The following is a 144,179-nucleotide window of genomic DNA, read 5'->3' as shown; positions in this document are numbered from 1 at the left end:
ACCAGTGTGACCTGTATGCTCTCGTCGGCTGGCCCTCGGTACATATTCGTCGCCAAACCCACTGGCTCCAGGTCATCTATAAGTCTTTGCTAGGTAAAGTTCCGCCTTATCTCAGCTCACTGCTGAAACAGGAAAGGTCCTTCCCTAAACTGTTGCCACAAGGTTGGAAGCTCAGAATTGTCTAAAATGTAATTGTATGCTGTATCATTAATATTTCCCTTCACTGGAACTAAGGGGCGCGTACCATGAAAAACAGCCCCAGACCATTATTCCTCCTCCACCAAACTTTACAGTTGGCACTATGCATTCGGGCAGGTCGTGTTCTCCTAGCATCCGCTAAACCCAGATTCGTCTGTCGGACCGCCAGATGGTCAAGTGTGATTCGTCACTCCAGAGAACGCGTTTCCACTGCTCCAGAGTCCAATGGCGGCGAGCTTTACATGTAATGTCATATTTGACATTATGGTCAAAGACCACAACAAAAACAGGTCAAGGTCTTTAGCCGACAATGCAATGAATAGCATCAGGTTCCGTCAGGCAGCGAAAAAACATGCTTTGAATATTTTTTTTTAAACTGATGGGTATCATGACTGCATTAGAAAAGTCTGACTTAAATAATATGAAATAATATGAAATGTCCCATGTGTGTAACCTGCTGCCCTCTGTCAGTCTCCTGCTTGGCCCCCAGACTGAGACTTTCCTTCTTCCCCTATCTAGGCATTCTGGGAGGTGAGGAGACTCTCCAGCTCACGCACTGCAAGGGAACATGGGATAGCGGAGTCACCGAACGCAGCCATGATGCATACTGTACATTCATTCCCCAAATATATCTCACATCCTTGACAGGTACGGGAAAGTTATGGTGAATTACAATGTATGTTTCTTTATGCCTAAATTCATGCATAAAGTGTAGTATGTTTGTGCAGATTCACCATGCATTGAAGTTGTTAAAAAAAGGACTGTATTGTAAAGAGAGTTGTTTGAAACTCTTTTCCGTTTGCTAGGTTTTTAACCTTGTTGCTATGTGCTCATAAATTGACGTGTGACTCTTTTGGAAAAATCCAAAGCTCAGCTTTTGATCAAATCAAATACATTTTTATTTGACACATACACATGGTTAGCAGATGTTAATGCGAGTGTAGCGAAATGCTGGTGCGTCTAGTTCCGACAATGCAGTAATAACCAACAAGTAATCTAACTAACAATTCCAAAACTAGTGTAGGGGGATAAAGAATATGTCCATACAGATATATGAATGAGTGATGGTACAGAGCGGCATAGGCAAGATACAGTAGATGGTATCGAGTACAGTATATACATATGTGATGAGTATGTAAACAAAGTGGCATAGTTAAAGTCGCTAGTGATACATGTATTACATAAAGATGCAGTAGATGATATAGAGTACAGTATATACGTATATATATGACATGAATAATGTAGGGTATGTAAACATTATATTAGGTAGCATTGTTTAATTAAAGTGGCAAGTTATATATTTTACATAATTTCCCATCAATTCCCATTATTAAAGTGGCTGGAGTTGAGTCAGTGTGTTGGCAGCAGCCACTCAATGTTAGTGGTGGCTGTTTAACAGTCTGATGGCCTTGAGATAGAAGCTGTTTTTCAGTCTCTCGGCCCCAGCTTTGATGCACCTGTACTGACCTCGCCTTCTGGATGATAGCGGGGTGAACAGGCAGTGGCTCGGGTGGTTGTTGTCCTTGATGATCTTTATGGCCTTCCTGTAACATCGGGTGGTGTAGGTGTCCTGGAGGGCAGGTAGTTTGCCCCCAGTGATGCGTTGTGCAGACCTCACTACCCTCTGGAGAGCCTTACGGTTGTGGGCGGAGCAGTTGCCATACCAGGCGGTGATACAGCCCGCCAGGATGCTCTCGATTGTGCATCTGTAGAAGTTTGTGAGTGCTTTTAGTGACAAGCCGAATTTCTTCAGCTTCAGTGTTTGAAATGTTGTGTGCTGGTATCACCATCCACAATGCTGACTATTCAACCTGCTCTAACATTCTGTCACAATATAACTTATGAAGGACTCCAGTCTTTTGAAGAAGAGCCTTTCAACTGTTTCTGTTACTTTTTGTGAAATAGCAGCCGAGTGGATATGCAGATGACTCTTCCAGGCTTAGATCTCGAGTGCTTCATGCAAGAGCTTATAACGTGTTTTACCTCACTTGGCATTGACAGCAAAATCTTCAGAACAGACACGTTTATCTGGTACAGTCTGGCTGATTAACTGTTGTTTTTCTAGCTGCTGAGACATGCTAGTCAGATTCCTTTAATTCAGAGGAGGTGAAAGAAGCTGCTATTCAGACAAGAGGTTGGATTCCACTGATCAAGTTTATCATCACTAAACTGGGAGGGCGTCTTAAGAGATGATGCTCAACACTGAGGGGGAAATGAACTGTGACTGTACATAAAGTAGGGATCGATTACTCACTCCACACAGCTAAACTGGCCAAGAAAAAAGGATTTTGTCATGGTAGCTTATGTATGTAGTCTGCCAGTGTACAGAGGAAAAGACTCCAGAAAGCTCTGTCTTAGTCATTTACACCTAAATAGACAGAGCACACAGCATGGACACATACAGATATATGGGAAGTTGTGTGATTTTTTTTTACTGGTGGGACATGGTGCGAAATGAAACAAAAGTTTGGTTGCAGGCTGAGAGATGAAAAAGACATGCCCACTAAAATCTTAATTAGCGAGCAGGCTTTGAAAGCGGCTGGGAATGCATAGGCCATAGAGACAAAAAAGATACAATGCCAAACAAATTGGGAGTAAAAATAAACTGGGGAGAGAAAGGGAGAAAAAACTACACAATCTAGAGGCTATTCTGGCTACAACTACTAAAACCTGTTTAGAAAGGTAAGGAGGGAGGGAGGGGGAAGTATGGATGGGGTGGTTGGGGGAGAGAGAAAAATAATTAGCTAGTGAGAGTGGCCATTATACATTTAGAGAAGGAAGTGGTCTGTGGTATTAAAAGACTAATTCCATAGGCCCAAAGAGCTTCCTGCTGAGCTTCTGATGCCATCTATCTTTAGACAACATGTGTGCCGCCGAGTCCTTTGGTTTCCCGAGGCTTTGTTCTGGCAATCAGCATGCTTTATGTTTCTCAAAACACAGGTAAATAAACTCGCTGGATCCAGATGGTGCAACAGATGTGAGAGCCGCACTCTGAAATCTACAGACAGTGTGCCCAGAACGCAGCCCATTTTTACCTTTCTAAACGCTAACTAATATGTAATGGTCAATCTCTGATGCGCTAAGCATCTGGTCCCTTTGGCCAGCCAAAGGTTACAGGTGTTCCTGATGCTATACCACACAGTGTGGCGAAAGGGGGGGGGGGTTTGGCAGGCTGCGCCACCGGTCACCCGCCGCTCCTCTCGTGCTGGTCGCCTCTGTGGCAGCTTTTGATCACACTTGCTTTGCCACCAAGGTCAGAGCATCCATGTTCTCACCCCGGCAGCACTCCGCACTCTCCTTCTCCTGCCTGAGACAGAGACAGAGAGAGGATAGAAAGAGAGAGAACAGAGATACAGACAGAGAGAGCAAATGACAGGGAAATAAACATTGAAAAGTAAGAGTAAAAGTGTCCCCTCCCAGACAATTGGACTCTGGGTAAAAGTGTCCCCTCCCAGACAATTGGACTCTGGGTAAAAGTGTCCCCTCCCAGACAATTGGACTCTGGGTAAAAGTGTCCCCTCCCAGACAATTGGACTCTGGGTAAAAGTGTCCCCTCCCAGACAATTGGACTCTGGGTAAAAGTGTCCCCTCCCAGACAATTGGACTCTGGGTAAAAGTGTCCCCTCCCAGACAATTTGGCCCTGGGTAAAAGTGTTACCTCCCAGACAATTTGGCCCTGGGTAAAGGTGTTACCTCGCAGACAGTGGCTCCTGGGTGTTGAGGCAGCTGTCCACAATACAATGCAATCACACAGTGTATAGTGTTGGGGTGAGATGTACGTTACACATGACGGACTGAGCTGTATCTAGATGTAAGTTACACATGATGGACTGAGCTGTATCTAGATGTACTTTACACATGATGGACTGAGCTGTATCTAGATGTACTTTACACATGATGGACTGAGCTGTATATAGATGTAAGTTACACATGATGGACTGAGCTGTATCTAGATGTACTTTACACATGATGGACTGAGCTGTATCTAGATGTACTTTACACATGATGGACTGAGCTGTATGTAGATGTACTTTACACATGATGGACTGAGCTGTATCTAGATGTACATTACACATGATGGACTGAGCTGTATCTAGATGTACATTACACATGGTGGACTGAGCTGTATCTAGATGTACATTACACATGATGGACTGAGCTGTATCTAGATGTACATTACACATGATGGACTGAGCTGTATCTAGATGTACTTTACACATGATGGACTGAGCTGTATCTAGATGTACTTTACACATGATGGACTGAGCTGTATCTAGATGTACATTACACATGATGGACTGAGCTGTATCTAGATGTACTTTACACATGATGGACTGAGCTGTATCTAGATGTACTTTACACATGATGGACTGAGCTGTATCTAGATGTACATTACACATGATGGACTGAGCTGTATCTAGATGTACTTTACACATGATGGACTGAGCTGTATCTAGATGTACTTTACACATGATGGACTGAGCTGTATCTAGATGTACTTTACACATGATGGACTGAGCTGATTCTAGATGTACTTTACACATGATGGACTGAGCTGTATCTAGATGTACATTACACATGATGGACTGAGCTGTATCTAGATGTACTTTACACATGATGGACTGAGCTGTATCTAGATGTACTTTACACGTGACGGACTGTGCTGTTTCTATCGCCGTAATTAAAAAATATAGGTTAGAACAAGTTCTCATTTACAACTGCGAACTGGCCAAGATAAAGCAAAGCAATGCGATACAAACAACGACACAGAGTTACACATGGGGTAAACAAACGTACAGTCAATAACACAATAGAAACATCTGAATACAGTTTGTACAAATTAAGTAACGAGGTAAGGCAATAAATTGGCCAATAGTGGCAAAGTATTTACAATTAAGCAATTTACACCGGAGTGATATATGTGCAGATGAGAATGTGCAAATATAAATAATAGTGTGCAAAAGAGCAGAAAAACTAAAACAAATATTGGCATGAGGTAGGTAGTTGGTTGGATTGACTATTTACAGTTCGGTTGTGTACAGCTGCAGAGATAGGTAAGCTGCTCTGACAGCTGACACTTAAAGTTAGTGAGGGAGATATGTCTCCAAATTCAGTGATTGTTGCAATTCGTTCCAGTCATTGGTAGCAGAGAACTGAAAGGAAAGGAGGCAAAAGGAGTGGTTGGTTTTGGGGATGACCAGTGAAATATACCTTCTGGAGCGCATGTTACGGGTGAGTATTGCTATGGTGACCAGTGAGCTGAGATAAGACGGAGCTTTACCCAGCAAATACTTATAGATGACCTGGGGTTTGGCGACGAATATGTAGCGAGGACCAGCCAACGAGAGCATAGAGGTCGCAGTGGTGGGTAGTATATGGGGCTTTGGTGACAGAACCGAAGGCATTGTGATAGACTGCATCCAATTTACTGAGTAGAGTGTTGGAGGCTAATTTTGTAAATTATATCGCCGAAGTCAAGGATCGGTAGGATAGTCAGTTTTACAAGGGTAAGTTGGGCAGCATGAGTGAAGGAGGCCGATTTTAGATTTTTACTTTGGATTGGAGATGCTTAAAGTGAGTCTGGAAGAAGAGTTTACAGTCTAGCCAGACACCTAGGTTTTTATAGTTGTCCACATATTCTAAGTCAGAACCGTCCAGAGTAGTGATGCTAGTCGGGCCGGCGGGTGTGGTTAGCGATCGGTTGAAGAGCCTGCATTTAGTTTTACTAGCATTTAAGAGCAGTTGGAGGCCACGGAAGGAGTGTTGTATGGTTTTGAAGCTCGTTTGGAGGTTTGTTAACACAGTTTCCATAGAAGGGCCCGATGTACAGTATACAGAATGGTGTCGTCTGCGTAGAGGTGGATCAAAGAATCACCCGCAGCAAGAGGGACAATTGTACCCTGTCAGAAGTCCGGACAAGAGGTCCTCCGATTTGACACACTGAACGCTATCTGAGAAGTAGTTAGTGAACCAGGCGAGGCAGTCATTAGAGAAACCAAGGTTGTTGAGTCTGCCGATAAGAATACGGTGATTGACAGAGTCGAAAGCCTTGGCCAAGACGATTAAGACGGCTGCACAGTACTGTCTTTTATCGATGGCAGTTATGATATCTCGGAAACCAGATCGCATAGCGGATTAGGTACGGTGGGATTCAAAATGGTCGGTGATCTGTTTGTTCACTTGGCTTTCGAAAACTTTAGAAAGGCAGGGCAGGATGGATATAGGTATAACAGTTAGGACTAGAGTGTCTCCCCCTTTGAAGAGGGGGTGACCGCGTTCGTTTTCCAATCTTTAGGAATCCCAGACAATATGAAAAAGAGGTTGAAAAGACTAGTAATAGGGGTTGCAACAACCAAGCTGATTCGTAGGGATCAGACTTTGCAGCTCTTTCAGAACATCAGCTGTCTGAATTTGGATGAAGGAGAAGCGCAGGGGGGGGGGGGCAAGCAATGCATGTGTAGAAGCACAGTGGCTAGGAAAAACTCCCTAGAAAGGCCAAAACCTAGGAAGAAACCTAGAGAGGAATCAGGCTATGTGGGGTGGCCAGTCCTCTTCTGGCTGTGCCGGGTGGAGATTATAACAGAACATGGCCAAGATGTTCAAATGTTCATAAATGACCAGCATGGTCGAATAATAATAAGGCAGAACAGTTGAAACTGGAGCAGCAGCACGGCCAGGTGGACTGGGGACAGCAAGGAGTCATCATGTCATGTAGTCCTGGGGCATGGTCCTAGGGCTCAGGTCCTCCGAGAGAGAGAAAGAAAGAGGGAAAAAGAGAATTAGAGAGAGCACATGTGGGGTGGCCAGTCATCTTCTGGTTGTGTCGGGTGGAGATTATAACAGAACATGGCCAAGATGTTCAAATGTTCATAAATGACCAGCATGGTCGAATAATAATAAGGCAGAACAGTTGAACAAGTCTGGAGTGAACCAAGGGCTATATCTGTTCTTAGTTCTACATTTTTTGAATGGGGCATGCTTATTTAAGATGGTGAGGGAAGCACTTTTAAAGAACAACCAGGCTTCCTCTACTGACGGGACGAGGTCAATATTCTTCCAGGATACCCAGGCCAGGTCGATTAGAAAGGCCTGCTCGCAGAAGTGTTTTAGGGAGCGTTTGACAGTGATGATGGGTGGTCGTTTGACCGCGGATCCATAACGGACGCAGGCAATGAGGCAGTGATCGCTGAGATCCTGGTTGAAAACAGCAGAGGTGTATTTAAAGCTTGTCTTACAAGGTCCTTGATGCTGTTGATCAAATTAGAAGACTCAAAGAACACAAAGAGAAATGCAACAATGCAGTAATGAAAATCAAGATCAAACTATTGCACCACTAATGTTGCATACAGAATGCAATGTCATGTTGCTCTTTACCCACATCAAAAATCGGATTTTCTATCAAGTCTTTTATCTTCAAATTTCGAACCAAATAAACGAAAACAAATACCAATCTATAGCAGATCCAACTTGAACAAAACAAAATTAATATGAAAACGAATGACAATGGCAAAAAAAACATTAATAATCACAAAAGTAAAAAAATATATTAAAAAAATAAGTAATTAAGGGAGAGAATGAAAGAAAGCTACCAAACTGATCTCCAACAGTGGGTTTTGGAACAGGGCTCCAAAGTTGCCGTCTCTCCAGGCCTGCTGTCGTCTGGAGTGTGAAGGCGGTGGGGGGGCTTGGTGTTGGGTTGGGGTGTTTCTGCCTGGGAGACCAGGAGAGACAGAGCGGCCACCCGCCCGGCCCCCTGCAGTGCTTGAACATCGGCCTAAAACACCATCTATCCCCACACCAGTGCCCAGCATGGGCTTGCAGAGCCGTCACAGTCAGCCATTTGTTACTGTTGGTTTCCAGGGGGCCCCAGCCCGCCTACCAATTAGCATGCGACAGCCGTCCAGAAACGTTCTGAGAGGACTGGAGAAGGATGATGACTAAAGAGAGTTTTTTTGGGGGGGTGAGTTGGACATTTTGTGTCAGAAGGCCAAAATGAGCCGTGGATGAGAAGTTAAATTTGTTCTTTCTGAAGCTCTAATGAAGATTGCCTTGAACCATATTTCCATTTGTATCGTAAATGATGATGCACCTTAAGTTTTAATATTAGAGATGTTCCTATTGCCAAGTTCCATTTTACCATAGTGACATGTAATGCTTAAAAAAAGTAATTAAGTAACTTACAATATTTGAGTGGATGATATAATTTAAATGCATTTTAGCACTTAAAGGAAAAGTCCACCCAAAAACTATATTTTGGTATTTGTTTCATTAGTCCATTGTTGGCATATTCCCAAAATGTTTTGCATGTCAGCAATCAAGTTTTCAAGATAACATAACTTTCAAAATATGTAAATTCAGCCGGTATGGTGCAAAATGCATCACATGATGTGAAATGCGGCTGAATTTCTTAATTATTAAAGTTATATACAGTAAGTGGCGACCCGGCATTTAGGGCACCTGTTTTGAGATGCACATTTGTAGCTAAAAATTTTTTTGGGGTGGTCCGTACCTGTTTTGCATGTTATTTTGGCATTAATAAGTGTCACATATCAGTTTGCAAACAATGTAAAAAAATAAAATAAGTCATTGTGTTAATAAAGACGCAAATAAACATGCTCTCTTTTTTGCTTTCTTGCATAAGCAGCTCCAAAATGCAGTTGTTTCCGCCTAGCTCAGTGCTTTCTGTGGCAGCCAGCGGAAAATATGGAGTGTAGGTGTTGGTTATGTTTTCTAGTTGCACCATGATTAGCTCAGTGTTCTGTTACTCGTGGGGACAGTACGTCACTGCCAAGTCTAAGGGTAGACCTCCAATTCTAGCCCCTTGGGTCCTACCATAGAGTTACATTAGAAGTGCCTATCCAAGAAGGCTCAACGTCATTGGCCACAGATAAAATTACATCAAATCACGTTATAGCTACAGCAGCTTTGATTGGACTGTCAACATCATACTTTCAAAATCTTAGCTAGCAGTCATCATCATGAATCAAGTCGACAATCTACTAGCAAATTATTTGTAATCCTTGTCATATGAAGAGAAATAACGAAGAGAAATTATAGATAAAACGTGTTCATCGGCCATTGTGCATAAACAATACAAAACAAGTTGGAAATCGCAAATTCAACAATGGGTGGTTTGGATGGAATCAGTGACAGTGGCTAATTGCAAAGCTGCTATTCAATGGAGTGGCAGTGAGGTCTCTTTGATGAGGTATTTTTTTAAACATTCAATTTTGACCATGCTGTCAATGAAGCACAACTTGTGCCGCGCTCTAAACAACTGTTAACTCGGAACTGCGGAAACTTGGCTTCAGTTAGTTCAAGACAAATGGGAATTCTGTAAAAAACTAGCTCTGACTGGGAAATACAGTGGCTTGCAAAAGTATTCACACCCCTTGGCATTTTTCCTATTTTGTTCCCTTACAACCTGGAATTAAAATAGATTTTTGGGGGGTTAGTATCATTTGATTTACACAACATGCCTACCACTTTGAAGATGAAATATATGTTTTTATTGTGAAACAAACAAACTTGCGTGTGCATAACTATTCACCCCCCCAAAGTCAATACTTTGTAGAGCCACCTTTTGCAGCAATTACAGCTGCAAGTCTCTTGGGGTATGTCTCTATACGCTTGGCACATTGAGCCACTGGGATTCTTGCCCATTCTTCAAGGCAAAACTGCTCCAGCTCCTTCAAGTTGGATGGGTTACGCTGGTGTACAGCAATCTTTAAGTCATACCACAGATTCTCAATTGGATTGAGGTCTGGGCTTTGACTAGGCCATTCCAAGACATTTAAATGTTTCCCATTAAATCACTCGAGTGTTGCTTTAGTAGTATGCTTCAGGTCATTGTTCTGCTGTAAGGTGAATCTCCGTCCCAGTCTCAAATCTCTGAAAGACTGAAACAGGTTTCCCTCAAGAATTTACGTCTTTAGCGCCATCCATCGTTACTTCAATTCTGTCCAGTTTCCCAGTCCCTGCCAATGAAAAACATGCCCACAGAATAATGCTGCCACCAACACACTTCACTGTGGGGATGGTGTTCTCGTGGTGATGAGAGGTGTTGGGTTTGCACCAGACATAGTGTTTTCCTTGATGACCAAAAAGCTACATTTTAGTCTCCAGAGTACCTTCTTCGATATGTTTGGGGAGTCTCCCACATGCCTTTTGGAGAACACCAAACTTCTTTGCTTATTTTTTTAAGCAAAGGCTTTTTCTTGGCCACTCTTCCGTAAAGCCCAGCTCTGTGGAGTGTACGGCTTAAAGTGGTCCTATGGACAGATACTCCAATCTCTGCTGTGGAGCTTTGCAGCTCCTTCAGGGTTATTTTTGGTCTCTTTGTTGCCTCTCTGATGAATGCCCTCCCTGACTGGTCCATGTGTTTTGGTGGGCCACCCTCTCTTGGCAGATTTGTTGTGGTGCCATATTCTTTCAATTCTTTTAAATGGATGGAACAATGCTTCATGTGACGTTTAATTATTATTTTGTTTTTATAACCCAACCCACAACTTTGTCCCTGACCTGTTTGGAGAGCTCCTTGATCTTCATGGTGCCGCTGCTTGGTGGTGACCATTGCTTAGTGGTGTTGCAGACTCTGGGTCATTTCAGAACAGGTGTATATATATACTGAGATCATGTAACAGATCATGTGACACTTAGATTGCACACAGGTGGACTTTATTTAACTAATCATGTGACTTCTGAAGGTAATTGATTGCACTTATTTATCATAGCAAAGGGGGTGAATACATATATACCACTTTTCAGCTTTAAAAAAAATATATATATTTTTTTTTAAACAAGTATTTTTTTTTTTTCACTTCACCAAATTGGACTATTTTATGTATGTCCATTACATAAAATCGAAATAAAAATCAATTTAAATTACAGGATATAATATAGGAAAATAGGAAAAACGCCAATGGGGATGAATACTTTCGCAAGGCACTGTATGTTTCGAACGGGCATCCAACTCGGAATTGTAAGTCAGGAACTCTGCCCTCTTTCTAGAGCTACAGTACGACCTTAAACTCAATGACGTCATCATGATTCAACCTTCATTTTTTCAGAGTTCCCAGTTGTCTTGAAAGCACCAGAAATCCAGATACTGCAAGATTTTGATGAAAAAAAATTCACTCGAAGTCCCGCTGTGCCACCTTCCTGTTCAAGTGAGCACAGCAAAACAAGTTGAGTCCAAATATGTCGTGTATGCTGCTACATAACTGATGTAATATGCCAGGAAGATATACTGTAGCTAAGAAAGTAATACTAAGTGTATGGTTTGTAGTAAGCTGTTAGTAGCTGTGCCTCACCCTAATAATTTGGTCTATTTACCCTTCTTAATTTTGCCTACTTTTCTGACTTGGTAGTGAAGATGTGGCATATAACCTGTTTTTAGAGAAATGTAATCATCAAATTTTGTATTAGCTGTCATTGTCTGCTTATATGCCCCCTTTATTTATCCTACGGTTCTGACTTGATGTACAGGGAGAACACTGTAAGAACGGTCCATGTTCTGAATTCCATTGCTGTACATTTCAAAAGTGCAGAACAAATAGTTATATTGACTACGTCCGTCGTCGCTCGCTCATTAATGTCTTCATCGAAATTACGGATGGCATCTTATCCTCTTGTCGTCCCCTTATGCCATAGTTTGTACACCTCAATTGTCATGAGAAACCACATTTGTTTTACATATCAGCTATGTTTTTTTAAAGGCAGTAAATGACGCATAATTAACTGTTTCGCTGGCAGACAAGGTTCCGCTGATAGCCAGGTGTGGCAGTGGTAAGATGTTGGGACTGCTGTTGGGACAGCTTTATGTAGGCCCTAACAGTGGGCACCGTTTGTCACCGTTACAGTAAAATGAATGTATTGTTTAGAGTTGTGTTGTGTCGTGGCTTTGCTGGCATCCATCCCACCAATTCTTTTTTTTGCCCCACCAAGATTTATTTGTATACAGTTACAGTGGGGCAAAAAAGTATTTAGTCAGCCAGCAATTGTGCAAGTTCTCCCACTTAAAAAGACGAGAGAGGCCTGATTTCTTCAAACCAAGCTGCTGACCTATTGCAGATTCTATCTTCCCAGCCTGGTGCAGGTCTACAATTTTGTTTCTGGTGTCCTTTGACAGCTCTTTAGTCTTGGCCATAGTGGAGTTTGGAGTGTGACTGTTTGAGGTTGTGGACAGGTGTCTTTTATACTGATAACAAGTTCAAACAGGTGAAATTAATACAGGTAACGAGTGGAGGACAGAGGAGCCTCTTAAAGAAGAAGTTACAGGTCTGTGAGAGCCAGAAATCTTGCTTGTTTGTAGGTGACCAAATACTTATTTTCCACCATAATTTGCAAATTAATTAATTAAAAACCCTACAATGTGATTTTCAAATTTTTTCTTCTCATTTTTTCTGTCATAGTTGAAGTGTACCTATGATGAAAGTTACAGGCCTCTCTCATCTTTGTAAGTGGGAGAACTTGCACAATTGGTGGCTGACTAAATACTTTTTTGCCCCACTGTATATATTATTATATTTTGAAAGTTATATACAGTGCCTTCATACCCCTAGGCTTTTTCCACATTTTGTTGTGTTAGAGCCTTAATATAAACTTCTAAACTAAATGTACATTTTGTGTGACTGACCTACACACAACACCCCAAAATGCACAAGTGTAATTATGTTTTGGATTTTTTTTACAAATAAATTAAAAGCTGAAATATCTTGAGTCAATAAGTATTCAAAAATGTTGTTATGGCAAGCCTAAATATGTTAAGGAGTAGAAATGTGCTTAACAAGTCACATAGTAAGTTGCATGGACTTACTCTGTGTGCATGAATAGTTTTTAACATGATTTTTGAATGACTACCTCGTCTCTGTACCCCACACATACAATTATATGTAAGATCCCTCAGTTGAGCAGTGAATTTCAAACACATATTCAACCACAAAGACCAGGGAGGTTGTCCAAAGCCTCGTAAAGAAGGGCACCTATTAGTAGATGGATATAGATAAAAAAACAGACAATGAATATCCCTTTGAGCATGTTGAAGTTATTAATTACACTTTGGACGGTGTATCCATACACCTAGTCACTACCAAGAAGAATAGATCTAAGCACAGGCAAAATCCTAGAGGAAAACCTGGTTCAGTCTGCTTTACAACAGACACTGGGAGACAAATTCATCTTTCAGCAGGACAATAACCTACAACACGAGTCTAAATATACAGTACATTGGAGTTGCTTACCAAGACAATATTGAATTTATCTGAGTGTCCTAGTTGCTATTTTGACTTAAAATCGACTTGAAAATCTTGGACAAGCCTTGAAAATAGCTGTCTAGCAATGATCACCAACCAACTTGACAGAGCTTGAAGAATTTTAAAAAGAATAATGTGCAAATATTGTACAATCCAGGTGTGTAAAGCTCTTGGAGACTTACCAAGAAAGACTCACTGCTGTCATCTCTGCAAAAGGTGATTGTAACATGTATTGACTAAGGGTTGGGTATACTTATGTAAATTATATATTTATGTATTTCATTTTCAATAAATGTGCAAACAATTTGAAAACATGTTGTTTTTTTTACCTTTATTTAACCAGGCAAGTCAGTTAAGAACAAATTCTTATTTTCAATGATGGCCTGGGAACAGTGGGTTAACTGCCTTCCGGTTACTAGTCCAACGCTCTAACCACTAGGCTACACTGCCGCCCCGTTATTGGTTATTGTGTGTAGATGGGTGAAATTCAGGCTGTAACACAACCAACTGTGGAATAAGTTGATGGGTATGAATACATTCTGTGAATGCACGGTATATTGAAAACATGATTGCTGACATACAAAACATTATGTTAATAATGGACTAATGAAACAAATACCCAAATATAGTTTTTGGGTGGATTTTTCCTTTAACGTGTAGATGTAACTCCAGGCCAGGGTTACCTTCTGTTTGCTCACTGTCTGTAATGATGTGACTGAGCGAGGCCTAATGGTCAGTGAGTCAGTCAGGAGGCAGGGCCGGGTTGGCCAGCCTGATAGGGGGAGCTATAACACCCCGTTCCAGCACCAGGCTCTGTGGCTAGGTCCTGGGTGCTAGGGCACTAAGTGAGGGCCCAGGCCTGCCTAAGTGGGTACTAGTCAAGCTGTTGCCCATTTGATTTGGAATACAACAGCCCATTCGAGCGCAGAGTTTGCAGCACCCTGTGGTGCTCCGTGATCCACAGCCAGGAATGACCAAATGCTCCGGTTCCTAAACTGATTGGAGTCAGCCGCTTGCCATCAGAAGAGCTCAGCAACACCAGCTACTGTTTAGTGTCATAATGCATCAACGTCTCTCTCACAAGACCCAACTTTGCAAACATGTTGGTCAACTATATAAGATAACTTCTTACAGCAAAAAATGTCAACTGAAAAAACAGGACATGTCCAGTATGTGGAACTAGGATTTGATGACATCAGAACTGTCCTCTGACTTAGGATCAGATATACGCTATATGTATAAAACATTAAAAGAACACCTGCTCTTTCCATGACATAGACTGACCAGGTGAAAGCTATGATCCCTTATTGATGTCACTTGTTATATCCACTTCAGTCAGTGTAGATGAAGGGGAGGAGACAGGTTAGAGAAGGATTTTTAAGCCTGAGACAATTGAAACATGGTGTATGTGTCATTCAGAGGGTGAATGGGCAAGACAAAATATTTAAGTGCCTTTAAACAGGGTATGGTAGTAGTTGCCAGGCACACTGGTTTGTGTCAAGAACTGCAATGCTGCTGTTGTTGTTTTTTTTACACTCAATAGTTTCCTGTGTGTATTAAGAATGGTCCACCATCCAAAGGACATCCAGACAATTTGACACAACAGTGGGAAGCAGTGGAGTCAACATGGGCCAGCATCCCTGTGGAACGCTTTCGACACCTTGTAGAGTCCACGCCCCGACAACTTGAGGCTGTTCTGATTGTAAAAGGAGGGCTGCAATTCAATATTAGAAAGCTGTTCCTAATGTTTTGTATACTCAGTGTATATATTATATCGACCTACATGTTTGAATGAGGAATCGAATCAGTGTTGAAAATGCACATTAGGCCTGGTGTTCCTATCCATCCCAAAATAGAGTAAATTAACAATGTGTATTCATAGTAGCTATTTAGCAGTGCTCAGTGCACAACAGACTGCATGTTCCCAAACAAATTCAATCACAAACTCACTCACACATTCAATGACTTACCTAACTCTAAAAACTGGAAATACTTATCACAACAACATTCTCTATTGTAATTACATTGTATCCAACAAATGTATATGTTAATTTATTAAATTGTATGAGTTGCAATTCACTACTCTCATTCATGCATGTATATTTATGTCAAATGAGCTCTACAAAGAAATGCAGATGCTAAGAATAACAGTAGAAAGATGAATGCTGATTTGGTGTGGCACTGCCAACTGGGGAATATACAGTATGTGGCATGCAAGGAATGTGGTCTAATGTCACTGTTTACTCAGCTCAGGGAAGACTAAAGTATCAAAACACAGGCTATACAGTAAACCTTGTATGTTTTAACACATTTATTCAGGTGCTGGTGTGTCAATTGCATTCCATTCACCCATATCCTTCAGTCTAACACATCTCCCCTCACTCTCTCAGAGAGAAATTTCAAAAGCAACCGTCTGAAGCCTGGCGTTTGCTCTGTGCATTATCTCGCTCTCATCTCCGCTCCTCTCTGTCCTGGGGGCTGTCTTCTCCACTCCTCTCTGTCCTGAGGGCTGTCTTCTCCACTCCTCTCTGTCCTGGGGGCTGTCTTCTCCACTCCTCTCTGTCCTGGGGGCTGTCTTCTCCACTCCTCTCTGTCCTGGGGGCTGTCATCTCCACTCCTCTCTGCTGGGGGCTGTCTTCTCCACTCCTCTCTGTCCTGGGGGCTGTCTTCTCCACTCCTCTCTGTCCTGGGGGCTGTCTTCTCCACTCCTCTCTGTCCTGGGGGCTGTCTTCTCCACTCCTCTCTGTCCTGGGGGCTGTCTTCTCCACTCCTCTCTGTCCTGGGGGCTGTCTTCTCCACTCCCTCTCTGTCCTGGGGGCTGTCTTCTCCACTCCTCTCTGTCCTGGGGGCTGTCTTCTCCGCTCCTCTCTGTCCTGGGGGCTGTCTTCTCCACTCCTCTCTGTCCTGGGGGCTGTCTTCTCCACTCCTCTCTGTCCTGGGGGCTGTCTTCTCCACTCCTCTCTGTCCTGGGGGCTGTCTTCTCTCCTCTCTGTCCTCTCCACTCCTCTCTGTCTTGGGGGCTGTCTTCTCCACTCCTCTCTGTCCTGGGGGCTGTCTTCTCCACTCCTCTCTGTCCTGGGGGCTGTCTTCTCCACTCCTCTCTGTCCTGGGGGCTGTCTTCTCCACTCCTCTCTGTCCTGGGGGCTGTCTTCTCCGCTCCTCTCTGTCCTGGGGGCTGTCTTCTCCACTCCTCTCTGTCCTGGGGGCTGTCTTCTCCGCTCCTCTCTGTCCTGGGGGCTGTCTTCTCCACTCCTCTCTGTCCTGGGGGCTGTCTTCTCCACTCCTCTCTGTCCTGGGGGCTGTCTTCTCCACTCCTCTCTGTCCTGGGGGCTGTCTTCTCCACTCCTCTCTGTCCTGGGGGCTGTCTTCTCTAATTTTTTTTTACCCTCCCTCCCTTTTTTCTTTAGCTAAACTGTCTCTGGCTCCCTCCATCTGGTCCCTCTTCCTTCAGCAGCCCTGCACCTGTTCACACCTCCTCTCCTGTTGGACCGCATTGAACATGTCCTCCGCTGCCAGGGCTATTCTGGCACCCGCAACCTCTCTATCATTCAATCCATCTGTCAGAAGTGAACTTTGTTTACCGTCAGTTTCTGCTTTTCTTCATCAAGGAGCGGCAAAGCCCCCTCAAGGTCACGGGCAGAGTGAAATGTAGTCGCCACCAATTTAACAAACACTCCCCTGATTCAGGACAGCTACACACACCCCCATACCCACAACCCACGGATGGAGAGTGCACTCTTTTACAGAAAAATATTTCACTCCTCTGCAACTTAAAAAAAAAACGTTTTTTTCCGCTGACAAATCTGAACAGCTTAAAGGGAGAATGACTATCACTGTCTTCTAAGCAGAGAGATCATTTCGGTATGGACATCTGTGGTCGCATAAAAACACATATGTCATAGTGTTGATGACCTCATGCATAAGTCTGTTTTTTTTCTTCTATTTTGATATCTGTAATTTACATTAATTCATTAACTCATATGATGAAAATGCATGTAACCATATATCCTTCATCATATGTTATGTATTTTCGTTAGGGTTAGGTTAGAAAATATACTGAACAACAATATATAGATAGATACCTTAAAAAAGGTAGAGGCGTGGATCAGAAAACCAGTCCGTATCTGGTGTGACCCCCATTTGCCTCTTGCAGCGTGACACATCACCTTCACATCTGGTTGATTTAGCTGTTGATTGTGGCCTGTGGAATGTTGTCCCACTCACCTTCAATGGCTGTGCAAAGTTCCTGGATATTGGCGGGAACTGGAATACCCTGTCGTACACGTTGATCCAGAGCATCCCAAACATGGGGGACATGTCTGGTGAGAATGCAGGCCATGGAAGAACTGGGACATTGTTAGCTTCCAAGAATTGTGTACAGTACCTTGCAACATGGGGCCGTGCATTATCATGCTGAAACATGAGTGATGGAGGCAGATGAATGGCACGACAATGGACCTCAGGATCTCTTCACGGTATCTATGTGCATTAAAATTGCCATTGATAAAATGTAATTGTGTTCGTTGTCCGTAGCTATGCTTGTCCGTACCATAACCCCACTGCTTCCATGGGGCACACTGTTCACAACGTTGACATCAGCAAACTTCTCGACGACAAACACGGGTTGTGAGGCCTGTTGGACGTACTGACAAATTCTCTAAAGTATAGTTGGAGGTGGCTTATGGAGGAGAAATGAACATTCAATTCTCTGGCAAAAGTTCTGGTGGACATTCTTGCATTCAGCATGCCAGCATGCTCCCTCAAAACTTCAGACATCTGTAGCATTGTGTTCTGTGACAAAACTGCACATTTTAGTGGCCTTTTATTGTCCCCGGCCCAAGGTGCACCTGTGTAATAATATGCCACACCTGTCAGGTGGATGAATTATCTTGGAAAAGGCAAAATGCTCACTAAAAGGGCTGTAAACACATTTGTTCACAAATTATGAGAGAAATAAGCTTTTTGTGGATATGGAAAATGTCTAGGATCTTTTATTTCAGCTCATGAAACATGGGACTAACAATTCAGATGTTGTATTTATATATTTTGTCAGTGTATTAGGATTGCCATGTGGGCTATGTAAAACCACAATTAGAGAGAGAGAGAGAGAGAGAGAGAGAGAGAGAGAGAGAGAGAGAGAGAGAGAGAGAGAGACAGCAGGGCTATGTGTAGTCACAAAGACACACAGATGATACCTCTCGGTCTTTCAAATACACACACTCTCCACTTTTCCTCTTTCAACACATTCTCTGTCTCTCACACACACACACGCACACACGCGAGCGCACACACACACACAGACAGACAAACACACACCAAAAACAGCAGGTGCACTTACACATTCCAGCATACTTTGAGGCCATTGTGTGACATACTGACACTCTCACAGGATCTGAAATGGCAGAATATATTTTATGAGGCATTTCAATTGTGGGGTTAGAGTCTAACCTTTAGACGCACACTAACAACAAAATCATTGAAGTCATTTAAATCATTTTACAAAATAAGTGTATACTAGCTGTATGCATACTAAATGTAGAAGGCTACTGTATATAAAAACAGAGAATAGCTGTACCTGCAACAACCCAGCCTCTGCCTACCCCCACCACAGGATAGAAGAAAGACCATGACCATGGAGTAAATGAATTCAAATGTGTGCCTGTATCTTGGGGAGAGAAGGAGGTAAGCAGGGATGGCAATCCAACTTCCAGGAACCGTAAGTAGGGCAGTTGGTCCGAGCGGGAACAGTTACACCCAACAGATTTGCCTCTATTTTGCCTGAGGACACAGCGTTCTATTCTGTACCACCTGACAACATGGAGAGATAGAGAGATGGGACAGGGACTGTTGCCCTATCTACTGAGAAAGAGTGGTACTGTTCATTGATACTTCATCCCTATAAAACTACAGAGGTTTGGTCAAAAGAAAGTGGGCCTGAATGGAGTTGATTTGCCACGAAATGGGTCCTACAAATGTTTTTTAAATGTTGAATGAATTAAAGTATGGATAAGTCAGCACCAATTTCATGACATTCTGTGTTTATTACAATATATGTTTTCTAGATACATCCCACTCTGAAATGTAAGATAAGGCTGTGGTTTGTAATCAGCACCTTCAGTCCTTTAGATTGGCATTACAATTCTGAATGAACAGCTAATTATTCTGTGATAGAAAGCAAACCCCATAAAACACCGAAATCAATATGCTAATATACTCCACCTGCATTACTTGATTTGTGCATAGAAAGTAAATAACAGAAGGAACATTCACATTTGAATCTATTTCTATGTGGTTATAGCACCTATATGCAGACCTGACTCAATATCTGATGTCCTCTGTACCTTCCTCGACAAGGTAAAATGAAACAAAGAAACAAAGAAAGAGAAAGAGAGACAGAGAGAGGGAGAGGGAGGACATTCTCTGGAGAAGGTTGGTATTTGTAGCTTGCCGCGTGAGAGGGCCAGGCTGGCCAAGGCGCTGAGGCACAGTGGCAGGGAGAGGGGCACCCAACAGAAAGGCGAGAAGACATGGCAAGGTCTCATCCCAGGCCAATGGGCACACCACTGTCAACATCATGACACTCTGCAGTTCCCCTGCACACTCCCGCCTGGATGCCAGGCTTCCCAGCTGCCCTATCCGTTACTGTCTGATTAGTTCTGCTAAGCAGCCCCTCCCCTGCCAGCCTTGCCACCATCTGCTCCTGAACAAGATGGCTGCTGCCCAGCTCCCACTCAGTGCCCGTCCTCCTACCTGAGAGCGCCAGCGCCTGCGCTTACCCCAAAGTGTTAACACAGGTTCTCTCGGCTGGCAGCGGTCACAGTGGACAGGATTTCATTACTACTACTTTGACAAGAGCGAGGCCTGTGTGCCACTGGCTCTTTTATCCTGCCTCTGATTGTACAACCACCTCCCACTGACTTGGTTTGCAGCAGTTTGATTCTCCACAGAAATCTCCCTTTGGCATCTAGCTGCACCTGTTCACTGTTTAATCCATTTTCATATTCCCACCCTTTCAGGGCCTGTTTTCCCCTCTCCATACTAACAGAAGAGAGAAAGAGAGAGAAAGAGAGAGGATGAGAGAAAGAAAAAAACAATGTGAGAGAGAGAAAGAGAGAGAGAGCGAGAGGGCAGAGCAACATCGCAGGTTTTGACCACAGGCACAGTGGTGGGTCTCGGCTTTGTTTCTGTCGCCAAAATGGTTCCTGTTGCTGTAGGGATGGAAGGTCACACCAAGGAGAGATGGGGCTTCTCAGACAGTTCATAGTGTAGCCAAGGTGTCTGTGTCACATCAACTAGAAAATAAGATAACTGAATATCCTTCTATGTCCGTGTGGGTTCATATCTCTGTGTGGTATTATTCAAATCAAAATCCAGTGTTATTTGTCACATGCACCGAATACAACAGGTGTAGACTTTACCGTGAAATACTTATAAACTCTTGACCAACAATGCCGTTTTAAGAGAATAGAGTTAAGTAAACATTTACTACATATTTTTTTTAAACTAACATATTAAAATAACAATATCTAGGCTATATACAGGGTTACCAGTACCGAGTCAATGTGCGGGTGTACAGGTTAGTCGAGGTCAATTGTAAAGTGACTATGCATAGATAATGAACAGCGAGTAGCAGCAGTGTAAAAAAGGGGGGGGGTCAATGTAAATAGTCTGGTTGGCCATTTGATTAATTGTTCAGCAGTCTCATGGCTTTGGGGTAGAAGCTGTTAAGGAGCGTTTTGGTCCTAGACTTGGCGCTCCGGTACTAATTGGACTGTATTCTACATATGTTAAAGGTCTTGGCAAATGACCCTATCATGGCATTGTCTAATATCTAGGGCGTTCCGAAATTGCTTAGGGCACTATCCTAAGTTGATAACTACATGATAAGTCTACAGCTGCAAGGCACCAGCTTCGGGCAGTCTAAAGGGATGACCTATGGACCTCTGTGGAGAAACTGGTGAGTACTGTAGCTGTAGAGTGAAAGGCCTCAAAGCACATTTTCAACTTTACTGAGGTTGGTATTTTGCTCGGACCTTTAAGTGATCCGAGCATAAATCCTCATTAAATGTTCTGTTGTACATGTGTGTTTGTGCTTACGCTTGTGTGAGACATGTGTTAAGGGGACCTGTAGTAGTTTTACATTGTAGTGGTATGAAGGAGTCTTCTTTATAGTTTTGTTATCCACGGAGGAGCAAACCTCACAACGGAAGTACTCTCTAAGCACTGAACCAGTCATATGCGGTGTGATCATGGTTCATGACTTCTAATAGCTTTCCTCCTGAATGGAGGGTTCTCTTTATTAGTGTCATGTGTGTTGACCATCTGACGAGTGTTCTGGAGATCCCCTTACACTTGTTGCAATCTGAGTGACTACTAACTCCTCTGTCGCTATTGTCAATAGCAATTTGACTTGTGAGGTCTCTAATCCTCTTACTGATTGTTGCTGGACTGACTGTCGCTGGTATTGGTACTGGTGCTCAAAGGGACCAGTTATCCTACCGATTTATTCTGAAATATTATACTACCGGAACACATGATTAGAGCGTTTTACTAGTTGTATTGTGGTTGAACCTACACATGGCAAGGTATTACTATTTTTTCCATTTGTTTTGGAGGTGGAAAAGTCCACTGGACTTCTTTTATGACCAGTGTGGTACACCTCAGTACCATCTTAGATGTGGTACACCTCAGTACCATCTTAGATGTGGTACACCTCAGTACCATCTTAGATGTGGTACACCTCAGTACCATCTTAGATGTGGTACACCTCAGTACCATCTTAGATGTGGTACACCTCAGTACCATCTTAGATGTGGTACACCTCAGTACCATCTTAGATGTGGTACACCTCAGTACCATCTTAGATGTGGTACACCTCAGTACCATCTTAGATGTGGTACACCTCAGTACCATCTTAGATGTGGTACACCTCAGTACCATCTTAGATGTGGTACACCTCAGTACCATCTTAGATGTGTTCTAAGATAATCCCCGTCTAGGGGCCTGTCTGCTCCTCACTGTTCTCATAGGGAAGTTTACAACTAGGTTTGTTTTCTGCTCTGGCGGCCTAGTACAGTGTTGCACGCAGTCTCGACCCCCCAACGGCCTCGATGAGGCTCAACATGGGTCTGGGCTTGTGTTCTCCCCTTTGTATCTGGGGACCTCCCCACCAGCGGTTGGTGTTGGTATCCGAGGCACAAAGGAAAAAAATCAGACCCTATGTACGAGTTGTCAGTGGCCGCGTTGTTATGAGAATGGCGGTAACCTTTCAATCAAATCTGCTGGTGTTTATGCTTCAAAACGCTCAGTGGCTGTCGAGGCCTGTCAGTCACCACAGCTTCCGTGTGTGGCAACCTCTTCAGTACCTGGGAACTGAGACAAGGATATCTGTCTGTGATATCGCAAAGTGTTTCACCAGTGGGAGTCATCAGGTCAGTTGCGGGACTGACACCATTAGTGTCATTGTAAGGGGTGACAGTCCCCCACAAACTGGAAGATGTATCATCGGAAGCAGAGTACACTCTACGCGTCAATGTTTTACTTGTTCTCTGCCTACCCTGACCCTGAGCCTGCCTGCCGACCTGTACCCTTGCCCCCAGACTCTGGATTACCGACCGCTGCCTACCCTGACCCTGAGTCTGCCTGCCGACCCTTGCCCCCAGACTCTGGATTATCAACCCCTGCCTGCCTTGACCTGTTTTTGCCTGCCCCCGTTGCTACAATAAACATTGTTACTTCGACAGTCTGTATCTAGGTCTTATCTTGGTTCTGATAGTACGAACTGACCCAGCAGACCCGGACCAGCTGTGCAACACCATCTCCACCCATGAAGCCACCATCGGTATGTACGAGTAATTGCTTCGTGGCTTTGTGGAGGCGCGTCCAAACGTTGGCTAAACGCCATGACTGGGCGTTGGACAGTTTGTTGGAGCAATTCCACAGGTTACTGAGAGGCCTCCTACCACGGTGGTAACCCCACAGCCCCTCAGCGACTCAGCGGCTAGCAGCGCTGTCTCATCGGTCACTCCACCTTCTCGGGAGCCCCGTTTACCACCTCTGGAACGCTTCAGTGGAGAGTCAAGCACCTGCACCTGTTGGGCGTTCCTAGTTCAGTGTGCCCTCGTCTTTCAGCTTCAGCCCTCCTCCTTCCCCTCGGATCACTCCAACATAGCCTATCTCATCAGTCTGCATCTGGGTCTTACCTTGGTTCTGATAGAGACAATGATATCCAATCAATTGACATTGTTTATGATAATCCAACCACTGTGTTGGGCTAAAGGTGCTATTTAAACTACGACTAAACCAGTAGTTTAAATGTTAGAACACATTCACCACCAGGTTCACATATCCCTAAGGCCGAAGCCACATGGGATTCCTGCGAAGGCGGGACTTCCGTCAGTACCTGGTAGTACGGGACAGAGAATTATTGCTTGGTCAAGCTAATATATCCACAAATTTGAATCGGCTGGCCCTATGTCCTCGCTCGAGAAATGAATAACGACTTGAGTCTACCCGCTTCTGAAACACAAGAGACAGAAATAGCACCTTTGGCCCAAAGCAACTAATTGTCAAATTTCTATAATTAGCTGGATCGTGTCCTTGCACTAAAAATGTTATCTAACCCAACACTGACTATGTCAGAGAAACAAGATGGAGGGAACCTCCTTGTATTGTTCAAATGCAGCACACGTCAACAAATCCTGTCTACAACTCCCATGTTGTATAACATAATCTGGGTGCATAATGCAATTTGCTTTCCAATTTTATATAGGCTGAATCAAAATAAATTTCTCATTATCTCTTAGATTCCTAGCACAGGGCACCATGTGTTGATCGAATGGGCCCTACTTAAATTATTAATTTAGTAAATAAATAATTGAAGCAATTTTTAAACCTAACTTAATCAATTAGATAATTACATAATGAAACACAATTAGTTCATACATGGGTTACTGCATGATAAAGAAAAAGTCCCTGGGGGACAAAACCGATATGACGGCTTGGTAGACAAAGGAAAGGGGGTGGGGACCGCTCAAGAGCGGGAGACTCATAGCTGATAACTACACTCAAAAGAAATAGCAATTTACATATTGACGAGTGTATGTCTTGTTGTCTCTCTCTGTGGTTGCCTATCCATCTGCTCTTTAAATACCCACGGACCACTCCGACATTCTCAAATATATAAATATTGTTTAATAATCAAAACGTTTGATTGTCCAAGTGTCTCTCTGTGTCCCACAGTTTACATTGCAAACTCGAACACTACAGAGCATAGATGCAACATATTTTACGACTGCCATAAAACAGCCGACTTCCTGTTCTCCCCCCTCTACGGGAGAGAGCACACTGTAGAGCGGATCCACTGTAACCTGATCCTTCAGATCGTCACAGGAGAGTTGTGACACTACACTGTTTAGATTCGGCCATATTCCCAGTCACCTTGTCATGGTTGAATGTGGTGGTTCGCGCTTTCAGTTGTGCAAATGCTGCCATCTATCCACAGTTTCTGATTTGGGTTTAATAGTCATAGTGGGAACAACATCTCCTATATACTTCCTGATGAACTCAGTCACCGTATCCATGTATTCGTTAATGTTATTCTCAGAAGCTACCCGGAACATATTGCAGTCCACGTGATCAAAACGGATCATGATCAGATTTTCCAAAGGGAGGGTGCAGGAGGGCCTTGTAGGTATTTTGAAAAGTTGCGTAGCAGTGGTCAACTGTTTTACCAGCTCGAGTACTACAGTCAATGGGTTGGTAGAACTTCGTTAGTGTTTCCCTCCTAATAAATGCAGCTTCAGGATATCTGATTTCCAGGTTGCATAAAGTCCAGTGTAGTTCTTTGAGGGCTGTCATGGTATCGGCTTGAGGGTCAATATGCACGGCTGTGACTGTAACCAAAGATAATTATCTTGGGAGGTAATATTGTTAGCATTTGATTGTGAGGTATCTAGGTCGGGTGAACAAAATGCCTTGAGTTTCTGTATGTTAACCATGAAACATACACCCTCGCCTTTCTTTTTCCCGGGGGAGGTCTTTATTTCTGTCTGCGAGATGTACTGAGAACCCAGATGGCTGAATGGATGGGGACAGTATATCCCGAGAAAGTCATGTTTCCGTGAAACAGAGTATGTTACAATCCCTGAAGTCTCTCTGGAAGGAGATACTCGCCCTGAGCTCATCTACTTTATTTTCCAGAGACAGGACATCAGCGAATAATATACTCGGAAGTGGTGGATGGTGTGCATGCCTCCTGAGTTGGACTAGTAGTCCACTCCGAATACCTCTTCTCTTTGTATGCATCTCTGTGTGTGGAGTAAAGGTGGTCTAGAGTTTTTTCCCTCTGTTTGCACATGTGACATGCTGGTAGAAATTAGATGAAACAGATTTAAGTTTGCCTGCATTAAAGTCCCCGGCCACTAGGAGCGCCACTTCTGGATGAGCATTTTCTTGTTTGCTTATGGCCTTGTTGAGTGCGGTCTTAGTGCCAGCATCGGTTTGTGGTGGTAAATAGACGGCTACGGATAATACAGATGAGAACTCTTGGTAGATATGTGGTCTACAGCTTATCATGAGGTATTCTACTTCTATTCTGTACTGCCGATGCATGGAGAAGCCAGCCAGCTCTATATTATCCGCCTTGTCATTCAGCCACGTCTCGGTGAAACATAGGATATTACAGTTTTTAATGTTCTGTTGGTAGGATAGTCTTAATCGTAGATCGTCCAGTTTGTTTTCCAATGATTGCACGTTGGCCAATAATATGCAGTGAAGTGGTGGTTTACCTACTCAACGGCAAATTATTACAAGGCACCATGCCCTCCTCCCCCTATTCCTCCATCTTTTCTTCATGCTAATGACATGGATTTGGGCCTTGCCTTGACAAAGCAATGTATTCATTGTGTAGGAGTCATTAAATAAAACATCTTTGTCTAATTTGAGGTGAGTAATCGCTGTTCTGATGTCCAAAAGTTATTTTTGGTCATAAGAGATGGTATAAGAGATGGTATCAGCAACATGTACAAAATGAGTTACAAACAATGCGAAAAAAACAAAAACAAAATAGCATAGTTGATTAGGAGCCCGTAAAATGGCAGCCTCCCCTCCGGCGCCATTATTTGTCAATTTTAAAAGGAGCCAGACTCAGCCATCTGCAATGGGTGAATAGTATCAATATAGCTGTCTCAGACTCAGACTGGCAGCAAAGGGCCGCATGGTCATAGAACCACACTGAGTCAAGTAGTTTCCTTATCAATTTCACCACACAAACAACACTGATCCACCAAGTGAACTAGCCAGATGACCGTACCTTCTCTGAGAGTGCTGTATCTAGAATGGTCTGTCCATCTGTTCACCACAAACAGGTAGGCGGCTTGTCTGGGTTTGCTATGACAGAGGCATCATGAATATGTGGGAGTTTGATGTGCATGTCTACGCCTGTAGGTCCCTCCTTCGAGTAGGGACATGATTATCAATCTATTCAAACGCTGGGCCCCACATTGCCAATGATAGTTGGCAAACACCAACATTAAAATGGATGCAATATTTAATGTAGATGAAATGGGGGGGAATTCATGGGTGTACAGTATGTTTCCCTTCCAAGCCTCAGTATAGATCATTACCACCAAACGGAAAGAGGTTTTGAATAGTGATGGGAGTTCAAGTGTGTTGGTCGGTTTTTAGGCATGTTTTTTGTCCCGCGCTATGGGGTCCCCCGAGTAGAGCAGAGGAGGGAAGGGGAATGACAAAAAAACAGGAGTAAACAAACCAACAAACAAAGGAACTAGGAGCTGAACAGAGTGGGGTAATTAGGACAGAACCTCAGCTGCCAGAAGGAGCTGAACAGAGTAGGAGGATTAGGACAGATCCTCAGCAGTCAGCAGGAGCTGAACAGAGTAGGAGGATTAGGACAGATCCTCTTCTGTCAGAAGAAGCTGAACAGAGTAGGAGGATTAGGACAGATACTCAGCTGTCAGAAGGAGCTGAACAGAGTGGGGAAATTAGGACAGATCCTTGGAATAAAGTCCAACTGTATGCAATCTTAGTGTCATATGATCTCAGAATATATACACCTGTTCCGAAAGGCCCCAGAGTCTGCAACACCACTAAGCAAGGGGCACCACCAAGCAAGCGGCACCATGAAGACCAAGTAGTTCTCCAAACAGGTCAGGGACAAAGTTGTGGAGAAGTACAGATCAGGGTTGGGTTAAAAAAAAATCAGAAACTTTGAACATCCCACAGAGCACCATTAAAACCATTATAAAAAAATGGAAAGAATATGGCACCACAACAAACCTACCAAGAGAGGGCCGCCCACCAAAACTTATGGACCAGGCAAGGAGGGCATGTTGCTTTTTGGCCATCAAGGAAAACGCTATGTCTGGCTCAAACCCAACACCTCCCATCACCCCAAGAACACCATCACCACAGTGAAGCATGGTGGTGGCACCATCATGCAGTGGGGATGTTTTTCATCGGCAGGGACTGGCAAACTGGTCAGAATTGAAGGAATGATGGATGGCGCTAAATACAGGGAAATTCTTGAGGGAAACCTGTTTCAGTCTTCCAGAGATTTGAGACTGGGACGGAGATTCACCTTCCCCAACAGGACAATGACCCTAATTATACGGCTGAAGCAACTCATTAGTGGTTTAAGGGGAAACATTTAAATGCCTTGGAATAGCCTAGTCAAAGCCCAGACCTCAATGCAATTGAGAATCTATGGTATGACTTAAAGATTGCTGTACACCAGCGGAACCCATCCAACTTGAAGGAGCTGGAGCAGTTTTGCCTTGAAGAATGGGCAAGAATCCCAGTGGCTCGATGTGCCAAGCTTATAGAGACATACCCCAAGAGACTTGCAGCTGTAATTGCTGCAAAATGTGTCTCTACAAAGTATTGACTTTGGGGGGTGAATAGTTATACATACTGTTTTCTGTTTTTTTGTCTGTTATTTCTTGTTTGTTTCACAATGAAAAATAGTTTGCATCTTCAAAGTGGTAGGCATGTTGTGTAAATCAAATTATATAACCCCTCTCAAAATATATTTAAATTCCAGGTTGTAAGGCAACAAAATAGGAAAAATGCCAAGGGGGGTGAATACTTTCGCTGCAATGGAAACAACAGCTTCAAGGTCTCAGAGCAAGTGACGTCACTGATTGAAACGCTATTAGTGCGCACCCCGCTAACGAGCTAGCCATTTCACACCGGTTATACTGCAACACCATACAACCTCAGATATGCCAAGTTCTCCAATTTGAAAAAGAGAAAGGCATCCTCATGTTTTCAACATGACCAATAAGGATGAATCATAACTCAATCCCAAATGAGGATGAATCATAAATCAACCCAAGATTAGGATGAATCATAAATCAATCCCAAATATGAACAGAAATACTGAGGCAGAGATTGAGAGAGGCTGTCAATATTTTACACTAACCCTAACACCTGAGAACAGTCAACTTTCTAAAAGATTCCTTCATATAATCTGACACCAGCACACAATCAATACAAATATTGTGCCATTTTTTTGTGTGACAGAGAGGACGATGGTAACTTTATATTACTGTAAATTGAGCAGTAATAAGAGACAGAATTGACCTAATTGGAGATCAATGCACAGTCTTCATTCAGTAAATAATGATTGCGTTGGTTGTAATCAGTGCTTAATTTGTCAATTATTAGGCGGCCCAATGAATCAATTCTTAGAATGTCAGGCACATTTTCACTTTACGTTGTTTAGTGGGCAGCTGAAGTAACTGATTGATTTTATTCTAATTGTTAATTTGAAAACAGTGAAAATGATTTTGTATGCCATGGGGTACCGAATCCTGGCAAATGGCTTCCAAAAGTGAGAGGCGCCACAGGATCCTGTTCAAATGAAGCACTGGTTGTAATGATCTACCCTCAATAAACTCAACCGCCTCCGAGACCTACATAGAGCTTGACACTTCAAAATAACATTTTAAAATAGACAAGGCTTTGGTGCCACCGTGTGGCATTAAAATGCATTACAACAATGTTACTGAAATCACTCTCAAGTTTTGAATACTCTGTGATGGTAGTGTGTACTGTGTCTGCAACTGCCAGTTCAAAAGCTTAACCATTCCATCAACAGGCTACAACCTGGAACCTCTTTAGGTGTTGACAGCAGTAAGGTGTCTCCAGTACCTTGCTGCTGGTGTCCTGCGTCTGTGAGTTTGCATAGGGTCTCGTCCAGCTGGGAGCTCAGGGAGCCCCTCTCTCTGTCCCCCCTGGCCAGTTTACTGACCAGCTCTGCTACCCTCTGGGACAAGCTGGCCACCTGTGAGTGGAGACACAAACAAATTTATCCAACTGAAATCCTACTGTCTTGAAGAACACTCCATCAATTTTAAATGGGTGTAATTGCATAGTTATTCTACTAGGTATGTGGAGACATATATGGTGGAAAATATGATAACTCTGGCCTCTGGGATCTGAGGTCTATAATAATGTATTCAGAGGAATAAAAGTAACTTTGTTTTGCATATACATTTTACATACAGTACATGGTAGTTGTTTGACAAAGTAGTTACATATCAGAGATAGTTTTTAAATCATCTAATATTGCATCTTCAATATGTTCTATTATTGGTGCTATTGGAATATGGCCATGAGTTTGTCTGTAGGCTTTAATGTTACCCACACCCAGTGGCAATGCATCATTCAGGGCAAGTGTCACATATCCGTTTGCAAACAATGTAAAAAATGTAATATTGAGTTAATAAAGCACATACAAACATGGTCTCTTTTTTGCTTTCTTGAGTAAAGGCAGCACAAAAATGCAGGTGTTTCAGCCTAGATCAGTGCTTTCTGTGGTGGTGGGGCAGCCAGCTGAAATACAGAGCGTAGGGGTTGGTAATGTTCTCTAGTTGCGCCGTGATTGGCTCAGTGTTCTGTCACTCATGGGGACTCTACGTCACCGCAAAATCTACCCACAGAGCTCGAAAACTCAAACTCATGGATGCTGCCATAGAGTAAATGAAATGTTTAGACATATATACAGTATATTTAACCCCTCCACCACCCCTCTTCGGAGGACAAATATCTTAGTTATTTTACAGTTTTTTTGCTACATATACATACATTTTACATATCCATTTTGCATACATGGTACTTTTATATAAAGCAGTCACATAACAATAATACATTACCAAACATAAGATTTTTAATACCACCCCTCAGCCCATCCCACCTATCACGAAGACCAACCTTATATTGTTCAATTGTGCTGTGATGTTTTACAACCTTTCTGAAACTTTCTAATCGTATATATTTTAAACAGATTGTGAGCTAAAGATGAAAACCTTTCCTATGAGTATTATTATATTATTTATTGACTGACTAGGGCTTTCCAAATTGCCCAACACTGCTATTTGTAAGGTTAATTTGAAGTGCATGTTGTGATTTTTTAACCATCCATGAACCTGTGACTAGAAACAAGCTACATAGGGCCAATACCAGAATACATTATCTGTTGATTCTGTCTCTTCGCTGCAAAATCTACAGAGCTGAGATTGCTGTATGCCCCATATATATAGCATTCTGTTGGTAGCAATCATTTTATATAATAATTTAAATTGAAAACACTAAGTGTTGAATCAAGTGTCGTTTTTTTGTACCAGTGTCACGACTCGGCTCCGCTTCCTGTTCGGGTGGCGCTCGGCGGTCGTCGTCACCGGCCTACTAGCTGCCACTGATCCCTATCCCCCTTTCTGTTTTGTGTTTAGGCTGATTAGTCGGGCTATGTTAACCAGGAGGCCCGCCTGCTCTTTGTGCGTGACTGTTTGTGTGAGTAGTGTGCACGTCTGTGTGACGTCTGAGTGCACGTCTGAGTGTGTTTCCCATTTTGTGGGTTTTTGCTGGACTGTTTAAGTCCCTGTGTTTGGGGCATTTGTTTTGTGTGCGCCCTGTGTTTCGTGGGGTGGCTTATGTTCGCCGTTTGTGCTTTAAATAGCTCTACCCTGAACTCTCTGCTTCCTGTGCTTGACTTCGCACCCAGATTGTCACAACCAGATCATAAACCATATGCTATGGAATTGGTACATTGAAAATCTCCTACCGTTCATTTTGCAACCTGTATGGCAGTTTTTGTCATCAGATGAAACTGGTATGTTTTTCTATTTGAGCCAGTTCCTTTCAGCCAAGTTGTATCTTTAATATATGGCAGGCAAACAAATTCCCTACCTTCTCCCTTTTCCACTTGCCTCCTCCATTTTTGTGGAAGTGCTGCAATCAGTTGGTTGTAAATTTGGATTGTGCAGATAGTCCCATATATTTTCGATAACTGCATATGTGACATAACTCCACCATTTCCATTCATAATATCCTTAATTATATAATACAATAAAACAAATCTATAAAGAATGTTTTTCAGTATCTTTCAGTTTAACCATAACATTTGTTGTAATATTTGTTCTATCTTCTCTGGAGGATAAAACTGAAATTGTAACCAACTTTGAATAGCTTGTTTAAGAAAGGGCGATAAATTAAATTTTGTTTGAAGTTCAATTAGTCGGAAATGAGAAGTTGGAATCTGTATAAAGGCAAAAAGGCCATTTTTGAACAAAGGATGAGCCTTACTTAATAATCTACTGGAAAACCATTTGGGGTTTAAGTATATCTTATGTATCAGTGAAGCTTTTAGTGAGAGGCTTAAAGCTTTAATATTTAATAATTTTAGCCCCTCAAACCCATATTCATTATATAAATTGGTTTAATATTGTCTGGCTTAGCATTCCAAATAAAATTAAATCTATTTTGCTCATATGATTTAAAAAACGAGTCATCTGGAGTAGGCTGTGCCATTAAGTAAGTAAACTGTGATAGGACCAAAGAGTTAATCAATGGGATCAAGTATTTACCTCTCCATGGTTGCAGAATCTTATCTATTTTTGCTAACTTTCTATTGAAATTAATTTTGTGGTGAGTTAATTTACATTTTTTTAGATGTGGATATGTAAATATGTCTATTTCACCATCCACCCATTTTATTAAGGTAGCATAAACACTATTTTTTTAACGACCCAATATGTAACATGGTACACTTGTCATAATTAGATTTTAATCCAGAGAGGCTAGACACGTGATCAAGATGTTCAATGAGGCTGTGCAGGGATCCAGATCGCAGACTTAAGAAAAAACTAGACTCATCAGCATACATTTACACTTTTGTTTATATCCCCTGGATTTCTAACCCCTTAATGTTCTTGTTTGATCTAATTTTAACAGCTAGCATTTCAATGGCCATGATACATAGATATGGAGTCAACGGACAGCTTTGTTTTACTCCTCTTAAAAGCACAAAACTTTCTGAGAAGTAACCATTACTTACTATTTTACATCTGGGGTTGCATCTGGGTAACACAACTTTAACCCATTGTATAAGAGATTCACCAAAATTAAAAGAATCCAGGCATTTATATATATATATATATATATATTCTAGTCGTACTTTATTAAAACACCTTATCAAAATCTGCTATGAAAATCAGGCCTGGTATCTCCAATGTTTCATAATGTTCAATTGTTTCAAGTAACTGTCATATATTATCTCAAATATATCGTCCATGTCAAAAACCTGTCTGAGCAGGATGAACAATATCTGGTAAAACCCTTTTTATTCTATGTGCTATGCAGTTCGCCAGACTTTTCACATCGTTGAAGTGTTAGAGGCCTCCAGTTTTTTAAATGGACTGGAACTTTGTTTTAGTAGTAATGAAATCAGACCTTCTTGTTGAGTACCTGAAAGTCTACCATTTGTATAAGAGTAATTAAAACATGCTAATAATAGATCTTTGTGTACATCAAAAAAGGTCTGATATGCCTCTACTGGTATTCCGTCAAGCCCCTGTTGTTTTTCCTATTGCCTCAAAAAGTTCATCTTCTATAAGTTGGCCTTCACACACAGGTATTTCTGTAAATTTGATCATTTTACATAATTATTATTATTAGGACAGAAATCCTTACAGTTAACATCATTCAGTGGAGGAGACTGAAAATAAAACATGCTTAAAATAGTTTGCGTCCTCTTTCAAAATATAATTGGTTGAATCATGGATAACTCCATCATTTGTAACGAGTTTCTGTCAAATCTTTTTGGTAGAATTTCTATTGCATCTCCAATTATTTTTGTTTTCCCTCTAACCTATTACCATCTACCTGCTGTTACTTCCTCTATTTCCTTTATAAGTCTAATCTCTTTTGACCTAAACTGCTTTTGTTTTAACGATGAGTATTGTATTGAATGGCCTCTACATTTAAAAGTGTCCCATACAATAAGGGGATCTTCTGTACCTGTGTTGTACAAGAAAAGTCCATTATGAGTTATTTTGTAGAGAACAAAATTGTCATCCAATAGGCTTGTTGGAAATGTGGTCCCTTTCTCCCCTTAGAACGTAGCCTACTGTCCTGATACGGTTGTGCACATGTAGCCTATAGCCTGTTTTAGAGAAGTCTCATCTTCAAATACCTGCCCCCATTGTAAGATCTTTCGTGGTCTGCTTATGTGCCCCTGTTAATTTAGCCTACTGTTCGGACTTTGTGCACATATAGCCTATTGCCAGTTTTAGATAAATGTAATCATTGAATATTGTAACAGTTTGCATTGCCTGGCCCTATTGTAACTTTCATTGCCTGCTTACCTGCCCCTATTGTAACTTTCATTGCCTGCTTACCTGCGCCTATTGTAACCTTCATTGCCTGCTTACCTGCGCCGATTGTAACCTTCATTGCCTGCTTACCTGCGCCGATTGTAACCTTCGTTGCCTGCTTACCTGCCCCTATTGTAACTTTCATTACCTGCTTACCTGCGCCGATTGTAACCTTCATTGCCTGCTTACCTGCCCCTATTGTAACTTTCATTGCCTGCTTACCTGCCCCTATTGTAACTTTCATTGCCTTCCTACCTACCCCTATTTGGAGCATTCTTCATCCTCTTCTGAGGAGGAGTAGCGAGAAGGATCGGAGGACCAATGCGCAGCGTGGTAAGTGTCCATAATGTTTATTTAAAGACATAAACTGAACACTACGAAACAATAAATGTGAAACGACCGAAACAGTACCGTGTGGCAACACACACCCACAACTCAAAAGTGAAACCCAGGCTACCTAAGTATGATTCTCAATCAGAGACAACTAACTACACCTGGCTCTGATTGAGAACCATACAAGGCTGAACTCAAAACCCCAACATAGAAAAACACACATAGACTGCCCACCCCAACTCTCGCCCTGACCATACTAAATAAAGACCAAACAAAGGTCAGAACGTGACACTATTGTAACTTTCATTGACTGCTTACCTACCCCTATTGTAACTTTCATTGCCTGCTTACCTACCCCTATTGTAACTTTCATTGCCTGCTTACCTGCCCCTATTGTAACTGTCATTGCCTGCTTACCTACCCCTATTGTAACTTTCATTGCCTGCTTATGCTTATCTGCCCCCTTGGTGTACAGGGAGAATACTGTAAGAATGGCCCATGTACTGAATTATGTCACAGTCTATTTCATAAGTGTTGAACAAATAGGCAGCATTTAGGCTACATCGGTCTCAGAGAGCTCATGTCTTAATCTACATTTCCGATTTGCCTCTTAACCGCTTATCGTCATAGTTTGTACATTTGCATTGTTATAATGCTTATGTAGGTACATCTCATTAGTATCTTATTAATAATTATAGACAATGTTAGAACAAATCTTCACTGTGTGTTAGAATTAGCTCTGGTGCTTTTCTCCATGAAGAGGGTGGTAAATTAAAGTTACAGACCCAACAACATTATATTATAGTATCCCCTCCTCGTAACCATGTTTGCCAGTGACAGTCTCTTCCAATATTTTTGTTCATCAAAAGGTTCAGTAATAGACCCATGCAATTACAGTTCATATTGCGAGGGTTGTTTTGTTTGCGCAATGTGAATACAGTGCGTCTGTATATTGTCTAAAAAAGTTGATCCTCGTGTTTGTATAGTCTTTCCTTTTTAGACCACATAGGCCTAATAAAACACTTCTAATGGTAGGCTAACCGCTGAGTTTGGATCTCGCTCTCTCTTTCTCTCTCTGTGGTGACTTAAAGAAGAGTAAAGTTAAGGCCTCAACATCTTGCTGAATTTATCTGAACTAATATCTATCTGAATTTTAGTCAGTGTCCATTTCGAAATTGCTGAACGAATAGGCCTACCTCATCGCAGCTCGTTTGCTTGCACATGCTTATACTTATAAATATAAGAACAAACATTGTGAATTTACTGAACATAAATGCAATAATGTTTGCGTGTGGTTGAAAAGTCAAAACTCATGTCGATATTCATTATTTAAGGAGAATGTGGTTCTTATCAGGTTATATGAAACCACAAGGACTCAGAAACCAGTAGAAACCAAGTCTGCCATAAACTCCACTCTCGGACAGCTTTATGTAGACCCTAAAAGTATGTGGGCATTGTTTGTCACCGTTATAGTGCATTTAATGTATTGTTTAGAGTTGTGAGGTGTCTTCGCTGGCATGCATCTAAAAAAACGTTGTTTTCCCCACCAAGATTGACATGCTAAAATAGCATCGGCACAAACCATCAACCTGGGGCGGCCCAAAATGAATACGTTCTTAGAATATCAGGCACGTTTTTACATTACGTTGTTTAGGGGGCAGGTGAATGAACTGATTTGATTAGAATTGTTTTATTCTGTATATCTGTATTACTCTTTCACTTTGTCATTTAAGTCATTATTGTAATCCATCCTCAGTTTTCTCCCATCACAGGCCTTGAACTCTGCAACTGTTTTAAAACTCACCAATGGCCTCATGGTAACATCCCTGATCAGTTTCATTCCTGTCCTGCAACTCAGTTCAGATGGATATTTGATGTGTCTGGATGGTTTAATACATCATCCATAGTATCATTTTAAACTTGACCATGCTTAAAGAGATATTCAATGTCTGCTTAGTTATTGTCACCCATCTATCAATCACTGCCCTTCTTTATGAGGCTTTCCAAAAGCTTCCTGGTCTTTGTAGTTGAATCTGTTTGAAATTCAATACTTGACTGAGGGACCTTACATGTTTTACCTATGGGGGACAGAGGAAGGGTTAGTCATGAAAAAATCAATGTCAACCCCTATTATTCACACAGAGTAAGTCCATGTAACTTATTATGTGATTTGTCCTGAACTAGGCTTTCCTAAACAAAGGGGCAGAATAATTACGCCATGTATATTACCCACTATATTTGAGTTATTTCATTTCTACTTATGTTTAAAAAATATATATATAAAAAACTCACTTTAACATTACAGAGTATTTTGTGCAGATAGTTGACAAAAAATAACAATGAAACTAATTTTAATCCCACTTTGTAGAAGAAATCCAAGGGTATGAATACTTTTGCAAGGCACTGTATTCTATCAGGTACAGGGGGTCCATTAAAGTGTGTGGTTGAGGAGCCGGACCAGTAGATGTTGCTGTTGCTCAGTAATGCTCCATTAGTGAGTGGTTGTTTGACACCCTGGTCTTTTCCAGGTTGGCCTCCTCAGCCAGTTTGACTTGCTGGTAGGCACCCTCTGCTGGGCCTCCCTCCGAGCAAAGCACACTCATCAGCTCATCATGCTTTATGTGGGACACACACACACTTTTCAATGTGGGCAAATGTTTTCTAACAATGTCACTTGTAGACATGCCATGCCCTGTCAAAGCCAGATGTATCATTTGTGATTGAGATGGAGACTAAATTCTTGACAACCTTGCTAAGGGGGAGATGAGAATTGATTGCATTATGTCAGATGCAAACTGGATTGATTGAGATGACATCTCAATTTGAACATCCCTCCCTTGACATAGCTCAGAGACTCTTACCAGTCAACATGGGAATCAATAAAGTGTGATCAATGGCAAAACCTTAGGCGTCAATGGGCAGGAAAAATGTCCCTTGCTTGGTAGTTTGCTGTTATGAGATGGAAGAAACATTGAAGGAACCCAACTACTCTGATCAATAAAGAACAAAAGATCAGGAAACAAATGTATGATCACACTGACTTGGTGACTCTCTGGATGGCCTGGACTTTGGAGCGTGTCCCTGCACTACCTCGTTCTGGGCACACTTCAGACAGAGGCAGCCTATGCACTTGCCATCACCCCCTAAAGTCACAGATGACCTTTCACCTCCTCACACTCATTCTGACTGCTGGCCAGGTCTTTCCTAAATGGAATGATCAAAACAACATAAACAGGATGTACGAAAAGAGGATGATGAAAAATGAAATCCTGATTAATCAGATATGCAAAGATCTCTGTGCATTAATGCTGATCTCTAAAGTCATACAGTTCACTTGCTTCAGTGACCTTATTTGAGCCTCCAGTGTCCCTGTCTGGGCTAGATAGAGGGATTTGAGCTGCTCCTGAGGCCAAGTTGAAAATGTGAAGTTAGATGTTGGGTGACAATGTGGAAGGAGAGAGCTGACAGTATGGAGAGAGGTGGCAGTATGGAAGGAGATAGGTGACAGTATGGAAGGAGAGAGGTGGCAGCATGGAAGAAGAGAGGTGACAGTATGGAAGGAGAGAGTTGACAGTATGGAAGGAGAGAGGTGACAATATGGAAGGAGAGAGGTGACAGTATGGAAGGAGATTGGTGACAGTATGGAAGGAGATAGGTGACCGTATGGAAGGAGAGAGTTGACAGTATGGAAGGAGAGAGGTGACAGTATGGAAGGAGAGAGTTGACAGTATGGAAGGAGAGAGGTGACAATATGGAAGGAGAGAGGTGACAGTATGGAAGGAGATAGGTGACAGTATGGAAGGAGAGAGGTGACAATTTGGAAGGAGAAAGGTGGCAGTATGGAAGGAGAGAGGTGGCAGTATGGAAGGAGAGAGGTGGCAGTATGGAAGGAGATAGGTGACAGTATGGAAGGAGAGAGGTGGCAGCATGGAAGGAGAGAGGTGACAGTATGGAAGAAGAGAGGTGGCAGCATGGAAGGAGAGAGGTGACAGTATGGAAGGAGAGAGGTGGCAGTATGGAAGGAGAGAGGTGACAGTATGGAAGGAGAGAGGTGGCAGTATGGAAGGAGATAGGTGACAGTATGGAAGGAGAGAGGTGGCAGTATGGAAGGAGATAGGTGACAGTATGGAAGGAGGGAGTTGACAGTATGGAAGGAGAGAGGTGACAGTATGGAAGGAGAGAGTTGACAGTATGGAAGGAGAGAGGTGACAATATGGAAGGAGAGAGCTGACAGTATGGAAGGAGAGAGGTGACAATATGGAAGGAGAGAGGTGACAGTATGGAAGGAGAGAGGTGACAGTATGGAAGGAGATAGGTGACAGTATGGAAGGAGAGAGGTGACAGTATGGAAGGAGAGAGGTGACAATTTGGAAGGAGAGAGGTGGCAGTATGGAAGGAGAGGTGACAATTTGGAAGGAGAAAGGTGGCAGTATGGAAGGAGAGGTGACAGTATGGAAGGAGAGAGGTGGCAGTATGGAAGGAGAGGTGACAATTTGGAAGGAGAAAGGTGGCAGTATGGAAGGAGAGGTGACAATTTGGAAGGAGAAAGGTGGCAGTATGGAAGGAGAGGTGACAGTATGGAAGGAGAGAGGTGGCAGTATGGAAGGAGAGGTGACAATTTGGAAGGAGAGAGGTGGCAGTATGGAAGGAGAAATTACAATTTGGAAGGAGAGAGGTGGCAGTATGGAAGGAGAGGTGACAGTATAGGTGGAAGGTGACAGTATGGAAGTGTAACGGATGTGAAACGCTAGCTTAGTTAGTGGTGGTGCGTGCTAAATAGCGTTTCAATCGGTGACGTCACTTGCTCTGAGACCTTGAAGTAGTGGTTCACCTTGCTCTGCAAGGGCCGCGGCTTTTGTGGAGTGATGGGTAGCGATGCTTCGTGGGTGACTGTTGTTGTGTGCAGAGGGTCCCTGGTTCGCGCCCGGGTAGGGGCGAGACGACGGACTAAAGTTATACTGTGACATTGATGCTGTTGACCCGGATCACTGGTTGCTGCGGAAAAGGAGGTCAAAAGGGCGGTGAGTGTAACGGATGTGAAACGCTAGCTTAGTTAGCGGTGGTGCGTGCTAAATAGCGTTTCAATCGGTGACGTCACTTGCTCTGAGACCTTGAAGTAGTAGTTTCCCTTGCTCTGCAAGGGCCGCAGCTTTTGTGGAGTGATGGGTAACGATGCTTCGTGGGTGACTGTTGTCGTGTGCAGAGGGTCCCTGGTTCGCGCCCGGGTAGGGGCGAGGGGATGGTCTAAAGTTATACTGTTACGGAAGGAGAGAGGTGACTAGTGATACAGGCCCACCAGTTCTTTCTTCCACTTCTGTTCCTCTGCTTGCTGAAAGACACTGTTGGTATGGGTGTTGGTGTTTGAGTATTGTCTGCTCTAGGCTGTTTACCTGGGAGGGAATACAATCATTCATTGCCATGACAATTTGAACAACAAATAATTGGGGTGTAGCTGTATTGAATAGACATTTCAAAAAGAAGCCAACTCCTGTTCCTCTTTGGCAGCTTTAGTCACCTCCATTCTTCCTCTCTCAGCTTCGCGCTACACATCTAATCCAATTGGTTTCAGTACTGTTGAAATGTGGACTCAATTCCTATTCAAGGTCCTATATGTCATAATCCCCTCTTCCTTCCAGCTAAACTGGATTCAGCTTTTAGGCTATGGCAGAGGAATGGCCTTACTACGTTTTGTTTTACCTCTTATCTTTGCCAATTTTGATGACTTTGCCAACAAATGTTATCTAACCATTTAAGTTTATTTAGGTATTCCCAAATTCGCCAGTTTATTCGCACTCAAAACCCCACCTTTCCAATTCTACCACCCGGATGGCATTTGGAAGCCCTTTTGAGAACACTCTTTCAACTAAAGGGACTCATATTTTTTAGACAATCATGTCTCTTGATAACCCATCACTTAGTAAAATCTGATCAGCCCAGAGCAGAAACAGCTATTATAGAGTTGCAGGCCAGAGCTCCAAGAACACAGTAGCATCCATCATTCTTAAATGGAAGAAGTTTGGAACCACCTAGAGCTAGCAGCCAGGCCAAACTGAGCAATCGGGGGAGAAGGGCCTTGGTCAGGGAGGTGACCAAGAACCCAATGGTTACTCTGACAGAACTCCAGCTTTTCTCTGTTGAAGATTTCCTCTGGCGAAGGTTCACCTTCCAACAGGACCACGACCCTAAGTACACAGCCAAGACAACGCAGGAGTGGCTTTGGGACAAGTCTCTGAATGTCATTGAGTGGCTCAGCCAGAGCTCGGACATGAACCTGATCAAATATCTCTGGAGAGATCTGAAAATAGCTGTGCAGCGACGCTCCCTATTCAACCTGACAGAGCTTGAAAGGATATGCAGAGAAGAATGGGAGAAACTCCCCAAATACAGGTGTTCCAAGCTTGTAGCGTCATACCAAAGAAGACTTGAGGCTGTAAACGCTGCCAAAGGTGCTTCAACAAAGTACTGAGTAAAGGGTCTGAATACTTATGTAATATTTCTGTTTTTTATTATTATAATTTTTTTTTTTGCAAAAATGTCTAAAAACCTCTTTTTGCTTTGTCATTATGGGGTATTGTGTGTATATCCGTGAGGGGAAAAAACAATTAAATCAATGTTATAATAAGGCTGTAACATAACAAAATGAATACACTGTACACAGTCACAAACAGATACAGTCACAAACAACAGATACAGTCACAAACAACAAGAAATACACAGACCTACAAACAACTGTGCTTTCTTAGGACAATAGACAACGGTAGAAACTTCATGGATTATAAACATCCAACAAGATGAAAATCTACCACTGTAATTCATTACATGACATGAATATCCATTGGTGAACAAATTGCGTAGGAAGAACTTTCATGAGACTCAGTGGTAACGAGACTCTGAGGTCATCAGACAGACCTTACTGAACTTGACCTCAGCCTCCAGGTGCTTGATGTACTGACTGGTTGTGCAGAATGTGGACCAGGTCTTGAACGGCAGGCATGCTAGAGCTCACATTATCTTGACAACTCTGGTCAAATGGATTAAGATTGTCTGTGTCAGTCATGAACAAATTCACAATGGGACAATAACAGTGCTGCACCCACCGAAAGTGGGGGAAAACCTAGTTAGTCTGCCACACCACCAGTGTCTAAACTCAATAATGCAATCATGATGTGATAACATTTCCAATAGGGTTTTTGATGATCAATAAATATATAGCCCGAGGCTGATAAAGGGAAATGACATCGGCTCAATAACAAACAAATTACATTGTATCTATATTTTAAAGAGACAGGCTAGAGAGTACATTTGGGGATGTTTTCTTATTTAGCCAGCTCTTGCAACACCTTAAGTCACTCGGCGTATGGCTAATGTCAACCACAAATACAACAAAAAGACCAGCTAGCTAAACGTTAGTTATAGCCCAAAACGTTATGGCTAAACTCAACCCTCATCTTTAGCTAGCGAGCCTAACGTTACCTCTTCAGTTTAATTTGATACGCTCCCAACTCTTCTTCCTCCTAGGCTCAACAGAATCGAACTGTGGCTCCATGGATAACGTGTGAACGTATCTATATGTGTGTCCTTGATGTATTTAGCTAGCTAAATTACACATACAAAATACGTCAGACCAAAAACGTTGCTACCATGTAGATATCAGCCGAGCTGATGCATGTCCAGCTTAAATTCAGCTGTCAACCGTTGAATCAAGCAGCTTTCCAAATACTTCCCCGAACCAAGCAAGGGGCCTTGGAACTTGTAGTTTTAGGTGATGCTCAACTTTTGTTGAACCGTTTAAAATAAAAACTACAGCCACAATATCGCGTTGGTAGGCCTATCAGATTGGTATGGTCGCGAGATCAGTCTTCACAATCTCATAAAATAGCTTTTATTCGGCCAAAACAATTTACACTAATACATATGTATCGAATTTATTAGCATATTGTAACAACATTTTTGAACATTGTTTTTGATAGTTGCATTTATTGTATTTGCCAATCAATCTGGAAAGCACGCCCACCGGGTCGAGCTGGAACTGCAGACGCTGGCGACTCGTGGAGGATGTAGGAAACTGCTATTTGTAAGGAAAAGCGTTATTGCTGAGCAACTGAGAGAAGACCAACGTATATAGGCTACTAGGTCTGGGAACCGAGATCAGTGTACAGTTCCATTGGATATTGCAAGCCTCCACCATAAAAGACAAGAGAAATAGAGCAGTAAATAAAAGGTAAGTGAGAAATGCAAGATAATGAAACGTTTTCCATAGCTGTATGCTCGTCTTGGAGAGAATGTTGTATTGCTTCCAAGTAAACCAACTGTACAAATGAATAAATAAATGCAGTTCTTGGAATTCACACTCCATATTTTCTGTTTTTAGGCCTACTTTCTGACAATGTAACTGGAACAATGATACAATTGGCTACAAGGTTTTCATTCCAGGGCATATTTGTGAATTATGAAAGAGCAGATGAACGTTTTAAATTATACAACTCAAAATTCACAATGGGGCGATGCAGAATGATTAGCCTATAAAGGCTGATGTTTTATTCGCTAACGTTATATAGAGAGAGTAGTGAGACTGGTTAGGCTGGTTGCAGTGTATTGTCATGCTGCATGCATGGCCACTTCTCCAGCTTTTGTGGGTTTGCTGCATTGTTGCAAATCTCCCCTGCCATGTTATCGGCTACTGTGTATCTGAGAAGATAACGCTGACCTGTAGCTACTGTAGTGTTTGATTATTTGCTACATTTCCTTTAGTTGATACAATTTGATAGTCTAATGCTTGCCTTTAGCTTTAGCCAACCAGGCTATGCTCAGGCTAGGCAGTACTGGACCGGTCGGGAATCGGAATGTCCTGTTGTTCCCAGTTAATCAGTGGAGTTTACGAGCCAGGGCTTTTATCCGATTGGTTCGTCTATTTGTAATGTCAGAGGATTTTTCTGAGTATATCCCTTTCTTTTCGGTCAGTTGTTTCTTTCCCGAGATGAAGCCCTTGTGTGTTCTGTAGTGTAGGGACTTTATTTTGAAGCCAGAGAGCTTGCCTCCGTGACCTGGTTTACTTCATATCGGCTCTCTTTGTGTAATGTATAGGTTTTTTCACCACACAAGACTTCAACTTAAAAAGTGCTTCCAATGCATCTGAATAATTGTATATTTTTGGTTTAGTTTGGAATGCATAGTCCTCTCCATGAGACAATCTCGAACCTCTTTCAAGACGTCACCTAATGTCAAATTCCCATGAATTAGAGGGGTGTTTCGAAAAGTGCTCTCTCTTTTTTTTATCAGTAAAGCTCGAGATTCTGCTTTGTCCATTATGCTCATGAAAAGTGATAAACTGATGTGAATCAGGCAGGCGGTGGTCTGTGAAATAATACTATACAAACATTTTAGAAACACAATAGTCAGACAAATTGATTGGCTTACAATAGCTAGAACCTTAATACACCAATTTATTGAAGCTACACAGAACTTCTGGTACAGCTCCTGCATTAAACAGTCATTTGTCTGTGTGAAACAGACTAGAATTCTTTGAGAGTGGGACAGTGTGAAACTGACTGGTATTCTTTGAGAGCGGGACAGTGACCATCTGCTTTTGAATCGTTGTCTCCTCCTGCAGGAATTCAAGTGTTGGCCCAGTGCCACTGATAATCATAGCCAGCACTCCAACTGTAACCACTGGCTGTAGGCAGCTGTGTCCGACTCATTGGATGACTGGAGAGGCAGCACACTGAAGTAGCCTACGCCTAAGTACTGACCCATTTTACCATACTTTAGTTAGAGTACTTTAAATATAGTTCTGCATCAATTTGAGAGTATACTGTAAATTATTATCAAGGTCCTTATGCCACTCATGAAGCTCTTTTTAGAGTCTAGTCTCAATGACCTCCTGGTAACAACAAGGTATACAGTATAATGTAAATTATAATCAAGGTCATCATGCCACTCATGAAGCTCTTTTTAGAGTCTAGTCTCAATGACCTCCTGGTAACAACAAGGTATACAGTATAATGTAAATTATTATCAAGGTCATCATGCCACTCATGAAGCTCTTTTTGGAGTCGAGTCTCAATGACCTCCTGGTAACAACAAGGTATACAGTATAATGTAAATTATTATCAAGGTCATCATGCCACTCATGAAGCTCTTTTTGGAGTCGAGTCTCAATGACCTCCTGGTAACAACAAGGTATACAGTATAATGTAAATTATAATCAAGGTCATCATGCCACTCATGAAGCTCTTTTTGGAGTCGAGTCTCAATGACCTCCAAGGTTGTTTTCTTCAAGAATATCTTCATTTTTTATGTTTGAGGACTTTGTTGTCCAGCCCTGCCATTGTTTCTTAACAGCCAAGAGGAAGCTTAGGAAATGAGTTCACTTTACTACAGCATTTTGTATGTTGTTCATGAGACCCTCCTACTTCACTCTGCCATAGACACTGCCACGGGGCCAGTTCCCTTTTCAGTGTTGTTATAATAGTGTGTTGTTATAATAGTGTTGTTAAACACACTAAGAATATATTACATTTAACTGAAGCTTCCACCAGGTCTATTTTACTAGAGGTTTATGGGTTAATTGTCAACTGTCTGAAAGAATAATGGGCTCTTGTTTTCAAGGAGAGGGATAATTAAGCAATAAGGCCCAAGGAGGTGTGGTATATGGCCAATATCACGCCTAAGGGCTGTTCTTATGCACAACGCAACTCGGAGTGCCTGGATACAGCCCTTAGTCGTGGTATATTAGCCATATACCACAAACCCAGAGGTGCCTTGCTATTATAGACTGGCTACTAACGGAAATAGAGCAGTAAAAATGCATTCTTTGTCATACCGGTGGTATACAATGTGATATACCACGGCTGTCAGCCAATCAGAATTCAGGGCTCGAACCACCAGTTTATAATTGTAGTTATACCATGGGTAGGCTAGTTGCATCTATTTCATCAGCCGTGTTATAGAACAATAACATCCACTTTTTCCACATGTAGAATAAGTGTCTCAAACTACATGCAATCAACTTCACATCCGTTTTGGGGTGTGACATTGGCCTATTATCTTTGCCAGTATGGATAATTTCTTTCCGTGTGCCAGTCTCTGTTTCTGTGTGAGTGACATGGCTATTTTTATTGTCCTGTGAAAATAGTAAGGCCATCTCTGGACAACATTAGAGGTGGTGTCATAGTTAACTTGGAATGGCTAGTTAAGTGCTAATGTCACTAGTAAGGCCAGAGCCGAGCAAGGTGGAGCTAATGTTTCAGCTTCACAGGCTGTGGTCAGTGTATTTACTGAATCAAACATTTTCTTGACTTGCTCTATAATAACCTGTATGAGCTTAACATACACTTTTCCGCTTATGCATCATGTTTTTCTAAAATAAAACCTACATGTATTTTTGTGTCTGGAGTAATGTAGGCTCCTTTCACTGCTACCGCCCTGTATAGACCAGATCCTAGATGGTGCATTCCTGTGACCAATGAATTCAGTGTCCCATGTCATCTACTGATGTCCCCATCCTTATGTCTGGCACCAGCCAGTAGGGTCACTATTAGTGCAGGTTCCCCATATCCCTAGAGAATGTTATGATTATATCCATCATGACATTGTTGTATGTGTGCTAAATCACCAGTGACCGATATACATTTATTTTTATTTTACCTTTATTTTACTAGGCAAGTCAGTTAAGAACAAATTCTTATTTTCAATGACGGCCTAGGAACAGTGGGTTAACTGCCTGTTCAGGGGCAGAACGACAGATTTGTACCTTGTCAGCTTGGGGATTCGAACTTGCAACCTTTCGGTTACTAGTCCAACGCTCTAACCACTAGGCGACCCTGCCGCCCCAACATACAGTATGCCCAGCATGTATTTCCATATGTAGGTCATATAGATCATTAAATGGGTCATTAAAGATCCCATGGCACTTATCGTAAGAGTAGGGGGGTTAACCCCGGTGTCCTGGCTAAATCTGGCCCTCAAACCATCATGGTCACTTAATCATCCCCAGTTTACAATTGGCTCATTCACCCCCCTCCTCTCCCCTGTAACTATTCCCTAGAGCATTGCTGTACATGAGAATGTGTTCTCAGTCAACTTACCTGGTAAAATAACGGTAAAATAAAAAAAATATTTTAAAAATGAAGGTCAATGAGCATGTGTATTAAATAAGGGTTTATGTACTGATCATAATCAGGCTCAGTTTAGGATGCAGGATTGTTGCACAGTTTGGTTTTTCTCACAAGCTGCTCAGGTGATAGATGAGCTGTCTAGGTGCTGTGTAGGTCCTGTCTTGGTGATGTCTATGTGCTGTCTGGGTGCTGTGTGGGTGCTGTCTGGATGCTGTCTATGTGCTGTCTACAAGGAAATGTTTTGTGAAGATAGGGGCTCTTTGAGTTAATTTGGTCAAATAGGGTTGGTCTGTAGAGCTTGTTTTCCATAGCCATTCTCCCTATAAGGTCTCCTGTCCCCATACTGTAGCACCCAGCAATACGGTTCACTAACAAAGGGAGACTGTTAGCTATTGTTCAACTTTGCAGTCAGCCTATCTTAGCCTATCCCGGGGGCTCTTGAATGAAACACAAATGTATGAGATTGCTTATCTCACCTAGATGTATCTCACCTAGACGTATCTCACCTAGACGCATCTCACCTAGACGTATCTCACCTAGACGCATCTCACCTAGACGCATTTCACCTAGACGTATCTCACCTAGACGTATCTCACCTAGACGTATCTCACCTAGACGTATCCCACCTAGGCGTATCTCACCTAGACGTATCTCACCTAGACACCAATGTAAGTGCTGAGTCCTTTGTGTTAGTTATTTTGTTCTGTCACCAAATAATAATTTTTCATTTATGAATAAAGCCATGTTATTACGGATCCATAGTCTAACTGAGATCATATAAGGATATGCTGATTAAAGGATGGCAATACAAATACTATTCTATGTGAGCAGTTGGCATAGTGGCACATTGTGGTTAGGTAAGCAAGTGACACAATGTGTTTTTCATGTATGAGCACAGGAAAAGTAGTCCATTCTGGTACAAACTTCAAAGTGAATTGTCTCCATACAGACCGTCAGCGTGAAGCAGCAACACGCCCCTGGGAATAAGCCACTGTACCCTCAATGTGTGCCCAGTAGTTTAGTTGGAAGTCTTCCTATTGCATAGTCACATTTCCCCCCAAATTACCAGACACTGACAGTGTCTGAATACCCATTCTTGCGACCTAAATAGTAGGCCATTTGAGTACACCAAAAAAATTGTTTTATAGTATGTGACATTTTGAAAATTGAGTATACTTGAAATGCCTGGATTTCATACTCATTATTAAGGCTTTTACAACAGCTGATCAATTAGATATTGGGATGAGCTCCCAAAATACACCAATTAATGCAAAACAACACAATAGAGCATTCTCATGATACCAAAATAGAACGTTTTAAGTATGTGAATTCTTTCAAATCTAGTATGGTTTAAATGCCAGGACGTTCTTATAATTTCAGCTATTCATCTAGTAGGATTAGATGCATACTTTTCCACAATGCATTGGAAGAGGTGGGCTGCGAGTGATAGGCCCTAGTTCTCTTCAAGTAGACAAACAATAGAACTGGGTTACATAATTGGGAAGATGACGAATAGCGATGGTGTTCAAATGTAGGCTAAGCCGGTTTTGAATCGTATCAAGTATTGTATCATAGGCTACATTTTAGAAAACAGAAAATGTATTTTTTACCAAAAGTGGATTTCTGTTTTCATTGAAAAGTGTTTGTTGTTCTCTTGGCCTTTGCCCAAGCTTTTAAAGAAAATACTAAACCACCTTTTGATTTCTGAACGTGTTGGCACCGGGGACTCGGGATGTGAGTTATTGAGTTATTGGGTTTCCCAAAAGCTTCGAAGCACTAAGACCATCTTTCGTCCTTTTAGTTTCAATGGAATTAAGATGATTATTTTTCCCATTGCTTTTGGGAAAACCAGCCCAGGACTGTTTATATGAACATATGGATTGGTTTAGTTTTGTAGGCGTGGCTACCTATTTAATTATTACATTTATGGATCAAGTCTTGGCTTTCATTCTGATCTTGTTCCCAATGAACAGTGCTTTAGTTTATTATGTTGCCGTCCAACGGTTCTGAATTTGCGACACACACCCGACTGTCTACGTTTGTCTGTGCAATAGGCTTTTGAGTTGAACATTTTAAATGTTTTTGTGTGTGTACTAGGCTATTTGATTTCATTTATATATGTTACAGGACTTTGGTTTCACTGATAAATATGTGGAAATGGACCCAAATGATCTGTCTCCATCTTCAGTCCTTTTTAAATAGGATCGATGTGCTATATGGTCTACTACAGTATAGGTCCGATGTGATAGTCTGCCTATAACCAGCCTGAGTAGGCTTATGACTCCATTGGGTCCAATGTGATAGTCTGCCTATTACCACTTTAGATAAATGTATCGAATTGAAAAAAAACTATTATCAGGCTGGCTAATGCGATGCATGTCTGTTGAATTTGGAAAGATCTACCTGCACTTGACCCCATCCCATCTACTCAGCCAGTCAGGAGCCTCTACTGCATTGCGGCCATGGCATACTGCATACATTTTACTAAACGGTATATGCTAAATAGTATGCAACAATGAGTACATAGTATGCTGTTTAAGTATATAGTAAGCTAGTATTGGTTTTCGGACACGGCCAGTGTCTGCGCTCTCTGTTGGTATTGTAATCACGTCTAATATTAGCAAGGGATGTTGTCTGAGGCCACGGGGCCCTCAAGGAATGGATACACAAGATCAATTGATTGTGTGGTTATATAAGATGTAGCCTGCCAGTGATGAGTAATCACTCCCATACCAAAAACAAACCGATTGATGGGATTGCTGTGCAGCCTCGCTGTGCAGCCTTTAAAGAAAGGATCCGTGTGTTTGATCTTTCCTTTTGTGAAAAGTTAGATATATACCTTTGTGTTTTCTGGTCTGGCCTGGCCTCATCTGGTATGGTCTGGTCTGGCCTGGCCTCATCTGGTATGGTCTGGTCTGGTCTGGCCTCATCTGGTATGGTCTGGTCTGGTCTGGCCTGGCCTCATCTGATATGGTCTGGTCTGGCCTGGCCTCATCTGGTATGGTCTGGTCTGGCCTGGCCTCATCTGGTATGGTCTGGTCTGGTCTGGCCTCATCTGGTATGGTCTGGTCTGGCCTGGCCTCATCTGGTATGGTCTGGTCTGGCCTGGCCTCATTTGGTATGGTCTGGTCTGGTCTGGCCTCATCTGGTATGGTCTGGTCTGGTCTGGCCTGGCCTCATCTGATATGGTCTGGCCTGGCCTCATCTGGTCTGGTCTGGTCTGGCCTGGCCTCACCTGGTATGGTCTGGTCTGGCCTGACTGTAAATAATAGTGCAGTCATCTGGGACCAGAATAAGACAGAGTAAGATCCAGTCCTTTTAGTTGTTTATTGCCCTGGGCTGTTGTCTTGCCTCCCTATTCTTTCTGACTGTCGATGCAGCCATGTATCAAAGTAAAGGGCTCTCATTAGCTTTGGGCCTGCTGAAGCAAATAAGACGATCAGGCAAGCTATTTAATTTACGAGGTTTTACAAGCTATTTCATTTATGAGGTTTTACAATCTAGTTCCTTTTAGTTGACAGGAGGCCACATTTTACATGGCAGCCTTTACTGAAACACCTGCCTCAGCATCTTGGATATATGTGGGAGTGCTTGCACAGATTGCCTATGCATTATTTTGTGTGTGTGCGCGCACATCTGGCAGTGATAGGTGGTCTGAGTCAGTCGCCCTGGCCTATGATGGGATAAGGAGGCTGAGGGACCGTTGCATCATGTGACCATGGCGCTACTTGGAGGATCCATGGTCACAGGAGAGAAACACATTAGAGACACCCGGAAGAGAACGCTCCATTCATATGTCACTTTCTCTCAGAGGGAGCCTGAAATCTGATTGGTTTAGCGAGGAGGGAATGATTTTGAATGGCTGGAATGAGATCACTATACTACTTACACAATTTGTCATGTTGTATTTAGATAAAGTAATGCTATGGCTTAGAAGGGGATTAGCCAAAGAGCTGATAATGCTAGATTCGCTTGTGCTTTCTCCAATTACTTTTGTCCTTTAAGGGATGACTTAATTGTCTTGGCTGGTAGGACCCCCCCCACCCCCCCACACCTCCCATGTCAGAGAGCTGGATTGTTCTGAGCTGACTGTGCATGCTTTTTGTAAAAAATAAATGTATGATTATTTATTACAAAAAACACAAGGAAGGGGTAACATTAAAGTATCAGAACATGAAGGGCAAACACTACAGCATCAAGACACTATCAAACATGTGACTGTTTATGCTTTGTGAGGAGGAGAAGGCATGAGAAACAGGAAGTAAGCTCAATGCTTCCTGAGGATGGCATTCACTCATCTTTCAATCCCCTTGGACAGGAGGTTAGATTGTTACACTGCATTTGTGATTTTCAAAAATCTGTGTTTTAAACATATTCTCACGCAGTAACAGTAGCCCCTAAAAGGCAAAACAAGCAAATTTTCCACAATGTGTATGATTAGCTTTTAACCTCTTACACGGTAGTCAGTTAAGAACACATTCTTATTTTCAATGACGGCCTAGGAACGGTGGGTTAACTGCCTCGTTCAGGGGCAGAATGACAGATTTTCACCTTGTCAGCTCGGGGTATCCAATCTTGCAACCTTACAGTTAACTAGTCCAACGCAATAACGACCTGCCTCTCTCTCGTTGCACTCCACAAGGAGACTGCCTGTACGCGAATGCAGTAAGCCAAGGTAAGTTGCTAGCTAGCATTAAACTTATCTTATAAAACACAATCAATCATAATCACTAGTTAACTTGTTATGGTATAGGGACGCTTGCGTCCCACTTGGCCAAAAGCCAGGGAAAATGCAGCGCGGCAAATTCAAATAAAATTATATAAAAATCAAACTTTCATTAAATCACACATGTAAGATACTAAATTAAAGCTACACTCGTTGTGAATCCAACCAACATGTCAGATTTTAAAAAGGCTTTTCGGCAAAAGCATAAGAAGCTATTATCTGATGATAGCACAACAGTAAACAAAGAGAGTGGCATATTTCAACCCTGCAGGCGCTAAACAAAAAGCAGAAATAAAATATAAAACATGCCTTACCTTTGACTAGCTTCTTTTGTTGGCACTCCAATATGTCCCATAAACATCACAATTGGTCCTTTTGTTCGATTAATTCCGTCCATATATATCCAAAATGTCCATTTATTTGGTGCGTTTGATCCAGAAAAAAACAGCTTCCAAATTGCGCAACGTCATTACAAAATCTCAAAAGTTCCTGTAAACTTTGCCAAAACATTTCAAACTACTTTTGTAATACAACTTTAGGTATTTTTAAACATTAATAATCAACCAAATTGAAGACGGGTCTATCTGTGTTCAATATAGGAAGACAACAAACCAACGTTACTTTTCAAGTCTTTCGCAACTCTCAACAGTGTTACCCATTTCCTAGATGGCCATACTTCTTCATTGCACAAAGGAATAACCTCAACCAAATTCCAAAGACTGGTGACATCCAGTGCAAGCGGTAGGAACTGAAAAAAACTGCCTAAGAAATATTGTTTCCCAATGAGAACTCACTGAACAGACAGAGACCTAAAACAAAAAATTCTGAACTGTTAGTCCTCTGGGTTTTGTCTGCTACATAAGTTCTGTTATACTCACAGACATGATTCAAACAGTTTTAGAGTGTTTTCTATCCACATCTACTAATAATATGCATATCTTATATTCTTGGCATGAGTAGCAGGAAATTGAAATTGGGCACGCTATTTATCCAAAAGTGAAAATGATGACCCCTATACCTTAAGTTAACTACACATGGTTGATGATATTACTTGATATTATCTAGCGTGTCCTGCGTTGCATATCATCTGACTGAGCATACAAGCATTTAAGTCATCAAGTATTTAAGTATCTGACTGAGCGGTGGTAGGCAGAAGCAGGCTTGTAAACATTCATTCGAACAGCACTTTTGTGAGTTTTGCCAGCAGCTCTTCGTTGTGCGTCAAGCATTGCTCTGTTTATGACTTCAAGCCTATCAACTCCCGAGATGAGGCTGGTGTAACCGAAGTGAAATGGCTAGCTAGTTAGGGCGCGCTAATAGTGTTTCAAACGTCACTCGCTCTGAGCCTTCTAGTAGTTGTTCCCCTTGCTCTGCATGGGGCCCAAAAATACAGATTTCCGATTGTTATGAAAACTTGAAATCGGTCCTAATTAATCGGCCATTCCGATTAATCGGTCGACCTCTAGTCCTGACTCTCTGTGGTCATTAAAGATACCATGGCACTTATCGTAAGAGTAGGGGTGTTAACCCCGGTGTCCTGGCTAAATTCCCAATCTGGCCAACAAACCATCACGGTCACTTAATAATCACCAGTTTACAACTGGCTCATTCATCCCCCCCTCTCCCTTGTAACTATTCCCCAGGTCGTTGCTGCAAATGAGAATGTGTTCTCAGTCAACTTACCTGGTAAAATAACAGATAAATAAAATTAAAATAAAAAATAGAGGGAAATAGAGTCCTATAATTCCTATAATAACTGCAACCTAAAACTTCTTACCTGGGAATATTGAAGACTCATGTTACAGTTGTTTACGATTGCTTACACACAAAAATTTAACTTTTCCCACAATTAGCAAAACCTTACACTCAAGGAGCAAAACACAAGGCTAGATTTGCACAACTGTAAGCACATTGTCAGCTTCACACTATTTGCAAAACATTACACACAGTGATTTGCACAACAGTAAACACACTTGTATACATCAGACACAGAAGTTTATCATGATGTAACTTCCTTGCAATTCCAAAGAACTGACTGTCAAATTAACACACCTATGAGCCAATCTGTTAAACACAGCCATCAGGTGCACAAACACATTATTGCTAAATTGTAGACACACCAATCAGGTTTAAGCACTATAAAAATGCAGCAGGTAGGTTCACCAGCCTTCAACCAAAATGGAAGGAGTCAGAAGAAGAGTGAGGGTGAGAGGAGGAGAAGGATGTAGATGAACAGGCAGAGGCCAAGCCAGAGGTCGAGGAAGACCTGAAGCAGGAGGAGAATGTGCACAAAGAAGAAGAGGACCAAACTCATCAAATGACATTCGTGCAACACTAGTGGACCCTGTTGTGAACCACGGATTGACGCCGAGGGAGGCTGGACTGAGAGTTCAGCCAAATCTTAGCAGTGGCATCTGTCATAAGGACTTTTCCCATATTCACGCAAGAACAAGAGAGAGATAATAAACATGGTTTTGGCCAATAATGCTATCAGGCTCAGAACTACAAGCCAACATTATCGGTGACCATGCCATTTTCAATAATGTCCATCAGGCTCAGAGAACTACAAGCCAACATTATCGGTGACCTTGCCACTTTCAATAATGTCCATCAGGCTCAGAGAACTACAAGCCAACATTATCGGTGACCTTGCCATTTTCAATAATGCTATCAGGCTCAGAGAACTACAAGCCAACATTATCGGTGACCTTGCCATTTTCAATAATGCTATCAGGCTTAGAGAACTACAAGCCAACATTATCAGTGACCATGCCATTTTCAATAATGTCCATCAGGCTCAGAGAACTACAAGCCAACATTATCAGTGACCATGCCATTTTCAATAATGTCCATCAGGCTCAGAGAACTACAAGCCAACATTATCAGTGACCATGCCATTTTCAATAATGTCCATCAGGCTCAGAGAACTACAAGCCAACATTATCAGTGACCATGCCATTTTCAATAATGTCCATCAGGCTCAGAGAACTACAAGCCAACATTATCAGTGACCATGCCATTTTCAATAATGTCCATCAGGCTCAGAGAACTACAAGCCAACATTATTGGTGACCATGCCATTTTCAATAATGTCCATCAGGCTCAGAGAACTACAAGCCAACATTATCAGTGACCATGCCATTTTCAATAATGTCCATCAGGCTCAGAGAACTACAAGCCAACATTATCGGTGACCATGTCATTTTCAATAATGTCCATCAGGTCTCTCAGTCAACACTGGCACACATCCTGAAAAGACATCAGGTTCAAATGAAACAACTTTATCGAGTGCCTTTTGAGCGGAATTCAGAAAGGGTGAAACGGCTGCAGCAGGAGTATGTGGAGGTTTGTATTGTTCACTTTAGCACTGTGATGTTGCATACTGCACACATGACTTTTTTTACATTGACTGTATACTAGACCTTTCCTGAACTACACAATCTAGTCTTTCACTGTATTTCAGGGAGTTTTGCAGATGGATGCTGAGGAAATCCTGCATGAATTCATATACAGTGGATCAAAAAAGTATTTAGTCAGCCACCCATTGTGCAATTTCTCCCACTTAAAAAGATGAAAGAGGCCTGTAATTTTCATCATAGGTACACTTCAACTATCCTGATAGGATAAGTAATCCTTCTCAAAATGATTTAGATGCACTATTGTAAAGTGGCTGTTCCACTGGATGTCAGAAGGTGAATTCACCAATTTGTAAGTCGCTCTGGATAAGAGCGTCTGCTAAATGACTTAAATGTAATGTAAATGTAAATGACAGACAAAATTAGAAAAAATCCAGAAAATCCTATTGTAGGATTTTTAATGAATTTATTTGCAAATTATGGTGGAAAATAAGCATTTTGGTCAATAACAAAAGTTTATCTCAATACTTTGTTATATACCCTTTGTTGGCAATGACAGAGGTCAAACGTTTTCTGTAAATCTTCACAAGGTTTTCACACACTGTTGCTGGTATTTTGGCCCATTCCTCCATGCAGATCTACTCTAGAACAGTGATGTTTTGTGACAGCGGCCAGCATACAAAAGCATTCCAAACATTTTCCAACCAAGCAGAGGCGTCAAAAAAGTCAGAAATAGCAATAAAATAAATCACTTACCTTTGAAGATCTTCCTCTTTTTGCAATCTCAAGGGTCTCAGCTACATAACAAATGCTCCTTTTGTTCGATAAAGTCTTTCTTTATATCCCAAAAAAGTCAGTATAGTTGGCAAACTTGATTCAATAATACACCGTTTTCCCTCGTTCAAAATGCATACAAATGAATCCCAAAAGTCACCAATAAACTTCGTCCAAACAAGTCAAACAACATTTCTAATCAATCCTCAGGTACCCTAATATGTAAAAAATGCAAAAATTTAAGACAGAGAATAGTATGTTCATTACCGGAGATAAATAACGAAGTGCACGCCCTCACCGACTCGTACCACAACACTATAGCCAAATGGGAGCCACTTAGAAAAACTACAAATTCCAACATATTTTTCATAAAAACAGAGCTGAAACTCTTTCTAATGACTGCTGACATCAACTGGAAGCCCGAGGAACTGCAATCTGGGAGGTATTCCTTTGTTATTCCCATAGACAGCCATTATAATGAGTGGTGAGCTCAAAAAAATAAATTCCCAGATGGATTCTACTCGGGTTTTCACCTGCTATATCTATTCTGTTATATTCACAGACATTAACTTCAGAGTGTTATCTATTCAATAATACCACTTAAATGCATATCCTAGCTTCTGGGCCTGAGTAACAGGCAGTTTACTTTGGGCGCGCCAGTCATCCAAAATACTGAATACTGCCACCGGCCCTCACTAGGGTACCCGTTATAAAAATTCTTAAAAAATAAGTGTTGTAAATCGGTTTAAAGATGAACTTCTTGTTAATCCAACCACGATGCCAGATTTAAAAGGCTTTACAGCGAAAACATACCATGTGATCATCTGAGAACAGCGCCCAGCAGACAAATCATTACAAACAGTTAATAAATGTCCGATAAAGTCCCACTTTATAGCCAAAAACCTCAGTTTTGTTCATACGTTTTCTTCAGCAATCCACAGGCTCAAACGCAGTCACAAAAGGTAGACGAAAAATCCAAATAGTGTCCGTAAAGTTCGTAGAAACATGTCAAACGATGTTTATAATCAATCCTCAGGTTGTTTTTATTCTAAATAATCGATAATATTTCAACCGGACAATAACGTTGTCAATATAAAAGGTAAACACGAAAAGCGCGCACTTGAAAAACCTCTGGGACACTGTAGGGTCCACTCATGCAGAGTGGTCTTAATCTCTCATTTTTCAGAATACGAGCCTGAAACAATTTCTAAAGACTGTTGACATCTAGTGGAAGCCATAAGAAGTGCAATTTGAATCCTACGGCAATGGATACTGTAATGGCATTCAATAGAAAACTACAAACATTTAAAAAATCCCACTTCCTGGATGGATTTTTCTCAGTTTTTTTCCTGCCAAATCAGTTCTGTTATACTCAGACATTATTTTAACTGTTTTGGAAACTTTAGAGTGTTTTCTATTATATGCATATCCTAGCTTCTGGGTCTGAGTAGCAGGCAGTTTCCGTTGGGCACGCTTTTCATCCGGAGGTGAAAATAGTCCCCCCTCTACCCTTGTGAAGTTAAAGGTTCAATGCAGCTGTTTAAAAAAAATCTTATTATCAAATTATTTGTAACAATTAAGTACCTTACTATCTAGGTTGCCATACAATTGGTGACAGATTTTCAATGTGAATATTCAAAAATCTTCATAAAAACAAAATGCACATTTTCCCACCAGAGATGTGTTTCCATCAAATTGATTTGTTGTGGATAAAAGGCTGTGCGTGAGGACGCAGTGCACATGAAAACAACTTTTGCGTTGAAATTCCCTTGAACTGAATACAAAATCCAAGTAAAATGGGTTTAAATCACATTTTCAACTCATAAAATGTTGCGTTATATAAATGAGTCATTGCAGATGGCGCCGATGGATATGGCCGCCTTGTTTCAGGCTTCTAAGCAACTTTACAGTATTATATTTGTAATGTTATTTCTCACATTATTGGCCCAGAACGTCCTTTGCATTATTACATACAGCTGGAAAGAAGTTTTAGATATCAGAGAGGCAGTAACTCACCAGTATTTTGACCAAGAATACGACTTTCCTGAATTGGATCCTTTTTTCGTACCTTCCAAGGCGATTTAACTTATCACAGAGGCAGCTCCAAGATTCCGCCGGCGGAGAAGAGGTATTTGGAGATGACTTTTAGTCCGACTCAGGAGGCGTGCACACCATCCACCACTTCCGGGTTTATTACTCGCTAATGTTCAGTCCCTGAGCAATAAAGTTGACGAGCTCAGGGCGAGGATCTCCTTCCAGATAGATATCAGGGACTGTAACATACTCTGTTTCACGGAATCATGGCTCCCTCTGGATTTACTGTCCTCGTCCATACAACCAGCTGGTTTTTCAATACATTGTGTAGATAGGAATAAATAATTATCCGGTAGGATGAAAGGCGGAGGTGTATGTTTCATGATTATAAAATAAAAGAGAGCCGCACACTCTAGTAGCTCAGATGCAAAAACAGCCAAGCTGTCTTCATCAGGGTATAATCACAAACACTGCGGGATGACTCATTTATATAGTGTCAAAAGACATGGCCAAGAGTGGCCTAATATCATTGGTTAATTATCAAATATTAAAATGTCATACAAAGAACAGCATACAAACAACAAATGGATAGCATACGATCATAAATTCATTTGACTACACAAGCTTACAAACAATTACAATGGCAAAGTCACAATAATCACAAGAATGGCTTCAGATCAAAGTCTAGGTTGAGACTTTGATCCAGGCAGCCTCTCATTTTAACAATAAATTATCAGGGAAATCGATCCCAATCAAAGGTGTTATTACGTTGCTAGCTAGCAACTTACCCTGGCTTCTACTGCATTCGGGTAACAGGCAGGCTCCTCGTGGAGTGCAATGAGAAGCAGGTGGTTAGAGCGTTGGACTCGTTAACTGTAAGGTTGCAAGATTACATCCCCCGAGCTGACAAGGTGAAAATCTGTCAGAAAATTCTGCCCCTGAACAAGGCAGTTAACCCACCGTTCCTAGGCAGTCATTGAAAATAAGAATGTGTTCTTAACCGACTTGCATAGTTAAATAAAGGTATACATTTTTTTTTAAATCGGCAAAATCAGCGCCCAAAAATAGATTTCCGATTGTTAAGAAAACAAAAAAATCGGCCCTAATTAATCGGCCATTCCGTTTAATTGGTCAACCTCTAGTTTGGAACTCTTATTGGTCTATTAACTCATTTACCATATGGTGATGTCGCCATGGAAGGCCAAAAATCCCTCACACAAAAACAGGCTGAAATTTCAGGTGGTGTTTTCAAACAGCTCTTACACTAAAAGGGCATTATTATAATGTTCACAAGTTCACAGTGTTATTCCAAACTCATAGTGTAGAAATATAGATAAAACAACGGAAAATCACATGTTTGACTTGATATGGAATTTTGTTATCAATGTTCAGAAATTTCAATTATTCTAAATGGTCAGCAACCCAGAATTTGTAAAGTTCTGGTTTAAATGAAACAGACAGAATTCCCAGCTTACAAAAGTCAAATCAAATGTTTATTCACGAGAGCTCTGCAGTTCATATACAAAGACATTCCTTTTATACCATGCTTCTTATTTACGCACACACATGCACACTAACATTTGGAGAGCTGTCTTCTCCAGAATTCTCACCACTCTATATTACTACCCAGACGACAGTTCCATTCCCCCAAGATTAGGGGAAACTTAGTGTAGGATGCAGTATACAGTATATACATAAACATGAAGTCGGAAGTTTACATACTCGTAGGCTGGAGTCATTAAAACTCGTTTTTCAACCACTCCACAAATTTCTTGTTAACAAACCATAGTTTTGGCAAGTCGGTTAGGACATCTACTTTGTGCATGACACAAGTAATTTTTCCAACAACTTTTTACAGATTATTTCACTGTATCACAATTCCAGTGGGTTAAAAGTTTACATACATTAAGTTGACTGTGCCTCCAAGCAACTTGAACAATTCAGAAAATGATGTCTTGGCTTTAGAAGCCTATGATGGGCTAATTGACATTATTTGAGTCAATTGGATATGTACCTGTGGATGTATTTCAAGGCCTACCTTCAAACTCAGTGCCTCTTTGCTTGACATCATGGGAAAAATCAAAAGGAATCAGCCAAGATCTCAGACAAATAATTGTAGATCTCCACATGTCTGGTTCATCTTTGGGAGCAATTTCCAAATGTCTGAAGGTACCACATTCATCTGTACAAACAATAGTACGCAAGTATAAACACAATGGGACAGGAAGGAGACGTGTTCTGTCTCCTAGAGATGAATGTACTTTGGTGCGAAAAGTGCAAATCAATCAAGATGCTGGAGGACACAGGTACAAAAGTATCTATATCCACAGTAAAACGAGTCCTTTTTCGATATAACCGGAAAGGCCGTTAAGCAAGGAAGAAGCCACTGCTCCAAAACCGCCATAAAAAAAACAGACTATGGTTTGCACCTGCACATGAGGACAAAGATCGTACTTTTTGGAGAAATCATCTGGTCTGATGAAACAAAAATAGCACTGTTTGGCCATAATGACCATCGTTATGTTTGGAGGAAAAAGGGGGATGCTTGCAAGCCAAAGAACACCATCCCAACCGTGAAGCACGGGGGTGGCAGCATCATGTTGTGGGAGTGCTTTGCTGCAGGAGTGACTGTGGAACTTCACAAAATAGATGGCATCATGAGGTAGGAAAATTATGTGGATATATTGAGTGTAACGGCTGTCGTGGAAAGAAGTTGAGGACGAATGCGCAGCGTGGTACGTGTTCATCTTTTTTATAAAGTAAACTGAACACTGAATAACAAAACAACTAAGAAACAACCAGGAACAGTTTTGTCTGGTGTAGACACACAAAGACTGAAAACAACCACCCACAAAACACAATGGAAAACAGGCTACCTAAATATGGTTCTCAATCAGGGACAACGATTGACAGCTGCCTCTGATTGAGAACCATACCAGGCCAAACACAGAAATAGGAAATAATAGACAAACTAACATAGACAACCCACCCAACTCACGCCCTGACCATACTAAAACAAAAGACAAAACAAAGGAACTAAGGTCAGAACGTGACATTGAGGGTATGTAAACTTCTGTCCCACTGGGAGTGTGATAAAATAAATAAACGCTGAAATAAATCATTCTCTCTACTATTATTCTGACATTTTACATTCTTAAAATAAAGTGGTGATCCTAATTTACCTAATACAGGGAATTTTTACTAGGATTAAATGTCAGGAATTGTGAAAAACTGAGTTTAAATGCATTTGGCTAAGGTGTATCTAAACTTCCGACTTCAACTGTAGGTAAGATCATTTCCTTTTGAATTTCTCATCAAATGTAAAATGTTCCTGTTTTGATACATTTAATATAGTGAGTTAGGTCTGCTCTATATCAAATTAGCATACCCCCTGAGTCCCTTCCCTGTTTCACACCTGGTAGGTTGGTGGATGGGATTTCCAGCTCTCTGTAACCTATAGTGCAACCAGTGGATCTGTCTCCTCTATACCATGTTTCTTGTAGGATGACAATGTCTGTATTTCTGATTTCTTTGGTGAGGTCAAGGTTCCCGCTCTTTAGGCCAAAGGCAGATGACCTCAGGCCTTGGGTATTCCAGGAAGATATAGTGAAGGCTTTGTGTTCCATAAAGTGTCAAATGTTGTTGGTTGTGTGGTTTGGCCTCAGACCAGTAAGTGTTAGCAGAGCCTGCTGAGCATCTGGTACATTGCCAATGCTCACGGCCTGGGTGTATGTGTGAGTTCCATGTTGGGGCCTTTTGTGGGAGTGGGTGGCATGGGGTGGGCAGGAGGGGCATAGGTCTGATCTGAGGGGGCCTAAATGAGGTGTGGGCATGGTTGACGTGGGGGGTGTTGATTGGTTGGGGGTGTGGATGTGGCTGGGGGTGCTGTGGTCTGGATGTAAGTCCTCTGAGCGTGGGTCCTCTATGTGTAGGTCCAGGGGGGGGTCCCGCTGGCCTGGGTGGGGTGTCTATTGATCTGTTGCTCCCGTGTGGAGTGTTGGGGATACGTTTGAGAGCAATGTCCTTTAGGGTCCGGGCAAAGGTGGGCACTGCTGCCTTGTAGAGGTGGACCTGGTCATGGACCCAGTCCAGGGTGGAGTGGTGGGCCAGGTAAACATTTGGTTTTGAGGCACAGTCATGGGAAATACTTGCGTTTACCCGCTGAATGGTAGCAGGGTGGAAGTATTTTTGTGGTAGCAAGGTGGAGATAACCACTTTTGGCGTTTGGGAAAGTAGAAGAAGCTTTTTCAATCAATCTCTCTCGCTCTCTCTCTCTCAGGATGACATATGGTTGGAGTGAGTAGCGTAGCAGAGATGAGTCTCACATCATGGTTCCTGGTGAGCAGCGGGGGCACTCGTCGCCGTCTGCCCCTGGAGATGATCTTCGTCGGCCGAGACGACTGCGAGCTCATGCTGCAGGTGAGCATGGCTCCAATTGATACAACACGTTACAGCATCACATGATACAACAGAACCTTTTACAACATAACATGAACAACACAACCTTTTACAGCATCACATGATACAACACAACCTTTTACAGCATCACATGATACAACACAACCTTTTACAGCATCACATGATACAACACAACCTTTTACAGCATCACATGATACAACACAACCTTTTACAGCATTACATGATACAACAGAACCTTTTACAACATAACATGAACAACACAACCTGTTACAACACCACACATCATACAACACAACATGATATGACACACCATGACAGAACACAACATGATATGACACCATGACACAACATGATACAACTTAACACAACATGATACAACACAACATGATACAAGACAACATGATACAGTACAACATGATACAGCACAACATGACACAAAAAAACATGATACAACACCACACAAAAAAACATGATACAACATAACACAACACATGATACATGACAACATGATGCAACACACCAGGACACAAAACAACATGATACAGCACACCATGATACAACATGATACAATACAACACACCATGTTACAGCACAACATGATACACATTACATTTTTACTAGGATTAAATGTCAGGAATTGTGAAAAACTGAGTTTCATATATTTGGCTGAGGTGTATGTAAACTTCTGACTTCAACTGTACATACACCTCAGCCTCAATACATTTAAACTCAATTTCACAATTCCTGAATATTTAATCTGAGTAAAAATTCCATATTTTAGGTCAGTTAGGATCATCACTTCATTTTAAGAATGTGAAATGTCAGAATAATATTAGTGAGAATAATTCATTTCAGCTTTTATTTCTTTCATCACATTCCCAGTGGGTCAGAAGTCTACATACAATCAATAAGTATTTGGTAGCATTGCCTTTGAATTGTTTAACTTGGGTCAAATGTTTTGGGTAGCCTTCCACAAGCTTCCCACAACTCCTGACAGAGCTGGTGTAACGGAATCAAGTTTGTAGGCCTCCTTGCTCGCACACGCTTTTTCAGTTCTGCCCACAAATGTTCTATGCGATTGAGGTCAGGGCTTTGTGATGGCCACTCCAATACCTTGACTTTGTTGTCCTTAAGCCATTTTGCTACAACTTTGGAAGTATGCTTGGGGTCATTGTCCATTTGGGAGACCCATTTGCGACTAAGCTTTAACTTCCTGACTGATGTTTTGAGATGTTGCTTCAATGTATCCACATAATTTTCCCTACCTCATGATGCCATCAATTTTGTGAAGTGCACCAGTCCCTCCTGCAGCAAAGCACCCCCACAACATGATGCTGCCACCTCCGTGCTTCACAGTTGCAAGCCTCCCCCTTTTTCCTCCAAACATAACAATGGTCATTATGGCCAAACAGTTCTATTTTTCTTTCATCAGACCAGAGGACATTTCTCCAAAAAGTACGATCTTTGTCCCCATGTGCAGAAAAAAATGTAGTCTGTTTTATTTATTGCGGTTTTGGAGCATTGGCTTCTTCCTTGCTGAGCGGTCTTTCAGGTTATGTCGGTATAGGACTCATTTTACTGTGGATATAGATGCTTTTGTACCTGTGTCCTCCAGCATCTTCACAGGGTCCTTTGCTGTTGTTATGGGATTGATTTGCACTTTTCGCACCAAAGTACATTAACTTCTTGGCTCACCCATCCCGTTAACGGGATAATTTTCGTCAACATCCGCTGAATTGCAGAGCGCCAAATTAAAATTTAATTACTCAAAATATAACATTTTCACGAAATCACAAGTGCAATATAGCAAAACACAGTTTAGCTTGTTGTTCAACCACCTGGTGTGTCAGATTTCAGAAAATCTTTACAGCAAAAGCTATCCAAGCGTTTATGTTAGGACATCTCTCTCAGCAGACAAAACATTACTAACAGCTAGCAAGTATTCACGAAAGTCAGAAAAGCAATGAAATGAATCGCTTACCTTTTTTTATTATTTTTTATTATTATATATATTTTTTTTACCCGTTTTCTCCCCAATTTCGTGGTATCCAATTGTTTTAGTAGCTACTATCTTGTCTCATCGCTACAAGTCCCGTACGGTCTCGGGAGAGATGAAGGTTGAAAGTCTTGCGTCCTCCGATACACAACCCAACCAAGCTGCACTGCTTCTTAACACAGCGCCATCCAACCTGGAAGCCAGCCGCACCAATGTGTCGGAGGAAACACCGATCTTTGGATGTTTGCACTCACGAGACTCCCAGTTACACAATAAATGTTTATTTTGTTCCATAAACATAATTTTTATATCCAAAATACCTCCTTGGTTGGCGCGTTATGTTCAGAAATCCACAGGCTCAAGCGGTCACGACGGGGCAGACAAAAATTCCAAATAGTATCCGTAAAGTTTATAGAAACATGTCAAACGTTTTTTATAATCAATCCTCCGGTTGTTTTTACAATAAATAATCGATCATTTTTCAACCGGACCGTAGCCTTTTCAATAGGAGAGAGATAGAAAATGTCTGCTCCAAGCTGTTGCGCATACAAAACTCTGCTGGCACCCAGCCATCCACTGACGTGATGTGATCCTTCTCACTCATTTTTCAGAATAAAAGCCTGAAACTATGTCTAAAGACTGTTCACACCATGTGGAAGCCATAGAGAAAGGAATCTGGTTGATATCCCTTTAAATGGAAGGAAGGCATGCAATGGAACCGAGAGGTTTCAGGGAAAACAGCACTTCCTGGTTGGATTTTCCTCAGGTTTTTGCCTGCAATATCAGTTCTGTTATACTCACAGACAATATTTTGACAGTTTTTGAAACGTTAGAGTGTTTTCTATCCTAATCTGACAATTATACACATATTCTAGATTCTGGGCCTGAGAAATTTCATCCAAACATCAAAATACTGGCCCCTACACTCAGAGGTTAATCTCTAGGAGACAGAACACGTCTCCTTCCTGAGCGGTATGATGTGGCCCCATTGTGTCTATTCTTGCGTACTATTGTTTGTACAGGTGAACGTGGTACCTTCAGGCGTTTGGAAATTGCTCCCAAGGATGAACCAAACTTGTAGAGGTTTACAATTTTTTGGGCTTATTTCCTTTTGATTTTCCCATAATGACAAACAAAGAGGCACTGAGTTTGAAGGTAGGCCTTGAAATATATCCACAGGTACACCTCCAATTGACTCAAATGATGTCAATTAGCCTATCAGAAGCTTCTAAAGCCATGACATACTTTTCTGGAATTTTCCAAGCTGTTTAGAGGCACAGTCAACTTAGTGTATGTAAATTTCTGACCCACTGGAATTGTAATGCAGTGAAATATAAGTGAAATAATCTGTCTGTAAACAATCGTTTGAAAAATGACTTGTGTCATGCACAAAGTAGATGTCCTAACCGACTTCCCAAAACTATAGTTTGTTAACAAGAAATGTGTGGAGTGCTTGAAAAACGAGTTTAATGACTCCAACATAAGTGTATGTAAACTTCCGACTTCAACTGTATATGGGTTTATGTGTGTGCCTGTGTCTGTACGTGTGTGTGTGTGTGTGTGTGTGTGTGTGTGTGTGTGTGTGTGTGTGTGTGTGTGTGTGTGTGTCCGCGCATGCACGTGTGTGATCGAGAAAGTCTCAGACAGAGATGTTTCTAGAAAGTGGGGCAGATACATGTTGAGTTAGGTCCATCCAGACAGGTGGGCTCCTTAGGAAGTAGAGTGGCTGCTGCATTTTAAAGTGTGGAGCAGAGAATGGGTGTGGTGTAGCTGCATATATCATGGAATGTCTTTAGGGCTTGATTCAATCCGTATCGTGGAAGATCCGCGGTATTGCACGAGTGAAATTTAAAGGGAATTCTCCCACGTTCACGGAAACTGTATTGACTGTACATGCTGCATATGTCTCATGTCTCATGCAAAATTATTCAGCCCCCTTAAGTTAATACTTTGTAGCGCCACCTTTTGCTGCAATTACAGCTGTAAGTCGCTTGGGGTATGTCTCTATCAGTTTTGCACATCGAGAGACTGAAATTTTTTCCCATTCCTCCTTGCAAAACAGCTCAGTAAGGTTGGATGGAGAGCATTTGTGAACAGCAGTTTTCAGTTCTTTCCACAGATTCTCGATTGGATTCAGGTCTGGACTTTGACTTGGCCATTCTAACACCTGGATATGTTTATTTTTGAACCATTCCATTGTAGATTTTGCTTTATGTTTTGGATCATTGTCTTGTTGGAAGACAAATCTCCGTCCCAGTCTCAGGTCTTTTGCAGACTCCATCAGGTTTTCTTCCAGAATGGTCCTGTATTTGGCTCCATCCATCTTCCCATCAATTTTAACCATCTTCCCTGTCCCTGCTGAAGAAAAGCAGGCCCAAACCATGATGCTGCCACCACCATGTTTGACAGTGGGTATGGTGTGTTCAGGGTGATGTGCTGTGTTTTTTTTACGCCAAACATAACGTTTTGCATTGTTGCCAAAATGTTCAATTTTGGTTTCATCTGACCAGAGCACCTTCTTCCACATGTTTGGTGTGTCTCCCAGGTGGCTTGTGGCAAACTTTAAACAACACTTTTTATGGATATCTTTAAGAAATGGCTTTCTTCTTGCCACTCTTCCATAAAGGCCAGATTTGTGCAATATACGACTGATTGTTGCCCTATGGATAGAGTCTCCCACCTCAGCTGTAGATCTCTGCAGTTCATCCAGAGTGATCATGGGCCTCTTGGCTGCATCTCTGATCAGCCTTCTCCTTGTATGAGCTGAAAGTTTAGAGGGACGGCCAGATCTTGGTAGATTTGCAGTGGTCTGATACTCCTTCCATTTCAATATTATCGCTTGCACAGTGCTCCTTGGGATGTTTAAAGCTTGGGAAATCTTTTTGTATCCAAATCCGGCTTTAAACTTCTTCACAACAGTATCTCGGATCTGCCTGGTGTGTTCCTTGTTCTTCATGATGCTCTCTGCGCTTTTAACGGACCTCTGAGACTATCACAGTGCATTTATACGGAAACTTGATTACACACAGGTGGATTGTATTTATCATCATTAGTCATTGAGGTCAACATTGGATCATTCAGAGATCCTCACTGAACTTCTGGAGAGAGTTTGCTGCACTGAAAGTAAAGGGGCTGAATAATTTTGCACGCCCAATTTTTCAGTTTTTGATTTGTTAAAAAAGTTTGAAATATCCAATAAATGTCGTTCCACTTCATGATTGTGTCCCACTTGTTGATTCTTCACAAAAAAATACAGTTTTATATCTTTATGTTTGAAGCCTGAAATGTGGCAAAAGTTCGCAAAGTTCAAGGGGGCCGAATACTTTCGCAAGGCACTGTAGGTTTCAAAGCAACAGCAATGGTATAAAACTAATTGTTAAACCTATTGTTTGTATGTCAACCCTTAAAATAGTGTCACAGTACAACTTAAATAGAATATATTAATGTACTTTATGTGCTCCTTGATGTCAACTCTGAATCTAACTAAATGACACTTTCCAAGCCAACTTAAGTAGTTGATTACTCACTGGTCTGGTGTCTGCCAGGCCCTGGCTCTGTATAACGAAGAGTACATTTATTTTCAAGGAACTGAGTTGCCTGTGTGTGGCAATACTGACAGTGCTTCAGTCCTTAACTCTGAGCCACTAGAAACCCTAACTTCACAGACACTCTTGGAGACACAAATCAAGGAGTCCTCCTTCGACCTCCTCAATACTCAGTTTGTCCCTGTCTACAAATGAGCCTATAATTAAGCAGCAGGTCATTAATACATCAGCACATCACCAATAGGAGTTAGAAGGTACCATGCTAAAAGAAAGAAACAGCCGTTTCTAAAGAACAAGCAGTTCAGAGTGCAGCAAGATACTTCTCTCTGGCACTCTGCAGTTTTACTGCTGAAATCAGCAGGGTTGCAAGGAAAGGAACAAGGAGGCTGTTTTTCCAAACAGGGATCCTGTTTTCTAGGGTTTGTCTCTCTGATGACCTGGGGGAAAGAGAGGAGAAGACTGGGTACTTTGTTTAGTGTGAGTCTGCCAACGGAAAATACGCCAAGAGGTCCGGGCCATGTGACTGTTTTACTGGCCTCAGTCTTTTTGGTGTCACATGGGTGTCTCAGGAAGGTACGGGTTTAAGAGCCGTTGCATGGATTCCCAACACAAGGGTATCATACTCAAACCAGGACCACTCCCAACTTGACCGCTTCTAGTTAATAACAGTCAAATCTGGACCACTCCCAACTAGGCCGCTTCTAGTTAATAAAAGTCAAATCTGGACCACTCCCAACTAGGCCGCTTCTAGTTAATAACAGTAAAATCTGGACCACTCCCAACTAGGCCGCTTCTAGTTAATAAAAGTCAAATCTGGACCACTCCCAACTAGGCCGCTTCTAGTTAATAACAGTAAAATCTGGACCACTCCCAACTAGGCCGCTTCTAGTTAATAACAGTCAAACCAGGACCACTCCCAACTAGGCCGCTTCTAGTTAATAACAGTCAAATCTGGACCACTCCCAACTAGGCCACTTCTAGTTAATAAAAGTAAAATCTGGACCACTCCCAACTAGGCCGCTTCTAGTTAATAACAGTCAAATCTGGACCACTCCCAACTAGGACACTTCTAGTTAGCAACAGTCAAATATGGACCACTCCCAACTAGGCCTCATCTAGTTAATAATACTCAAATCTGGACCACTCCCAACTAGGCCTCATCTAGTTAATAACAGTCAAATCTGGACCACTCCCAACTAGGACTCATCTAGTTAATAATAGTCAAATCTGGACCACTCACAACTAGGCCTCATCTAGTTAATAACAGTCAAATCTGGACCACTCCCAACTAGGCCCCATCTAGTTAATAACAGTCAAATCTGGACCACTCCCAACTAGGCCTCATCTAGTTAATAACAGTCAAATCTGGATCACTCACAACTAGGCCTCATCTAGTTAATAACAGTCAAATCTGGATCACTCACAACTAGGCCACAGTCAAATTCCCCTCCTTCTACTTTCCCTACATGTTGTATCTTTCTTGGTTTGTGTGTTTGTGCTTCCATCGCTGTCTGTGAGAGAATTAAACAGGGCCTAACTGCTTTATGAATGGAAATATAATCTGACTTCAAGCAGAATTGTGTAAACAATACGTGTGATTCCTCCTCCAAACACTGACATTGTCACAATGTTGATGTTTAAACTTTCATGCACACACTGTTATCATCATGTCAAGTTCATCATTGATGTCAAGTTACCATTCAACAATATGTAACACCATTACTGACTGTGACTGTTGGGTTTGTGTTTACAGTCGCGGAGTGTTGACAAGCAGCATGCGGTCATCAACTATGAGGTGACCAGCGATGAGCACAAAGTCAAGGACCTGGGCAGCCTGAACGGGGTGAGTAAAAGGGGAGGAGAAGACATGTAAAAGGGTCAGAGGTTGTGCTTCATCTTTAGGCCAATCAAATTTTCTCCAGCTTTGACTTGAGAGGACAGGGCTGAGATAATTACCCCTTTATTTCACACCATTATCTTTTCACTGCAGAGAAAAACCATGTTGAAGTGCTCTTCCTGCCACATGGTGTGTGTGAGTCATGTGTTAGTTGTCCTAGTTCTGCTGATGGCTGTGTAACTTACTCAGTGTTTAGGCTAACCCACTAGCTTGGAACAACTGTGAAGCATTCTCCCAGGCAGGAAGCTGGAGTCATAAGCTCTTCCTCCTGAGTCATGCTTCAGGATTCCTCCCCTGTCGTTCGAGGGCCCACGGCGACAGGAAGTAGCGCTATATCCCATACTGGGCCAATCAGAGCCTGACTGCTGAATGTCCTGCACATCTTACTCATCTTTCTGATGGATCTACATCACATGCTGGGCCAATCAGAGCCTGACTGCTGAATGCCCTGCACATCTTACTCATCTTTCTGATGGATCTACATCACATGCTGGGCCAATCAGAGCCTGACTGCTGAATGCCCTGCACATCTTACTCATCTTTCTGATGGATCTACATCACATGCTGGGCCAATCAGAGCCTGACTGCTGAATGTCCTGCACATCTTACTCATCTTTATGATGGATCTACATCCCATACTGGACCAATCAGAGCTTGACTACTGAATGCCCTGCACATCTTACTCATCTTGACCAAGATGGCATAGCAGTAGGACGTGTGTGTTTGTCTTTGTTTTATCCCATGTCTTATCCCGTGTAAATAGCCATAATTAACCAGTCTTTTTCGCATATATCTTAATCTCACTTTCTGTCAACAAACAAAATATACTTTCCTGCAACCCACCTAACCCAATGTGGTAAGGAGCTGCTATTTTTATTCCTTATAACTAGAACTTCCATCAGGAGCTAGCCAGCCAACTAGGTACTAGTCTTTGTAAGCCACGGCTAGTGGTCTTCACCTTTTTCTCGGTCACCAAGCCAGCCTTAGCTCGGACAACACCTGCCATTCTCTATAGTGTGATAGCAACACAGAGCATATCGGACTGTTTCTCTCTTAACACATCGCCGGATTCTTGCCACTCTGGATCATTACACCGGCTCATCGCAGCTCGCTAGCTGCAAACGAGTGGCTACTGTTAGCTAACGCCTCTGTCCAGAAGCAAGCATCAGCGAGCCTTGAGATAGCCTCGAGCTAGGCCCATATACCAGCTAATTCTAGGGCTACAATACCTCCTTTGCCAATTGGCCTGGACCCTTTATTGTCGACACGGAGCCCCGCCTATCCATCACGACTGGACTGCCGAGGTGATCCTCCAGATGTGGTCTCAACAGGCTATTCTGTTATGTTGCCGAAGAACCATCTACTAGCCCCTGCCCGCTAGCTTTTCTGAACACTGTGTCCACCGCTCGCCTAGCGTAGTAGTGACTACCGAATGGCACCCTGACTAACCTATTGCTGTTCTTTTGACCCCATGATCACTCGGCTACACAGCTGATGCCCCCTGGACTGTTTCAATAACCCAGTACCTCATTTTGTTTATCTGTCGGCCCCAGCCTCCAACTCAGGTCCTGTTTGTACCGAACTAACCCGCTCTGCCCATTCATTGCCATTTACCCGTTGTTGTCTTAGCTCTCCTGATCAACACCTGTGATTGCTTTATACCTCTCTCTTATGTCAATATGCCTTGTCTGCTGCTGTCTTGGCCAGTTCTTATTGTTTTATTTCACTGTAGAGCCCTCAGTCCCACTCAAAATGCCTTAGACAGCTCTTTTGTCCCACCCCCACACATGCAGAGGCCTCACCTGGCTTAACTGGTGCCTCCAGAGACAAAACCTCTCTCATTGTCACTTAACGCCTGGGTTTATTTACACTGTACTCACATCCTACCGTATCATTGTCTGCACATTATGCCCTGAATCTATTCTACCACGCCCAGAATTCTGCTCCTTTTATTCCCTCTCCCCAACGCTCCAGATGACCAGTTCTTATAGCCTTTAGCCGTACCCTGATCCCCCCCAGTTCCACTCCTATTCCCCAATTGGTATCATTTGTAGACTTGGTTTCATGCATGTTAACATCAGAAGCCCCCTCCATAAGTTTTTTTTATTCACTGCTTTAGCACACTCCGCCAAGCCTGATGTCCTAACAGTGTCTGAATCCGGGCTTAGGAAGGCCACAAAAAATTCTGAAATGTCCATCCCCAACTGCAACATTTTCCACCAAGATAGAACTGCCAACGGGGGTGGAGTTACAATCTACTGCAGAGACAGCTTGCAAAGTTATGTCATGCTTTCCAGGTCTGTGCCCAAACAGTTCAAGCTTCAGAAATTTGCATCCTGTAGCACAAACTCCAAAAAGTTCTGGGACACTGTAAAGTCCATGGGGAATAAGAGCACCTCCTCCCAGCTGCCCACTGCACTGAGGCTAGGAAACACTGTCACCACCGATAAATCTACGATAATCGAGAATTTCAAAAATAATTTTTCTACAGCTGGCCATGCTTTACACCTGGCTACCCCTACCCCGGTCAACAGCTCCGCACCCCCCACAGAAACTTGCCCATTCTTCTCCCATTTCTCCTTCATCCAATTCCAGATAGCTGGTGTTCTGAAATAGCTACAAAATCTAGACCCCTACAATCTTACATTTATTTAACTAGGCAAGTCAGTTAAGAACAAATTCTTATTTTCAATGTCAGCCTAGGAACAGTGGGTTAACTGCCTTGTTCAGGAGCAGAAGAACAATTTTTTTACCTTTTCAGCTCAGGGATTTGATCTTGCAACCTTTTGGTTGCTAGTCCAACGCTCTTGCCACTATGCTACCTGCCACCCCAAAAATCAGCTGTGCTAGACAATCTGGACCCTCTCTTTCTAAAAATGATCCACCGCAATTGTTGTAACCCCTATTACTAGCCTGTTCAACCTCTCGTTCGTATCGTCTGAGATCCCTGACGGTTGGAAAAATGTTGCGGCCATCCCCCTCTTCAAACGGGGAGACACTCTAGACCCATACTGTTACAGACCTATATCTATCCTACCCTGCCTTTCTAAAGTCTTCGAAAGCCAAGTTAACAAACAAATCACCGACCATTTCAAATCCCACCATACCTTCTCCGCTGTGCAATCTGATTTCCAAGCTGGTCATAGGTGCACCTCAGCCACGCTCAAGGTCCTAAGCGATATCATAACCGCCATCGATAAAAGACAATAGTGTGCAGCCGTCTTCATTGACCTGGCCAAGGTTTTTGACTCTGTCATTCACCGCATTCTTATCGGCAGACTCAATAGCCTTGTTTTCTGAAATGACTGCCTCGCCTGGTTCACCAGCTACTTCTCAGATAGAGTTCAGTGTGTCAAATCAGAGGGCCTGTTGTCCGGATGTTGCTGCTGGTGATTCTCTGATCCACTTATACGCAGAAGACACCATTCTGTATACTTCTGGCCCTTCTTTGAACACTATGTTAACAAACCTCCAGATTGACTTCAATGCCATACAACACTCCTTCCGTGGCCTCCAACTGCTCTTAATTGCAAGTAAAACTAAATGCATGCTCTTCAAACAATCGCTGCCCGCACCCGCCAGCCCGACTAGCATCACTACTCTGGACGGTTCTGACTTAGAATGTGTGGACAACTACAAATACCTAGTTGTCTAGTTGGACTGTAAACTCTCTTTCCAGACTCTCATTAACCATCTCCAATCCAAAATGAAATCTAGATTTGGCTTCCTATTTCGCAACAAGGCATCCTTCACTCAGGCTGCCAAACTTTTCCTCTTAAAACTGACTATCCTACCCATCCTTGACTTCGGAGATGTCATTTACAAAATAGCCTCCAACACTCTACTCAGCAAATTGGATGTAGTCTATCACAGTGCCATCAGTTTTGTCACCGAAGCCCCATATACTTATCGACTTTGTCCACCTACGACTTACTTGTCGTAGGTGGACAAAATAACCACAACGAATAACAAGAACGAAACAGTTCTGTCAGGTGAATACACACAAAACAGAAATCAACTACCCACAACTCAAGGGTCAAACCAGGCTGCCTAAGTATGGTTCTCAATCAGAGACAATGATTGACAGCTGCCTCTGATTGGGAACCATACCAGGCCAAACACATAGAAATACAAACATAGAACAAACATATAATACCCACCCACATCACTCCCTGACCAAACTAAAAATAGAAACATACAAAGCAATCTACGGTCAGGGCGTGACAATACTACCCATCACTACGACCTGTATGCTCTCGTTGTTTGTCCCTCGCTTCATATTCGTCGTCAACCCCACTGGCTCCAGGTCATTTATATGTCTTTGCTAGGTAAAGCCCCACCTTATCTCAGCTCACTGGTCACCATAGCAGCACCCACCAGTAGCACGCGCTCCAGCAGCTATTTTTCACTGGTCATCCCCAAAGCCAGCTCCTCGTTTGGCCGCCTTTCCTTACAGTTCTGGGCTGCCAATGACTGGAACGAATTGCAAAAATCACTGAAGCTGGAGTGTTATATCTCCCTCACTAACTTTAAGCATCAGCTGTCTGAGCATCACCGATCACAGCCCATCTGTAAATATCCCACCCAACTACCTCATCCCCATGTTGTTATTTTTTATATTTTTTGCTCCTTTGCATCCCAGTATCTCTGTTCGCGCATTCATCTTCTGCACATCTATCGCTCCGGTGTTTAATTTTCTAAATTGTAATTATTTCGCCAATTCTGCCTTTTTATTGACTTCCCTCCCTTATCTTACTACATTTGCACACACTGTATATATATGTTTCTATTGTGTTATTGACTCTATGTTTGTTTACTCCATGTGTAACTCTGTGTTGTTTGTGTCACACTGCTTTGCTTTATCTTGGCCAGGTCACAGTTGTAAATGAGAACTTGTTCTCAACTGGCCTACCTGGTTAAATAAAGTTGAAATAAAAAAATACAAAATAAATCTTAGAATGAATCTACATCACATGCTGGGCCAATCAGGAAGTGACTACTGAATGCCCTGCACATCTTACTCATCTTTAGGATTGATCTACATCACATGCTGGGCCAATCAGAGCCTGACTACTGAATGCCCTGCACATCTTACTCATCTTGAGGATACATTTTGATTCATAAGAGAAGTCAACAGTGTATGTTCAATCTATTTGTCCAGGACTCTGTTTTGATAAATCCTGATAGCAACCACAGCTAGCCTACAGTCATAACTGTATCTTCTAATTAGACACTGCAACCACCTCTCAGCTAACACTTATATTACCCAATGTAAACATTCTTCTCTTTTAGAGTGACTTTAAACTGGACTTGTGACTATACATTTTTTTTAAATTTATTTCTATGCTCTCCATGAAGGACCCAGGTAGATCAAAGTACCTCTTGTCCCTTTCATCAAGTTAGGTCACACTATTAGAGGAAACTTAATCGCTGGCAGTGATGATTGAAAATGCTTGGTCAGTGAGACCAGAGCTGCCAATGTTTTCCTTGCCCCGCTCTGCACCCCATCATCTGACCTTCCATAAACAGACCCCATCAGCTGATTCAATGTCTCTGGCTGCAGTGTGGGACATTTTTCACATCACCTGATTATTTAAGGCGCTGTCTTTCCTTTTATAATGGCACTATGGCTGGTTCTTATGGGGGTTGGAGAGACCTGCAATAAAGACAGAAATCACATTTACTTAAGATTTTTACAGTACCAGTGTAATACAACCCTAATCCAATTTCTCACCATCACCTGTTGCCTGCAGGTTTGTGGTGATTTGTAACTGAGAATGTATTCTGGTTTAAATGTAGCCTGAAATGACATTTGCAGGGAACAGTTTCCCTAAATTCATTATGTAACTTAAGTCTGAGCCACAAGGGTTTTAAGCAATGAGAACTGGGCTGGCACGCCTGGCACTGGAGAGAGGCGGAGGGCAGTGCATTTATAATGTGCTATTTATAACTTACAAACAGGTTTTCCCTCTTTTCTTTCCACACAGACATTTGTGAATGATGTCCGAATTCAGGAGCAGATGTATGTCACTTTAAAGATTGATGACAAGCTGAGGTTTGGATATGATATCCTTTCAATCATTCAGTCCTTAACATTTCAATGACACAACATTACTGCAATTTAAATAGCCTTTACATGAGGCATCAGTTCACTTCATTGCTCTCGTCCACTGATCATTTGTCAAGCTGTATAATCTGCAAATGTCAAACTGTCATCCGCTGTGGCTTCGGCCTGACTGTTGTGTGTATAATGAAGTGGCTGTGAGGATCGATGCAAACAGTGTGAAAGTGTATTCCCTTAACCTGCTCCACATATCAACCTGTTCACGGTGGTGCGAGAGGAGATGACTGTCCCAGATGAGGCTCTTCAGGTAGGACACTACACAGTACATACAACCCTTTACATGTTGTACGAGGATAGAATGTACACTACTTAGAAATGTCCTTGTTTTTGAAAGAAAAGCATTTTTTTATCCATTAAAAAAACATCAAATTGATCAGAAATACAGTGTAGACATTGTTAGTGTTGTAACTGACTATTGAGCTGGAAACAACATATTTTTTATGTAATATCTACATAGGCGTACAGAGGCCCATTATCAGCAACCATCACTCCTGTGTTCCAATAGCACGTTGTGTTAACTAATCCAAGTTTATCATTTAAAAGGCTAATTGATCATTAGAAAATCATTTTGCAATTATGTTAGCACAGCTGAAAACTGTTGTGCAGATTAAAGAAGCAATTCAACTGGCCTTCTTTAGACTAGTTGAGTATCTGCAGCATCAGATTTTGTTGAGCCTTCGATTACAGGCTCAAAATGGCCAGAAGCAAATACATTTCTTCTGAAACTCGTCAGTCTATTCTTGTTCTGAGAAATGAAGGCTTTTCCATGCAAAATGTGGAATAAGTCAAGGGGTATGCATACTTTCTGAAGGCACTGTAGGTTCATAAGATTTTATCTTGCCCCATGCAAATATAACTTTAAGCTGTGTGTGTCAGCATTGGATGAAACATGATATTTTTGGCTCTGATGGTGTTCCACTCTCTTTCTCCATTGCTCCATCCCTTCCTCCCTCCATCAGCATGAGAAGTTCACCAGCCAGCTCCAGCTGACTAAGAAGCACTTCAAAGGTGAGCCCACCAAGTCACCTGCCAAGTCCCCGCTAAGACCCCCAGACCAGCCGAGAACAAGGCAGCCGAGGGGACCACCATGGAGCCATCGGCCAAACCTGCTGATTCACACCAGGGAGATGACAAGATGGCAGGTGAGAGCAGGAAGCACATATAAGAGAATACATGTATGTTGTACGGTATGACCCAGTCATTTCAGGGAAATAATGAATGGGATATTTCAGTTTTGATTTTCAATCATGACACAGTATTTGGAAATATGCAATATCTGCATCCAAGTTGTGACTAGATTCATAATTCCATTTTATAACGATAGCATTTTAGAATCAGTATTCTGAATAAGTAAGCAATGAATGTCCTGATCCTGCCATAGATTGGACAGTGATGCACTTGTATGGACCACCAGTCATCTAAAAGACTAATAAACCTTTCACTGCCTGTCTATTATGGGGGCTTGTCTGTTTATCTATTGACTGTAATAAAAGAGCGAGGGTTTAGGACAGGTGTTTAAATAGCACATTGTCATTAAAAACATCACACTAATCTGAGCCACTGTCCTGTATCACTTGGGTGTCTTATCTGATGAGCCAGCCCAGCACGCTCCTGGTCCCACTATCAGTAGCCACTGGGCAAAGACGCCAATTAAACATCTATTTCACATTGGTTCAACGTAATTTCATTGAAATGTCGCATAAACAACATTGATTCAACAAGTGTCTGCCCAGTGGGAAAGAGCTATATTTATCTACAGGATGCAGCAGAGTGGCTGCAGCTGCAGCTGCTCCTGTCTCTCCCTGTGTAGCTGACAGGGAGAATGTCTCCTACACTTGCATCGTTTACGCACTATCGTCAAGTCACTCAGCTGGAGGGAGAGTTTATGCTGGTGTTGGTGTGGATAGCGGTTTAATCTCTTACAGTAGATGGTACAGCTGTGGGAGTTGAATAGCTACTGTATTACAGATGGCACAAGACTTTACAGGGCTTTTGGATTGTGACATACAGTACATGGTTCATTGTCATTACATTAGGAACACAGAGTGTTCTTTTGCTATACGTTGGGGTGGCAGGTAGCCTAGCGGTTAAGAGTGTTGGGCCAGTAACTGAAATATTGCTCAGTGTCTTCTCCATGATTTTTTAACAATCTGGTACTGCTGGTTACAGCGTGGGTGGGCAGTGCCTTAGAGATTTTTGCATTTTTGAACACTTGTAACTGCCATTTCCTGCAATCGAGAGGAAAATAATTGCTTAAATTATAACAAATAAAGTGGTGCAGCCAGTCTACAAGGTGGCGCAGTGCCCTCTTACATTCTTTGGGGAAAACCCTAGTCGCTGGTTCGAATCCCTGAGCTGACTCGGTGAAAAATCGGACGATGTGCCCTTGAGCAAAACACTTAATCCTAATTTCTCTTGTAAATCGCTCAGGATAAAAGCATCTGCTAAATGACTAACATTTAAGGGTTTGTAGGCCTCCTTGCTTGCACACGCTTTTTCAGTTCTGCCCACACATTTTCTATGGATTGAGGTCGGGGCTTTGTGATGGCCACTCCAATACCTTGACTCTGTTGTCCTTAAGCCATTTTGCCACAACTTTGGAAGTATGCTTGGGGTCATTGTCCATTTGGGAGACCCATTTGCAATCAAACTTTAACTTGACTGATGTTTTGAGATGTTGCTTCAATATATCCACATCATTTTCCTACCTCGTGATGCCATCTATTTTGTGAAGTGCACCATAGTGCACTATTTTGTGAAGTGCAGCAAAGCATCCCCACAACATGATACTGCCACCCCGTGCTTCACGGTTGGGATGGTGTTCTTCGGCTTGCAAGCCTCCCCACTTTTCCTCCAAACATGGTCATTATGGCCAAAAAGTTCTATTTTTGTTTCATCAGAGCAGAGGACATTTCGCCAAAAAGTACGATCTTTGTCCCCATGTGCAGTTTCAAACCGTAGTCTGGCTCGTTTTATGGCGGTTTTGGAGCAGTGGCTTCTTCCTTGCTGAGTGGCCTTTCAGGTTATGTCGATATAGGACTCGTTTTATTGTGGATATAGATAATTTTGTACCCGTTTCCTCCAGCATCTTCACAGGGTCCTTTGCTGTTATTCTGGGATTGAATTGCACTTTTCGCACCAAAGTACGTTCATCTCTAGGAGACCGAACGTGCCACCTTCCTGAGCGGTATGACGGCTGCGTGGTCCCATGTTGTTTATACTTGCATACTATTGTTTGTACAGATGAACATGGTACCTTCAGGCATTTGGAAATTGCTCTTAAGGATGAACCAGACTTGTGGAGGTCTACAATTTATTTTCTGAGGTCTTTATTTTGATTTTCCCATGATGTCAAGTAAAGAGGCACTTTGTTTGAAGGTAGGCCTTGAAATACATCCACAGGTACACCTCCAATTGACTAAAATTATGTCAATTAGCCTACCAGAAGCTTCTAAAGCCATTACATAATGTTCTCTAATTGTCCAAGTTGTTTAAAGGCACAGTCAACTTAGTGTATGAAAACTTCTGACCCACTGGAATTGTGATACAGTGAATTATAAGTTAAATAATCTGTCTGTAAACAATTGTTGGATAAAGGACTTGTGTCATGCGCAAAGTAAATGTCCTAACCGACTTGCCAAAATTATAGTTTGTTAACAAGAAATTTGCGGAAATTTGTGGTTGAAAAACAAGTTTTAATGACTCCAACCTAAGTGTATGTAAACTTCCGACTTCAACTGTAGCTTACATTTATATACGATAATGTGTTTCTTTATTATGCATGAAAATAGTTTGGAACAGATTTCCAAAATTAAAATAACTTGGGAGCTGATTTCCTGGTGTTTTTTCAGTAGTTTATGTGAATAAACAATGAATATTATTTCTAAAAATAATATAGTACCAGTCAATGGTTTGGAGACCTACTCATTCCAGGGTTTTTCTAAATGTTTTCTATTTTCTAAATTGGAGAATAATGTTGAAGAAATCTAAATTATAAAATAAGACATATGGAATCATGTAGTAACCAAAAAAGTGTTAAACAAATCAAAACATATTCTATATTTGAGATTATTCAGTGTAGCCACCCTTTGGCTTGATGCCAGCATTGCACACTCTTGGTATTCTCTCAACCAGCTTCATGAGTTAGTCACCAGAAATGAGTTTCAATTAACAGGTGTGGCTTGTTTGACGTGTTCACGCTACAAGTTCCCCACGGGCACCCCCCCCCCCACACCCCCTCAACTCAAAAAGTGGCGCACAGAATGCAAAAATATTCTTAGAAATATTTAACCTCCACACATTAACAAGTCCAATAGCTCAAATGAAAGATAAACACCTTGTTCATCTACCCAGCGAGTCAGATTTCTAAAATGTTTTACGGCAAAAACATAGCACATATGTATATCAAACCACCACAAAGACACAGACGATATGTAGCCATTTTGTCAAACAAAAGATGCAATCACAAATGCAGGATTAAAAGAAAAATAATTCACTAACTTAATAGGACATGTTACACAGTACATTTATGTTTTTTTCAATAATATGCAATTTATATCCATAAATCTCCGTTTACATTGAGCCATGTTCAAAAAATGCTACAAAAATGTCCAGAGAAATTATAGATAACTCCGCCAGATAACGCCAGATAACAGCAATACACATCATAAACTTTGACTAAATATACATGTTCTACATATAGTTAGAAAGATACACTGCTTCTTAATGCAATCGCTTTGTCACATTTCTTTTTCACGTTACAGAAATCGCTCAATATTCAATAATCTCAGACGGCGCTCAGACATAAGCAATATTTCTCCGCTATGTTGGAGTCAACAGAAACACAAAATTACAACATAAATATTCCCTTACCTTTGATGGTCTTCGATCAGAATGTAGTGGAAGGAGTCATACTTACTCAAAACAGCATTTGGTTTCAAGTCGTGTGTCTTTGTATTAGCAAACGCGACAAATTCCGGCTAAAAAGCAGCCAAAATTTCCTCTGGTCCTGAGGGGTTGCGCATCAAAACTTCAAAATTACATGTTATATGTCGACTAAACTGGTCAAACTAAGTGCAGAATCAAGCTTTAGGATGTTATTAACGTACAAAACAATTGGCGATTCGACCGGAGAAACGCAATTCCTCTCAGACGATCTGGAACAAAGGAATGACTGTGTACAATTGCGCCAGGACGCGCATCTATTTTCTCACAACACTTCAGTATTTTGCCTGCCAAAGGGTCAAAGCTTGCGGGATTTGCTCAATTACACGCTCTATTGAAAGAAGACATCCCGCCGAAGACCTAGAAACTGTTCCCAGATTCATAGCTGGTTGGGAAGGCTGGGGGCGATGACGTCAAAGTTGGCCCAACTTTCCTGATGAGAGAAAAAGTTTGGGAGATTGGCTGCCCTGTGAGTTCTGCTATACATACAGACATAATTTGAACGGTTTTAGAAGCTTTAGAGTGTTTTCTATTCAATAATTATTATTATATGCATATATTAGTAATTTTGGACAGATTTATTTTCTGTTTACTATGGGCACGCAATTCCTCCAAAGGGGGCAGTACTGTCCCGAGCCTTAACAGGTTATTAAAGTTCATTTGTGGAATTATTTTTCTTCATAATGCGTTTGAGCCAAACAGTTGTGTTGTGACAAGGTAGGGGTGTTATACAGAAGATTGCCCTATTTGGTAAAAGACCAAGTCCATATTATGGCAAGAAGAGCTCAAATAGCCAAAGAGAAATGACATCATTACTTTAAGACTTGAAGGTCAGTCAATCTGGAAAATTTCTAAAACTTTGAAAGTGCAGTTGCAAAAACCATCATGCATGATGAAACTGGGTCTGATTAGGACCACCACAGGAAAGGAAGACCCAGAGTTTCCTCTGATGCACAGTATAAGTTAATTGTAGTTAACTGCACATCAGATTGCAGCCCGAATAAATGCTTCACCGAGTTCAAGTAACAGACACATCTCAACATCAACTGTTCAGAGGATAATGCGTGAACCAGGCCTTTATGGTCAAATTGCTGCAAAGAAACCACTACTAAGGGACACCAATAATAAGAAGAGACTTGCTTGGGCCAAGGAACACGAGTAATGGACATGAGACTGGTGGTTATCTGGAGCTGGAGAGGAAGGCTGATGTTTTACCGATTATGTTTTTTTGTTTATTTGCGTTGTTTGCGACTTATTTTTTTACTTATTTTGTACATAATGTTGCCGCTACTATCTCTTGTGGCCGACAATAACTTCTGGACATCAGGACTGCGATTACTCACCACGGACTGGCAGAATCCTTTTTTTCCTTTAACAAGTCAAACAATCCCGACACAAACGATATACTGCTTCCTCGGGAACAGGCTCAGATCCCCGTGATTTGCGTGAAGAGGAGGCAGAGAAAATGGAGCCAAGGGGCGGGCTGCCTTCTGAGAATTCGTAGCTGATCGAATAAACCTCCACTTACTTCCATTCTGTTTGCAAACGTGAATTCTTTGGAGAATAAAATAGATTACCTATGCAAAAGATTAAACTACCAACGGAACATTCAAAACTGTGATATCTTGTGTTTCACGAAATCGTGGCTGAACAACGACACTATCAACATACAACTGGCTGGTTATACGCTGTACTGGCAGGATAGAACAGCGGCGTCTGGTAAGACAAGGGGCGGCAGACTATCTATTTTTGTAAACAACAGCTGGTGCACGATATCTAAGGAAGTCTCAAGCTATTGCTCACCTGAGGCAGATTATCTCATGATAAACTGTAGACCACACTATCTACCTAGAGAGTTTTCATCTGTATTTTTCATAGCTTTTTACATTCTACCACAGACTGAGGCTGGCACTAAGACAGCATTGAATGAGCTGTATTCTACCATAAGTAAGAGGCGGCGCTCCTAGTAGCCGGGGACTTTAAACTAAAATCTGTTTTACCAAATTTCTACAGCATGTTAAATGTACAACCAGAGGGAAATCAACTATGGACCACCTTTACTCCACACACAGAGACACATACAAAGCCATACATACCATGCCCTCCATTTGGCAAATCTGACCATAATTGTATCGTCCTGATTCCTGCTTAAAGCAAAAATTAAAGCAGGAAGCACCAGTTTCTAGATCAATAAAAAAGTTGTCAGATAAAGCAGATGCTAAGCTACAGGACTGTTTTGCTAGCACAGACTGGAATATGTTCCGGGATTCCTCCGATAGCATTGAGGAGTACACCACATCAGTCACTGACTTCATCAATAAGTTCATCGATAGCATCTTCCCCACAGAGACCGTACGTACATAGCCCAACCAGAAGCCATGGATTACAGGAAACATCCGTACTGAGGTAAAAGCTAGAGCTGCCACTTTCAAGGAGCAGGACTCTAACCCGGAAGCTTAGAAGAAATCTCGCTATGCCCTCAGGCAAACCATCAAACAGGCAAAGCGTAAATACAGGACTAAGATCAAATTGTACTACACTGGTTCTGACACTCGTTGAAACCATTACAGACTACAAAGGGAAGCACAGCCAAGAGCTGCCCAGTGACACGAGCCAACCAGACGGGCTAAACTTCTATGCTCGCTTCGAGGCAAATAACACTTAAACATGCATGAGAGCCCTAGCTGTTCCGGAAGACTGTGTGATCACGCACTCCGCAGCCGATGTGAGTAAGACCTTTCAACAGGTCAACATTCACAAGGCCGCGGGGCCAGACGAATTACGAGGACGTGTACTCCGAGCATGCTCTGACCAACTGGCAAGTGTCTCTAGCCGAAAGCTGGTTCAAATCAACACCATTATCCCAGAAAACCTAGACCCACTCCAATTTGCATACCGCCCAAACAGATTCACAGATGATGCAATCTCTATTGCACTCCACACTGCCCTTTCCTCCCTGGACAAAAGGAACACCTATGTGAGAATTCTATAGATTGACTACAGCTCAGCGTTCAACACCATAGTGCCCTCAAAGCTTATCAATAAGCTAAGGACCCTGGGACGAAACACCTCTCTCTGCAACTGGATCCTGGACTTCCTGACGAGCTGTCTCCAGGTGGTAAGGGTAGGTAACAACAGATCTGCCACGCTGATCCTCAACACAGGAGCCCCTCAGGGGTGCGTGCTCAGTCCCCTCCTGTACTCCCTGTTCACTCATGACTGCACGGTCAGGCACAACTCCAACACCATCATTAAGTTTGCCGATGACACAACAGTGGCAGGTCTGATCAACGACAATGATGAGACAGCCTGTAGGGAGGAGGTCAGAGACCTGGCTGTGTGGTGCCAGGACAACAATCTCTCCCTCAACGTGATCAAGACAAAGGAGATGATTGTGGACTACAGGAAAAAGAGGACTGAGCACAACCTCATTCTCATAGACGGGGCTGCAGTGGAGCATTTTGAGGCTTCAAGTTCCTTGGTGTCCACATCAAAAAACTAACATGGTCCAAGCACACCAAGAAAGTCGTAAAGAGGACATGACATACCTATTCCTCCTCAGGAGACTGAAAAGATTTGGCATGGGTCCTCAGATCCTCAATAGGTTCTACAGCTGCACCACAGTGAGCATCTTGACTGGTTGCATCACTGCCTGGTTTGACAACTGCTCCGCCTCTGACTGCAAGGCACTACAGAGGGTAGTGTGAATGGCCCAAGCTTCCTGCCATCCAGGATCTCTATACCAGGTGGTGTCAGAGGAAGGCCCTGAAAATTGTCAAAGACCACCCAAGTCATAAACTGTTCTCTCTGCTACCCCACGGCAAGCAGTACCTGAGTGCCAAGAGGTCCAAGAGGCTTCTAAACAGCTTCTACCCCAAAGCCATAATCAAATCAAATGTATTTATATAGCCCTTCGTACATCAGCTGATATATCAAAGTGCTGTACAGAAACCCAGCCTAAAACCCCAAACAGCAAGCAATGGAGGTGTTGAAGCACGTTGGCTTGGAAAAACTCCCTAGAAAGGCCAAAACCTTTCTAAACCAAAATAGGTCTGGGACAGGTAGCACGTCCGGTGAACAGGTCAGGATTCCATAGCCGCAGGCAGGACAGTTGAAACTGGAGCAGCAGCACGGCCAGGTGGACTGGGGACAGCAAGGAGTCATCATGCCAGGTAGTCCTGAGGCATGGTCCTAGGGATCAGGTCCTCCTCCGAGAGAGAAAGAAGGAGAGAATTAGAGAGAGCATACTTAAATTCACACAGAACACCGGATAAGACTGGAGAAGTACTCCAGATATAACAAACTGACCCTAACTCCCGACACATAAACTACTGCAGCATAAATACTAGAGGCTGAGATAGGAGGGGTCAGGAGACACTGTGGCCCGATCCGATGATACCCCCAGACAGGGCCAAACAGGAATGATATAACCCCACCCACTTTGCCAAAGCACAGCCCTAACACCACTAGAGGGATATCTTCAACCACCAACTTACCATCCTGAGACAAGGCCGAGTATAGCCCACAAAGATCTCCGCCACGGCACAACCCAAGGGGGGGGGGCGCCAAACCAGGCAGGAAGATCACATCAGTGACTCAACCCAGTCAAGTGACGCACCCCTCCTAGGGACTCCTGAACATCTAATCAAATGGCTCCACAGACTATTTGCATTGCCCCCCATTACACTGCTTCTACTCTCTGTTGATATCATCTATGCATAGTCACTTTAATAACTCCACCTACATGTACATATTACCTCAACTAAGTGGTGCCCCCACACATTGACTTTGTACCGGTACCCACTGTATATGGTCTTGCTTGTGTTAATTTACTGCTGCTCTTTAATTACTTGTTACTTTTATTTCTTATTCTTACCCATATTTTTTTTAACTGTATTGTTGGTTATGGGCTCGTAAGTAAGCATTTCACTGTCAGGTCTGCACCTGTTGTATTCGGCACATTGACTAATTAAATTTGATTCGATTTGATTTGAAATCTGTCATTTCGTCTGAGTCCAAGTTGGAGATTTTTGGTCCCAACCCCGTGTCTTTGTGAGACTCAGAGTAAGTAAACGGATGATCTCTGCATGTATGGTTCCCACCATGAATCATGGAGGAGGAGGTGTGATGGGCTGGTGAGACTGTCAGTGATTTATAAAAAATTCAAGGCACACTTAACCAGCATGGCTACCACAGCATTCTGCAGCGATACGTCATCCCATCTGGTTTGCGCTTAGTGGGACTATCATTTGTTTTTAGACAGGAAAATGACCCAACACACCTCCAGGCTGTGTAAGGGCTATTTGACCAAGAAGGAGAGCGATGGAGTGCTGCGTCAGATGCTCTGGCCTCCACAATCACCCGACCTTAACCAAATTGAGAGGGTTTAGGATGAGTTGGACTGCAGAGTGAAGGAAAAGCAACCAATAAGTGTTCAGAATATGTGGGAACTCCTTCAAGACTGTTGGAAAAGCATTCCTCATGCTGGTTGAGAAATTGCCAAGAGTGCGCTGTCATCAAGGCAAAGGGTGGCTACTTTGAAGAATCTCAAATATGAAATATGTTTTGATTTGTTTAACACTGTTTTGGTTACTAAATGATTCCATCTGTGTTTTTTTCATAGTTTTGATGTATTCACTATTTTTCTACTAAATGGAAAATGGTAGAAATGAAGAAAAACCCTTGAATGAGTAGGTGTCCAAACTTTTGAGTGGTACTGCATATATACATTATTTATTTTGCTCAGAAACGTAAACCACCCGCGGTCCGACAGTTAAGGAACCCTGGTCCATAGTATCAGGATCAAAACAACAGATGTTCTAACACTGTCAAATGGGGCATCAGGCTTAACACATAAGTCCAATGTACCAACATTAGATTTAACCCGGCTTGCCACCCATTATGTGTTTAATTACAGCATCTGCAGTGGGGGCCTTCAGCAGAGGGCCTGTAATGATAGGGGAGCCACATCCACCCATATGTCTCCTTTATTACTCGACAACCATTAAAAATAGGAGGCGGGAAGCGTTTACATGTGTTCCTCCTTGTCGGCTTCTGTACCACCTGGATATTGAAGCCTGCTAATTGTCCTTTTAATGCTAATGTATTATTCCCCCTCTGATTCACAGACAGGCAGTCACTGTATGTTCCCTTTCCTCTCTGCAGTCAGACAGTCACCTTGTGTTCCCTTTCCTCGCTGCAGTCAGACCGTATGTTCCCTTTCCTCTCTGCAGTCAGACAATTACCGTATGTTCCCTTTCCTCTCTGCAGTCAGACTGTATGTTCCCTTTCCTCTCTGCAGTCAGACAGTCACTGTATGTTCCCTTTCCTCTTTGCAGTCAGACAGTCACCGTATGTTCCCTTTCCTCTCTGCAGTCAGACAGTATGTTCCCTTTCCTCTTTGCAGTCAGACAGTCACTGTATGTTCCCTTTCCTCTCTGCAGTCAGACTGTATGTTCCCTTTCCTCTCTGCAGTCAGACTGTATGTTCCCTTTCCTCTCTGCAGTCAGACAGTCACTGTATGTTCCCTTTCCTCTTTGCAGTCAGACAGTCACCGTATGTTCCCTTTCCTCTCTGCAGTCAGACAGTATGTTCCCTTTCCTCTCTGCAGTCAGACTGTATGTTCCCTTTCCTCTCTGCAGTCAGACTGTATGTTCCCTTTCCTCTCTGCAGTCAGACTGTATGTTCCCTTTCCTCTCTGCAGTCAGACTGTATGTTCCCTTTCCTCTCTGCAGTCAGACTGTATGTTCCCTTTCCTCTTTGCAGTCAGACTGTATGTTCCCTTTCCTCTCTGCAGTCAGACTCTATGTTCCCTTTCCTCTCTGCAGTCAGACTGTATGTTCCCTTTCCTCTCTGCAGTCAGACTGTATGTTCCCTTTCCTCTCTTCAGTCAGACTGTATGTTCCCTTTCCTCTCTGCAGTCAGACTGTATGTTCCCTTTCCTCTCTGCAGTCAGACTGTATGTTCCCTTTCCTCTCTTCAGTCAGACTGTATGTTCCCTTTCCTCTCTTCAGTCAGACTGTATGTTCCCTTTCCTCTCTTCAGTCAGACTGTATGTTCCCTTTCCTCTCTGCAGCACACCACCATAGGTTAACTGGATATGTTATGCAGGCAGGCAAAACTCCTAACCAATCTTGCAGCATTTATAGGCTTGTCACTAATCTTGTAGCAATAATAGGCATATATGCATTTTGAACACAGTCTTCTGTGAATGCACACTGCAATTAGTGCATTATTTGGGTTTTCTTCATATGCAAAGTCAGTGCTTGCTTACACTGCAGCCCGAAGTGAATATTGGGTTCCATTTTGCGTTTGTGACATTGTTGGCAGTAAATGGGCCTACACATTGTGTCCCAGACCTTGCTTCAACTAAAGTCTGTAAAGTCACACCCATATAAACATCCCATCTGGGTGAAGCCAAAGTGGGGAGAGGAGAAGGTAGTTAGAAGGTCAGGCCTTTAGCAGCTGGGAGAGGAGAAGGTAGTTAGAAAATCAAGCCTTTGGCAGTGGGGAGAGGAGAAGGTAGTTAGATTGTGGAGCAGAGGTTGGTGTTGATGGGTTTGTCCCTCATTATTCTGCTGATTGGGTAATGTAGGTCAGGGGAACGGCTAAAGCCAAACCATTGCTCCAAGTCCCGTCATCCAGGACAGATGAATTAAAAGTGACACGACTTGCGCCGAAGTTGGTCCCTCTTCTTGTTCGGGCGGCGTTCGGCCATTGCTGATCGTCTTTTCATTTTCCTTTGGTTTTTTCTTGTCTTCCATCACACCTGGTTCCAATCACATCAATTACATGTTGTGTGTTTACCCCTCTGTTCCCCCTCATGTCCTTGTGGGTGATTGTTTATTGTAGTGTTTGTGAACGTCTGTCCTGGTGTGTGTTTACCCCTCTGTTCCCCCTCATGTCCATGTGGGTGATTGTTTATTGTAGTGTTTGTGAACATCTGTCCTGGTGTGTGTTTACCCCTCTGTTCCCTCTCATGTCCTTGTGGGTGATTGTTTATTGTAGTGTTTGTGAACGTCTGTCCTGGTGTGTGTTTACCCCTCTGTTCCCCCTCATGTCCTTGTGGGTGATTGTTTATTGTAGTGTTTGTGAACGTCTGTCCTGGTGTGTGCTGGGTTATGGACCCATTTATTTTATTATTCTGTTTTCTGCTGGATTTTGTAAATAAACTGCGCTGTTGGAAACAGTTATTTCTCTCCTGCGTCTGACTTCTCTGCCGCCAGGTCGCACCCCTTACAAAAAGACACAGTGCAGCTGCTCAGGAACAGTCAAACACCCCTTGACGAATGTCATCCATTAAATCTAAATTGTGTGAAACCTCTTGTGTTTGTGTTATAGGGGACATAGCAACATCGCACCGGGGAACACCTCTGTATGGACAGCCATCTTGGTGGGGGATGGGGACGCAGACGACGAGAACTCCTTCAAACAGGAGACCAAGACGTGTGGGAAGAAGCATGACAGCTCTGCAGCAGGTAAGAACCTACTTGACCTCATTTCTTTTTTTACCTTTATTTAACCAGGCAAGTAAGTTAAAAACAAATTCTTATTTTCAATGACGGCCTAGGAACAGTGGGTTAACTGCCTGTTCAGGGGCAGAACGACAGATTTGTACCTTGTCAGCTCGGGGGTTTGAACTCACAACCTTCCGGTTAATAGTCCAAAACTCTAACCACTAGGCTACCCTGCCGCCTCATCACATCTGAAGTATGAAATTATATGTTCCAAATGTTGGCAAGATGATCAGATGCATGCACACATGTTTCAGTACATTAGATGAGCTACGAGAGAACATGATTAATTAAATGTACAGTATATTAGATGAGCTACTCTAGGACATGATTAATTAAATGTACTGTACATTAGATGACCTATGGGTGGTGTTAGTAAATGCTCTGTCAGGAATATGTATTAATATGGGTGGTGTTAGTAATGCTCTGTCAGGAATATGTATTAATATGGGTGTTGTTAGTAATGCTCTGTCATAAATATGTATTAATATGTGTGTTGTTATTAATGCTCTGTCATGAATTTGTATTAACATGGGTGGTGTTAGTAATGCTCTGTCATAAATTTGTATTAATATGGGTGGTGTTAGTAATGCTCTGTCATAAATATGTATTAATATGTGTGTTGTTATTAATGCTCTGTCATGAATTTGTATTAACATGGGTGGTGTTAGTAATGCTCTATCATAAATTTGTATTAATATGGGTGTTGTTAGTAATGCTCTGTCATAAATATGTATTAATATGTGTGTTGTTATTAATGCTCTGTCATGAATTTGTATTAACATGGGTGGTGTTATTAATGCTCTGTCATGAATTTGTATTAATATGGGTGGTGTTAGTAATGCTCTGTCATAAATATGTATTAATATGGGTGTTGTTAGTAATGCTCTGCCAGGAATATGTATTAATATGTGTGGTGTTAGTAATGCTCTGTCAGGAATATGTATTAATATGGGTGGTGTTAGTAATAAATATGTATTAATATGGGTGGTGTTAGTAATGCTCTGTCAGGAATATGTATTAATATGGGTGGTGTTAGTAATGCTCTGTCAGGAATATATTAATATGTGTGTTATTAAATATGTATTAATATGGGTGGTGTTAGTAATGCTCTGTCAGGAATATGTATTAATATGGGTGGTGTTAGTAATGCTCTGTCAGGAATATGTATTAATATGGGTGGTGTTAGTAATGCTCTGTCAGGAATATGTATTAATATGGGTGGTGTTAGTAATGCTCTGTCAGGAATATGTATTAATATGGGTGTTGTTAGTAATGCTCTGTCAGGAATATGTATTAATATGGGTGGTGTTAGTAATGCTCTGTCAGGAATATGTATTAATATGGGTGTTGTTAGTAATGCTTTATGTGTTGTTAGTAATGCTCTGTCAGGAATATGTATTAATATGGGTGTTGTTAGTAATGCTCTGTCAGGAATATGTATTAATATGGGTGGTGTTACTAATGCTCTGCCAGGAATATGTATTAATATGGGTGTTGTTAGTAATGCTCTGCCAGGAATATGTATTAATATGGGTGTTGTTAGTAATGCTCTGTCAGGAATATGTATTAATATGGGTGTTGTTAGTAATGCTCTGCCAGGAATATGTATTAATATGGGTGGTGTTAGTAATGCTCTGCCAGGAATATGTATTAATATGGGTGGTGTTAGTAATGCTCTGACAGGAATATGTATTAATATGGGTGTTGTTAGTAATGCTCTGTCAGGAATATGTATTAATATGGGTGTTGTTAGTAATGCTCTGTCAGGAATATGTATTAATATGGGTGTTGTTAGTAATGCTCTGCCAGGAATATGTATTAATATGGGTGTTGTTAGTAATGCTCTGTCAGGAATATGTATTAATATGGGTGGTGTTAGTAATGCTCTGTCAGGAATATGTATTAATATGGGTGGTGTTAGTAATGTTATGTATTAATGCTCTGCCAGGAATATGTATTAATATGTGTGTTGTTAGTAATGCTCTGTATGTATTAATATGGGTGTTGTTAGTAATGCAGGAATATGTATTAATATGGGTGTTGTTAGTAATGCTGTTAGTATTAATATGCTCTGTCAGGAATATGTATTAATATGGGTGGTGTTAGTATTATGCTCTGTCAGGAATATGTATTAATATGGGTGGTGTTAGTAATGCTCTGTCAGGAATATGTATTAATATGGGTGGTGTTAGTAATGCTCTGTCAGGAATATGTATTAATATGGGTGGTGTTAGTAATGCTCTGTCAGGAATATGTATTAATATGGGTGGTGTTAGTAATGCTCTGTCAGGAATATGTATTAATATGGGTGGTGTTAGTAATGCTCTGTCAGGAATATGTATTAATATGGGTGTTGTTAGTAATGCTCTGTCAGGAATATGTATTAATATGGGTGGTGTTAGTAATGCTCTGCCAGGAATATGTATTAATATGGGTGTTGTTAGTAATGCTCTGTCATATGTATTAATATGGGTGTTGTTAGTAATGCTCTGTCAGGAATATGTATTAATATGGGTGTTGTTAGTAATGCTCTGTCAGGAATATGTATTAATATGGGTGGTGTTAGTAATGCTCTGCCAGGAATATGTATTAATATGGGTGTTGTTAGTAATGCTCTGTCAGGAATATGTATTAATATGGGTGTTGTTAGTAATGCTCTGTCAGGAATATGTATTAATATGGGTGTTGTTAGTAATGCTCTGTCAGGAATATATTAATATGGGTGTTGTTAGTAATGCTCTGCCAGGAATATGTATTAATATGGGTGTTGTTAGTAATGCTCTGTCAGGAATATGTATTAATATGGGTGGTGTTAGTAATGCTCTGCCAGGAATATGTATTAATATGGGTGTTGTTAGTAATGCTCTGTCAGGAATATGTATTAATATGGGTGTTGTTAGTAATGCTCTGTCCAGGAATATGTATTAATATGGGTGTTGTTAGTAATGCTCTGTCAGGAATATGTATTAATATGGGTGGTGTTAGTAATGCTCTGTCAGGAATATGTATTAATATGGGTGTTGTTAGTAATGCTCTGCCAGGAATATGTATTAATATGTGTGTTGTTAGTAATGCTCTGTCAGGAATATGTATTAATATGGGTGTTGTTAGTAATGCTCTGCCAGGAATATGTATTAATATGGGTGTTGTTAGTAATGCTCTGTCAGGAATATGTATTAATATGGGTGGTGTTAGTAATGCTCTGTCAGGAATATGTATTAATATGGGTGGTGTTAGTAATGCTCTGTCAGGAATATGTATTAATATGGGTGTTGTTAGTAATGCTCTGTCAGGAATATGTATTAATAATATGGGTGGTCAGTATGTATTAATATGGGTGGTGTTAGTAATGCTCTGTCAGGAATATGTATTAATATGGGTGGTGTTAGTAATGCTCTGTCAGGAATATGTAATATGGGTGGTGTTAGTAATGCTCTATGTCATGTATTAGTATGGGTGGTGTTAGTAATGCTCTGTCCAGGAATATGTATTAATATGGGTGTTAGTAATGCTCTGTCAGGAATATGTATTAATATGGGTGGTGTTATTAATGCTCTGTCAGGAATATGTATTAATATGGGTGGTGTTAGTAATGCTCTGTCATAAATATGTATTAATATGTGTGTTGTTATTAATGCTCTGTCATGAATTTGTATTAACATGGGTGGTGTTAGTAATGCTCTGTCAGGAATATGTATTAACATGGGTGGTGTTAGTAATGCTCTGTCAGGAATATGTATTAATATGGGTGTTGTTAGTAATGTTCTGTCAGGAATATGTATTAATATGGGTGGTGTTAGTAATGCTCTGCCAGGAATATGTATTAATATGGGTGTTAGTAATGCTCTGTCAGGAATATGTATTAATATGGGTGGTGTTATTAATGCTCTGTCAGGAATATGTATTAATATGGGTGTTGTTAGTAATGCTCTGTCAGGAATATGTATTAATATGGGTGGTGTTAGTAATGCTCTGCCAGGAATATGTATTACTATGGGTGTTGTTAGTAATGCTCTGCCAGGAATATGTATTACTATGGGTGTTGTTAGTAATGCTCTGTCAGGAATATGTATTAATATGGGTGTTGTTAGTAATGCTCTGCCAGGAATATGTATTAATATGGGTGGTGTTAGTAATGCTCTGTCATGAATATGTATTAATATGGGTGGTGTTAGTAATGCTCTGTCAGGAATATGTATTACTATGGGTGTTGTTAGTAATGCTCTGTCAGGAATATGTATTAATATGGGTGTTGTTAGTAATGCTCTGTCAGGAATATGTATTAATATGGGTGTTGTTAGTAATGCTCTGCCAGGAATATGTATTAATATGGGTGTTGTTAGTAATGCTCTGCCAGGAATATGAATGTAATGCTCTGTCAGGAATATGTATTAATATGGGTATTGCTCTGCCAATATATGTATTAATATGGGTGTTGTTAGTAATGCTCTGTCATAAATATGTATTAGTATGGGTGTTGTTAGTAATGCTCTGTCAGGAATATGTATTACTATGGGTGGTGTTAGTAATGCTCTGTCAGGAATATGTGTTAATATGGGTGGTGTTAGTAATGCTCTGTCAGGAATATGTATTAATATGGGTTTTGTTAGTAATGATCTGTCAGGAATATGTATTAATATGGGTGTTGTTAGTAATGCTCTGCCAGGAATATGTATTAATATGGGTGTTGTTAGTAATGCTCTGTCAGGAATATGTATTAATATGGGTGTTGTTAGTAATGCTCTGTCAGGAATATGTATTAATATGGGTGTTGTTTCTCTGTTATTGTGTGTGTGTGTCTCATGTAATGCTCTAATGACCCCTGGGGGTACTTGGCCTATCCGCAGGGGGTACTAATATGGCCTATCCGCAGGGGTATTAATATGTACTTGGCCTATCCGCAGGGGGTACTTGGCCTATCCGCAGGGGGTACTTGAGTAGACTCATGAGACCATAGACCTGTTGGTAAAATGCACATGAGGCGGTACTTCAGGACAAATCAAAATTCAGTTGGTGGTATTGTAACCGAAAAATGTTGGGAACCACTGCTCTAATGTACAGTGTTCCTGTTAAATGAATGACCACCGTGACCCTCAGTGCTTTAGAATTGAGTCACATGATTCATCATGAAATCTTTAGAGGAAGGGTGGTAGTATTTATTTAAAAAAAGGGAGGTTCTAAGATGAAGTTGTGGTGGTCTTGTTTGTGGAAGCAGTGGGTATTTCTTTGATAGGATGAAACCTGAAAGCCTTATTGACCACCAGACCTGTTGGGGACTATAATCTAGGACCTGATGCAAGGGGTATCAGTTTGAATATAGTTCTCTAAATGGACAACGTTATGTCTCATTTCACTCCATTTTTTACTTTGTTGAAAGCCACAGATATTTGCAGTCATGCTTTCAGGAGCTTATCTGTTTTCAAAGATATACAAACATGACTTACTTTCAAGTTGAATTGAAAGATATAACTTCCGAGAAAGATGTGGCCTCATTGGGGGCTCCTGAATCCCAGTAGGTATTATACTTTGAATATTTGACTTTGATATTGTTCCCTTACTACATAGAGGAAATGAGAGGAAATGTACAAAACTAACTTGTACTTTCCAAGAACAACTCAGCTGCTCACTTTGTCATATGTATAAACTAGATGGTCTACACATATGCCATAATGCCTTGCCACATAATCAAAGGAAGTTACACAATCATTATTAAGTAAGTTACACTACATGGCTTTGTGCCTGTCTGCCTGGGCTCCAGCACAGCCTGACCTGTTTTGCCACCAATGCTCCTTATAGGACACGTCACTGCACACTATACTCCTCTGTAAACTGGTCATCTCTGTATGCTCATCGCAAGTCACACTGGTTGATGCTTGTTTATAAAACACTCTTAGGCCTCACTCCCCCCTATCTGAGATAGCTACTGCAGCCCTCATCCTCTACATACAACACCCATTCCTTCCAGTCACATTTTATTAAAGGTCCCCAAAGCACACACATTCCTGGGTCGCTCGTCTTTTCATTTCGCTGCAGCTAGAGACTGGAACGAGCTGCAACAAACACTCAAACTGGACCATTTTATCTCCAACCCTTCTTACTGACAGTTGTGGCTGCTTCGCATGATGTATTGTCTGTACCTTGCATTTGTGCTATTGTCTGTGCCCAATAATGTTTGTACCATGTTTTGTGCTGCTACCATGTTGTGCTGCTGCCATGTTGTGTTGCTACCATGCTGTGTTGTTGTCTTAGGCCTCTCTTTATGTAATGTAGTGGTGTCTCTCTTGTCGTGATGTGTGTTTTGTCCTGTATTTTAGATTTTAATCCCTGCCCCTGTCCCTGCAGGATGCCTTTAGCCTTTTGGTAGGTCGTCATTGTAAAGAAGAATCTGTTGTTTAACTGACTTGCCTAGTTAAATACAGGTTACATAAATAAAGAGAGGGCTGTGTTCTGCCAGGGCCGCAGACACGGATTCAGACTCAGAACAGACACAGCTGAGCGGCCCATTTGGGGCCCGTAACCTCTGACCTCTAGATACTGATCCCCAGTGTTCTCCTCTTTGTGAACCTACAGATGGCAGAGAGCCTAAGAGGAGTGAGAGGCCTATGGAGGATGGTCTGGGTCCTGAGCCCAGCTACTTTGAGATTCCTACCAAGGAGTCTCAGATGGCTGAGGACAGCATTCATGAAATCCCTACTAAAGACACTGAGGGGGCTGCTGCTACCACCGCCAGTAGCGCTCAGGGCCACGCCTCACCTCACGCCTTCACCATCGAGTTTGATGACACCTCTCCTGGCAAGGTCAGGATTAAGGACCATGTGTCCAAACTGACTCCGGACCACCGTCCCCGGCCTAAGAAGGCCCCCCAGCCGGGGAGCAAGGACCTCAGCACCCTACAGGCCGCCATGATGGCCTCTGAGAGCAAGGTGGCTGATTGGCTGGCCCACAATGACCCCCCCACGGTGCGCAGTGAGTCCACAGAGGAGGACAGCAAGAGCATCAAGAGTGATGTCCCCGTCCACTTCCACAGGCTCAAAGGTGAGGGCCATATCCTGCCTGCTTGTCTTTCTCTCTGGCCCACAGTTTCTGTTGCCAGATCAGCAAATGCACGTATTTCCTCTCTATAGCCACACTACAGTATCATCTACTAATTGTTGTACATCTGACCTTGCTAACCTCACAATGTTGCTGATTTGATCAACATGTGTTTTACTGCTAAAAGCCATGAGTGTTTGAGTTATTTTGGTAGTTTTTTTGTGAGATCCTGTAAAATGGATCCTCTTAATAAAGCTCATCCCTTACGCTAAAAACAGGCTCCAGGCTAAAGTCAGACTAGTGTTTACCTCGAAACGCCTAGAATAGGTTCTCCTGATGCAGTAATGACCATTATTAATGACCATGACCATTAACCAACCAGACTTCAATTACTCATACCTGGTCATGTAACCTACTGTATGGCCCATACCTGTCAATGTCCTCAGGCTGGTCATGTAACCTACTGTATGGCCCATACCTGTCAATGTCCTCAGGCTGGTCATGTAACTGACTGTATGGCCCATACCTGTCAATGTCCTCAGGCTGGTCATGTAACCGACTGTATGGCCAATATCTGTCAATGTCCTCAGGCTGGTCATGTAACTTACTGTATGGCCCATACCTGTCAATGTCCTCAGGCTGGTCATGTAACCTACTGTATGGCCAATATCTGTCAATGTCCTCAGGCTGGTCATGTAACCTACTGTATGGCCCATACCTGTCAATGTCCTCAGGCTGGTCATGTAACCTACTGTATGGCCAATATCTGTCAATGTCCTCAGGCTGGTCATGTAACTGACTGTATGGCCCATACCTGTCAATGTCCTCAGGCTGGTCATGTAACCGACTGTATGGCCCATACCTGTCAATGTCCTCAGGCTGGTCATGTAACCTACTGTATGGCCCATACCTGTCAATGTCCTCAGGCTGGTCATGTAACTGACTGTATGGCCAATATCTGTCAATGTCCTCAGGCTGGTCATGTAACTGACTGTATGGCCCATACCTGTCAATGTCCTCAGGCTGGTCATGTAACTGACTGTATGGCCCATACCTGTCGATGTCCTCAGGCTGGTCATGTAACCTACTGTATGGCCCATACCTGTCAATGTCCTCAGGCTGGTCATGTAACTGACTGTATGGCCCATACCTGTCAATGTCCTCAGGCTGGTCATGTAACTGACTGTATGGCCCATACCTGTCGATGTCCCCAGGCTGGTCATGTAACTGACTGTATGGCCCATACCTGTCAATGTCCTCAGGCTGGTCATTGTGAATATAATTTGTTGGCCCAACCTGTCAATGTCCTCAGTTGGTCAAGGTAAAATATATAGATTTAAATATGGCCCATACCTGTCATTGCTCTTCATGTAATTTTTATTTTTTTATTTTATTTTACCTTTATTTAACCAGGCTGGTCATGTAACTGACTTTATGGCCCATAACAGTGGGTTAATGTCCTGTTCAGGGGTCAGATGAATATAATTTGTTTTAACTCCTCCTGTAGGCAGTCAGACAGGAGAGAAGATTTAAAATGGCCATGGCCTGTTTGCTCTTCCTGTAGGCAGTCAGATTTTACCAGGAAGGCAGGAAAGGCCATGGCCTGTTTTCAATGTACAGTCCTAGGAACATGTGGGTTAACTCCTGTTCAGGGAGAGAAGGCAGGAAAGGCCATGGCCTGTTTAACTCAACCTCCTGTTACAGTCAGACAGGAGAACCACTAAAGGCCATGGCCTGTTTACTACCCTGTCAGACAGCAGGCTGTCAGACAGTAGAGAGCAGGAAATCCATGGCCTTGTTTGATCTTTCCTGAGGCAGTCAGACAGGAGAGAAGGCAGGAAAGCCATGCAGTCCTGTTTACTGCTCCAGTAGGCAGTCAGACAGGAGAGAAGGCAGGAAAGGCCATGGCCTGTTTACTCCTCCTGTAGGCAGTCAGACAGGAGAGAAGGCAGGAAAGGCCATGGCCTGTTTACTCCTCCTGTAGGCAGTCAGACAGGAGAGAAGGCAGGAAAGGCCATGGCCTGTTTACTCCTCCTGTAGGCAGTCAGACAGGAGAGAAGGCAGGAAAGGCCATGGCCTGTTTACTCCTCCTGTAGGCAGTCAGACAGGAGAGAAGGCAGGAAAGGCCATGGCCTGTTTACTCCTCCTGTAGGCAGTCAGACAGGAGAGAAGGCAGGAAAGGCCATGGCCTGTTTACTCCTCCTGTAGGCAGTCAGACAGGAGAGAAGGCAGGAAAGGCCATGGCCTGTTTACTCCTCATGTAGGCAGTCAGACAGGAGAGAAGGCAGGAAAGGCCATGGCCTGTTTACTCCTCCTGTAGGCAGTCAGACAGGAGAGAAGGCAGGAAAGGCCATGGCCTGTTTACTCCTCCTGTAGGCAGTCAGACAGGAGAGAAGGCAGGAAAGGCCATGGCCTGTTTAGTAGGCAGTCAGGGAGAGAAGGCAGGAAAGGCCATGGCCTGTTTACTCCTCCTGTAGGCAGTCAGACAGGAGAGAAGGCAGGAAAGGCCATGGCCTGTTTACTCCTCCTGTAGGCAGTCAGACAGTAGAGAAGGCAGGAAAGGCCATGGCCTGTTTACTCCTCCTGTAGGCAGTCAGACAGGAGAGAAGGCAGGAAAGGCCATGGCCTGTTTACTCCTCCTGTAGGCAGTCAGACAGGAGAGAAGGCAGGAAAGGCCATGGCCTGTTTACTCCTCCTGTAGGCAGTCAGACAGTAGAGAAGGCAGGAAAGGCCATGGCCTGTTTACTCCTCCTGTAGCCTGATCTGACTTTCATCCTGCTAGAAGGCTTTACACGCTACTCATCTGAATGGCTTACAGTATCTAGCTGTATGATTCTTCTTCTCAAGGTGACTCTGCGCAGACAAAATTCACTGTGATGTCATATCATCTCCATGATGATATGATGTAACTCTAAAGGTCCCTTATATTAGACATTGTCTGTTTATGTAATCGTATTAATGTCCCCACCCTGAAGCAAATAAAGTCCAACCCTCCTTTGTACTGTATATCAGTGATGGAGACACACCACTATGTCTATCTATGTGCATCCTCCCACTCTGATTCTAATGATTCTTCATTCTTAAATCTCTCAGCCTTCCATTTACAGTAATACAAGAGAGATGAGGCATGGCTTTGTTAATGGCAGTCCGAATGTTCTACTTCCTCAGGATTCGTCCCCAGCACTTCATCCACATAGTGCTTTAGTTGTTTCATATTTTAATTGGAGCTTTGCCACTCTCTCTGTCTGCATCTTTATGACCATCTCTGGGCCTTTTGTGGGATGCTGTTTGACAGGACTCAATAGAGAGTGTGGGCTGGGTGCTAGCTACTCTTTGCAGCTGGTTAATTAAATGGCTGCTAATTTCTGGTGTGCGATAGCTGTGCCTGGGGGTGGGGTGCAGACAGAGTGGTATAAATGGAGATTTATGAAGCACATAGCACGTACAAAAGTGAAGTCAGAGGCTGAGCTGCTGAGTGCTACAGCGCATAATGTATTGGGGCGACAGGGTAGCCTAGGGTAGCCTAGAGCGTTGGACTAGTAACCGAAAGGTTGCAAGTTCAAATCCCCAAGCTGACAAGGTACAAATCTGTCATTCTGCCCCTGAACAGGCAGTTAACCCACTGTAACCCACTGTTCCATTGAAAATAAGAATTTGTTCTTAACTGACTTGCCTAGTAAAATAAATAAATAAATACAATGTTTGGCTGCTGTACTTTGAGGCGTTTCTCCTGTACTTGATTTATGGGATGGATTCTGAAGCTGTACCTTCCAGAGTCTATTGTGGGAGTCTAGCTGTGGGATCGAGGGGAGGAAGAAACAGGGGTTGGTGTTGTGGTTGGAGTTCTCATGCTGCAGGCGGTCAGGACTGTGAGCTTTGGAGGTGTTATGTTTGTGTGAGGCATGTTCAGTGGAGCTCAGTGCAGTCATCAGCCCAAGGACAGAGAGCTGTGTGTGTGAGTGCGTGCTCAGTGCAGTCATCAGCCCCAGGGACAGAGAGCTGTGTGTGTGAGGTGCGTGCTCAGTGCAGTCATCAGCCCCAGGGACAGAGCCCCAGGGACAGATAGCTGTGTGTGTGAGGCGTGCTCAGTGCAGTCATCAGCCCCAGGGACAGCCCCAGGGACAGAGAGCTGTGTGTGTGAGGCGTGCAGTCATCAGTGCAGTCATCAGCCCCAGGGACAGAGAGCTGTGTGTGTGAGTGCGTGCCCCAGGGACAGAGAGCTCAGTGCAGTCATCAGCCCCAGGGACAGAGAGCTGTGTGTGTGAGGTGTGTTCGTGCTCAGCCCCAGGGACAGAGAGCTGTGTGTGTGAGGTGTGTTCAGTGCAGTCATCAGCCCCAGGGACAGAGAGCTGTGTGTGTGAGGCGTGCTCAGTGCAGTCATCAGCCCCAGGGACAGAGAGCTGTGTGTGTGAGGCGTGCTCAGTGCAGTCATCAGCCCCAGGGACAGAGAGCTGTGTGTGTGAGGCGTGCTCAGTGCAGTCATCAGCCCCAGGGACAGAGAGCTGTGTGTGTGAGGCGTGCTCAGTGCAGTCATCAGCCCCAGGGACAGAGAGCTGTGTGTGTGAGGCGTGCTCAGTGCAGTCATCAGCCCCAGGGACAGAGAGCTGTGTGTGTGCAGGACAGGGGAAAGCAAGAAAGCAAGACGCGTGAATCTGCTGAGTGTTAATATTCATGTTCTCAGGTGGGTCTCAGAAATACAATGGATGGAGAAGGGGCTGGAGAGGGTTAACTTTGTTGTTTGTGACGTAAATGAACAGGTTAATCTGTTACGTTTTGGTGGTTTTAGTTTCTGTTAACCTGTAGAAGGTTAACAATATGTTATGTTGTGAATGTTGTGTGTTTTAAAACTGTGTGATGGAGATTTGACATTTGTCTGTGTGTTAGTGTTTGCGCTGCTGTGCTGTGTACTATGGTTAATTGTTGTTTTGTTGGCTGTTCAACCTTCCAATATTTTATATTATAGTTCACTTTGTTTCTTGTCAGAAAATTGTATATAGTATGTATTAGCTGGAAGTAGAAGCCTAAGTATTGTTGTCCATTAGTTTACTATAATTAGGGGAGGGGTGGTAGGGTTAGGAGAAAACAATAAAGAAATATATATATAGTGCATTCAGAATGTATTCAAATCCTTAGACTTTTTCCACATTTTGTTTCGTTACAGCCTTATTCTAAAAGTATATGCTGTACTCGATACCATCTACTGTATCTTACCTATACTGCTCTGTACCATCACTCATTCATATATCTTTATGTACATATTCTTTATCCCCTTACACTTGTGTGTATAAGACAGTAGTTTTGATTACTTGTTATTACTGCATTGTCGGAACTAGAAGCACAAGCATTTCGCTACACTCGCATTAACATCTGCTAACCATGTGTATGTGACAAATTAAATTAAATTTTACACACAATACCCCATAATGATGAAGCGAAAACAGGTTTTTAGAAATATTTCCTAATCTATTAAAAATAAAAACAGAAATACCATATTTACTTAAGTATTCAGACCCCTTGCTCTGAGACTCAAAATGTAGCTCAGGTGCATCCTGTTTCCATTGATCATTGACCAAGCCATGAAGTCTTGTCCATAGAGCTCCGAGACAGGAATGTGTCAAGGCACAGATCTGGGGAAGTGTACCAAAACATTGAAGGTCCCCAAGAACACAGTGGCCTCCATCATTCTTCAATAGAAGAAGTTTGGAACCACCAAGACTCTTCCTAGAGCTGGCCGCACAGCCAAACTGAGTAATCGGAGGAGAAGGGCCTTGGTCAGGGAGGTGACCAAGAACCCGATGGTTCCTTTGTGGAGATGGTAGAACCTTCCAGAAGAACAACCATCTATTCAACACTCCACCAATCAGGCCTTTATGGTAGAGTGGCCAGATGGAAGCCACTCCTCAGTAAAAGGCATATAACAGCAAGGTTCTCTGGTCTGATGAAACCAAGATTGAACGTCTGGAGGAAACCAGGCATCATCCCTATGGTGAAGCATGCTGCATGCTGGTGGCAGCATCATGCTGTGGGGATGAACGGAGGGAAAAAGATGAATGGAGCAAAGTACAGAGGAATCCTGCTCCAGAATGCTCAGGCAGCATCATGCTGTGGGGATGAACGGAGGGAAAGATGAATGGAGCAAAGTACAGAGGAATCCTGCTCCAGAATGCTCAGGACCTCAGACTGGTGCAAAGGTTCACCTTCCAACAGGACAGCAACCCTAAGAACATAGCCAAGACAACACAGGGGTGGCTTCGGGACAAGTCTCTATATGTCCTTGAGTCGCACAGCTAGAGCCCCGACTTGAACCCGTAATCTCTGCCAAAGATGATTCAACAAAGTATTGTGTAAAGGGTCTGAATACTTAAATACATTTTATATTTCAGTTTTAAAAAATACAGTTTTTTCTTTGTCATTATGGGGTATTTTGTGTGGATTGATGAGATAACCACGTTGATTGTCTCTGTACTGTGTTATAGGGTTAACTGTGTTGATTATCTCTATACTGTGTAGTAGAGTTAACTGTGTTGATTGTTTCTGTACTGTGTAGTAGATTTAACTGTTTTGTTTTTGCTTGATGTGTGCTGTTTGTGATGAGGTGGAGTGGAGGAGATGCAGTCTGACTCATGTGGGGCCGGCGGTGTTGTGGCCGGGGGCCAGCCACCTCTAGTCACTCAGAGACACGCAGCATTGTGAGGCTCCTAACAGATTGTTTGTCTGCTGCTGCATGAAAGGCCTCTGTTTCCAGAGTGGCCTGGTAATATTCTGTCTCTGAACCCACCACTGTCACGTCTGACTGCATGCTACTTCCTGAGCCCCCGCTTTCCCTCCCTCTTCCCTTCCTGCTCCAGCTCCACCCTCCAACCCCCTCCCCTCTCCCCCTCTGCCCACAGGGAGGCAGGGCTAGTAGTACTGTGGCTGGGTGAAGTCTGGAGACATTAGATTCCATCATAGAGGACTATGTCCTTTCTCTAGGTCATGATTAGCAGTTGAAAGGTCAGAGGTTAGATGTTATTGGTCTGTGCTCTCCTCCTGTCTTGCTTCTCCCAGGCAGCAAGCATGAGGACGGTACCCAGAGTGACTCTGAGAACGGGATTGGCCTGCGCTTCGACAGCCGGAGGCTGGCTCTGGAGGAGAGGCTGAGGTCGGCGCAGGGAGGACAGGGAGGTCAGTGGGGTCGGACTACCGGCAACAGGACTACCTTCATGATCGAATTCTACAACGATGACAACCCCCGCAAGCGACGCTCCTACTCCTTCTCCCAGACTGCACCGCTGCTTGGGGGTGCGGCCAGGGAGGCTCTTTGCCCCACCCCCCCCTCCCACTCTAAGGCCCCTTCCACCATGACCACAGACTTCAGTAAGGCCCCGTTATCAGCGGCCCTAATAGCGGGAGCCCCCACTGCCGCCCGAGTTCTGATGAAGCAGAGGTCTGAGGAGCAGAGCATAGGGAGGAGCTCGGTCAGTACAGGCCACCAGACCACTGAGCCCAGCCCCAGTGAGGAGGGTCTGAGGACCCCTCGGTCTCAGGGGGACAGGGACAGGGAGCAGGAGGATGACCAGAGTGATAAGGGAACCTACACCATCGAGTTGGAGAACCGCAACCCTGAGGAGGAGGAGGCCAGGCGCATGATAGACAAGGTATGGTCAGATTTCTGATGTATATTCACACTCCGCTCAAGGATATATCATGGGTTGGGTTGCATGGGTGGGTTGGGTTGCATGGGTGGGTTGGGTTGCATGGGTGGGTTGGGTTGCATGGGTGGGTTGGGTTGCATGGGTGGGTTGGGTTGCATGGGTGGATTGGGTTGCTGTGAAAATTGTAAGGAATACAAATGTCATTTTATTTTTATATTAACTGAATTGCATGTAGGAAAGCTGACTTGGTTTGAAATTAAGAATGACCAAGTTCTCCGTGTCTTGAAATAACATAATTGAATTAACTTTATTGAATGGGGCATTCAAAGAGCATGCTATTTTTCTCTAGTTTTCTGAAATATCCTCCATAAATAACATCCACTAAGCATGCTGAGCTTTTGAGCTGTAATGACCTGTCGTCACATTGATCTATTACATTGCTATTTTTCGAATGAGAAGCATTTGACTAAGTCCTCTGTTACCCATGGGTAAAGGGAAATTGGATTTCATTTCGTAATGTATTTCATGTCCAACAATGTGGTCATTACGAGACTATTTAAAATATTTACCTTGTACAATATGTAATCTAAGATTCCTTTCAAACTTTGGTACAGTGAAGTTCAGGCACTTTCACTAATACTCTAACTTTCAATAGTATAGCAATAAAGAAATGTCACTGTTAGTCTTAGGAAATGGTACATCTCGCCCTGAGATGGAAGTCTATTTCCCTCAAATCTCTCTGTTCTTATTAGGATTAGCTCATATGAACAGCCATACACATTAAGAGAGTGGGCTATCATACACTCTTAGAGAAAAAAGGTGCTATCTAGAACCGTAAAGGTTTCTTCAGCTGTCCCCATAGGAGAACCCTTTGAAGAACCCATTTTGGTTCCAGGTAGAACCCAAAAGAGTTCCATGTAGAACCCTTTCCACAGAGGGTTCTACATGGAACCAAAAAGGGCTATCGTACAATCAAATAACTCTTTTGGAACCCGTTTTTCTAAGAGTGTAGTGTGTATAACTTGTCTGGCCCAATCCAGCGTAACAGCTGCCATCATAAAAAAACACGATTAAAACCACGTAAATCCTTTAAAGGAATAATCCACTCAAAAACTATATTTTAATATTTTGTTCATTAGTCCACTGCTGATACAGTCCCAAAATGTTTTGCATGTCAGCAATCAAGTTGTTGATATATGACTTTCAAAAAGTAAATTATAACTTGCCACATCATCATGCGTTTTTCATCATATGGTGCATTTTGTGTCATGGTTATGTGGCAAGTTACAATTAGCTTTTTGAAAGTCCAATATCTTGAAAACTCGATTGCTGACATGCAAAACATTTTGGGACTGTACCCCTTTGAAGAACCCTTTTGGGTTACATGTAGAACCCTTTCCACAGAGGGTACTACATAAATCCCAAAAGGGTTCTACCTGGAATCAAAAGGGGGACAGCCAAAGAACCCTTTTGGAAGCCTTGTAGTGCTCAGTCTGATCACAGCTGTAGAGCAAATCTAACGGGCTCCAAGTGGCATGTTGAGGCTCACAATCGAGCTCTCTCCATTATTTGCTCATGTAACAGCTGCCTGCGTGCTTTCTCATGCTGAATGAAAAGATTTCTAGAAGGGAGATTCTCGGAAGTAGAGGAGAGTTTACTGCTGCGGCTTAAGATTACCCCAAATAAACTTGGTTTAAACATGTTGCCCTGATATGTACTTTATTCACTCATTAAACATGTATTTGGGACATAACATATGGTATTTGGGGCATGGATGAAGAGGGGAGTGGGTTGGGGGGTGGCATTGGTGGCAGGTAGCCTAGTGGTTAGAGCATTGGGCCACTAACCGAAAGGTTGCTAGATTGAATCCCTAAGCTGACAAGGTAAAAGTCTGTTGTTCTGCCCCTGAACAGGGCAGTTAACCCACTGTTCCTAGGCCGTCACTGTAAATAAGAGTTTGTTCTTAACCGACTTGCCTAATTAAATAAAATAATTGGTTGTCAGTTTTATTCAGAGCATGGACTGGGTAGTCTTCTCTAAACTAGAAGTGTGATTATGGTAATTCCTATAATTAGCTGACACACTAATTGGCACACTGATCTTTGTTTTTTTACATTGCTGTAATGTGTGTTCTTTCTAGTGCTGTTACCATGGCACTGGCCTTGTGTGGATGTATGGGGCTGTGCTTTAATTGTCTCTGGCCCTCATGTTGGTCCAATATCAGCCACCTTTATCTATTGAGTAGAGTAGACAACAGTGGAAAGTCATGGAGCTCTTTATTACCTTAATACTCAGGTGTTCGGGATGGAGCAGAACCAGGATCTGTCTGTCTCAGGACCAGTAGAACTACAACAAGGAGGAGGGGGGAAGAAGGAGAGGAAGACCACAGAGATGGGAGAAACGATGAAACCAGGCTGCCTTCCATCTGAGGTAAAACACCCCTTCCATAGTGACAAAAATGATTGCACCCAATCTCTCATGGCTTTTAGTCATCATAGCCTGCCAGGCTACCAACACCTGGTGGCATCTATCTCATTCAGTGATGTGATGCTTGAAATATCCATCACTAACATTCATTATTATGGCCCTGACATACTTGGGTTGAGTCACTCGCTGTCTCTTCCCTTGACCCTCAGACTCCTTCTTAGGGATGGGACAGCCTCTGAAAACTGTTGAGTGTTAATATGCCAAAATAACATTGATTTTCCAGTAGAACTCCTATTGTTTTAGTTTTCTGAGGAGAGTGATGCACAAACCACCCACTACACACACACTGGTTGAATCAACATTGCTTCCACCTAATTTCAATGAAATTGCATTGTTGGTTAAGGGCTTATAGGTAAGCATTTCCCAGTAAGGTTGTATTGTATTGTTGTATTCTTATTGTACCTGTTGTATTCGGCGCATGTGACAAATAGTTTGAATTGATGTCTGTGCCCAGAGGCAGGAATGAGAGGCAGAGATCACAAAAAGTTAACAATGCTAGTGCTGATTTCCTCATGACAGAGCAAAAATATAAACGCAACATGCAAAACATTTCCAAGATGTTACTGAGTTACAGTTCATAGAAGGAAATCAGTCAATGTAAATACATTCATTAGGCCCTAATCTATGGATTTCACATGACTGGGCGCAGACATTTGTTTTACATTTTATTTAACCAGGTAGGCCAGTTGAGAACAAGTTCCCATTACAACTGTGACCTGAGATAAAGTAAAGCAGTTTGACACATACAACAACACAGTTACACATGGAATAAACAAACATACAGTCAACAATACAGTAGAAACATCTATATACAGTCTGTGCAAATTAGGTAAGAAAAGGGAGATTAGGCAATAAATAGGCCGTTGTGGCGAAGGAATTACAATTTAGCAATTAAACACTGGAGTGATAGATGTGCAGAAGATGAATGTGCAAATAGAGATACTGTGGTGCAAAGGATCAATAAAACAAAAAAATAACAATATGGGCATGAGGTAGTTGGGTGGGCTATTAACAGATGCTCTATGTACAGGTGCAATGATCCGTAAGCTGCTCTGACAGCTAATGCTTAAAGTTAGTAAGGTAGATATGAGTCTCCAGCTTCAGTGGTTTTTGCAATTCGTTCCAGTCATTGGCAGAGTGAGCTGAGATAAGGCGGGGCTTTACCTAGCAAAGACTTATAGATGACCTGGAGCCAGTGAATTGGCGTCGAATATGAAGCGAGGGCCAGCCAACGAGAGCATACAGGTCACAGTGGTGGGTAGTATATGGGGCTTCGGTGACAAAACGGATGGCGCTGTGATAGACTGCATCCAATATGCTAAGTAGAGTGTTGGAGGCTATTTTGTAAATGACATCGCCAAAGTCAAGGATCGGTAGGATAGTCCTTTTTTGGCAGCATGAGTGCAGGATGCTTTATTGCAAAGTAAGAATCCGATTCTAGATTTAATTTTGGATTGGAGATGCTTAATGTGAGTCTGGAAGGAGAGTTTACAGTCTAACCAGACACCTAGGTATTTGTAGTTGTCCACATATTCTAAGTTAGAACTGTCCAGAGTAGTGATGCTAGACAGGCGGGCAGGTGTGGGCAGCGATCGGTTGAAGAGCATGCATTTAGTTTTACTTGCATTTAAGAGCAGTTGGAGGCCACAGAAGGAGAGTTGTATGGCATTGAAGCTCATCTGGAGGTTAGTTAACACCGTGTCCAAAGAAGGGCCAGAAGTATACAGAATGGTGTCGTCTGCGTAGAGGTGGATCAGAGACTCACCAGCAGCAAAAGCAACATCATTGATGTATACAGAGAAAAGAGTTGGCCCAAGAATTGAACCCTGTGGCACCCCCATAGAGACTGCCAGAGGTCCGGGCAACAGGATTTGACACACAGAACTCTATCTGAGAAGTAGTTGGTGAATCAGGTGAGGCAGTCATTTGAGAAACCAAGGCTGTTGAGTCTGCTGATAAGAATGTGGTGATTGACAGAGTCGAAAGCCTTGCCCAGGTCGATGAATACAGCTGCATTGGATTTTTTCCGATGGCGGTTATGATATTGTTAAGGACCTTGAGCGTGGCTGAGGTGCACCCATGACCAGCTCGGAAAACAGATTGCAAAGTGGAGAAGGTACGGTGGAATTCGAAATGGTCGATGATCTGTTTGTTAATTTGGCTTTCGAAGACCTTTTGAAAGGCAGGGTAGGATAGATATAGGTCTGTAGCAGTTTGGATCTAAGGTGTCTCCCTCTTTGAAGAGGGGGATGACCACAGCAGCTTTCCAATCTTGAGGGATCTCAGACGATACAAATATCAAATCAAAAGAGAGGTTGAACAGGCTAGTAATAGGGGTTGCGAAAATTTCGGTGGATAATTTTAGAAAGAGAGGGTCCAGATTGTCTAGCCCAGCTAATTTGTAGGGGTCCAAATTTTGCAGCTCTTTCAGAACATCAGCTATCTGGATTTGGGTGAATGAGAAATGGGGAGGCTGTGGGGGGTGCAGAGCTGTTGACCGGGGTAGGGGTAGCCAGGTGGAAAGCATGGCCAGCCGTAGAAAAATGCTTACTGAAATTATCAACTATCGTGGATTTATTTGTGGCGACAGTGTTTCCTAGTCTCAGTGCAGTGGGCAGCTGGGAGGAGGTGTCCCATAACATTTTGAAGTTTGTGCTACAGGATGCAAATTTCTGTTTGAAAAGCTAGCCTTTGCTTTCTTAACTGCCTGTGTATATTAGTTCCTAACTTCCTTGAAAATGTGCTATTCCCTGAAAAGGGGGCTATTCGATGCTGATGCAGTATGCCACAGGATGTTTTTGTGCTGGTCAAGAGCAGTCAGGTCTGGAGTGAACCAAGGGCTACATCTGTTCCTGGTTCTACATTTTTTGAATGGGGTGAGGATGGTGAGGAAATGAGATCAACATCCTTCCAGGATTCCCTGGCCAGGTCGATTAGAAAGGTCTGCTCACTGAAGTGTTTTAAGGAGCGTTTGACAGTGAGGAGGGTTGGTTGGTTGACCGCGGACCCGTTACGGACTCAGGCAATGAGGTCGTGATCGCTGAGATCCAGGTTGAAAACAGCAGAGTGGAGAAAAACCTAGGCATTGAGTGACAATGAGAGAGGTTTTGTCTCTAGAGACACCATTTAAACCAGGCAAGGTCACCACATGTGTTGAAGGTGGAACAAAATGCTAGTTAAGGCATATTGAGCAGGGCTGGAGGCTCTACAGTGAAATAAGACAATAATCACTAACCAAAACAGCAATGGGCAATGCATATTGACATTAGGGAGAGGCATGCTTAGCCAAGTGATCATAGGGTCCAGTGTGTAGCTAAGCGAGCTGGAGGCACGGCGATTCAGACAGCTAGCGGGCCAGGTCTAGCAGAAGGGCCTTAGGGGGACGTCACGATGGAATAGTCTGTTGAAGCCCTCTCGGACGGTTACGTCAGTAGACCAGTCATGATGGATCGGCGGGGCTCCGTGTCGGCTGTAAAAGGTGTCCAGGCCAATTGGCAAAATAGCTATTAGAGCCAAAGCAGTGGCTGATGGACATCTGAGACATCTGTGCCGTTGTGTTGTGTGACAGAACTGAACATTTCAGAGTGGCCTTTTATTATCCCCAGCACAAGTTGCACCTGTGTTTTTTTGTGGGGGGGTTGTATTTTATTAGGATCTCCAAAAGGCTGTTGCAAAAGCAACAGCTACTTTTCCTGGGGTCCCCACAAAACATGAAACATAATGCAGAATGACATAATACAGAACATCATTAGACAAGAACAGCTCAAGGACAGAACTACATACGTTAATGATCATGCTGTTTAATCTGCTTCCTGATATGCTATGATGATATGATATGATATGTCAGGTGGATGGATTATTTTGGCAAAGGAGAAATGCTCACTAACAGGGATGTAAACACATTTATGCACACAATATGAGAGAAATAAGCTTTTTTGCTTTTTATTTTAGCTCATGAAACATGGGACCAACACTTTACATGTTGCATTTACATTTTTGTTGAGTATATTTACAGATTATCCATTTCTCACAGGTGGAGAATAATCCTGCAGCAACAGGAAATGTGAATTATTGTGTGGATTATAATGAATGGACATTTTTGTAGGCATTGATACATTTTAGTTGGTGCAAATTAAGTCAGAAATGTTAGTGGAAATTACAAACTTTAGAATCCTTTTTAAAATGTGAATAACATACACAAAATGTCCTCCAACAACATGGGGATCAAATTAATTATAAAATAAATAAATAATAAATATAGGAAAGCAAGAGCTCCAGAATGCATTAAGATTACTCTATTGGAAGGGGAGTAGTTGTGTGTCAGCCAGGCACTCCCCGCGTCCAGAGTAGGCCACTCAGTCTGTGACCTAGTTCATAGAGAGATGAGAAATGATGCTCTGTTCCCTCCAGGCAAGTTCCATACAAGCCACAAAGGGAGGAAGGAGACTGTATATAGTCCACAATAGTCTAGGATGGTCTACAACAGTCTAGTATAGTCGACAATAGTCTAGTATGGTCTACAATAGTCCACAATAGTCTAGTATGGTCCACAATAGTCTAGTATAGGCTACAACAGTCTAGTATAGTCCACAATAGTCTAGTATGGTCTACAATAGTCGAGTATGGTCTACAATAGTCTAGTATAGGCTACAACAGTCTAGTATAGTCTAGTATGGTCTACAATAGTCTAGTATAGTCCACAACAATATAGTATAGTCTACAATATGCTAGGATAGTCTACAACAGTTTAGTATAATCTAGTGTAGTCTACAATCGTCGATCTGATTTAATGAACATTTTTATCAACATATTTCTATTACAGCATATTGGATGACTGTCATTCATATTACATATTGGAAGTTTACATACACTTAGTTTGGAGTCATTAAAACTCGTTTTTCAAGCACTCCACACATTTCTTGTTAACACACTATAGTTTTGGCAAGTCAGTTAGGACATCTACTTTGTGCATGAGACAAGTACTTTTTCCAACAATTGTTTATAGACAGATGATTTCACTTATAATTCAATGTATCACAATTCCATGGGTCAGAAGTTTACATACACTAAGTTGACTGCCTTTAAACAGCTTGGAAAATTCCAGAAAATTATGTCACGACTTTAGAAGCTTCTGATGGGCTAATTGACATAATTTTAGTCAATTGGAGGTGTATCTGTGGATGTATTTCAAGGCCTACCTTCAAACTCAGTGCCTCTTGACATCTTGACATCATGGGATAATCAAAAGAAATCAGCCAAGACTTCGGGAAAAAAATTGTAGACCTCCACAACTCTGGTTCATCATTGGGAGCAATTTCCAAACGCCTGAAGGTACACAAACAATAGGTACACAAACAATAGTACACAAGTATAAACACCATGGGACCACTTAGCCATCATACCGCTCAGAAAGGTGACGTGTTTTGTCTCCTGGAGATGAACGTACTTTGGTGCAGAAAGTGCAAATCAATCCCATAACAACAGCAAAGGACCCTGTGAAGATGCTGGAGGACACAGGTACAAAATTATCTGTATCCACAGTAAAACGAGTCCTATATCGACATAACCTGAAAGGCCGCTCAGCAAGGAAGAAGCCACTGCTCCAAAACCACCATAAAAAAGCCAGACTACAGTTTGCAACTGCACATGGGGACAAAGATCGTACTTTTTGAGTTTATGTAAACCACTGGGAATGTGATGAAAGAAATAAAAGGTGAAATAAATCATTCTCTCTACTATTAGTCTGACATTTCACATTCTTAAAATAAAGTGGTGATCCTAACTGACTTAAGACAGGGCATTTTTACTAGGATTAAATGTAAGGAATTGTGAAAAACTGAGTTTAAATGTATTTGGCTAATGTGTATGTAAACTTCTGACTTCAACTGTAGGTACACACAGGTCGAGAGAAAGATTTGAGGTGACAGACAGTGACACATGGACAGACAGTGACACATTCATCTCCCACAGTAGTATTTCTAATAATGTTCAATTTGATTTAGCTCTCTTTTAAACTAAAGTGGACATGACTAAATGACATTACTAAATATGGTCATTTAAACTAATTCATGCAATTAACTTAAATAATGTTTCCCAAAGTGCTACCTGGTCTAATTTAACAAGTAAAGTTCTTCAAATGAAATGCTCATTCTCATTGGTTAATAAGTGTTGGTGGGGCTGAGTTGTGAAGGGATACATGCTGTCCTTTTCTCTCAGCTCATGGTTGAGAGAAAACCCGGGGCGGCAGGGTAGCCTAGTGGTTAGAGCGTTGGACTAGTAACTGAAAGGTTGCAAGTTCAAATCCCCGAGCTGACAAGGTACAAATCTGTCAATCTGCCCCTGAACAGGCAGTTAACCCACTGTTCCCAGGCCGTCATTGAAAATAAGAATTTGTTCTTAACTGACTTGACTAGTAAAAAGAATAATGTGCTCCATAGCAGTTTGTTTGTTGTGGCCTGTTTGTACAGGCAGTTGATATAGGCTGTTCTGATAGACTCTCTTTAGTCCCAGTAATGAGAGAGTTGCTCTGTTTAGAGCTGGAAAAGGGGTAATCCCTAGGTATATTGTTTAGCATTTAAGCCCAGTCTAAGCTTAAGTAGGAACCCTATTAAGGGAATGAGCTTTAGAAACGCCACCATTTTTGTGAGATTTCGTATCCTGAATGTTGCTGCTATGGACAACTGTGTGAGACAAGCCATTTATTCTGAAATCCTGTATCTGTAATAAATTCAAGTCATGTTTTTTTACAATCATGGGTCTTCATTCCCACCTATCACCTCCCTTGGCTACTTTGGGTCCTCTATTCTACACCATGCTTGGTTTAAAATATGAACCAGCTAATACGTAATGAGTATGATAACTCTTCAGGCTCATCACTGAAACATAAGACCACTCAGAGGTGAATGAATGGCAGCAGAGTTGTCTTCTGTGTCCTCCGCTACATGTGAGTACTTCCTCCAGCTCTAGGTGGCCAGTAGCAGGGATCCGGTTGATTTAGTAGGTTAACTGTAGTCTTTTCCCACAACCTCTGTTTCTCTAAATGGAGTGGAATGCCATTGAGTCTGACAAGAGACTAGGCTAACTGTGTCTGCGCTCTCTTCTCTCCTGTCAGAGTATGTCTGAGGACTCGGTGGCAGTGGGCAGTAGTCACTGGGTGTCTCAGTGGACCAGTCCAGCTGCAAACCACACCAGAACCGACCCAGAGGGGTCTGGTGCTGAGTCACCTGCCTTCGTCCATCAACAGATAGGTACAGTAGGGCTCCTATATTTACCAAAATCAGGCTAATGTCAATCTGCATCTGTCTTAACTAAGGTGTATTTTCATCACATAATGGCACTAAATTACTATGGTTGAGCAATATTTATTTAATTTGAATAAGAAATGTAGCTTTACTATTTGTTTTTTTCTTCCAGAAGCGGATGCCTTTGAGTCGGGCGTTTCCATCCGAAGTACCAGCTCTGCCACCTCCAGTCTCACCGAGCGTAAACGCAGGACCCTCCCCCAGCTCCCCATCGACGACCCCCGGGCCAAGCCAGGGAAGAGCTTGTGCGGCCTGGGCCTGCATCGCTCAGAGATCGGGGAGAAAGAGGACACGGGGCCCCAGGAAAAGGAGAGGCAGGTGGAGAATGAAGGAGACAGGGCGTGTTTTACCTCCATAGAGGAGGGGGATATGATGAACCAGACCAAGGCCCCACTACAGGCCTCCTCCAAGCCCTCTCTCAGACCTATGAGCAGCAGTGAGAAGAGGTCCGAGGAGAGGAGGAGGCGGGCGGAGGATCGGATTCAGCACCACAGCAACGGAGGAGGGGACAGGGGGGAGAAGTCGGGGAGCAAGCCTCTAGTCCGTCAGGGCAGCTTCACCATTGAGAAGCCCAGTGGTGTGGTGCCCATTGAGCTGATCCCTCGGATCAAAGGTGATGCCGGTGTCCTGGGCCGCGAGCACAGTGACTCTGTGGGCAGCATGGACACAGCCACCCTGCTGAAGGACACAGAGGCTGTCATGGCCTTCCTGGAGGCCAAGCTGAGGGCTGAGAACAAGCTGGACAGAGCCAACCGTGCAGGCTTCTTCTCCCCTGAGTCAGACGTGGACACGGCCAGCACCTACAACCAGGCAGCAGGGGAGGGAGAGAAGAAACCAGCTCACCAGAAACGCCGCTCCCTCAGCAGCCTGTACAAGGAGAAGAGCAACCTGGGCTCAACCTCCAAAACCGCTGCCAGCACCAACGCTCGCGAGCGCTTGGAGAGAAAGACCAAGACCAGAACTGATCCCAGCCGGCTTGATGCTCGCCGCTCCGTCCAGCCTGCCTTGTCGCGGGCACGCCAATCCTCCCAGGATCTCACAGATGATGACCAGACCTCGTCCTTCCCCATCTCCGACATTCTTTCCTCTGACCAGGAGAGTTTGCATAGTCGCACGTACGGCCGCAGCCACTTCACCTCTACGGACGACCTGCTACATTCCAAACTGGGAGCCAAATCCAGCTGCAAGACCAGCTCCAGTAAGTCTAGTAAGACTCTCCAGGCCGCCACAGCTTCCTCCCTGGGGAAACAGGCCTCTCTGCCCCAGCCACGGCCTACCAGAACCTCCCTGCTCCGCCGGGCCCGGCTGGGGGACACATCCGACACGGACCAGGCCGATGCAGACAGGATGTCTGTGGCCTCCGAGGTGTCCACCACCAGTTCCACATCCAAGCCTCCATCTGGTCGTAAAGGGCCCTCGCGGCTGGACATGCTGGCCCAGCCCAGGAGGACACGGCTGGGCTCCATCTCGGCCCGTAGTGACTCAGAGTGTACAGTAGGTCGGAGCAGCACCTCCTCCCCTCGCCTGTCTGCAGAGACCATACTGCGCCTGGGCTTCCGCTCCCCCACCGACAACAAACTGGCTCCTCGCATGAGGGCCAACAGTGTGTCCAAGCTGACCGAGGCCAAGTCCAGAATCAGCTCCTCCATCCACAGCACTCCCTCAGGTGAGATCATGCTCTCATCTCTGATAGGTTCACTCAGAAAATAAAGGACAGATTGAAACACTCTGTATTTTATTATTTAATGTAAACATTTAAAGAGCAAGTCAACTGTTTTTTTCATCCCGTTGTTTCCAAATCCCCCACACCCTCCATCCCTCCATACCTTCTCCGCTATGCAATCTGGTTTCCGAGCTGGTCACGGGTGCACCTCTCCCCCGTTCAAGGTCCTAAATGATATCAGAACTGCCATCGATAAGAGACAGTACTGTGCAGCTGTATTCATAGACCTGGCCAAGGCTTTCGACTCTGTCAATCCCCACATTCTTATCGGCAGATTCAACGGCCTTGGTTTCTGAAATGACTGCCTCGCCTGGTTCAACAACTACTTCTCAGACAGAGTTAAGTGTGTCAAATCGGAGGGCATGTTATCCGGACCTCTGGAAGTCTCTATGGGGGTTAAAAAACATGAGCTGGCGCACACCCAGAATAATAGTTTGTATGGAGGTGCTGACTAAACTATAAACTATCAAAATAAAGTCACACACTCCATGTGTAATCTCCCAGAAATTTAGTGGGTATTTTTCAACGTTTCGGCATCACGGTGCCTTTCTCAGGGTAATGTCATGAATACTTAAACCAGGTTATGTAGACACACAGTGCAAGCACCTGGTGCAAGTATGACATTAGTATGACATCATGACCTTACCCTGAGGAAGGCACAGTGATGCTGAAATGTTGGTAAATACCCATTCAATTGCTGGGAGATTATACATGGAGTGTGCAACTTTCTTTATTTTGATAGTTTATAGTCTCCATGGGGGTGCCACAGAGTTCAGTTCTCGGGCCGACTCTCTTATCTGTATACATCAATGATGTCGCTCTTGCTGCTGGTGATTCTCTGATCCACCTCTACGCAGACGATAATATTCTGTATACTTCTGGCCCTTCTTTGGGCACTGTGTGAACTATCCTCCAGATGAGCTTCAATGCCATACAACTCTTCTTCCGTGGCCTCCAACGGCTCTTAAATGCAAGTAAAGCTAAATGCATGCTCTTCAATTGATCGCTACCAGCACCTGCCTGTCCGTCCAGCATCACTACTCTGGACAGTTCTGACTTAGAATATGTGGACAAATACCTAGGTGTCTGGTTAGACTGTAAACTCTTCTACAAAATAGCCTCCAACACTCTACTCAGCAAATTGGATGCCGTCTATCACAGTTGTGTCACCAAAGCCCCATATACTACCTAACACTGCGACCTGTATGCTCTCGTTGGCTGGCTCTTGCTTCATATTCGTCACCAAACCCACTGGCTCCAGGCCATCTATAAGTCTTTGCTAGTTAAAGCACCGCCTTATCTCAGCTCACTGGTCACCATAGCAGCACCCACCCGTAGCACGTGCTCCAACAGGTATATTTCACTGGTCACCCGCAAAGCTAATTCCTCCTTTGGCCGCCTTTGGCAGCAGAGAACTGGAACAAATGACTGGAACTAATTGCAAAAATTACTGAAGCTGGAGACTCATATCTCCCTCACTAACTTTAAGCACCAGCTGTCAGAACAGCTCACAGATCACTGCACCTGTACATAGCCCATCTTGTAAATAGACCATCCAACTACCTCATCCCCATACTGTTATTTATTTATGTTTGCTCCTTTGCACCCCAGTATCTCTATTTGCACATTCATCTTCCGCACATCTATCACTCCAGTGTTTAATTGCTCAATTGTAGTTATTTTGCCACTATAACCTATTTATTGCCTTAACTCCCTTATTTTACCTCATTTGCACACACTATACTTTTTTTCTATTGTGTTATTGACTGTATGTTAGTTTATTCCGTGTGTAACTAACTCTGTTGATGTTTGTGTCGCACTGCTTTGCTTTATCTTGGCCAGGTCGCAGTTGTAAATGAGAACTTGTTCTCAACTATCCTACGTGGTTAAATAAAGGTGAAATAAAAAATATAAAATCATGAAAATAATGTGGTGTGAAGGAATGTTTAGAATTGTTCCTCTTTTACATCATCGTGATTCTTGGATAGGCTTGCCCTTTTTCCTGTCCTGTCTTTGTCAGTGTTTGTCTTTGTCCATGTGTTTTGTGGTCAGTGTTTGTCTTTGTCCATGTGTTTTGTGGTCAGTGTTTGTCTTTGTCCCTGTGTGTTGTGGTCAGTGTTTGTCATTGTCCACGTGTGTGTTGTGGTCAGTGTTTGTCATTGTCCATGTGTGTGTTGTGGTCAGTGTTTGTCATTGTCCATGTGTGTGTTGTGGTCAGTATTTGTTCCTGTCCATGTGTGTGTTGTGGTCAGTGTTTGTCCTTGTCCATGGGTGTGTTGTGTGGTGGTGTTTAGTGTGTGTGTGTGTGTGTGTGTGTGTGGTGGTTTTTAGTGTGTGTGTGTGTGGTGGTGTTTAGTGTGTGTGTGTGGTGTTGTTTAGTGTGTGTGTGTGTGGTGGTGTTTAGTGTGTGTGTGGTGGTGTGGTGGTGTTTAGTGTGTGTGTGGTGGTGTTTAGTGTGTGTGTGTGTGTGGTGGTGTTTAGTGTGTGTGTGTGTGTGGTGGTGTTTAGTGTGTGTGTGTGTGTGTGGTGGTGTTTAGTGTGTGTGTGTGTGTGTGTGTGGTGGTGTTTAGTGTGTGTGTGTGTGTGGTGTGGTGGTGTTTAGTGTGTGTGTGTGTGTGTGGTGGTGTTTAGTGTGTGTGTGTGTGTGTGTGGTGGTGTTTTGTGTGTTTGGTGGTGTTTTGTGTGTGTGTGGTGGTGTTTTGTGTGTGTGTGGTGGTGTTTTGTGTGTGTGTGTGGTGGTGTTTTGTGTGTGTGGTGGTGTTTTGAGTGTGTGTGTGTGGTGTTTTGAGTGTGTGTGTGGTGGTGTTTAGTGTTGTTTATTGTGAGTGTGTGGTGTTTAGTGTGTGGGCGGTGTGGTGTTTAGTGTGTGTGTGGTGTTTAGTGTGTGTGTGGTGGTGTTTAGTGTGTGTGTGTGTGTGGTGGTGTTTAGTGTGTGTGTGTGCGGTGGTGTTTAGTGTGTGTGTGTGTGTGGTGGTGTTTAGTGTGTGTGTGGTGGTGTTTAGTGTGTGTGTGTGGTGTGGTGGTGTTTAGTGTGTGTGTGGTGGTGTTTAGTGTGTGTGTGTGTGTGTGTGTGTGTGTGTGTGTGTGTGTGTGTGTGTGTGGTGTTTTGTGTGTGTGTGGTGGTGTTTTGTGTGTGTGGTGGTGTTTTGAGTGTGTGTGTGGTGGTGTTTTGAGTGTGTGTGTGGTGGTGTTTAGTGTTGTTTATTGTGAGTGTGTGGTGTTTAGTGTGTGGGCGGTGTGGTGTTTAGTGTGTGTGTGTGGTGTTTAGTGTGTGTGTGTGTGGTGGTGTTTAGTGTGTGGTGGTGTTTCGTGTTTGTGTTTGTGGTGGTGGTGTTTAGTGTGTGTGGTGTATAGTGTGTGTGTGTGTGTGGTGGTGTTTAGTGTGTGTGGTGGTGGTGTTTTGTGTGTGTGGTTTTTAGTGTATGGGGTGGTGTTTCGTGGATGTGGTGGTGTTTAGTGTTTGTAGTGTGTGGTGGTGGTATTTAGTGTGTGTGTTAGTATTTAGTGTGTGTGTTGGTGTTCAGTGTGTGTGTGTGTGGTTGTGTTTAGTGTGTGTGGTGGTGTTTAGTGTGTGTGGTGTTTAATGTTTGTGGTGGTGGTTAGTGTGTTTGGTGTGTGTTGGTGTTTAGTGTGTGGGGTGTGTGGTGGTGTTTAATGTGTGGGGTGTGTGGTGGTGTATAATGTGGGGGGGGCGGTGGTTAGTGTGTGGGGTGTGTGTGGTGGTGTTTAGTGTGTTTGGTGTGTGGGGTGTGTGTGGTGGTGTTTAGTGTGTTTGGTGTGTGGTGGTGTTTAGCGTGTGTAGTGGTGTGGTGGTGTTTAGCGTGTGTGGTGGTGTTTAGCGTGTGTGTGTGGTGGTTAGCGTGTGTGTGTGGTGGTGCTTCGCATATGTGTGTGGTGGTGTTTAGTGTGTGTGGTGTGGTGGTGTTTAGTGTGTGCCTAGTTCTTGGAGAGATACCATCCTGTAGGGTTTCACTCCAACTCTGTTCCTGGAAAGATACCGTCCTGTAGGGTTTCACTCCAACCCTGTTCCTGGAGAGATACCGTCCTGTAGGGTTTCACTCCAACCCTGTTCCTGGAGATATACCGTCCTGTAGAGTTTCACTCCAACTCTGTTCCTGGAGAGATACCGTCCTGTAGGGTTTCACTCCAACTCTGTTCCTGGAGAGATACCGTCCTGTAGGGTTTCACTCCAACCCTGTTCCTGGAGAGATACCGTCCTGTAGGGTTTCACTCCAACTCTGTTCCTGGAGAGATACCGTCCTGTAGGGTTTCACTCCAACCCTGTTCCTGGAGAGATACCGTCCTGTAGGGTTTCACTCCAACCCTGTTCCTGGAGAGATACCGTCCTGTAGGGTTTCACTCCAGCTCTGTTCTTGGAGAGATACCGTCCTGTAGGGTTTCACTCCAACTCTGTTCCTGGAGAGATACCGTCCTGTAGGGTTTCACTCCAGCTCTGTTCTTGGAGAGATACCGTCCTGTAGGGTTTCACTCCAACTCTGTTCCTGGAGAGATACCGTCCTGTAGGGTTTCACTCCAGCTCTGTTCTTGGAGAGATACCGTCCTGTAGGGTTTCACTCCAACTCTGTTCCTGGAGAGATACCGTCCTGTAGGGTTTCACTCCAACTCTGTTCCTGGAGAGATACCGTCCTGTAGGGTTTCACTCCAACCCTGTTCCTGGAGAGATACCGTCCTGTAGGGTTTCACTCCAACTCTGTTCCTGGAGAGATACCGTCCTGTAGGGTTTCACTCCAACCCTGTTCCTGGAGAGATACCGTCCTGTAGGGTTTCAATCCAACCCTGTTCCTGGAGAGATACCGTCCTGTAGGGTTTCACTCCAACCCTGTTCCTGGAGAGATACCGTCCTGTAGGGTTTCACTCCAACTCTGTTCCTGGAGAGATACCGTCCTGTAGGGTTTCACTCCAACTCTGTTCCTGGAGAGATACCGTCCTGTAGAGTTTCACTCCAACCCTGTTCCTGGAGAGATACCGTCCTGTAGGGTTTCACTCCAGCTCTGTTCCTGGAGAGATACCGTCCTGTAGGGTTTCACTTCAACCCTGTTCCTGGAGAGATACCGTCCTGTAGGGTTTCACTCCAACCCTGTTCCTGGAGAGATACCGTCCTGTAGGGTTTCACTCCAACCCTGTTCCTGGAGAGATACCGTCCTGTAGGGTTTCACTCCAACTCTGTTCCTGGCGAGATACCGTCCTGTAGAGTTTCACCCCAACCCTGTTCCTGGAGAGATACCGTCCTGTAGGGTTTCACTCCAGCTCTGTTCCTGGAGAGATACCGTCCTGTAGGGTTTCACTCCAACCCTGTTCCTGGAGAGATACCGTCCTGTAGAGTTTCACTCCAACTCTGTTCCTGGAGAGATACCGTCCTGTAGGGTTTCACTCCAGCTCTGTTCCTGGAGAGATACCGTCCTGTAGGGTTTCACTCCAACTCTGTTCCTGGAGAGATCCCGTCCTGTAGGGTTTCACTCCAACTCTGTTCCTGGAGAGATACTGTCCTGTAGGGTTTCACTCCAACCCTGTTCCTGGAGAGATACCGTCCTGTAGGGTTTCACTCCAACTCTGTTCCTGGAGAGATACCGTCCTGTAGGGTTTCACTCCAACCCTGTTCCTGGAGAGATACCGTCCTGTAGGGTTTCACTCCAACTCTGTTCCTGGAGAGATACCATCCTGTAGGGTTTCACTCCAACCCTGTTCCTGTAGAGATACCGTCCTGTAGAGTTTCACTCCAACTCTGTTCCTGGAGAGATACCGTCCTGTAGGGTTTCACTCAAACTCTAATCTTGCTCACCTGATTCTAATCATTAGCTGCTTGATAAGCTGAACCAGATTAGTTTCAACTCGAAAACCTACAGGAGGGTAGCTCTCCAGGAACAGGGTTGGAGAGCCCTGGTGTAAACCTACAGGAGGGTAGCTTTCCAGGAACAGGGTTGGAGAGCCCTGGTGTAAACCTATAGGAGGGTAGCTCTCCAGGAACAGGGTTGGAGATTGGCTAGAAGTGACAATGTCATCGGCCAAAGCTGACTGATCTTTTAGTGGATCTTAATTGGCGATACAGAGCAAAATAGATTAAGACAATTGTCACTGAGGGAACCTTAGCCTCATTGCTGATGCAAGACATAAGCAATGTTGTGATCAGCACTGGGCTCTGTTGTTTAGGGGCTGTACTCCCCCTAGTGGAAATAGTTATTTAAGACATTACCATAGCATACTAGAACTTGTCATGAAGATGTTACTACAGTGAATCCAATTGTTATATTTTAAATATTTAGAGAGCATTTGGTCAATACTGTACATTACACATTTTGCACAGATGTGACATTGTGAGAAACAGTAGCTTAATATTTCCTCCAAGATATCCATACCTTCTTGTTTGATGCTTGGGTGATGGGGCGCCCTCATTTGATGCTTTTGTTGTGTGTCAGCTGACGGAAATCAGTCTGCCTTTTTAACTGTTTGTCATTGTTCCTAATAATGACATTATTAACACAAGCTCTGCAAATGATAGACTTTCATTCTAGATACAGCCTCAAAATTGCTTCAATTACATTATTTTCATCGTTATGTAAATAGAAAACTTTAAACTGAAACGACAGGCTTAGATTATATCAGATCCACACCCTTCAACTGAAACAAGAGGCTTAGATTATATCAGATCCACACCCTTCAACTGAAACAAGAGGCTTAGATTCTATCAGATCCACACCCTTCAACTGAAACAAGAGGCTTAGATTCTATCAGATCCACACCCTTCAACTGAAACAAGAGGCTTAGATTCTATCAACTGAAACAAGAGGCTTAGATTCTATCAGATCCACACCCTTCAACTGAAACAAGAGGCTTAGATTCTATCAGATCCACACCCTTCAACTGAAACAAGAGGCTTAGATTCTATCAGATCCACACCCTTCAACTGAAACAAGAGGCTTAGATTCTATCAGATCCACACCTTTCAACTAAAACAAGAGGCTTAGATTCTATCAGATCCACACCCTTCAACTAAAACAAGAGGCTTAGATTCTATCAGATCCACACCTTTCAACTAAAACAAGAGGCTTAGATTCTATCAGATCCACACCCTTCAACTAAAACAAGAGGCTTAGATTCTATCAGATCCACACCTTTCAACTAAAACAAGAGGCTTAGATTCTATCAGATCCACACCTTTCAACTAAAACAAGAGGCTTAGATTCTATCAGATCCACACCTTTCAACTAAAACAAGAGGCTTAGATTCTATCAGATCCACACCCTTCAACTAAAACAAGAGGCTTAGATTCTATCAGATCCACACCTTTCAACTAAAACAAGAGGCTTAGATTCTATCAGATCCACACCTTTCAACTAAAACAAGAGGCTTAGATTCTATCAGATCCACACCCTTCAACTAAAACAAGAGGCTTAGATTCTATCAGATCCACACCTTTCAACTAAAACAAGAGGCTTAGATTCTATCAGATCCACACCTTTCAACTAAAACAAGAGGCTTAGATTCTATCAGATCCACACCCTTCAACTAAAACAAGAGGCTTAGATTCTATCAGATCCACACCTTTCAACTAAAACAAGAGGCTTAGATTCTATCAGATCCACACCCTTCAACTGAAACAAGAGGCTTAGATTATATCAGATCCACACCCTTCAACTGAAACAAGAGGCTTAGATTCTATCAGATCCACACCCTTCAACTAAAACAAGAGGCTTAGATTCTATCAGATCCACACCCATCAACAGAAACAAGAGGCTTAGATTATATCAGATCCACACCCTTCAACTAAAACAAGAGGCTTAGATTCTATCAGATCCACACCCTTCAACTAAAACAAGAGGCTTAGATTCTATCAGATCCACACCTTTCAACTAAAACAAGAGGCTTAGATTATATCAGATCCACACCCTTCAACTGAAACAAGAGGCTTAGATTATATCAGATCCACACCTTTCAACTAAAACAAGAGGCTTAGATTCTATCAACTAAAACAAGAGGCTTAGATTCTATTTCTACCCTCATCTTACATTCCAGTATTCAAACTTGTAAACGAGGCTGCATGGGATTTCTCTTAATGTGACTCCATGCAGCCTCGTTTCAGCATCATTATTTCTATACAGTGCCTTGCGAAAGTATTCGGCCCCCTTGAACTTTGCGACCTTTTGCCACATTTCAGGCTTCAAACATAAAGATATAAAACTGTATTTTTTTGTGAAGAATCAACAACAAGTGGGACACAATCATGAAGTGGAACGACATTTATTGGATATTTCAAACTTTTTTAACAAATCAAAAACTGAAAAATTGGGCATGCAAAATTATTCAGCAAAATTATACTTTCGCAAGGCACTGTACCTTCACTGATTATGTGGTACTGTATACTTTCACTGATTATGTGGTACTGTATAATTTCACTGATTATGTGGTACTGTATACTTTCACTGATTATGTGGTACTGTATAATTTCACTGATTACGTGGTACTGTATATCTTCACTGATTATGTGGTACTGTATACTTTCACTGATTATGTGGTACTGTATACTTTCACTGATTATGTGGTACTGTATAATTTCACTGATTACGTGGTACTGTATACCTTCACTGATTATGTGGTACTGTATACATTCACTGATTATGTGGTACTGTATACTTTCACTGATTACGTGGTACTGTATACCTTCACTGATTACGTGGTACTGTATACCTTCACTGATTATGTGGTACTGTATACCTTCACTGATTACGTGGTACTGTATACCTTCACTGATTATGTGGTACTGTATACCTTCACTGATTATGTGGTACTGTATACATTCACTGATTACGTGGTACTGTATACCTTCACTGATTACGTGGTACTGTATACCTTCACTGATTACGTGGTACTGTATACCTTCACTGAATACGTGGTACTGTATACCTTCACTGATTACCTTGTACTGTATACCTTCACTGATTACGTGGTACTGTATACCTTCACTGATTACATGGTACTGTATACCTTCACTGATTACGTGGTACTGTATACCTTCACTGATTACGTGGTACTGTATACCTTCACTGATTACGTGGTACTGTATACCTTCACTGATTACGTGGTACTGTATACCTTCACTGATTACGTGGTACTGTATACCTTACATTTACATTTACATTTAAGTCATTTAGCAGACGCTCTTATCCAGAGCGACTTACAAACTTCACTGATTACGTGGTACTGTTTACCTTCACTGATTACGTGGTACTGTATACCTTCACTGATTACGTGGTACTGTATACCTTCACTGATTACGTGGTACTGTATACCTTCACTGATTACGTGGTACTGTATACCTTCACTGATTACGTGGTACTGTATACCTTCACTGATTACGTGGTACTGTATACCTTCACTGATTACGTGGTACTGTATACCTTCACTGATTACGTGGTACTGTATACCTTCACTGATTACGTGGTACTGTTAGAGCCACATCCATCTCCACCAGCCTCACGTCAGGCTATCTTGTCAGGATTTGTGTAGAGATCATTATGTGCCACTGTTAAAACCACATCTATCTTGTCAGGATTTGTGTAGAGATCATTATGTGCCACTGTTAAAACCACATCTATCTTGTCAGGATTTGTGTAGAGATCATTATGTGCCACTGTTAAAACCACATCTATCTTGTCATGATTTGTGTAGAGATCATTATGTGCCACTGTTAAAACCACATCTATCTTGTCATGATTTGTGTAGAGATCATTATGTGCCACTGTTAAAACCACATCTATCTTGTCAGGATTTGAGTAGAGATCAGAGTTACAGAAGTCTGCTTGGCTTGCTTTAAGATAGAATGCTTTAGACAATGTGCGTATCCGCTGCTTTTTGAATAACTGAAATAAACTCAAATACAGTTATCAAGGGATAATTGTGTTGTATCTTTCTCCCTGACCTTAGCCTCTAACAGGTGGAGACGATTGCCCCCAGAGTATGGATCCACCTCCGAGGAGGAGTTTGGCTCCAACAGGACCTCCCCCAAACCCGGGCGCCCCCTGCGCCCACACCCGGTCCTGAGGGGTACCAGACTGGGGGGCTCCACCGGCATCCTCAACTCTGGTCAGGTTGGCCCTGGAGGCGTGGTCCTGAAACACCACATGAGAGAACAACAGGAGGAGTACGTCAAGGACTGGACCGCTCACAGCGAGGAGATTGCCAGGTACTCATCTAAGCTCAATTTATATGCCTCATGGACATGGCACAGGTGGTAAATATGATCTGGAGATAGGGCATCCCCAGGAATAGGTTAGTGTTTTCAATCTCATTAAACAATTGTGATCTTTAGTTAGTCCACTCTGAGGTGCTCTGTTTTGTCAAGCTGTAATAAATGGTTCCCGACTCAGTGGGGTCATGTGATAGAACCATCCCACTGGGCAAAAACTGGTTGAATGAACGTTGTTTCCACACAAAAATTTTAGTGGAAAACTGATTGGATTTGGATCAGGGAGACTGAACTGGGCAGACAGCAGTGAGAAAAGGACAGATTCATACTGCCTCAGAGCAAGCACAAGGAATGTCTTACAAAAGAAAGGACCTGCATCAGACAAGGAGATTGAAAGTAATGGAAGATAACGTTATGTTATCGCAAGTATCTCTTAGTGTAAACATTTTTTAGTTCAGGTTCCCTGCATACAATGCTTGTGTAGGATATTGTTGTTTACAAGTGAATATTGTCAATTCACTTCGGCCTCTAGATGGAGGTTAGACAATTTTCAATCTTTAGAATGGTTCTATGTGCTGTGTCAATTGATTATACAGTAGGCTAAGTGCTTTTTGTTGAGTCTGACATACAGATGTTCCTCAATGTCTAATGAGTAGTCTTAGGTAATACTGTCTCCTTGTGAGATATCTGTGTGTGTACTGATTTAGAGAAGTGTTCCAGCAGCCTGTCTGGTTACTTCCCTGTGTGCGTAGGATCAGTCAAGACCTAACCAAGGACCTGGCCATCCTTGCCCGGGAGATCCACGATGTGGCCGGAGAGATCGACTCGGTCAGCTCCTCTGGCACGGCTCCCAGCACCACAGTCAGCACCGCCGCCACCACACCCGGCTCCACTATTGACACCCACGAAGTGATAGGCCGCACGCAGGAAGGCACGCAGGATGGCTTGCAAAAGGTGTTTGACTTCTTCCTTCCTTCTACTACTAATGCTCAACATACTGCTTTAGCATAACTTTGGATTTGATCTGCTGCAGAAGGTGTGGACTGTGAACTGGCATTATGCTTTGATCTGCTGCAGAAGGTGTGGACTGTGAACTGGCATTATGCTTTGATCTGCTGCAGAAGGTGTGGACTGTGAACTGGCATTATGCTTTGATCTGCTGCAGAAGGTGTGGACTGTGAACTGGCATTATGCTTTGATCTGCTGCAGAAGGTGTGGACTGTGAACTGGCATTATGCTTTGATCTGCTGCAGAAGGTGTGGACTGTGAACTGGTATTATGTTTTGATCTGCTGCAGAAGGTGTGGACTGTGAACTGGCATTATGCTTTGATCTGCTGCAGAAGGTGTGGACTGTGAACTGGCATTATGCTTTGATCTGCTGCAGAAGGTGTGGACTGTGAACTGGCATTATGCTTTGATCTGCTGCAGAAGGTGTTGACTGTGAACTGTCATTATGCTTTGATCTGCTGCAGAAGGTGTGGACTGTGAACTGTCATTATGCTTTGATCTGCTGCAGAAGGTGTGGACTGTGAACTGTCATTATGCTTTGATCTGCTGCAGAAGGTGTGGACTGTGAACTGTCATTATGCTTTGATCTGCTGCAGAAGGTGTGGACTGTGAACTGGCATTATGTTTTGATCTGCTGCAGAAGGTGTTGACTGTAAAATGTAAAATGTTCTTATTGAGCTTTCATTGACCTTTCTCTGCTAATTTATTTAATACCTAATTAATCTAACTCATATTATGATAATCTGTAGCATGGTGATAGTATACATTAATAGCGAGTAGATACAGTATAACATGCTCCAGTCGTGGTGAAGTTGTGGAAACCACAGCAATCATACAGATGCCACAAATAACTGACCCTCATCACTTCCTCTTCCCCTCATAGCTGATTGACTGTGTGTTTGACGAGAGCCTCAACTTCAGGAAGATCCCTCCCATGGTGCAGAATAAGGCCCCTGAGATAAACGGACGCCCCCGCGCCCCAGACAGCCAGAGACGCACATGGAACAGAGATGAGGCGGTGTTGGACAGTCTGCTGCTCACATCTGTCTCTCAGCTGTCAGCCCAAATCAGACAGTCTGTTGACAAAACAGCAGGAAAAATACGGTAACAATCAAGCTCTTTGTGTTGTTTATCTCTATATCTGACATTCACAAGAGATCAAGGAGATGTTAGCAAAGCAAGTCTTAGCTCTATGAACTATGATTTTTCCAGAATATTGTTCAAAGACAAGGACAGGAATTGGGATGAGATTGAGAGCAAACTCCGATCTGACAGCGACATACCACTCCTCAAAACCTCCAACAAGGTAAGGAAAAAACAGGTTGTACATGTATTTTTACATTCTTTTTTATTTATTTTTAATAATGCATCATAACAAAGCAACTTTTATAAGGAAGATTTTATTCCTCTCTAATGCCACGACTTCCCCTTAACTCTCTTGTAATAGGACATCTCCTCTATCGTCTTGGAGCTGAAGAGAGTGGAGAAGCAGCTACAAGGTGTGAGAGCGCGGCAGACCACCGCTAAGAGGAGTGTTCATTGCAAATAGATTCAGACTTATATACACATTAGTTTCACTACATGCATTCCACCTGCTTCAACATATATGATCACAACCAAACACAAGCTCATCTTTTTCAACCATTCTCCTGTATTTCTCATGCAGTGATAAATATCATGGTGGATCCTGAAGGCACCCTGGATGCCCTGAGCAGCCTTGACCTGACCAGCCCCCTTACACCTAAGCCCTCTCCTGGTTCTCAGGGGCCCCAGTAGACCCTCCCAGGCCCTGCAACCAGGGTCTGTGTCAGCCAGAGACCTGGGAAGCCTGCACTTCAACCGCATCCACCCCAGTGGAGAAGAGAGTGCCATCACTCAGAAGTGAGGAGGTTCCCACCCTCTGATGCTTTATATACAGAACACCTGCCTTAAAGAACAATATGGCGTCTTTCGGGAATATTTCAGAATGAACCTCCACCACCCTAGTAACCTACCAAAGCTAACAGTAAAGAGTTTTTTATGTGAGCCAAGTTTCCAAACGTGAAATAAGTGTACAGTGGAGCAAACTCAAAATGTTTCTTATTCTATTTTGAATGGTAATTTATCTGTTTTGCTGGTTATCTGTTTTCTATCTATTTTCTGCACATTTGTCTAAAATACTGAATTTCAACTTCTCTGAGCAATTCTGTACCCAGAGAATCTTATACATTGTTATGGTGAAATGCAATTCACATGAAAAAAATGTTTTTACTGTTTGAAACGATTGTAACGACTGTTACAGTACCATGTTAAACTATGTTACAGTACAGTAATGCTTGTATGTAGCCTAAACGATACATTTTTGGAACGTGACGCAAACGGACCTCCGTTGGCTCCGTCTGCGTAGACATTGATTAGAGCCCTTAAGCCTGGTCCTTGACCTGAATTACATATTTCATATGATTTGCATTACTTGATATTTTTCCTGTTATGACTATGCGGTATCTTTGTAAACTGGAAGTGAAAAGGAAAATGTGACATTGACGGATCTTTTTCATCTTGGACTGTTCTGAGTCCCTCCCCTTTACTGTAGTATTTTATACAGTAGCATGAGTCCATAATGGTGTACCAGATGTACACCCTGAATGGCCTTTGTTGGAGAGAGCAGGTCGGTCTTCTACCAAGAGGACCTCTGTCTGTTTTGTGCTGATTTACAAGGACTTTATGAAACAACATGACTGCAACAAGGTTACCGTCAAAGTTGCATTAGCTGTAACCACTGTCATTAAAGACAGAAGTTACCGTCAAAGTTGCATTAGCTATAACCACTGTCATTAAAGACAGAAGTTACCGTCAAAGTTGCATTAGCTGTAACCACTGTCATTAAAGAAAGAAGTTACTGTCAAAGTTGCATTAGCTGTAACCACTGTCATTAAAGACAGAAGTTACCGTCAAAGTTGCATTAGCTGTACCCACTGTCATTAAAGACAGAAGTTACCGTCAAAGTTGCATTAGCTGTAACCACTGTCATTAAAGAAAGAAGTTACTGTCAAAGTTGCATTAGCTGTAACCACTGTCATTAAAGACAGAAGTTACCGTCAAAGTTGCATTAGCTGTAACCACTGTCATTAAAGACAGAAGTTACCGTCAAAGTTGCATTAGCTATAACCACTGTCATTAAAGACAGAAGTTACCGTCAAAGTTGCATTAGCTGTAACCACTGTCATTAAAGACAGAAGTTACTGTCAAAGTTGCATTAGCTGTAACCACTGTCATTAAAGACAGAAGTTACCGTCAAAGTTGCATTAGCTGTAACCACTGTCATTAAAGACAGAAGTTACCGTCAAAGTTGCATTAGCTGTAACCACTGTCATTAAAGACAGAAGTTACCGTCAAAGTTGCATTAACTATAACCACTGTCATTAAAGACAGAAGCTACCGTCAAAGTCGCATTAGCTGTAACCACTGTCATTAAAGATAGAAGTTACTGTCAAAGTTGCATTAACTATAACCACTGTCATTACTACATATATGAATGATGGTCATAAGACTATAGCAAGCCTTTTACTGACATTGAATCACTCACTATTCTACATTTCCATACGGGAGGATGTTATCATGTACTCATACAGTATGTGTGTATAGACTTGACATCCTCACTGCGTTTGCTGCTTCTCTTTAGTTCCCTTTTGGAGGGTTAGCATGACCATTTTACAAGCCTTTCATGTAAAGTTATGTGTCGTCGTATAAAATGTATTCAAGATCGTGCAACCGTATTTAGATACTTAAGCAATAGTGAAGTTAGGTACCAGAAAACATGCTCCATCTTTTCTGCTTCATATACAGACTTTGATGTCACTAAGTGCCCAGTTTGAATAGTAAAATGGCATAACGTTTTTTTTTAAGATGAGGAATCATCAAGAGTGGAATGAAATGGTATAATTTGTCAAATGTGTCAAAGGCTCTTCAAGTGTCACCGTCAGTGGTTTTAGGATTCAAAAGGACAAAAGCAAAAACCTAAATGGAACAGCTGATATCAGAATGAGATGCCTCTGTACCTATCCTCTGCACACCATCATGTTTGTCAGTATATTACATTAAAGAAAGAAAGTGATGGGAATACTGAAGTGCTCGGTACACTTTTTTTTGTTAATTTGAAAGTTTACACATCTTATCAATGTTTTACTTTTCTGTTTCATGTTTTGTATAAACCACCATTTTATTTATTTTGTCAATTCAATGTATTTTATTGTTGCAAATCATGATTTTTGTTATGTTACTTTTTTCAATTAAATAAAACGTTTAGATTCTTTACTTATTTACATGGATTTTTGCTGTAGAAACAAGACAGGTTGGTATACAATGAGTTATAGTTTGCACACCGATTTCATGGTAACTCGTACGTTTTCATACTGAGCAATTTTTAGACTGGTTTGTGTGCTCACCTTAACACTGATGATGGTTTGATACCTACACATTTGTATTTTCTTTTTCACCTTTCATTTATGCACTTTTCTGCTCAATGCACTTTTTGGGTATAATCATGTCCAAATCTCTATTTTTGCAGCCTCTGTTTTGGGTTTGTCCACAATGTGTGAGGGGTCTCCATCTCTCCTAGTAATCTTGTTGTGTGACCTATGCACCTGTAGCAGAAACTATTTCAAGGACATTTAAATAGTGCAGACAGCCATCCATAATTGCTCTGCCTTATACATTTTTCCTGACTTTTTAAAATGCTGAGTAAAATTACCTTTAGGAATGTACCGGAGTAAAAGTTGTCACAAATATAAATATACCCCTACAAATATACCCCTAAAACTAGCCTACTTAAAGAAATACTCCAAAAACTGTATTTTGGTATTTGTTTCATTAGTCCATTGTTGGCATAGTTCCAAAATGTTTTGCTTATCAGCAATCAAGTTTTCAAGATATATAACTTTCAAAATACAGAAATCATACAGAAATGGGCCTCCTTCCTACTAAACTACAATGTGGCAGTTACAGATCCATACAGCTATAGGGGCCTCCTTCCTACTAAACTACAATGTGGCAGTTACAGATCCATACAGCTATAGGGGCCTCCTTCCTACTTAACCCCACTGTAGAAGTTACAGATCCATACAGCTATAGGGGCCTCCATCCTACTAAACTACACTGTGGCAGTTACAGACCCATACAGCTATAGGGGCCTCCATCCTACTAAACTACACTGTGGCAGTTACAGATCCATACAGCTATAGGGGCCTCCATCCTACTAAACTACACTGTAGCAGTTACAGATCCATACAGCTATGGAGCCTCCAAGCGACCAAACTACACTTCCCTAGTTACGCTTAGACACAGGTGTTCATTACATGCTAGATAGCTAATTAGCACAGGTGGTCGTCTATTGTCTTCCGTCTGTTTTCTGGAGATTTGGCTGTATGGGAACACTAACCATAATCGCTATCAAGGTGTGTCACCTTTTTTTTTTTACGTTTAATAGAATTTTTTATTTCTCACTGATATGAAAGATAAGGTCCTTATGCTTCTAAAATCATACATCCTTCCATCACCAAAAACTACAGAATTACTGTGGATCATCCTGTAAATTATGTTTTTCATCTAACGTTAGTCTCTGACTCTTGAAACTACCTTTCCCACAAAACCTTTGGGCAAAGTGCTAAATTCCATCATCGAACTGCGACGTTGCCCAGCGCAACGTTTACTGATCCGAGGCGAATGACATGTAAACGTCAAGCTGGACCTTCATATTTTCAAACAACGGGGCAATCAAACTCAAGTCTTTACATTTAATTTAAAGGTAGTCAATGCCAAAGATAAGGTAAGATCTTGTTTGCCACTTTGGTCTTCCAATTTTGCATGTTTTTTCCTAAACTAACGTTAGCTAACTAGCTAGTAGCAGCAGAAGACTGGGGGTTTGCTAGTTACCAGTATATTTGATATAATGTTAGCTAGCTACCCAGCTATTAACAACATTGTTTTGGGCGACAACAAACTATCAGAATGAACAAATAAGGTTACATCGTAACGTTTGTCTAGTAGTGACACGCTATGGGAGTTGGCCTCTGCGGAGGTTCAGAGTCGGGAGGACGGGACAGGAGGGGAGGAGGATGGCGGAGTTGATCCAGTGTCACTCAACGAGAGAACCGTGTTCTTCATTGGGAATAAAGCAGGGGTAAGCTGTAGCCATCTTTATGACTGTGTGTCTGGAGAAACTAGCTAACAGTCCTCCTAATAGTGAGATCCGGGTTCTCTAAATTTGGTCCTGGAGAGCTACTGGGTGTGAAGGCTTTTGTTCCAGCACAGCAGTAACCTACAAATTAATTGTATGTGTCACATACACATGGTTAGCAGATGTTTGTGCGAGTGTAGCGAAATGCTTGTGCTTCTAGTTCCAACAGTGCAGTAATACCTAACAATTCCCCAACAACTTCCTAATACACACAAATCTAAAGTGGTGAATGAGAATATGTACATGTAATTATACGAATGAGCGATGGCCGAGCGGCATAGGCAAGGTGCAATAGATGGTATGTATTACAGTATATGCATGTGATATGAGTGATGTACGATATGTAAACATTATTAAAGTGGCAATATTTACAGTGCATTGTATAAAGTGACTAGTGATCCATTTCTTAAAGTGGCCAGTGATTGGGTCTCAATGTAGGCAGCAGCCTCTGAGTTAGTGATTGCTGTTTAGCAGTCTGATGGCCTTGAGATCCGGCGTTGAGGCCCGGCGTCGATGCACCCATACTGACCTCGCCTTCTGGATGGTAGCGGTGTGAACAGGCAGTGGCTCGGGTGGTTGATATCCTTGATAATCATATTCCCCCCTCTTAGGGTAAAACTACAATTTTGCTCCGGTGCCTCGACAGGTGAGTTTATTCTCAGTACCACTGATGTATTTTTATAGTAAGATACTACTATAGCTGTCTCTAGTAGTGTGAATTATATGTTGTTCTCTTCTAGGGATGAACCACCTAAACCAACTCTAGCGTTGGAGTACACCTTTGGTAGACGGGCGCGAGGACACAACATTGTATGACACTGCTTTCATTTGTACAATTCCAGGGAGCTGATGGTGTGTGATTATCAGTCTGACCTGTTGTTCTCCTCCTCCAGCCCAAAGACATAGCTCACCTGTGGGAGCTGGGAGGAGGTACCTCCCTATCAGACCTGGTTCAGATCCCCATCACTGCTCAGAATGTCAGGTCAGTCCCAGTCCCACCACCTAAACTGCTTCTTAAATGAGTAGTTCATCACATGCCCTCTTCTTTAAAGCCACTCTGCAGAGATATTGTGTTAATGAATGTAAAGAGGTCTGTGTGTGATTTCTCAGGTCTCTGTCTGTGGTGCTGGTTCTGGACCTGTCCAAGCCCAATGCTCTATGGGGAACCATGGAGAGGCTGCTTCAGACAACACGGACCCAGGTGGAGAAAGCTTGCTCCATGCCACAAAGGACAGTAGAGTCCAAAGCTGGGTCCAAGCAGCAGGCCCAGAACAGACCCCTAATGGTCCTCCCTAAAGACTACCCGGTAAGACAACTTTTTCTAGTAGTTATGATTTTTTTTAAAGCACAGCATTATTAATGTAAAAGGAGTCTTTGCTACATAGGATATTAACTCTGAGTCCCTCAACAGGACAGAGAGCTGATCAACCCCTTCCCAGTTCCACTGCTGATTATTGGCAGCAAGTTTGACATATTTCAGGTGAGATATGTGTTCTACTCATTTGAGAGGTATTGATATAAAAAAATTGATATAAAAAAAAAATTACACTACCGGTCAAAAGTTTTAGAACACCTACTCATTCTAGATTTTTTCTTAATTTTGACATTGTAGAATAATAGTGAAGACATCAAAACTATGACGGCCTGGGAACAGTGGGTTAACTGCCTGTTCAGGGGCAGAACGAAAGATTTGTACCTTGTCAGCTCGGGGGTTTAAACTCGCAACCTTCCGGTTACTAGTCCAACGCTCTAACCACTAGGCTACCTGCCTTGATGACAGCATTGCATACTCTTGGCATTCTCTCAACCATCTTCATGAGGTAGTCTCCTGGAATGCATTTCAATTAACAGGTGTGCCAACTTAAAAGGTAATTTGTGGAATGTATTTCCTTCTTAATGCTCTTGAGACAATCAGTTGTGTTGTGACAAGGTAGGGGGTATAGAGAAGATAGCCCTATTTGGTAAAAGACCAAGTACATATTATGGTAAGAATATCTCATATAAGCAAAGAAAATGAAAGTCCATCATTACTTTAAGACATGAAGGTCAGTCAATACAGAAAATGTCAAGAACTTTTACATTTCTTCAAGTGCAGTTGCAAAAACCATCAAGCGCTGTGATGAAACTGTCTCTCATGAGGACCACCACAGGAATGGAAGACCCAGCAGAGGTAACTGGGTCTTCCATTCCTGTGGTGGTCCTCATGAGAGACAGTTTCATCACAGCGCTTGATGGTTTTTGCAACTGCACTTGAAGAAATGTAAAAGTTCTTGACATTTTCTGTATTGACTGACCTTCATGTCTTAAAGTAATGATGGACTTTCATTTTCTTTGCTTATATGAGATATTCTTACCAGCAGAGGTAACTGGGTATTCATTACAGTTACCAGCCTCATAAATTGCAGCCCAAATAAATGCTTCACAGAGTTCAAGTAAGACGCATCTCAACATCAACTGTTCAGAGGAGACTGTGTGAATCAGGCCTTCATGGTCGAATTTCTACAAAGAAACCACTACTAAAGGACACCAATAAGAAGAAGAGATTTCCTTGGGCCAAGAAACACGAGCAATGGACATTAGACTGGTGGAAATGTGTCCTTTGGTCTGGAGTCCAAATTGTATCTTTTTGGTTCCAACCTCCGTGTCTTTGTGAGATGTGGCGGAACGGATGATCTCTACATGTGTATTTCCCACCGTAAAGCATGGAGGAGGAGGTGTGGTGGTGCTTTGCTGGTGACTTATGTGATTTATTTAGAATTCAAGGCACACTTAACCAGCATGGCTACCACAGCATTCTGCAGTGATACTCCATCCCATCTGGTGTTGGCTATCATTTGTTTTTCAACGGGACAATGACCCAACACACCTCCAGGCAGTGTAAGGGCTATTTTACCAAAGGATAGGTGAGAGTTAGACAGCCCGCCGTGTCGCTTTGTGTACAAGGAGCATCTATATATCCCATTTAGCAGACGCTTTTGTCCAAAGCGACTTACAAGTCGGCTGGGGCCACTACTTTTACATATGGGTGGCCCCAGCGGGAATCGAACCCACGACGCTTGGCGTTGCAAGCGCCATGCTCTACCGACTGAGCCACACAGGACCCACCAAGAAGGGGAGTGATGGAGTGGTGCATCAGATGACCTGGCCTCCGCAATCCGCCAACCTCAACCAAATTGAGATGGTTTGGGATGGGCCGCAGAGTGAAGGAAAAGTAGCCAACACGTGCTCAGCATATGTGGAAACTCCTTCAAGACTGTTGGAAAAGCATTCCAGGTGAAGCTGGTTGAGAGAATGCCAAGAGTGTGCAAAGCTGTCATCAAGACAAAGGTTTGCTATTTGAAGAATCTCATATAAAATATATTTTGATTTGTTTAACACTTTTTATGTTACTACATGATTCCATATGTGATATTTCATAGTTTTGATGTCTTCAGTATTGTTCTACAATGTAGAAAATGGTAAAGAAATGTAAGAAAAACCGTTGAATGAATAGGTGTTCTAAAACTTTTGACCGGGAGTGTATATTCACCCTGAAGAATGTAGTTGTTGGATTTGTGTTTACAATTGTTGGCTATTTCTGTTGATTTCTGTTTTTGTGGAAAAGTTAGCGTATGTGACTGATAAATGCATTTTCTTTGTAGGACTTTGACTCTGAGAAGAGGAAAGTGATCTGCAAGACCCTTCGGTTTATTTCTCATTACTACGCAGCTTCTTTAATTGTAAGAACCGTAGGCCTCATAGTCATTCACAGTTGCCAATGTGCCTATGCATATCAGTGTTTCACTGTAGGCTATATCAAACAAGTATCTCAAATGCTATGTTTGAGTGATGGTATCGTTTCATTACACAATATGTTCTATTCTTTCTGCCTCACCATTGTTCCCTCCTTTCACCTGTCTATTATCTACCTCACCATCTGTCCATCCTTTCACCTGTAGTTTACCAGCAGCAAGTCTGAGAGCTTGATGTCCAAAACTAAGAGCTTATTCACACAACTAGGATTCGGGACAGAGAAGGGGTAAGAGCTGTTGTACCCTCCATCTGTCCATGCCACAGTTTGTCAGTGCCACAGTTTGACAGTGCCATAATTTGTCATCATTTGAGAGGACTAGACTTATGCCCAGTATAAATAATGTCCTCTCTCATTCAACATTAACATAGATGTACATGTTTCCTCCTATACTGACAGGAAATCTATGTCCTCTGACCTCAGTAAGCCTCTAATCATTCCTGCTGGGATGGACTCCCTCAGCCAGATAGGTGAGTTGTTTAGCACCCCCTTGTGGTAACAATCATTACGGCAGTGTTAAAGTGCCCTACTGTTTATCATACTGATACTGTGTGTGTGTTGTTGTAACATGACACAATTGATGTCACTCTATTTTCCAGGTTCTCCCCCAACCACAGATGTGGACATTGGGACTCTTCATGCTAAAAACCCTCTAGATCTGTGGAAGAAAGTGTTTGAGGTTGTTTTCCCTCCTGAGGTAATACGGACAAATACCCTCTCATTCACACACACAGGTTGATATATATACAGTGCCTTGCGAAAGTATTCGGCCCCCTTGAACTTTGCGACCTTTTGCCACATTTCAGGCTTCAAACATAAAGATATAAAACTATTTCTTTGTGAAGAATCAACAACAAGTGGGACACAATCATGAAGTGGAACAACATTTATTGGATATTTCAAACTTTTTTAACAAATCAAAAACTGAAAAATTGAGCGTGCAAAATTATTCAGCCCCCTTAAGTTAATACTTTGTAGCACCACCTTTTGCTGCGATTACAGCTGTAAGTCGCTTGGGGTATGTCTCTATCAGTTTTGCACATCGAGAGACTGAAATTTTTTCCCATTCCTCCTTGCAAAACAGCTCAAACTCAGTGAGGTTGGATGGAGAGCATTTGTGAACAGCAGTTTTCAGTTCTTTCCACAGATTCTCGATTGGATTCAGGTCTGGACTTTGACTTGGCCATTCTAACACCTGGATATGTTTATTTTTGAACCATTCCATTGTAGATTTTGTTTTATGATTTGGATCAGTTTTGTTGGAAGACAAATCTCTGTCCCAGTCTCAGGTCTTTTGCAGACTCCATCAGGTTTTCTTCCAGAATGGTCCTGTATTTGGCTCCATCCATCTTCCCATCAATTTTAACCATCTTCCTTGTCCCTGCTGAAGAAAAGCAGGCCCAAACCATGATGCTGCGACCACCATGTTTGACAGTGGGGATGGTGTGTTCATTATGATGAGCTGTGTTGCTTTTACGCCAAACATAACGTTTTGCATTGTTGCCAAAATGTTCAATTTTGGTTTCATCTGACCAGAGCACCTTCTTCCACATGTTTGGCGTGTCTCCCAGGTGGCTTGTGGCAAACTTTAAATGACACTTTTTATGGATATCTTTAAGAAATGGCTTTCTTCTTGCCGCTGTTCCATAAAGGCCAGATTTGTGCAATATACGACTGATTGTTGTCCTATGGACAGAGTCTCCCACCTCAGCTGTAGATCTCTGCAGTTCATCCAGAGTGATCATGGGCCTCTTGGCTGCATCTCTGATCAGTCTTCTCCTTGTATGAGCTGAAAGTTTAGAGGGACGGTCAGGTCTTGGTAGATTTGCAGTGGTCTGATACTCCTTCCATTTCAATATTATCGCTTGCACAGTGCTCCTTGGGATGTTTAAAGCTTGGGAAATCTTTTTGTATCCAAATCCGGCTTTAGACTTCTTCACAACAGTATCTCGGACCTGCCTGGTGTGTTCCTTGTTCTTCATTATGCTCTCTGCGCTTTTAACGGACCTCTGAGACTATCACAGTGCAGGTGCATTTATACGGAGACTTGATTACACACAGGTGGATTGTATCTATCATCATTAGTCATTTAGGTCAACATTGGATCATTCAGAGATCCTCACTGAACTTCTGGAGAGAGTTTGCTGCACTGAAAGTAAAGGGGCTGAATAATTTTGCACGCCCAATTTTTCAGTGTTTGATTTGTTAAAAAATTTTGAAATATCCAATAAATGTCGTTCCACTTCATGATTGTGTCCCACTTGTTGTTGATTCTTCACAAAAAAATACAGTTTTATATCTTTATGTTTGAAGCCTTAAATGTGGCAAAAGGTCGCAAAGTTCAAGGGGGCCGAATACTTTCGCAAGGCACTGATATATATGTATGTATGTATGTGTGTGTGTGTGTGTGTGTGTGTGTGTGATACTGATCCATTAATCGTGTCATCCACCAGAACACCAGTGATCACCACAGAGAGCTGAAGGACCCAGCCAAGGACCCCCAGTATAGTGAGCCCCAGATTGACTCCATGAGGGCCCAGAAAGACACGGTATGAACCCTGTCTTAACTCCAATGTTTCTGAACTGATTGGTCAAAAGAAAAAGTGGGGGAAAAAATCAGAATTGGGCTGTTTGTGTAAACGCAACCCTAGGGTTAGAAGAGTTGGCTACAGCACACACTGTATGGGTCCATGGATATTGTCAAGATTATCTTGTTCTTCTAATCTAGATCAAACATCTCTACTTGTCTTCTAGTAAGCCCAGTTACACTGCATTGCCCCGTAATAACCCTGAACTAAAGTAAACTCTGGTGTGTATCTGGCTGTAGCCAAGAGTCCAGAAGATGTTTTATTGTTGCTGAATCAGATGGCACTCCCATTGGACAGGGATCATGTGATGGGTGGAGTCAGCCACTAAGAGTTGAGAGGCTGGGGTACTGAATCCATGCCAATACACAGAATATGGATACTAAAGACTCAAACATGTACCTTGATAGATGAGTCTAGGAACCCAGACAGAGCCATTAAGTGGAACTTGCTTCAGATGCAACCTTTATAGATGGGTTTTTATGAGGTCAGAATTCAGTTCCAGGTCACACTGAGTTCATATGTTTTTACCAGCAATACTGATTGACTGTCATAAACAGCATGTCAGATGTATCACCTAACTGAATCAGTCCCTGAACCCTGAGCTCAGCATCCAGAACAGCGTTCTGTTATACAGCTTACGCTGTTTGCCTTGCAGGGTATCCTGACATGGTTTTAACACTATAGGATAGATAAACCATGTAGAATGAACTCAAAACGCTCATGATAACATTGTGCCTTCTGTCTTTTCTACAGGAACTGGATCAGTACAAGAGAAATGCGTCCAAGTCTTGGAAAGGCCTGGAACTGGAGACCTAACTTAATGGACTCATCAGCTCTCTCAGCCAATGAGATCAAAAGAACAGAATGTTCTAAAGCACAGACAGACTTCAGCCATGGCAGACACCTGACTACTCGTTTAATAAACCGTACTGACTTCAGCCATGGCAGACACCTGACTACTCGTTTAATAAACCGTACTGACTTCAGCCATGGCAGACACCTGTCTACTCATTTAATAAACCATACAGACTTCAGCCATGGCAGACACCTGTCCAGTCATTTAATAAACCATACAGACATCAGCCATGGCAGACACCTGTCCAGTCATTTAATAAACCATACAGACATCAGCCATGGCAGACACCTGTCCAGTCATTTAATAGACCGTACAGACTACAGCCATGGCAGACTCCTGTCCAGTCATTTAATACACCGTACAGACTTCAGCCATGGCAGACACCTGACTACTCATTTAATAAACCGTACTGACTTCAGCCATGGCAGACACCTGTCCAGTCATTTAATAGACCGTACAGACTACAGCCATGGCAGACTCCTGTCCAGTCATTTAATACACCGTACAGACTTCAGCCATGGCAGACACCTGACTACTCGTTTAATAAACCGTACTGACTTCAGCCATGGCAGACTCCTCTCCAGTCATTTAATACACCGTACAGACTTCAGCCATGGCAGACTCCTCTCCAGTCATTTAATACACCGTACAGACTTCAGCCATGGCAGACTCCTCTCCAGTCATTTAATACACCGTACAGACTTCAGCCATGGCAGACTCCTCTCCAGTCATTTAATACACCGTACAGACTTCAGCCATGGCAGACACCTGTCCAGTCATTTAATAAATCGTACTGACTTCAGCCATAGCACACTCCTGTCCAGTCATTTAATACACCGTACAGACTTCAGCCATGGCAGACTCCTGTCCAGTCATTTAATACACCGTCCTGACTTCAGCCATGGCAGACACCTGTCCAGTCATTTAATACACCGTACAGACTTCAGCCATGGCAGACACCTGTCCAGTCATTTTATAGACCGTACAGACTTCAGCCATGGCAGACACCTGTCCAGTCATTTAATAAACCGTACTGACTTCAGCCATAGCACACTCCTGTCCAGTCATTTAATACACCGTACAGACTTCAGCCATGGCAGACTCCTGTTCAGTCATTTAATACACCGTCCTGACTTCAGCCATGGCAGACACCTGTCCAGTCATTTAATACACCGTACAGACTTCAGCCATGGCAGACACCTGTCCAGTCATTTAATAGACCGTACAGACTTCAGCCATGGGGGACACCTGTCCAGTCATTTAATAAACCATACAGACTGCAGTCATGGCAGACACCTGTCCAGTCATTTAATACACCGTCCTGACTTCAGCCATGGCAGACACCTGTCCAGTCATTTAATACACCGTACAGACTTCAGCCATGGCAGATACCTGTCCAGTCATTTAATACACCGTACTGACTTCAGCCATAGCAGACACCTGTCCAGTCATTTAATACACCGTACTGACTTCAGCTATGGCAGACACCTGTCCAGTCATTTTATAGACCGTACAGACTTCAGCCATGGCAGACTCCTGTCTACTCATTTAATACACCGTACAGACTTCAGCCATGGCAGACTCCTGTCCAGTCATTTAATACACCGTACTGACTTCAGCCATGGCAGACACCTGTCCAGTCATTTAATAAACCGTCCTGACTTCAGCTATGGCAGACACCTGTCCAGTCATTTAATAAACCGTACAGACTTCAGCCATGGCAGACACCTGTCCAGTCATTTTATAGACCGTACAGACTTCAGCCATGGCAGACACCTGACTACTCGTTTAATAAACCGTACTGACTTCAGCCATGGCAGACACCTGTCCAGTCATTTAATAGACCGTACAGACTACAGCCATGGCAGACTCCTGTCCAGTCATTTAATACACCGTACAGACTTCAGCCATGGCAGACACCTGACTACTCGTTTAATAAACCGTACTGACTTCAGCCATGGCAGACTCCTCTCCAGTCATTTAATACACCGTACAGACTTCAGCCATGGCAGACTCCTCTCCAGTCATTTAATACACCGTGCAGACTTCAGCCATGGCAGACTCCTCTCCAGTCATTTAATACACCGTACAGACTTCAGCCATGGCAGACACCTGTCCAGTCATTTAATAAATCGTACTGACTTCAGCCATAGCACACTCCTGTCCAGTCATTTAATACACCGTACAGACTTCAGCCATGGCAGACTCCTGTCCAGTCATTTAATACACCGTCCTGACTTCAGCCATGGCAGACACCTGTCCAGTCATTTAATACACCGTACAGACTTCAGCCATGGCAGACACCTGTCCAGTCATTTTATAGACCGTACAGACTTCAGCCATGGCAGACACCTGTCCAGTCATTTAATAAACCGTACTGACTTCAGCCATAGCACACTCCTATCCAGTCATTTAATACACCGTACAGACTTCAGCCATGGCAGACTCCTGTCCAGTCATTTAATACACCGTCCTGACTTCAGCCATGGCAGACACCTGTCCAGTCATTTAATACACCGTACAGACTTCAGCCATGGCAGACACCTGTCCAGTCATTTAATAGACCGTACAGACTTCAGCCATGGGGGACACCTGTCCAGTCATTTAATAAACCATACAGACTGCAGTCATGGCAGACACCTGTCCAGTCATTTAATACACCGTCCTGACTTCAGCCATGGCAGACACCTGTCCAGTCATTTAATACACCGTACAGACTTCAGCCATGGCAGATACCTGTCCAGTCATTTAATACACCGTACTGACTTCAGCCATAGCAGACACCTGTCCAGTCATTTAATACACCGTACTGACTTCAGCTATGGCAGACACCTGTCCAGTCATTTTATAGACCGTACAGACTTCAGCCATGGCAGACTCCTGTCTACTCATTTAATACACCGTACAGACTTCAGCCATGGCAGACTCCTGTCCAGTCATTTAATACACCGTACTGACTTCAGCCATGGCAGACACCTGTCCAGTCATTTAATAAACCGTCCTGACTTCAGCTATGGCAGACACCTGTCCAGTCATTTAATAAACCGTACAGACTTCAGCCATGGCAGACACCTGTCCAGTCATTTTATAGACCGTACAGACTTCAGCCATGGCAGATACCTGTCCAGTCATTTAATAGACCGTACAGACTACCGCCATGGCAGACTCCTGTCCAGTCATTTAATAAACCATACAGACTGCAGTCATGGCAGACACCTGTCCAGTCATTTAATAAACCGTACAGACTTCAGCCATGGCAGACACCTGTCCAGTCATTTTATAGACCGTACAGACTTCAGCCATGGCAGATACCTGTCCAGTCATTTATTACACCGTACTGACTTCAGCCATGGCAGACACCTGTCCAGTCATTTAATACACCGTACTGACTTCAGCTATGGCAGACACCTGTCCAGTCATTTTATAGACCGTACAGACTTCAGCCATGGCAGACTCCTGTCCAGTCATTTAATACACCGTACTGACTTCAGCAATGGCAGACACCTGTCCAGTCATTTAATAAACCGTACAGACTTCAGCCATGGCAGACACCTGACTACTCGTTTAATAAACCGTTCTGACTTCAGCCATGTCAGACACCTGTCTACTCATTTAATAAACCATACAGACTTCAGCCATGGCAGACACCTGTCCAGTCATTTTATAGACCGTACAGACTTCAGCCATGGCAGATACCTGTCCAGTCATTTAATAGACCGTACAGACTACAGCCATGGCAGACTCCGGTCCAGTCATTTAATAAACCATACAGACTTCAGCCATGGCAGACTCCTGTCCAGTCATTTAATAAACCATACAGACTTCAGCCATGGCAGACTCCTGTCCAGTCATTTAATAAACCATACAGACTTCAGCCATGGCAGACTCCTGTCCAGTCATTTAATAAACCGTACAGACTTCAGCCATGGCAGACACCTGTCCAGTCATTTAATAAACCGTACAGACTTCAGCCATGGCAGACACCTGTCCAGTCATTTAATACACCGTACAGACTTCAGCCATGGCAGACACCTGTCCAGTCATTTAATACACCGTACAGACTTCAGCCATGGCAGACACCTGTCCAGTCATTTAATAGACCGTACAGACTTCAGCCATGGCAGACACCTGTCCAGTCATTTAATAAACCGTACAGACTTCAGCCATGGCAGACACCTGTCCAGTCATTTAATACACCGTACAGACTTCAGCCATGGCAGACACCTGTCCAGTCATTTAATACACCATACTGACTTCAGCCATGGCAGACACCTGTCCAGTCATTTAATACACCATACTGACTTCAGCCATGGCAGACACCTGTCCAGTCATTTAATAGACCGTACAGACTTCAGCCATGGCAGACACCTGTCCAGTCATTTAATAAACCGTACAGACTTCTTACATGGCAGACACCTGTCTACTCATCTAATACACC

At 42.7% G+C, this 144,179-nt stretch overlaps 3 protein-coding genes across 4 annotated transcripts; all 3 read left to right on the top strand.

Annotated features, from left to right (window-relative positions):
* The first annotated feature begins 42,508 nt into the window (after positions 1-42,508).
* Positions 42,509-75,426, top strand: LOC135511348 (centrosomal protein of 170 kDa-like). Its single transcript, XM_064932892.1, has 4 exons — positions 42,509-42,680; positions 61,745-61,884; positions 69,179-69,268; positions 75,310-75,426. The coding sequence occupies exons 2-4, from the start codon at positions 61,753-61,755 to the stop codon at positions 75,424-75,426; spliced, it is 339 nt and encodes a 112-aa protein (XP_064788964.1). The 5' UTR covers positions 42,509-42,680; positions 61,745-61,752.
* A 165-nt stretch (positions 75,427-75,591) lies between these two features.
* Positions 75,592-130,586, top strand: LOC135511882 (centrosomal protein of 170 kDa-like). The gene is made up of 14 exons (XM_064933389.1): positions 75,592-75,693; positions 76,406-76,588; positions 88,731-88,867; positions 95,477-95,941; positions 102,986-103,575; positions 105,868-106,002; positions 113,171-113,306; positions 113,473-115,026; positions 125,023-125,281; positions 126,037-126,238; positions 127,177-127,397; positions 127,506-127,599; positions 127,741-127,792; positions 127,960-130,586. The coding sequence occupies exons 4-14, from the start codon at positions 95,509-95,511 to the stop codon at positions 128,067-128,069; spliced, it is 3,786 nt and encodes a 1,261-aa protein (XP_064789461.1). The 5' UTR covers positions 75,592-75,693; positions 76,406-76,588; positions 88,731-88,867; positions 95,477-95,508; the 3' UTR covers positions 128,070-130,586.
* A 1,370-nt stretch (positions 130,587-131,956) lies between these two features.
* dync2li1 (dynein, cytoplasmic 2, light intermediate chain 1) lies at positions 131,957-139,800 on the top strand. 2 transcript variants are annotated; one of them, XM_064933388.1, is made up of 13 exons: positions 131,957-132,096; positions 132,318-132,450; positions 133,119-133,153; positions 133,248-133,317; positions 133,401-133,489; positions 133,618-133,813; positions 133,919-133,987; positions 136,149-136,226; positions 136,446-136,525; positions 136,697-136,767; positions 136,897-136,994; positions 138,751-138,846; positions 139,639-139,800. In XM_064933388.1, the coding sequence occupies exons 1-13, from the start codon at positions 132,083-132,085 to the stop codon at positions 139,699-139,701; spliced, it is 1,092 nt and encodes a 363-aa protein (XP_064789460.1). In that variant the 5' UTR covers positions 131,957-132,082; the 3' UTR covers positions 139,702-139,800. The 2 variants fall into 2 exon arrangements, with proteins under 2 accessions (XP_064789460.1, XP_064789459.1); XM_064933387.1 differs by having other exon boundaries at positions 132,315-132,450.
* Positions 139,801-144,179: the final 4,379 nt, after the last annotated feature.

Source organism: Oncorhynchus masou, chromosome 24 (genome assembly GCF_036934945.1).
Source record: "Oncorhynchus masou masou isolate Uvic2021 chromosome 24, UVic_Omas_1.1, whole genome shotgun sequence".
In the NCBI taxonomy this organism is placed as follows: domain Eukaryota; kingdom Metazoa; phylum Chordata; class Actinopteri; order Salmoniformes; family Salmonidae; genus Oncorhynchus; species Oncorhynchus masou.
Note: the sequence above shows the minus strand (reverse complement) of the source record. Positions and strands in the feature narration are given on the sequence as shown.

Excerpts from the sequence above, each read along its gene's own strand:
- LOC135511348 (XM_064932892.1), top strand. The coding sequence starts at position 61,753 with ATGGTTGGAGTGAGTAGCGTAGCAGAGATGAGTCTCACATCATGGTTC. Across the intron at positions 61,885-69,178 it reads ACTGCGAGCTCATGCTGCAG|TCGCGGAGTGTTGACAAGCA; the intron begins GTGAGCATGGCT and ends TTGTGTTTACAG. Across the intron at positions 69,269-75,309 it reads ACCTGGGCAGCCTGAACGGG|ACATTTGTGAATGATGTCCG; the intron begins GTGAGTAAAAGG and ends CTTTCCACACAG.
- dync2li1 (XM_064933387.1), top strand. Across the intron at positions 133,988-136,148 it reads GCAAGTTTGACATATTTCAG|GACTTTGACTCTGAGAAGAG; the intron begins GTGAGATATGTG and ends TTTTCTTTGTAG. Across the intron at positions 136,526-136,696 it reads GGATTCGGGACAGAGAAGGG|GAAATCTATGTCCTCTGACC; the intron begins GTAAGAGCTGTT and ends CTATACTGACAG.
- LOC135511882 (XM_064933389.1), top strand. The coding sequence starts at position 95,509 with ATGGAGGATGGTCTGGGTCCTGAGCCCAGCTACTTTGAGATTCCTACC. Across the intron at positions 103,576-105,867 it reads CCAGGCGCATGATAGACAAG|GTGTTCGGGATGGAGCAGAA; the intron begins GTATGGTCAGAT and ends CTTAATACTCAG. Across the intron at positions 127,600-127,740 it reads TCCTCAAAACCTCCAACAAG|GACATCTCCTCTATCGTCTT; the intron begins GTAAGGAAAAAA and ends CTCTTGTAATAG.